Source organism: Haemaphysalis longicornis, unplaced genomic scaffold, assembly GCF_048455015.1.
Source record: "Haemaphysalis longicornis isolate Haplotype H1 unplaced genomic scaffold, Haemaphysalis longicornis Haplotype H1 scaffold_6, whole genome shotgun sequence".
Taxonomy (NCBI): Eukaryota; Metazoa; Arthropoda; class Arachnida; order Ixodida; family Ixodidae; genus Haemaphysalis; species Haemaphysalis longicornis.
Genome location: NW_027526407.1, coordinates 77,215,119 through 77,359,297, shown reverse-complemented (window position 1 = coordinate 77,359,297; position 144,179 = coordinate 77,215,119).

Sequence of the window (144,179 nt, the reverse complement as noted above, 5' to 3'; positions counted from 1 at the left end):
GCTTTCGGCTTAACACACTGAGAAAAAGTGACTCCGCTGCGCTCTGGCAACACTTGCCCATCTACAAAGCAGGACTTCAACCGTTGCCGTTGAGTGGGCTGCAGTCATCTACTGCTTCCTCTATATTATGTGTATGCTCTTGTAATCAAGCTAGACATTGCACTTTTCTTTGTTAATATTATGCCGTGCCAGTGACCTTTTCTGTTCATGTCTGTATAACACCCGCCTACAACAATGCATTTTTAATAAATAAACAAAGTCGGCCTTTTACTAGCGTCTCGAAGAAGGCGGAGCACAACAAAATCAGTCCATGAACCCTCGGTGACCACGACTGGGTACATTTTACGGAGAACCTTACTGAACATCGCGCATACACGAAATGAAATACTGCAAAAGTGTTCAAGTAGTCTACGTTAAGAAGAAACGCTACCATAAAAGGGCTCTGAAGTGCTGCGAAGAATCGAGAAGCAGCTTGTCAGGTTCGTCGAACCTGCTGTGAGAAGCCGAAGGGACCGCTAGTCCCGCTACGTCGCCACACTCAGACGCGTGAGAAGTTGCGCACCCCTCGGTAACAACAGCGGCGGCTGTCATTGCGACCGGGTGAAACCGAGGAGCCTAACCGTAGTGCCGCCCGCTAGGCGTGACCTGCCTCCCGCAGGTGTCGCTGCACCTGCATTCAACGGCGTCGGACCTACCGTGCTTCCTTGTCTCTGGCGGCCGTTTTCATCAATGCACAGCGACTGCTGATGTTTAGAGAGAGTATGGACAGTACGGGTGTTCCACAAGGTCTCCTCCTTTCTACTCTTCTTTTGTTTCCCGGCGCTTGAAACGGTTGCTCAAGTTTGCTAACAGTGATACTCGTCGCTGTGGGCGGCTGAATAAGCAAGGTTTCCACGAGGAAGAAACTTATAAACCACGTGGGATTGCTACTAAAGTTGTCTGAGTTTCCATTCCATTTTAGGCACAGAGACGCATATCACTTCCAAGCCACTATATAATGTGGCGTTTGGTTCTCTCCGGCCTCATTTCCAAAGAAAGAGTTGTATCTTTATGCAAAGTAGATATATTCGATAAAGAGAACAATATTTGTAGTTATTACGTTAAAGGGGTTTTCTGAAGGGGACGGGCGTTAAAAGCCGATAGTAATTACGCTACTGTGAGTGAAGGGACATTTTCATCAATGTTGTCTTTTTAGAGAACCAGCTTCGTTATTTGATGGATGATAGCGATGGAACAGGATTTTGTTATACTTTGAGATTTTAACACACAGCAGAAACTTAAAACTTAACTCCCTGGCTTATCTTGCTCTGGTGTTCTGATTCCTGTTAATATACGCGGCTGAAAAATGACGATATCGGTTCAAGGTAGCCCTAAGTTTCACAGGTACCAGACTAAAACAAGTCATCCTTGAGGAGCAACTCATGCTTAAAACGCAGTCCGCCAAACCGGTGGCAAAACATTTCTCATAACAATTTGTCTAGCGAAAAGTTGATTAGACTTGGACTTCCATAAGAGGGTTGTTGTTTGCGGCACTTCGAGGCTAAGTCAGGAAATCTGTAATGCCTCCGGCACTTTTCATAAGCAAAATCGTAGTACTAATCTTTGAATGCCCCACGGCCCCACAGCACAGCAGGACGTATCAATATCAAAAGCAAATCGGTGAATTAAATACGTAAAGGCGGTCATGTAATTGAGCAAACCGCATTCGGTTTGTTCGCAAAGACATTAATCATCTCATACCTTTTCCCTAAGTTACATCATGTGCGCGTCGTATGAGACATGTATAACGCCTGCGACTGCTCTACATGCACTTAGCTGTGACGAACACTGTAAGGGCGTCGACTTGGAAGGCCGTACACCTCAGCCAGGTCAAAAAAGGCCTACTAAAGATATAAGGAACGAACCAACGAAGAAATACAGACAGGCCAAGACATTCTCGGCTCCTAGTTGCCACCAGATAAAGTGAAAAAAGTAATCATCGAGAAGCAGACAACAGTAGTCGGTGACAGAAGATGACAACGTTGCGGGGATGCTATAGTTTGTAAAAGGAAACAGCGCGGGTGGCTAAATATGGGGCATCGACTCAGCGTTTAGGACTCCTATTTTGTAATGATACGGTTGGGTTGCTCATCACGTGGTTCTGCAGCACGCTCCAGGCTTAAGGAGTTCGTAATAATGGAGGGTGGACTGCAAGATACAAAAAGAAGCGACGAAGCAGAAGCGGCAACCCCTACTCACATGCTGCATCACGCCACTATTAGTGACAAAACAAGGATAGAAAGCGCCGCTTTAGAACCAACGACTAGAAAATCACCACAGATGCAAAGTTAGTTGAGTAAGTATATCAGAAAAAAAATCAACCAAAATAAACCATGAAATGACGTAGATTGCAATTGAAAATAGAAATCGTCAAACGCCAACTCGGGAAACAAGACAGAAAAGGGGGAAATCAATGTTTCTCTCAAAAACAAAACAATAACTGAAGGTATCGCCAGAACGAGACAGAGAGAAAGGGGGGGGGGAGGAAACTGCTTGTGCTCGGGGGACGGAATGGTGCGGTTTATCCCCTAATGTTCCGGCGGCCTGCCGTGCAGCTACGCCCTGAACGTCAACAATAGGCTACGCTGCGATCCACCTTGTATAATGATACTGCAGCTTCAAGAACAGCGAGGGGCTCAGAGCACTGCCCTGAGGAACGCCGCCGACATTCGCCAGTCTCTCTTGCTGTCACTTGGTCGCATGTCTGTTTTCGTTACGGCTTTTATTCCTTATTCCGGGTGCCGGTGCGCGTTTTGTTGTATTTTTTCTTTTTGTTCTTGACAGCTAGCTTTTGTAGAGAGCTGGGACATCGTTGTGGGTAGTCAATGTCCTCGACCACGCAGGCGCCTGCGGTGTGAGGCCTTGCGGCTGAAAGAGCTACGCGTGACGCATTTATTGTCGGCGGGCGTGCGTGCCGAGATTCGGCCTCGACGTTTTTGCGGTTTCGGCCGCGTCGAAGTGACACTCCTTTAATTTCATGGTTGCCATTTCCAAGTGATTCCCAGTGGTGAGAAAAAAAAAACACATTTTGTTCGGCTAGTTAAAGGCAAAATTTCGGCCTGTTTGTTGGCCTGCTTGTCATTTCATTCATCTAACCAGACAAAAAACTGTGTAAAGACCCTTTGAGCACCAAGTTTATATAGGCCAAGAAATTTGAAACTACTAAAACTGCTGCCATATGACTCCCACATGCCCACATTATTCAGACCAAGGGAAACGCCAGTCCGATTTGAGGAATATGTAAGTGCTTAGCCGAGACTACCAGAGTTATTTAATTAAGACTGCGCATTCGATTGTTTTTTACGATACCAAATGAGAAAAAAATTAATGGGTTACAAACGGTCGTGTAGAGAGGCTAGATAAAAGCAAAAACTGATTAAAAAAAGCTCAAACTCGAGCTCCGTCAAGCATAGAAGAAGCAAAAGTTATCAGATGGTGCGCGAGCAGCCCGAACGCGGAAAAATTGAATTGAGCAAACATCCGTTGCATTTATTATGCAGGAGGGAAAGGTGAGAGCAACAGTAAGGGGGTAGAGCGTGGAAGGCCGAGGAGTTTTTAGTGGGCGGTGCGGCAGAAAACTCGCCTTTCAAAATTTCTGGCGAAACAAGCAAATGCGGGGTTAAGTGTTACGCTAATCCTCGCGAAGACTTGTAGACATCAAAGGAACGCTAGTGAAATAGGTGTAAAGTTTAATATCGACAGCGTAATCGTGACAACGCTGTGGCCGTAACTTCAATGACGTAGCTTCACCCCAATCAGTAGTTAACTGTATAGGATTTCCTTTGCACTGAAGAATGTTGACTTCTATGGGGCCATGCCATAACTGCAAGTCGTTTGGTAAGGTCTTGGCTTTGTACACTTTGTGTTCATGTTTGTAAGGCGGCAATGCATTTTGCATTCGAATACGCGCATTCAGTACCTGGAAAAGCTCAGAAATGTTTCAGAAAGGCCATGTAAGCCCTATTTTGCCTGTTGCTATTCTCTCGAACTTAGGAAGGACACTGGAAGAAAAAGGGCTTAAAATAGAACGAAGGCAACGTTTAGGAGTGAAAGCCGATATTAGCAATTCGTCACCAAACGGAGACGTGAAACTGATTGATTGATTGATTGATTGTAGAGTTTAACGCGCCGACGCAACGCAGGCGATGAGGCGCGCCGTAGTGGAGGGCTCCGGATTAATTTCGACCACCTGGGGATCTTTAACGTGCGCCGAAATCTCGTACACACGGGCGATTTTTCTTTTTGCCTCCATCAGAAAAGCGGCCGCCGCGGCCGGGAATCGAACCCGCGACCTCGTGCTCAGCAGCGCAACGCAGACGTGAAACAGAAATTGAGTTTGAGAGAATTGACGCTAGCGGAACAATGGGGAAATATTGGACGCCCGTTGACCTCGAAACCATGAAGCTTCATGCAACAATAGAAGTAGACGCTTAAAAGGTTTAATATTACTGAAACACTTTAAGTTAGCTCCTCTCGCGTAACAGAGAAGCAACGTTCTACAGAAAACCACCAAACAGAGGCCATATCACCTATACGTACACACACATAACGTCAGCAAGTGAAAATTGTGGGCCTGCTCTCTACGGCATGCCCAGGAATGAGGCACACTGCGGTTGCGTGAAAGAACTCTTTACTTACATCCTCCACGCTGTCGCCCGTCCGGGCATACACACGCACACACCAAAGCACTCTGCTCGTCCCGAGTCCCAGTCCCCGCGCGCGGTTCTTCAGCACCACCGCCCGTCCCTACCCGTCCACTCGCGCCATCTCTCCGGCGACCGGGCCGCACGGTAGGCGAGGAGGGCGAGGGAAGGGAGCCCATGGCGAGGGGCTCCGGGCGACACCCCCTAGGCCAGAAGCTGTCGGGCCAAGGCGCTCCCCACATCTCTCCCCCCCTCAAACACGGGATACGGGTCCATCATTGAAGATCGCCCTCGGGGTTCTAGTGCACGAGGAACCGCTGGTCGGCGCCTGGGGCCGCCCTGTGCGGCTGTGGGTGGGCTGGCACCCGCCGAAGTGTGGCAGCATGCCGCTCTGTCGCCATCGCCACCATGTAGGCGTCCGCGGGAGCGCATTCTCGGCTGCCCGGCGCAGGATTCCACCGAACGGCCAGGCTCCTCTCGACAGCGCCCCGGCGTCCCGATCTCCGCTGCTCGGCGCCGGAACCGGAGACTCCGCCGTCGACCAGGAGGCGAACTGTAGCCGCCTCGCATCTCTGAAGGGCGACAGGACCACCTGGACCGTGGCAACAGCTTTTGGGTCGCACCAGGAATGCCCTCTGCTCGGCAGGCCCGGGCCGGACTCGCAACGCCCAGGCAGGAACGTATCGCCCCGCACCACCAGGCCGGTGGCGCGAAGCTCCCGGGTCGCACCGGGAGGGCCCGCTGTCGGCAGGCCCAGGCCGGACTCGCAACGCCCAGGCACGAACGTTTCGCACCGCACCACCAGGCCGGTGGCGCGAAGCTCCCGGGTCGCACCGGGAGGGCCCGCTGTCGGCAGGCCCAGGCTGGCATCGTAACGGCCAGGCACAAAACCACGCCTTGCACCACCGCACAGGTGGCGCGATGAAGCTTGAAGCGGTGACTTCGCTGCGGGTTGCTCCGTGGTAGAACCACGTGAGACCCGGACCCGTGGGGGGTAGACACTACCGCACCCTCAGGTCGTAACGATGGGTGCGAACCCTATCGCCGGCCGTTCTGTCATTAGAAGCGGGACTCCCACCTTCTGGTTCCGCTACCACCTGTTCGTCATCGCCAGTGCGAACATGATAGGCCTTGAGATCTCTAACGTGCACAGGACCCACCAGCTCGTCGCTTTCAAGCGACTGCATCTCATACGTGACCAGAGTCGTCTGCGCCGTAATTCGGTATGGCCCTTGCCATTTGTGTGCGAGCGCTGCGGTGAATCCGCGCGCAGCATTGCTGAGTGGGTGTGTTCTCCTTTGCACTAGGTCACCGATGTTGTACACAAGGTGACGACGGCCTTTGTTATACTGCTCGGCTTGCTCCATGCGCGCCACGTCGAGATTCTCCCGAGCCGTGCGTTGCGCTGCCAAAAGGCGTTCCCGGAGCCTAGCCGCGTACTGCGACAGAGAAGGGGCGTTACCCGCCGCCGCGTACTGCAGTGCATTTTCCATTGGAAAAGCGACCTCTCTACCGAAGTTTAGGTAACCTGGTGCCAAACCCGTTGACCTATTTACGGTAGTCCTAGTCGCGAAAGCCAGCTCAGGCAAACGCGCGTCCCAGTCCTTATGCTCATTTGTTGTCGCAACCAGCATGCACTTCAGGTTCCTGTTCACCCTCTCAGTGATGCTGCTCTGAGCATGATAAGGACTCGTTTTCGTGTGCCGAATGTGCAGCGCTCGACAACAGTCTGAAAAGACTTTGCTTGTGAAATACGAAGCATTGTCAGTGATCAGGTCGGAGGGGAAGCCAAAACGAGTGAATGTCTCCAACAGCTTCTCTACGATCCGCTCCGACGCTAGCTTTCTAAGGGGAAACAGCTCCACCCACTTAGAAAAGTGGTCCGTTACAACCAGGATGAACTGGTTTCCTCGCGCGGATCTTGGGAGGGGCCCCATTACGTCACACGCTACAATCTGCCACGGGTAGCTGCTTTCCACCGGCTTCATGAAACCCACAGGTTTCCCAGCGCGCGGCTTCGCTACCTGGCAAAGAGGGCAAGCGCGGGAATAGTTCAGCACGTCTCTCCTCATGCCTGGCCAGGTCGCGACACGGCATAACTTGTCGTAAGTCTTACTGCCGCTGCCATGTCCTGCCAGCGCTGAGTCGTGAAAGTACCGCATGAACCGTTTCCGCAACTTCGTCGGGACCACGACTCGAAAGGGGGATGAAACCACCTCTTCGTCGTCCAGTTGGGGAAAGTAGCGAAGTAATAAGCCATCGTCGCCCAGCAGATACGCGTCAAACCCCTCAGCGTTACCGGTGCAAGCTACGCCTCCCGCTAGCCTTTTCAGCACCCGCTGGCACAGACCGTCTGCTTTGTGAGCCTCAATGAGCTCTTCTTTACTCACTACCTCCCCCCAAGACAGATTCCTTTCTGCCTCTGTTCTCGGGGGGCGAGAAAGCGCCGCTGCGAGATGCCGCTCCGCTTTCCCTTTGCGGCCGGCCTCGACTCCTCCGTCCGGCCCTTTCCTCCCCCTCTCGGGGTGGCCCGCGCCGCCCATGAAACCACTGCACTCGGCGCGCACGCTTCCGCCACCCCCTTCCGATAAGGGGAGCAAACTTTCCGCCAACATTCGGCGCTGATCATCGGATCCTGAAAAAGATGCGACGATCGCTTCTACATCAGTGCTCCTCTTTCCTGACGCCTCTCCCTGGCCTTCCGCAGCGCAGTAGAGTCTATTTGCCCCGTGCGGGTGTAAACCGTGCATCGGCGCGTTCGCGAAAGTAAAGAAAGGGGGTTGCGGCCCGTACTGGTAGCCGTTCCTCCCCATGTCGAGCACAACACCCTCCCTCGAGAGGAAATCTCTGCCCAGTATGACTGGAACAGACAAACCAGGCAAGCAAACAAAACGCTGTCTGCGCTTTCTGCTATCAAAACCGAGCGTGAGTCTCACAGCTCCGTCTGCTTTTGCCGAACCCGCTGCTAAGCTCAAGGGTGTCTCGGCGGGCCTGACCCGGATTCTTCTTTTCCGGCAGGCTTCGAAGATTTCGTCCCCGATGAGAGAAACCGTCAAGCCCGTGTCGACCAGTGCAAAAAGTTCTTGACCGACTAATTGCCCTCGCATGAATGGGGCAGACGAAGAGGGGTCTTCCTGCGCCCTGCATGCGAAGGGGGCCAGTTGCCCGTCGACGCCAGCTTCTGGGTGCCCTGGGGGCTCCCTCGCGGCCCCCCTGTTTGGCCCCCTCTTCTCGCTTCCCGCCGGCGACGACGAGCCACCGTCCTTCACTGTCGCCGGCGATCCGAGTTTCCCTGCGTGCTACGCATTTTCTCGGGGCATTGACGGGAGAAGTGGCCAGGCTTGCGACAAAACCAGCACAAGCGGGCTGCTTCGTCCTGCCTCCCTCTTCCGTCGCCTGCGTTGCTTCCGACCGAGGAGTTTGTGGGGCCGTTATCCGCTCCCCCTCCCGACCAGGCGCAACCCGGTTCGAGCGATTCCTCGGGTCTCGGCGGCAACCTGTAGTGAAGCTCGGCGAGTAAATCCGCCTGAATTACCCGGGCTTCTTGTGCGAGGGCCTCCAAGTTGCGAAAACTCCGGCCTCGCAGGTACGGTCTGAAACGCGGGTGGCATTGCCTGCACACGCGCGCTACCTTGACCGCGTCGGCTGCCTCGGGGTCGGCCCGTTCGTACAGCTCCTGCATTGCCCGCACGTACTCGAGGAGACTCTCCTCAGGGTGCTGCGTGCGAAGGGCAAGCTCGTCCCTCATACGGTGTTCGTAATCGGGTGGCAGGAATTCAGCGCGGAAGCGCTCCTTAAAATCTGCCATCGACTCGAAAGCCGGTTGGCAGCGCCTCCAACGCGCAGCGCTTCCTACCAGTGCCACGGGCAGGACCTGCCTCAACACGTCATCATCCGATGCGCCTACCGCAGTCTGATACGAATCCAGTTGCTGCAGGTATTCGCAAACGGATTTCACGTCTCCGTAGCCGGAATAGGAGGGAACCTCGATATTCAAACGCAGCTTCGAGACCGGCACTACAGGACCCGCGGTGGGAGCAGCTAGCGCCGAACCGAGCATTCGGGTCATCTCCGCGAACATCCCGGTCATCTGCCTCATCATTGAGGCGAGATCTGCGGGCTGCAACTGACCAGCAGCCTCCTGCGCAGCGGCCGCTGAGTCTCCCCCCGAGCCCTGCGGCTCCTCCTTCTCTCCCGTCTCTCTCCTTGTGGTAGGAGCCATTTCCAGCGAACTACCCAACAAAAAGCTGGCTCAACCACGCCAAACTGTAGACGCGAAATACAGAGGAAGCCGCGCTAACTACATACGCAACGCGACAAACACACTCCACACACAAATCTATAATGGAAGCAAAAAACGAACGTCAAGACAATACATTCGACCAACGGGGCTGAACTACAGCCACATTAAAATACAAAAAAACCACAGTAGGGCCACGTCAAAATACACAAGCGACTAATATCCCTACAAACGCTAAATACACTCGCAATGTAACCACTCAGGCCGTTACCCAAACAACAGAGAAAAAGAACGCAAGAAAAACTTCAGGCATCTACAGCCATCGTAAAACCTAAGCAAACTAAAACACTGGCCTCAAAACTAATTTGCAAACATGTATCTACACGGCTCAAAGCCCTGGTCTCCCACTGCCAAAATGGCGCTTCCTTCCCGGAACAAAGGAATGCCGTCCCAAACCGCAGTGGGCCCCTTCCCGGCAGCCGCAGAGAGCAAATGTCCACGGGTGGGCTTGACATCAGCCCCACGTTCGGGCGCCAGATGTGGGCCTGCTCTCTACGGCATGCCCAGGAATGAGGCACACTGCGGTTGCGTGAAAGAACTCTTTACTTACATCCTCCACGCTTTCGCCCGTCCGGGCATACACACGCACACACCAAAACACTCTGCTCGTCCCGAGTCCCAGTCCCCGCGCGCGGTTCTTCAGCACCACCGCCCGTCCCTACCCGTCCACTCGCGCCATCTCTCCGGCGACCGGGCCGCACGGTAGGCGAGGAGGGCGAGGGAAGGGAGCCCATGGCGAGGGGCTCCGGGCGACACCCCCTAGGCCAGAAGCTGTCGGGCCAAGGCGCTCCCCACAAAATGCAGCCCCGTGGACCACTGCATTGCGTCATAAGCCAAGCGCATGAGGGCTAAGGGCCTTAAAGGCCCAGATCTGGAATGTTGCATCTAAGAAACCGAGCCCAGAAAAGGACAAGAAACCGCAAAACTCAGCCACCCAGCGTTGCCTCACTTTCACCGTCGGTGGGCTTGAAGGGTGGCTCTGCTAAGCAGCTGGAGTTGAGAGAGAGAGCTTGCTCGGTCGGTTCTCGAGGAACAGGATTCATGGCCCATAAGTTCCGAGCGGAAGGAACGAGGTCTGCTCCAATTTACGACACGCCGTGGTTCATAAAACAAGTCCGTTGCACTGGCACAACGCGTTAGATGCGCGCCGCTTCGTCTGAGAAAAAGAAGACACTGTGGCTGAGGGGAGGCGAAGACAAAAAAGTACCACAGAATGTCCACATCATCGGTTTACAGCAAAGCTCGGAAATCGGCCAGCTTAGAGACGACAGAGCATACGTAAAACGCAAACAAAAACTCGATTAGACCCGACCTGAACAACACCTTCACAGTCATACTACTGTCGTCCACTGGTGGTTTGATGATCTCCTCCGCTATCTTTACGTTCTCTTCTAGCATCTTTTCTGGGCTCCGTGATCCTTTATCGCCGCCGAACCTATTTCGTGCTTTACGGGGCGACCGCCAGCCCTGTGGTTGCATGTCGCGCATTCTAAGCCGAGGAACTGCTACTTTTGTTTTCGCGCTTCTGCAATGAGGTCACCCGGGTTTGTGCCGTGTGTGTTCGTGTGGGAGTTATCGAACACTAACCGAGCAGGAGTTGCCGACAAGCTTGACATCTGCGGAAGAGGCGAGACGTCGTAATGGCCTGGCAGTTTGCACCGGGCATCGACATTTCTATTTATGCACCACCCGAGTGCCTCAAGCTTTGACGGTTAGTTCTTAGGAGAGGGAAGCGAACGCCGTCCCGTTGTTGCACAGTGTTCTCAGCACCGATACATGCCCCAGGAGTTGACAAGCGTCTCATGTGTTAGCAGGAATCCTTCTCCTCTTGCTGCGTAGCTATTTAGTTAATAAAGCGAAAACCTGAAGTGCCACATTGTGCGAAAGATGGCATTGTTGCCGTTGTTGTCCTGCGGCACATAAAATGGCTGCCGTTGTAATGACGAAATAAAAATGACACTTCTGTTCCTGTTTGAATTGAATCCGGTCTGCAGAGTAGGAGCCGGAGTACGACGAATCCTTCGGCTGTCAACGCCTGCTTGTAATAAAAAATACCAAGTTCCCTCCGCAAGACACCATTCGAAGTTACCCCATACAGCCAGGTAGATATTTATAACATTAACCTTGAGCACGTTATTTGTGCCCTCACAACAATGGTTGTTGACTGTGGTGTGACACGGTGTTTCAATCTTTGAACGAGGAATTTTAGTACCTACCTTGTTTTGTGGTGTTTTTTGTCGTAACTTAAAGATTTTCCTCCTGCACTGAAATTCTGGATGTTTGAATATGCCGCGACAACTGCTTCGGCTGCCGACAAGTGGCTGGCATTATGTAATACGTAAATGAATAAAAGTGCGCTACCACCAGGCTACGTCAGCTAGTAACGATAGTTGGCCTTATGCCTCCGCCGCAGACGTCATATCGCTTGACAGGTGATTGTGACGGAACGTGAGTAGAACAGGTGCTTTCAGCCCGAGAGTACGCTTATTAGAAAGCTGTGGAGGGAAATAAGTGGAACCGAGCTCCATGTCGAAGTGATTTGCGCCAAAAAGTAAAGAAAGACAATGCAACTGTACAGAAGTACTCGATAATCATCACTATAGGCTTTCGCCTACAAGTCACTTAAGCCGACTTGAGCGTCCCAGGAATTTTCTTGCGTCACCTTTGCATAGTGAAACCTACAGCTCTTGAGCATGTTGGCTAGAAAACCAGCTTAGACCCAGTTGAGAGCAGCAAAGAGTGATGCCTAAAATTTGAAGATCTGGGCGAGTGGGCGGGATAAACGTGGAACGGAAATTACAGTGCTGCGCCCAAACGGACCAAGATGAGAACGTACAACACCACTGTTTTGTAAGCATTGTAAGCAAACGCATCTCAAATAAAGTATCCATACAGGAAAACAGGAAAGGGTGGAGACGTTCCAGCTTACGTGATCATGTGAAGTTTGGGAGCGTTAAGGAAAAACGGCTTTCACTTTCATGAGGAAACCGAGAAGTAGCAACTAAAGAGATATTGTCGGTGCAGGAACTTCGGCTGTTTCAGGACGTTGGGTACTAAAATGTTCCCACGCACGCAGATACAAGAAAGTGATCTCAATAGATATTAAAAAGAAAGCACCTGCGTTCAAATGAAGTAACAAATATTTTGCATATACAGAGGGAAGATATTGAAATGATCCGTATTAGGAGGTTTGAACGAAAGCCATCCCGCGAAACTGTGCTCTGGGTGTATGTTTAACAACGCTAAAAATATGCAGGAAGCTCACAGTAACGTTAAGACTTGAAGGTATACTTTCACGGCCATCCCGACAATGCAAGTCCACGATTGCAGCCGATTTGCTTCTTCGCTGCCGCTCTAGGCACGCAGCGAACGCTTGAACTTCTTTTTCGGCCAATATGCTTAGCTTGACGAAGTGCGCTCGAGGCAGGCGCATACGAGCGCTCGGAATTTTCTTGGTATTTTTAACTGTGACACCTTTTTGTGGCATATGGCGTAGTAAGCTAAGTGAAATGGCTCGGCAGACCTGGCTTCTACCGTAAAATGCATTCTCTCTCTCTCTCTCTCTCTCTCTCTCTCTCTCTCTCTCTCTCTCTCTCTCTCTCTCTCTCTCTTTCTCTCTCTCGTTTTGGTCAATGTTGGACAATCTGCCTTAGTGTGCAGGCATAGCTTGACGAACGTGCGCTCGAGGCACGCGTACCCGGGCGCTCGGCATTTTTTTTTTGCATTTTTATCTGCTTACACCATACAGGAAAGATTTGCTCAACTTCAATGTTAAAAAATCTCAGGGCCAACCACTGAATTTGCATGTCCTATAATTCCGAGCGTTGCCATTCTCACACAGGAACGCACACGTCCCTTCCGCAAAGCACTTTCTCACTTCCCTAATTACTTTCTCCTATGTCCGCAGTGGTGACCGCCAGCTGTGTAAGTCACGTGACCAGGAGTTCCGGCTGCCGTCTCACTTCCTGTATATGGCGCGGCACTACCACCAGAATGAGGTGTCATATAGAGCGAAGGGCTATAAACATGACATCAAATATTCCGCTACAGTACTACCGCCCTTTCTTCCTGCTTCAAGCCCTCATTTGACCTTTTCCTATTCCTCTATACCAGGGAATTTCGAAAGTTAACAGGTGACTGTTTTTTGTCGTAGTTTGGTCCAAACACGTGACGAGCACCTTCAGTAAAGAGTGAGCAGAGGCACGGAATGTGAAACCGAAAGGCGACAAAATGAAAAAAGAAAAACTAGGTGGAGCTAGAAGCGAGAGGGAAGAGCCGCTTCAGAGCTTCGCCCACAAGACTCTTGAAGATCAAAGCACGCGTGCTGTGTCGGGGAGAAACACAGAAGCATTCTTTGCGTCATGGGAACTCGCATTTTTAGTTTCAAAAAAAGTATCGAGTAGGGCCAGCTGTATGTAGGGTTAGTTCATCTCCCCAAACTGAACCATTGTAATTACTGGATTTAAAAAAAACTACGACACTGGGACTTGCGGTTTTGACGAAAACCATACGCGTTTTTTCCACAGAAGACAAATCCATGCAATACTAATGATTATGTACGCACGAAGTGAAGTCAAGATTGAAGGCTCTGCAGAATGATGGAGATTTCTGTCGATGTTGAGAAAACCTCGCTTAGGGTGCAAATACATGTATGGTTATGTTGATAGGAGTATCACTTAGGGGCAGCAAACGCGCCTTCTAGATCAGGGAGATAGCTCCAGTAGGTGATATTATAGTTCAAATAAAGAAAAAAAATGAAGTTGGAGGGGTCATCTAGTTAGGCGAAATGACAACTCGTGTACAACCAGGGTAACATAGTGGGTACCGAGAGACGCTTCAAGAAGGAGGGGAATGCCAAGAACTTAGGAAATTCAGAGGGAAAGAATGAACTAGAGCAGCACCGCAGTACTGGAACGGTTGGAGGTAAATGGGAGAGGCCTTTGTCCTGCAGAGGACCTGAGCAGGCTGTTGATCAGGTCAGGTACGTAGACACTGCAGTGCTTGATAAGGGCAACAGAGATACCCTGGCCTGCTCCTAAACAATGAAAGGTTGAAAGGTGTGAAGTCCATAGTCCAAACTACAAAAAAGTTTTAACGCAAAAAGCAAAAGCACAGCTCATAAGACAACTTGGCCTGAACAAAGAATGCACTTGTGTAAAGTAACTTCAATGCAGTGGTGACACAGGTGAGAAACAGCGAACTACAAAGATCACAATGCCTCTGCGTTTTCTAGGCGTTGTCTACTTAACAGGGAACCATTCCGCGAGAGCGAACAGGATGTTCTCTCCATGTTCAAACACCGCGTGCAAGTGGCGTTGGCAAACACTCATTTCACATTCAGCAAGGCTGTTCGCACTAGACTGAGAAACAGTTTGCTCAGCGTATTTTAGACACGTGGCGGTACATACAAAAAAATGAAAGAAAACAAATCGCGGAAAGAGAGACGACACCAGAGAAAAATAAGATGAGTAGACAACGCCAAGACAACAAAAAAAGTATCATAAGGGTGCTGGGAAATTGCGAACACACTGCTTAGAGGACTGATTAAATTTTATATTTTACGGTTTCTTTATTAAGCTGGAGCGAACTGCGGGAGAAGGAGATACAAAACAATGATTGTGTTAAGAACGCTGGTCGCGTGCGTTTTTTTCCGCAGTTTATTCTAATTTTGCGCGCATATGGAATGTTTCAAGCAAAACATCCATCTACAACTTATGAAGAGTTAAGCGCTATGGCACGGAGCCTATTCTGTTCCAACAAGATTGACTGCTGCTTTTGTGTGCCATAATTTACAAAAGTTGATAGCAACAGACCGGCAGACATCGAGACGAGTGACAAAAAAAGTAGCCATACAGAAAATAGCCTTGCCTGTTTAAGGAATGCTTCTGTTGAACATTGATGTCCATCTTGCATTAAGAAACGCTAAAAACATTTGAAACGAAGTTGCAACTTTTCTGTCATCTTGACAGACAGCAAGCCTCTCCAGCCGAATAGAACAAAATATCAAATGCGCTTTTGTTTTAAACTCGTCACGTAATTATCCGAATTCACGAAAAAAAAAAAAAAACTTGCGCTCACAGTTACTATACTCCCTAATACGAAATTTGTGCCCCGCGTGAACTGCAGTCTTCTCGCTCACGGCGCCTATCCGCTGCGTGTCAGGAAATGATCGCGTGTTGAGCAAACTCACGGCGGCGCGCACTACTCTGCCGTTATCTCGTAGCGTTTCTCTGCCGCTGAGCGGGTTGTTGCAAATCGTGTTTAAACCTCCCGCGCAAATGTCACGTCGTTCGGATGTGCCATAAACGAAGGAGAAGCGCTGGCGGAAGTTTGAGGGGGAGGCAGTGAGACTACTGAGCTGTGGCGATGCGCTGGTGGATGATGCCTTAGCAGCGCGTGCCGCCCTTCCCTTCACACTTTTGCCAGACAACTGCTCCTCCGTTTTCTCTCTCCCTGGGGTCTCTCATTCGCTCACTCGGTTACGCAGGAATCGCCTTCGCCTTGTCCGCCGCCGCCACCGCCAAACCTCTGTACCGGGCGCCGAAGTGCTGCACATTTATGACGGCGTTTACGTTCAACAAATCAATGTACCATTTCTGTGTCCTCTCAAATAGTTTATATCTTGTATTTATGTAACTATCATACAGCGGAAACATCCAGTTAAGTGTCAGGGCTCGTCATGTATAGCCGCGTTGTTTTGCCATTTGGCTAGTGTTAACACGAGGCGCCACGCTGTTAAGACTTCATGCCACATGACCACATTTCTTCTATGTGGTAGTAATTCCGCTGAATACTGTACCATGTCACACGTTCAAGACACATTGCGCCATTGCCTTGTCAATGTACCGTGGTCAGAATTGAATAAATCCAAATGAAGTGTCCGGAACTTGTGCATGGTTCATGCGGCTACCATTCGGGTATAATTTTACTCCTGTTCTGTGTGGGTAGTGCAGAATGCAGGCGAATATTTTGGCTATAGGGCTAGTCTACGGGGAGAGATTGGGGCATGTAGATAAAAAAAAACATCAAAGAATTTGTCAGCGTGGATTTCGCAGTCTATTGTCTATCGTGAAGAAGTTGGTGCTGAACAAATAGTCCCATTTTGTAGATGCGCACTCTAATTAATCGCAGCTTTGGCAGAGTGCCTCAGATGGGCCAAAAAACAAAAGCTCGTTGAGCAGAGAGACTACATAAGTACGTGCGTGGGCCCACTTTATTGGGCTATAGGAGAGCTTGAAGACTGCATTCATACTATTGAGTGGACCGCCTTTCATCGATTGAAACCACGCTTGTAGGGTCCGTGCACAGATGGCTGAAAGTGGAGTTATTCATGCACATGCTAATTAACTACAGAAGTTCTCGGGGGGATGCCTTTTCAAAGAACAATGCGATTAAAAATAAACTCACGAAGAAGAAACCTTCATTAAACGCCTCTAACGCGTGCGTTCGTTTAGCGTCTGGTTAGCGGTTTGCAGACGATTCGTGGCGCACATTCGCTCGAATGGAGGCTTCCATGGTTGAATATCTTCTGTTTGTTCTTTTCAAACAATCGGGTTATTAACAAGCGTAGCCTGATAATTTCTATGGCAGCCATACAGAAGACAAACAGGGGAGAAAAGAACTCTGAATTAGTAAAAATCTCCTAGGAATGCGGGAACGAGGTGGAGATTCATAGACAGCATGCACGAGTGCAAGTTCCCCTGCGGTATGCGTCTCTGCTTAGTGTCCGCGTTTTTTGCTCTTTTTACAGCGTCGAAGTTCTGTTATCACTAACTACCCGAAACTTCTGCGTTGAACAAAAGGGGCGATTTGCACTGTGTTGACGACGCGAGATTGTGAATTTTATTAACTTCGAGGTCATATCTCTGAAGACGGCAGAAATAAAGGAAAAGAAAAGATTCGGGGACCATACGGGACAAGAATGCGAAAGCGGGGACTATATTTCGCGAGCGTTAACATTGCGACATGTATGATTGAGAACTATTAGAAGACTGACTGTAAATTAGGTCCTTTGTGGTGTTCTGGCCCCACCTATGGCGGCCCATAGAAGTGTCTGAAGGCTGCACTGAAGTCGGTCGTGTCAATAAGTCGACTTCTCGGTCTGGGTTGGTCATCCTACTGCATTTCACACAAATTTTTATGCGCAGGGTGTCATGTGGAGGGACTTTGCCTATGGGCATTTCCCTGCTTTACCTTATAGAACATTTCTTGACACGAAAGTGTTGCCCCGGTGGTGTAGTAGTTATCTAGTTCAGACCTGTGCACACGTGAAAAAAGTGCGCTCAACTCCCCGCGAGGGGAACCCTGTGTAGATGCGACGCATCGTGGGGTTCACTTGGTGTTTCCGTTGGATTGATTCTGTAATCGCGTGAAACGTGTCGGGAACGCGTACGATTAATATGTTTTATGATTATCATCATGTTTTAATGGCCAATCTTGGTAAATCCCTCTAAGTGGTATGCTTGGGGCTTCGTCGTCGCAATGACCTTTACTCCATCATTGTTGCTGTAAGTGGGAGCTTCTTTTCTTTTATTGCAAGTGTTAATCATTGCCCCATCATGCGTTGTATCAGTAGCATCTTGACGTAGTTTGAATGAGTCAAGGATATAAGGCGCGTTCGTAGCATTTGATTCTGTCTCGGTTTTGTGGCGAAGTGGGAAGAGCACCATGCACCTCGGGTTCCGCCCACAGGGTCGTGGGATCGAAACCGGGCGCCGCTAACTATTTTTTTTGTAGTGTAGGGGGAGGGGTGTGGACGGACAACGCCGTATGGAGGGACAAGGCGAGTGAATGAGATGCAGTCGCATCTAATATTCTACAGTACGCCTTATCGCACTCAACTTGTTAACCACGGTATTTCTTCGTTGGAACAAAAATTCCCGTTATGCTGGAGCGAGGCAAAAACAGTGCGGATCGCGGAAGTTATATGCCTAATTCTTCCTCATTGCTTACACCGCATTGTTGTGTTGACCAAACTAATAATTTTGCGAAATAAACCATGCAATTCTCAGCGAAAACGGTAAACTAAGTTAGCTGGGTCATAGCTGGGAACTAACGGTAGGGGATTGAAGGAAAAGTAAGACAAATCGGCAAAGTGGCACGGTGGTCATTTAGGGCCTTTGTCTTTCCTCCTTCATGTACTGCTGCTGGTGATATTGATGGTGAGGGCTGTCGCAGATCAATGCGCGACAAACCATACGCGTGCAAAGAAAAACAACTACTTCGCTTTATGGTTTGCCTGTATACTTGTGACATAACGTTTTACAGGTTGCAGTTTTTTTTCTATCATTTCACTAAAGCTTAGGAAAAGGCATCGTTTTCTGTTCTTGCAGTCATGGAGGCATGAATTCTTGCATAAAGTTAGTATAAAGTTAGCATCAAGTTTGATGAATTAAGGATCCTCTGCTACTAACGTGTGCCTAATTTTGAGCGCCGGGTATAAAATGTAAGTTGCATAAAGCTAAGAATACTGATGAGCATCACTGATCATAGAGATCGCTACTGTACGTGCAGCCAGAATTGGTGTGTAGGAATGCGCCATCGTCTTCTGCTTCATAATAAGTGCCATTCTGCTTCCACCCCGTTCAAGGAACACAGAAAGCCTGAAAATGTACTGGATTTAACGCTGTCTTTCAACTATTGAATGTATGTGTTGCAGCTTACAAAATAAAAGCGCGGGCTGTTCTCTCATAGGAACGGGAATGACGTAGATTGTCTCAATGCCTTCTTATCTCGGCTGCGACACAGCTTTCTTCAAAGACGTAGTCAAATTATGGTCACATTCGTCTTTGAGCCAGGGGAAGTTATACCGTGCACATTATGTCAGCCGTATCCTTCTTTCGGTGGACCGCCCGTAACGTGACGGGCGCCGTATTCTTTACAGGGCTGCGCACGCCACGACCATCTGTGGTCACAAGAAAGCCCGCCAATTTCAAAAGCGCATCATTGAGAACCCCAGAGAAACCCTAGCTGACAGCGTGTGCAAATGTAACTGCTGAAGCTCGTTCCTTTATCACTTTGAGGCCGAGTTTCGTGAGCGATGCGTTCGTTTCGTTCCGAGTTCCGGGTGCGCCTTCCAGAGCGCTCCTCTTGCGCCAGCAACAAAAAGGCGAAGCGCGATATGCGCAGACGTTGTTGCCAAGAGAGGAGGTTAGTGTTGATAAATTTACGCCTGCGTACGGGATGCCGCCTCCAAACATGGGATAACGTCGCCTGCCTGGTGTGTGTGTCTGGCTGTAGCGAAAGATGCCTTGTATATTTTGGGGGTGGTGGTAGCGGAACTAGGACGGCGTCTCGGGAGAGCCGTAAATCAAAGTTGGAAGCGCGGTTCTTCTCTCCTCGGGGGAGATAGAAAAAAGTGTACAAAATTTACGGCGTTCGTAAGTCACTACAAAACAGAAGGGAACACATGTACGTGTCCACAGGTTTTGTCGTAGTTAGGCTTGGCTGAGCCACAATAAAAAGAAAGTCCCCTTGTAAGTTGGGGAAGGCTGCCGGAGATGTGAGAAAAGCAAGCGTGTAAGATGGCATAAGAAGGCATTAGGTGTAGAGGCAGACACAAACTCGGCCCATTTTAGTTGTTTTACCAGTTTTCTTAACAGCTACGCTACAGGAGGGGTTCCGGTCAGGTGAGCGCTACGGTTAATTGTAAGTACGCCCTCGATTTATTTATATGTGTATATTCACGGGCGACTGGATCAGTGCGGTATGGTCCGACCTCTGCTGCCTAATGGCATCTGGCCGAAACATTACGTGGATGGCTGGGACCCCAACCTGGCTGAGATGTACGAATCCAGATTCGGGCAAATGACCCGAACTGCGGGAGAGCGATACCTTGCATCACCAGAGGGAAAAGCTAGGATCCTTTAGAGAAGCTGTCGGCTGATAGATGTTAGGTGTTCTCAAGCAGACCTACTCGGACCCTTTTCTGTCTGCATCAAACAGGAGCAACGTACTCAACAGTTCGGAAGTCGGTATCGACATCACTACTTAGTATTGCATTTCGCCGCGCCTTTTCGGTGGTCCAATCCTGTTCCCTCATTCAAAAAAGAAAGAAATCCTAAGTTCTCTCTTATAGCCTCGTTTCCACTGTAAAGACCGCCGCGCTTGCTTGACCCTGTCGGCGGCTGAGTCCGATGTACTTAGGAAGCGGCCTTTGTTCCGGCGGTTGTGCACTTATGGGCGCGATAGGGTCATTTGTCTCTCGGCCGAAGCGGTCGGCTTCAGCAGCGAACGGGCACGTAAACCGGCAGGTGGGCCCTAAAGGCGGGAAGGAGGGGCTAGTTAGCTTCTGGCCGGTCTCTGTTACGTTGGACGTGCTGGGGATGCATGTGATTCCCTTATTCCCTTCGCTGTTCAGTTCAGATTGACATTAAAACATTACCAAGAACGTTAAGGAGTGCTGTTTGTAAGTGTTTAACGTTTGTACATGTCGTAAAGGCACAGGGGGAACAAAATAAACTAAAAACAATGCAAAAATGAAGCACACCGATCACATATTCTTTTAACGACAAACAGTTCAGTTTTTTGCTTACAGAGGGAAAAAAGAAACCCAAACAACGCTAAAATAAAACTTGCTTATGCTTTGTTTGAGACATCAGATTGCCTCTTCTTTAAAAGTAAGGTTTTCTAGGGGCTGCCATATTTTGCGCATTCGAGCGTTGTTTCTGGAAATTGAAAGAGGCTATGTGGTATGTTAGATGGCAGAAAAAAATATGTGCTTCACCTTCTCAGCGTACCTTGACCCTGAAGAAAGTGGGCCTAAAAAGAGAGAAATAGTGCAACGACATTCGGAGCTAATTCCGAGGAGGCAACCAATGTTTTAACGAAATGTACTGAAATAAAAACCCTGCCAGGCAAACAGTTAGCATTTGTAAAATGTATTAAAAAAGCATTAGGTTCAAATCCCAGCCAGTTGAAGCCTGAACACTCACTGACTGAATTACTTTTCAGAATAAATGGTACCAGAAATTTTGATAATTTATTCGGTGAAATTTTGCCAGTCGCTGCTGCATTTAGCAACCTGCGCCGTAGTTCGGGAACTGGTTTGTGGAATGCGCATCATCCCATTTATCCCATTTCTTACTTTTCATGGACATAAACTTCCCAAATGACTTCTGCGTGTCACAGCTAGTGGCTACCTTGATGGGGAGAGGAACAAAACAACCAGTCATCCTGGTTGAGCAGTCATCCAGTCATCCAAAGGATGACCAGTCATCCCTGGTCGTGCTTTTTTTCACTTTGTGAAAAAAGGACGACCAGGGAAGCTGGGAGCCGTCCAAGGACGGTGGCGCTGCTCTACCTGCCTCGTCTCCGCTGCTGGCCACCGCTGTCGCTTGAGGTGTGCTTCAAGCGGTAGCTCGCTACGCGCGCGCTCTGCTGCTCCAAAGAATCTCTTAACAGAGGAGCTGTTCAAGCTTTTATTACCACCGTCCAGGGTTACCAGAAAACGTTGCAAAAAATACCAAGCGCACGTGAGCGTGCTCCTCGTGAGGAGCGCTCGGCGTCGCTCAGCTCGACCTTCAAGAACACTGTGCCCACTGTCCGTGGCGCAATCTCTCGCATGTTGTTCCCCTCACCAGTTCACGTGCGTTCGCTCCCGAATTGAGAAGCACAGGCGTTGATTTCGGGAAGCCGTTTGTCGCCGGTTGTAGCACGTGCAAACGCGCTACACTTTGTAAGAGATGTCAAAGGCAGCGGACATAACGATCCGGGACAGCAATTCATGGACTACTTTGAGCGCCAAGTTCGGAAACCCCTGTGAAGTGCAACAGTCGGGTCTCCGACGAAGGGAGAGGGGCCGCCAGCTTTGCTGTCTTTCCAGCCTTGCCCCACCGGAGCAAGCTGCGCCCATTTTTGTCGCTGCCTCTGATGCACCGTTCTCATTTACCTGTGTCGACAGATGCGAGAATACGGCTACGTAATCTATAAATCCAGCCAGTCTCTGTCCCCTTACTCTTCCCCCACAAGTTCTTTTTTTTGCTCATGCAAAGGGCGTTGCGCAGGTAGTGTTTTTGCGTACATTGGGCGTCAGAATTACCTTTCGTCTAGGCATGTAAACTTCGCTTTAAAGGAGAAATACCCGAGGACATCCAAGCACCTTTTACGTTTTGTAAGGGTCAAAGCATGAATTAACGTCTTCAACGCCTGAGACGCCCTGCTTCTGCATCGCGTTGCCGAAGTGCTCTGTAAGCTTGCCGCAAGGATACTGCTTTGCGATCTACCGTAACTCTTTCGAAAGGATTTGATCTTCTTCAAACGCGTTTTCGCCACTCCTGAGATCCCGGCACCCTGTAATTGGAGAGGGAACTACTATGATGAATTTTGCTGCTTCTTTGTTTGCTGTTTGTGTACGCTGTTTGGCTGCGTTGTTCCGCACTCCCTTACTTCATATGCGATGTAGTGGCTTGAAGGGCTACCTCTCACTACTGTCAAGCTTAATCTCACTTTAGGGAGCGTCTCATGCTACTGATCTTTTCACGCTGCGGAACGCTTCCAAAGGAGCCCTTTCACATTAAGACACGCCGACACCGGCTTTCTCGCTTAACTCGACATTTAGTGCCGTCGCATTTAAACGTTTGTGTCGTCCAAACAAGCGCCGGGGTCACCTGGACAATAATGCGCCCGCGGACGAAAACGACGTCCAACAAAGGTTGCGCCCCAATTCGTGCGTGGCGAAATGGAAAGAGACAAGAGACGGACCGAACGTTTAGAGTTCCCCAGTTTCAGCCCACGAGTTGCCACGGCGACGCAGCTCGATGTACTGCTCTGTTAATCGATGACAAAAGTAGATTACACTTCTCGCTAACGACGCCCACGAGCCAACCGTGCGGCACGCACGCGCGTATGCACGCGGATATGTGTACACGCGCATCGGTTGTCCGCCTACAAACGCTAAACTGCGAAAGCCAAAGTAACGGTGACCAAATGAAAGAAATCAAAATGGCGGCAGTGGTGCCCGAGTGTATACTGCTTTCGCTGAAGTAGGCGGGGAGCGATGCAGAGTCGCGCTTTTCTCTTTGAGCCCACGTCGCGGAACAAAACGATTTGGCGGCCTTTTTCCTCGCCATGTGTACCCCGGGGGTTTCCATTGCTCCTACCCTCTTTTCTCTGAATAGCATGCACTTCTGCGTTCGCCACAGTCATTCAGTTCAACCTAAACATTGAGGGCGGTGGGAATGTTTCGCAACTTTGGTTCCGCTTCCAGCGAGCGGACATTCGATGGATTGTCGCTTTTAACTCTCTTTTGAGAAACGAGTCAGAACCCACGCGTATAATCCCACTAATACGTCTCATTTCACAAGCTGTTCGCAGCAGAGAGCAAGCTAGGGTGCTTACAGAAACAGTTCCACCTGCCGAACAGGTTTATGAAAACGTCCTTCAAAAGCCGAAACACCTATTTTCAGTTTTCTTTGGCTGCATAATGCAACGACTAGTCGGACTAGCTCGTTAGGTGGCTGTGTTGTGAGCCGTGCAGCATCCAACTTGCTACATGGAGCCTGCGATTTGACGTGTAAATGCATCGCTAGGGTTCCCGTGGTCGTGTGGTCGCCGGCACTGCGTACCAACACGAACCTTTTCATCGGCATTAGTATTCGGTGGAACTTTAATTTTCAGCATTTACATGACAATGTCTACAGAATTTGGAGTGTTCAGGCTCACTGTTGGTAGACTAAGGCAAAAGTTGGTTACAGTTACGAGCTCGGCTTTGCCGTATGTTGGCTTCATTTCCGCCACTTCCGCGGGCTCAACACACGTTCAATCGCATTGCACACATTGAGGAAGACAAAGTCAGTATGCATACGCTTCCCAAAAGACTCATTAGGATCCTCAGCCTATTAAGAGTGGCTGCATTCCGGTGCCGAGTCGGCAGTCCCAATGGGAGCGGTCGTGTGAGATGTTTTCGCTTTCCCTTTATCACTGCGCCACAGTAGGGACGTGCCACTGCCTCGCTGCTTAGGGCGCCCAGAGACTGACCGGTGTGGCATTTAATTAACTAAGGTCAGCATAGGGAGGACGGGCGACCTTTGTTTTTTTGGGGTCGGCTTCCCTCTTGGTTACACCGAAAAACTATACAGGGCAAAAGTTTTCATTCGCAGCGGCCGCAGCCTAATGCGTTTCATTTTTGCCTGTTACGATAGACGATGGCTCGGTGTCGGTGAAGCAACTGTTCTCCTCTCATAACCACCAGATGCTCCATTTACCAAACCGTCAACAGCTATAGGCGGGTGTTACCTGAGCAAAAAGAAGAAGAATATAATAAGCCATTCTACTCAGCGTACGGGGATGACCAGCCGAGCTCTTACTGCGAAGCAGTATACGTCTAACCACCCTAGTTTTCGTTCCGGAGAAGCCGCTTCACCGAGCGCAGCTCCGGCACTTCTCCGCGCCACCGCCGACACCTCTTTCACAACTGTTCTTCCCCTATGCGGCTCCCCTGCCGCATTGTAGCGGAGGGCTGCTCCGACACAGGCGCAAGGACTTCCCTACATGTGCGGAATGTTCGGAACCGGAGGCTCTAGAGCGACTACTCTGCTTCTAACCCCACCACGCGACGCCGAGAGCAGAGCTCCACCGAGCGCTCCAGCGTTAATGTCTTCCCAGCGCCGGCATGGAGGACCTGCTCCAGAAGAGGCCTGCATCAACCGGACGGGAAGTCTTCCCACGTCTGCTGCATTACTTGGAGACGACCAGCCTGACAAAGCGGCTGTCACCCGGACTGCGGTGTTGCTGATTCATGTGGCCGGACTTACAAAGCTATCTCTTATTCCTTATCCTCTCTTAATACCTTTCGCTATCTCTTCCTCTACTTTATGATTTCACTCATCCTCTACTTCCCTTCCCCCGCACTGGGTTGTATGCAGGTGGGCTCCCTCTAGAGCTCAAAAATATCCCCAGCGCACTTCCTTTCGTTTTCTTTTTCTACAAACCACGAACCCAACCCTCGCCACCACCGATGTCTCTTTCGCAAGTTGCGCAATCGGCTGACAACGGCGGTGCCGCCGTTACCAGATTATCAGATGAGTGCGGAGAATACACCGAATCGCGAACGGACGTACAAATGACAAGGCCGCTGGCCGCCACCGCCGAATCAAAGTCCACCTCGCCGTGTAAGTGTGAATTCCTACCTGTTTCTCCTCCCTGTTCCTCTCCGATTGGAACCTCGTAGTGAGCCCACAATTCTTCATACGCTTGAAAGGCTTTCCGAGCGTCATTTTCCCTGGTTTATTTCACGCCGTAGTATGCGCGGTTCCCCCGTTACCGGTTTATGCGTGCACGGGTTGGCGGTGGCAGGAGGACGGCGTGCATGCACAGCTGGGTTTCTGGCCACTACCGGTGACATTCCAGCTGTGTTGGTGGAAGATGTAGACATGGAACTATCATGACTCTAAGCGCCGTGTCGGCTGTCATACATAATCGAGTGGCTTAGAACTGGGTCGGTGCGTCAAACAGAGAGTGAGATGTCTACAACGGGTGAGGGAAACGGACAGCCACACGCTTGTCCGCTAAAATAAAGCTCGAGGCCTTCCAAGTTTAACTCGCTATAGGAAGGACGCTTGTCGTTCGCTTGGAGGAAGAGCGGGAATTGGAGAAGCGTCGGCTCGAGTGGAAGGGCGAATAGGCGATAACACGACGGGAAGCTGCCGCCGCTCTGGCCGCATCAAGTTAGAACTCCTTGAGCAGCTGCAAATCCCGGCCGGATGAACGGCAACTTAATTGCCCACATGAAAGGCCGAGGTAAGCCAATATTACTTGTCCAGCTTAAAAGTCTTTCAAAGGGATATTCTCGGCGGTTTCTTCCATTTCTAAGCACGCGCACATAACCAGTCGCCGGTTTATGCATGCACGAGCCGGGAGTGCACGCTTTCTGTTTCATGCACTCCGTGGAGTGCGTCCAGCTTGGCAGGCCATCCTCCTCCACAAAGTTGAAAGACATACTTTTTTAGAATAGCCGTCAGCTCCACCGCAACTACCTACATTAAGTTAGCGGATGACGAGCACACGCTCCGGGGATCTGATGCCCGCGCTAAAAGCACATTATCGCGCGACATATACTGCGTATGCTAGTGCTTCGCAGTCCTCACGGTAGGCTCCTCTGTATAGTATCTGCGGTGACTTCACCCTAAGCGCGCTCACCGCTGTGCACACATTTATGTTCGCTCTACTTAACTTGAAAATACTGCCAATTGATAAAAGTCAAATGCATATTTAAGAAACGTATAAGGTTGAGGTACCAATCATACATAGATCTTAATAGGGGCACATATTGTCGACTAAGTTACCACACATACTGTCGACTAAGTTACTTAAGATGCAAATAGAACGAATGAGCCTAACGTGCAAGTAATCTTTTAAAAGGCGTGCTACTTTGATGGTGATCGCGTTCAAATACGCACACACTGGGACGTTCGTTTTACAATGTCTCGCGCTATAGAACGACTCGCACTTCAAATACTAGTGGAGCTTCGAGATATTTTTCCATACATAAAAATACACTGAAGCTCAAAAACATTTCACAGAATGCAAAATTCGAAGGAAACCTCACGACGTTTCATTTCACAGTAATGTTCAATTTAGAGCAGGCATTCTCGGCTGATAAGAAGTGGTTATGTGTTCCCGGCTTCTTCTTCAGGTCCGCCATTTGTTACTGCTGCTTGGAGGAAACGCTAGCGTGCGTTTGTTTATCCCAAGGTGTTCGTACGTGCTTCTTGCCGATTTAGAGCCTGGACGCTGCGCCTGGGAGGAGCGAGACCATCGCTGAGCTGAAGCTTGAAGACATCGATTGCACTCCTTCAGGCACGCTGGGAAGCGAGGGCAGTTAGGTCAAGAAATCCCCAGGCTCTTTTTTTATTTTGTTCCGCCGTTTTTGTCGTAGGCTTGAAAATATCAGGCAACGCCTTAGAGGCGAGAACACAGTAGGACTGCGTCAGCGTCGATGGTGCGTTTGTAAAATAAGATATTTCGCGCTAGCCGTGGAAAGAGACGTCATCAAAGAGTATAGTCAAGACAGACAGACAGACAATGAACTTTATTGGAGTATAGTCAACAAAATATAAGAATCGGTTAACAGGCGGGACTGGAAGGGTCGCAGGTTTCTTCCAAAGAAGGTGCTCGGCTTACTTCGTGGGGGTGGATAACTGAGTTCCTGAAAGACCCCGATAGCAGAAAGATCTGGAAGGAAGGCTCGCTAAAAAAATTCCCGCGCCTTCCCGCGAGGGGAACACGAGTAAATGCAGAGCATTGGGGCCTCAGTACTGATTGAAGGCAGTGTTGCTTCCATCGCTTCTTCCGTGATGCTGGAGTAGCAGACACGAGTAAACGTGGGGGCGAGCGTCAACCAAGGAAGGAAGGAGCAACGCAGTGACTGAAACACGAGCGACCGCTAGCCGCTATATTTGCAGCGCGCGCAGTAGAGGGACAGCAGTGCGGGGGGGGGGGGGGGGGGGAGAGCGCGCATGCGCAAGCAGCGCGCGCCCTTCCACGACCCACCGCGCTGCTATCACGCACCTGTTACGCCGAGACCGCGACGGAGCGAACGGGCTGACTACGACGCATGCGCGCGCCAGCTGCTGTTGAGAGAGAGGAGGGAAGGAGAGGCGCACCTGCTGCGGACGCGAAACTGTTGACACCGTCCGACGCAGGAACAGGCGAGGCTAAGAAATGCTCTGCATTTAAAAGGGGCTCGTACGGAATTTTCTAGCGTAGCGTGCACGTTTAATGAAGCAATTGACTCCGTGTCCCTCCAGATGGGTGTTGGCTTTGGTTCTGTAAACTGCTGTTCAATAAAAGGAAGCTCCAGTGAATTACACAATCGCAGATCTTGCTTACACAGTTGATCGCATGTCCTGTACTATTAGCTGTCTGCTCCCCGGCAACGAATTGTAAAAAAAAAAACAAGCTGAAATCAACTCGAACAACAAGTACAACGCGAGTGAGTTCATAAAGTTCCAGCTCCAGAAAGGGAGAGAAAAAACTTTACTTCCGCCGCATAGAACCACGAGGAAGTTTGTGAGTTAGCGGATAAGGACAAGCTGGTGAGCCGATTCTGCCGAAGCCAGCCTTTAAGGAGGGTGGACGGACTTCGACGCGATGAGGCAGCACAAGCGTTGTGGTTCTAAATATTGAGACAGCAGCCGCCTGGCCACCGACCGAAGAGGCGGAGACGTGCAGCTCTGATGAGGGTGTTTTTCAGGACTTTATGAAGGCTGTGAAATTAGCGTACATTTAGTTTGGGCTGCGGCACAAGAAGGTGGGCGAATGAGAGTTGAAACCGCTCGTAACAATGGCGGATGGAGCGCTTGTACAACCACGCCTAATCCCTTGTAGGTGTCGCATTCCAGAGCATCGCCGGCTATGTGTTTTTAATGTTCACCAGCGAGGTAGCTGATTTGCCAGTTTATTTATGGTAAACCGTGAATGGCCAGGCATCTACTTCAGAGTGATGGTGCTTGGGCCGAGGTATAAGTCCACATCATTAAGGTCTTCCCTTACGTCTGAAGGAAAGTTACAGCTTTAGATAGTGCGGACGGTGGTCTGGGAATTAGTGAAGACAACAAAATTGGGGGCTCGGGAAGTCTGGAAAGTTTTGGATGATAGGGAGGAAGGAGCTGAAAGGTTATAAATATTGGAGAATTCAGGTAGAAGACGTTTGTGTTGAATTGAGGAGAAGAAAAGTCTGTGGTATAGAGAAATATGTCGGAATGTATGAAGGACACAACTAAACGTTCCCTACCAAGAGGTAAACGCGGACAGAGCCAAGTTCTGCGATGAAGGCGACGCAGGAATAGTGAGGAGTCCCGCGAATGCTTGGCTCATGGCAGAAAACCGCCGGCTGCGTAGGTTGTTTTCTGAACGGAATTCCAGACCCGACTACCGGTTGTCCAGGCCTTCCGAACGAAAAGTTAAACTGCCCACAGTTTTAAGTGCGAATGCACTTCTTAAGCGAGCCTGAATCGTCCGCCGCCGTCGTCCGCATAGCAACAGCTGCGGGTGCGCGCGCTCCTCGTCTTCCTCCTCGTCTTCCCTAGCAACGGGGGGAGATGGGCGCGCGCTACTCTCCTCCTCCTCTCTCCGCTCAGTGACTGCGGGTGTTGGGCGCCTCCTCTCCACTTCGGGCGGGAGAGCTCTCGCTCGCGTAGCGGGCGCTTCGCATTCCGACGCGTGAGGGCGCTCGTGTAGCCCTCGCCGTAACGGCGGGCGCTACTCTCCTCCTCCTCTCTCCGCTCAGTGACTGCGGGTGTTGGGCGCCTCCTCTCCACTCCAAGATCACGATATACACCGTAATCGCGCAATCAACAACCGTGCATTCGCACTTACACACTCTCCCCCTCCGGGAAGTGCGAGGGAATTTTTTTAGTGGTGGTGCTGGCTTTGGCGGAACTGATGACGTTGATGGCTTGGGGCCGGCAGATGCCCACTGTGGGGATTGCCTGGCGCTGGCTGCCTCTGTCCCCTGGCAGAGGCAATATAGTTGCGGCTCTCCACATTCTTTCTTAGAAATAGTACACGTGGCGTGGTTGATATCCATGTGTAGGACACATCGGCGTAAGACACGATATGATGTGTGTGCGATTGTCGTCCTCCAGCAGGTAACAAACTGCTGGCAGCGCGTCGACTCGAAGGCTTCCAATCTATAACGGGTAGCCCTCCTGAATACGTTTTCGTTTGCTGAGGACGCTTACAACCCGCCATTCCCTTTCGGCTGAATTCCATCGTTTAGTTGCCAGAATCCAGCATCTTCCTTTTAGCTCACATAGTAGTTGGCAGTTTATATAACCTACGTGCCCGAAGCTATGTCCAGGGACAAGATGTCAGCGGTAAAGGTAATCACGGCCCGCGTATACTGTCCACCCAACTCTCCGCAATCAGACGGACAGGTGCGAGGCGCATTAGGCTGCAGTTTCCCCGCCTGCAGCGTGGGTTTACACGCCTTCCCCATTTATCTTATTCCCGAAATGCTAGGCGGCCTGACTTTTCATTACAAAAAGGGGATGAAGAGAAAATGGGAAAGGAGGAATAAGCGTCAGGGCGAGAATCTCTGTGCTTTGAAGAAGTAATATTCACCCGGCCGCTTTCTCATTCACGCCCCGGTCATTGTGAGTCCTCTTTCACTCCCTTTTTTACTCCTTATCATTCGGTTTCTGCGGCACTGTGATGACGCCTTTTATTTTTGCCCGAGCGGGAGTTATCCCAAAGTGAAGCCTTACAACGCGGGATTGCAGCTTCTTCGTTGTCCGCCGCTGCGAAAGCGGGAGGGTGTCGGCCTCCCGCGCCCTACCCGGGATGGGCTTGGCCGCAAGAGGAAGTGTGCGGGGTTGACTTCGAAACCAGCGCGGGTTCCCGTCGGCGCGCATGTAATTAGAATCCTTTCAGTGGGGAAAATGGCTTTCAAAGCGAGACTGAGTCGTTTCGTCGGCCATCACCCCCGCAGAGCGTGACCCTGAGTGGCGACGAGAGCACACCGGCGATTCGAGTCTTTGAATACCGTGATGGACCAAACCACTCAGTGGTTTTTCATCACCTTCCATTTCCCTTTCTTTTTATACAGCACCTCAGACGTTTTGCATTATCCCTGGCAGCTGCAACGATTGCCCGCTAGGATGCGCTGCTGCTGTCACCAAGAAAGCGCGGGAAACGGGCAACGGTGGCCACTTTTTCGGTTCAGATTATTACAGTAAACGCCCGTTAATTCGAACTAGAAGGGGACCATTAAAATATTCGAATTAGGTGGTGTTCGAATTACTGGGCGGGTGCTAGAATGAATGGACATCGCGCCACCCTGCGCGGGCAGATCCCAACGAACCACCTCTGAACTTGTTATCGTGAATTAGGCGCTGCTACACGTTTGTGGCAGGTTATTTCGTAAACACTGTTTCGTAGATACTAATGCATGCGTCGGAGCACTCGCGTCGATTGCGCGGCACACTCTGTAGAAGCGAAATAAGCTGTTGAAGGAAAGCGAAATAAGTTGTTGCAGGAGCTTAGCGCGGGCGCCAAGCTGTTGTTTTTCTCCTTCGTTGTTTTACATGTCTAGTAAATTTGGGTTGGTTTGAAATTGCGGCAAATTGTGATCACTCTGGATCGACTTCTTCTGCGAGGAGAGGTGGTAACCAGGAAATCATAGTTCGAATCGATCGTTCTATCTACCGACGCGTTCAAATTATCCAGAGTTTTCTCCGCTTAAAATGTACAGGGCTGTGCCGGGAGAAAGGCATGAGTTGGAATTAACCAGAACTTAGAATTGAACCAGTTCGAAGTAACGAGGTTTTACTGTAATAACAAAAATAAAAGAAGATTTTTTGATACTGTCGGACGTGCAAGGTTTGGAAGTGAATGAAATGTTAAAGTTCAGGGCTTTATTAAAGTTTCTAAAAAATCTGGCACATCCCATTTATTGTTCGTTTTGAACTAACATGAAAATCTCATGTTGAAATAAAGGAAAGAAATGGAGTTGGGCTCGACATGTATTGAGAAAAACTGACATGCCCTGGACCACCAGGACAACGGAATGACTACCGGGCGGCAACTACAAGCAGGGCAAGAGCAAAAGTGCAATAAAGAGATAAGAAGGAAGTGTGGTGGCACAGGATGTATTTGTGCAATGTAGCATAGGAGGAATTGGAAGTCAATTGGAAGGTCTAAGTCCCGCAGTGGGCACCAGATAGGTTGCTTGCGATTAGAATCTTCGGGATTAGAATCTTCAAATGCGGACATCTTTGCAACCTTCATTCTTTTTCATTAGCGAAGAGATTTGGTATCAGGCACGCAATACCTTAGGCCGTACGCAATACACCTTCAAATTTTATTCGGACGCGTTCTCGCAGCATATAGCTCAATATATGAAAAAAGCAAAATTTCAAATCTTCTGCCATTTTTCGTTTGGCAATTCTTGAAATTTTCAGTGATTATACCCGGGGAACGGGAAAACAATGTCACCGAGGGGTGGAAAGGAGTATTTTGACACCACCTGCACGATCCTTATTACTTATTCTGCGGTATTTGTTACATGAAAATGTAAATGATATTCATTTGCAAGGTAAAAAGTACACTGCAGAAGGAAGACGGTTCTTTCCTGATACGCAGGCCTGATTTTGGGGTTTTTTGTGCAAATACTACTTCTGGGTCCATGAGACGCACGAGAAATTCTTCGTTACTTGCAAGCTTTACTGCAGCCAAAAAAAAAAGCGAAAACAAACGTGGTGTAGGAACTACAGATGCACAATGCACAAATGTCACTCAGACCACGTATCATGCCATGTGGTGTCCAAAAAAGTGACAAGGCCAATTGGCACCTTGATTCGGTGACCTCTTGGGCAATCTTGCGCATAAATATTATGGCAGACGCCCACGCTGGCGATTGAAGAAGAACAAAGAAAATCTGCGTGCCATGGGTAGGCTTCAAGGTCTGTTTGCTCGCTACCTCGGCTGCCTTGCTAACTTTCTTGTGGAAATAAACTGTCACGCATGAATGACTTGCGTTTGGTTGGCGTTACTTGTGTCTTGCACGTATTATATTGCGTCGCTGTTTTATTGTTTAAATTATTGACAAAGTGTTTAAAGTGCCTATCATTGGCATGTTTAAAACAGCGCTAACATGGTTCACAACATTTCATGACGGTGTACTTTATCAGAATCGAGCACTGTGGTACCCTCGTGAGTCAGAAGCCTAGCCATAATTTTAAACTAACAACGAAAATTCGTTGTTGAAAGTGGAACGATGTCGTCCGATTTCTTCATGCTAGGAGAATTACGAGATATTTGCTAAGCCCTTGGCCAACCATCTCCTTAGTGGGTGATTTTTTACCACATACCTTCACACTACGCACTAACAATTCCTGCGGCGAACTTGTGGCACTTGGTGGAGCCTTTTGTGAGAAACAAAATGGCTGCGCTTCATCACATTGTTTCTACTTTAGCTTCTGACTCCTACAAATAATCTGTTTTTGTTTGAAGCAGTCTGAATTTACAGCCCCGTTTAGGAGTCGATTACTATAATTAGTAGTCTTGCATTCTAGTTCTGCGGTCTAAACAGCTTCTGTTCGGGGGCAGAATTTGTATCTTGTGTCTAGATCTAGAATTAAATCCTGGTTTTAATTATGAGAAAAGGACCTGTCACAGAGTCTACATTTAGGTGTGGCTGCACTTTAATATCATTAGGCACTAATTTAAAAAAGGGTTTGATGTAGAACTTTAATTTCATTAGGTTGCCGTACTTGCGAATGTACTATGCCATACAAAGCCTTTCGCACAGCTGTATGTTGCAATTCGGACACAGAAAATGAGCTGAAAACCAGGTTCACTTTCACAACCACTGATTTTAAATTTATAGGGCTGTTATACAAAACCTTAACGGGCAGAGCACAGTGATGGGTGGCAATGCTGACCAGCTCCAACCGCTGCAGGCGGTTTCAGCTGATGGAGTACGTGGATGGTAGGCTACAACAACGGAGTCTTTAATTGTGCCCTTTTCAACGACTAGTTAGGAGTGAGCACAATCAAACCGGATGGAGATAAACTTTACTCGCTGTCTCTTCAAGCTGGGGGAATTCCGCACACTTATGAGAAACATGCAGTCTTTTTTTCAGCGTTTTGGTTCTCACACACATGTTTTAATAAATTTGCGACAAAAATCCCTCGTGAGCTCAACACCAACCACTCCTGTATTCCTGCTGGCACAGTCGCACGCCGAACCAGAAATGTTTCGAATAATCAAAAACCGGTGGCAAAGTGCAATAATTATGCCCATTCCTGATGAGTTGTCTCGTCAGCTACAAGCGTAAAGTTTCATGTACGCTTGCTTGTTGCTTTTGTGATGTCTGCAACCAACAATTAAAACGGCTAAAAGAAGAAACCCATCCTCCTCCTCTTACTTTTACTACTAGGACTGAAGTTATTCTACTACTGCGTTTGATCAAAGGCCGTCTTCTCGTGAAAGTATACGTATTTTTCCAATGTCCGTGTCTGTGTTCTCGTGGTTCACATCAAGCGCAACTTACCTTTAAAAGCATGCTCAAAGGAGCAAATGAGATACACGTGGCTTAAAATTTGTGGGAGTTTTACTCCGTAAATATTTTAAACAGTGGCGAACCTTGTCAAAGTGATTTTCGCTCTTGTTTCTGTCAGAAATTTCACGCCCCATATTCACCTGTTTGTTACAACGCGTTAAAACCTCACGCCCTTAGAAGATCGTGAATAAATACCGAGAGCATCTCAACGTAAAACCATTGAACAAAGAAAATTCCCAAAACAAACATAAAACCTAGAACAATTTGCGTGAGAATTGCGTGTCCCGGTCTAACATCCAGTCGGATCACTCCCTTAGAAAACACCGGGAAATGCTTACGAACAAAAAGTAAGTCAAAAGAGTCAAACCTCTGCGCAGTTGGATTGGATTTACTATAGAAGCCAAACTGGATTGACACAAAGAAACAGCTCAATACCGAGTTCGCACAACTGTTTTCGCATCACTGAGCGTGTAGTGAAGACCGCCGGAGCAGAGACAGCATTCCCAAAGAAATATTCGCAGCTACAGGGATCTTTCGCCCTTCAAATAAAATAAAAGAATCACGATGGCGCACTGTGTTCTACCGGTCAGCAAACACCCGATCCAAAACGAAAAGGGGTAAACACTATCCCTCGTATCGATTTCCAATCGGTTGCCTATACCAGACACTGATGTGTTAGTTGGACCTTTGTTATTGATATGCCCCTTTGCGCATTGTTAAGGTTGCGCCAGTGATGCCAGTTTTACTCGGTAGAACAATAGAGGTTACCTGAAATATCTCAGAAACGTACTCTTAAATACGAGAGAAAAGGTGCTAGTCGCATCTTGAATCGGTGAGGCACGAAACCTAGTTCTGGTTTTCTACACATGCGGTCAAACTTTTCAAACTTTCTTGCTCATCCAACACTGTTTTTTTACGTATTATAGGAAGACGGCGGCACCTAATGTAAGTGCATCAATAAAAGTTTATGGACCTAGAAACATCCCAACACCAAGCACAGTTGTCCCTGCATGTACCTTGACTTTTGTACCATGTGCGCGTCTTAACCTTCTGGTATTTCTTGTAAACTCTTTTGGTATATTGAAAATAGGCACAAATGATTTCCTCCCCTTCTCACAAAACGATGGGAAACGAGCTGATTTGAAGGAGCAAAAGGTAGGATAAAAAGTGAATCTACTTTGACGCTCACATCACTGTGCCAGTCTGTGTCAGTGATAACTACGCTCTCGAAGTGGTTCCGAGCGCAAAGGAATGTGTGAAAGTGTGTACCCGAAGTGTTGCACGGGACTCTTAACTACATACCACGTCGCCCAAGCTTTGGTCTCCCCTGTGTTGTTTTGGTGTGATTTGAGCCGGCATGCGTGCGACTACGCCACCAGGAATGCAGGAGTGGATGGTGTCGAGCTCACGAGGGATTTTTGTCGCGAATTTATTAAAACATGTTTGTGAGAACCAAAACGCTGAAAAGAGAGTGCATGTTTCTCATAATTGTGCGGAATTCCCACAGCTTGATGAGACAGCGAGTAAACTTTATCTCCATCCAGTTTGATTGTGGTCCCTCCTAACTAGTCGTTGAAGAGGGCACAATTCAGGACTCCGTAGTTGTAGCCTACCATCCACGTACTCCATCAGCTGAAACCGCGTGCAGCGGTAAGAGCTGGTCAGCATTGCCACCCATCATGAAGGGGTAAGGTTAGGATTAGCAGGAAGGTATTTTGTGTTAGGGCATGCCCAAACCTTTCAATAATGCGCTCCAGATAAGGTGGAAAAGATTGACCGTGGTGAGTCTTGGGTGCGGATCGAATATGTAATGCAAGGGCGTGTTCTGGAAAGAAGGGGTTAGCGTTGAGTTGGCGAAGTATGATTCGATCCTTCCTCTTTCGGGAGTTGCTAATATAGGAAAGGAAACTATCGGTTAGTCAGTAGCAAACACGATTGTCAGGTAGAAACGACTGCCGTTCAGGGCAGGTCCAATGAGTCATCGAGTTGATTTCACGGTATGAACAGTAGTTTTGAATGAGGGCACGCGTCCAGACTTTCATAAAACATTCTGGTTTCAGCTAAAGCTTCGTTTTATATAATAAACATATCTGCATTTTTATTTCCACCAGCTCAGATAATAAATGTACCGCTAATAAAAACCATGGAAAACCAGCCGCAGCACTGTTATTCACACCTTAAAAAAGCATATCTACACTGTAGTTGTCTTCTAGCCCAGTAGCAACCGATCAATTGAAAATGAGAGGAGACCAGTTGATGCAACGCGCCTTCTTTTGCATCAAGAGACGCCCAGTCACTGTTGCTTTTGTAAGGTAACAAGTTTCGGTGGATTAAGAATTTAAAAAGGCCTCAGTAGATCATGCAGCTCCTCCGTTTTGCTCATTCGCTTCTCGCGCTTTCTCAAATTAGATTGCTCAATAGATCTCACATTTCGATGTTCCTCATTCGCCCGATACACACAGATCGTGTTGCTAGTGAATGGGAAAAGAGCCAAATATGCAAAGAGAAAATAACTATTTTGGAACCAGAACAATGATGCGCAAGGCCCGGAATTCGACCTTCTATTTTGGCAGACACCTTCTTTTCCATTTCCTCTCGGTATGCATACGAGAGCGTGGTCGCGACCTGGTAAAATGATACAAGAAAGCAGGGAGTTTCGCGCTGTGAAATCCCAATTTCCTGAGTTCAAATGCGTAACATGCTTGAGCAATGCGAGCAAGCATTTCTGGGAAGAAAGAAAAAAGAGCAAGATGTGCTTAACCCTGACCGTGCTTGCAAAGGTTGTAACGGAATGGGAGGCGAATGTCTATTCGTCGACGTTTACGCAACCTGGCAGATAAAAGGGTTTCGTCTGCCTTATTTTGAATCAAACCGAACTTTTCAACAAGCTTTGAGGAGAAACCGCTCTGGGAACGAAATATGCGCTTCACTTTGCATCACACATATGTACACACACTTGAGCGCACTGTGGTGGGAGAACGCAAAGCATACATCGATATGAAAGAAAATTTTTTTCAGAATAACTATGCTTTCGAAACGCTTCTAGAGACGAAAGAAGAAAAATGATATTTGCGTTTCATAGTCTTGTATTTTAAAGCAATGCTTACTGGCGGTGTTTTTCTCTGTTAGTAAACGCAAGGACAGTCTTGCAATACCAGTTCACAGAAATGAAAGAATGAAGCGGATCTGTCAGTATTGAATCCAGAAGAACAAACAATCGTTTCTGTCGACAGCTGTCATAGCGTCGTACACTATGCTAGTATATTATCAGCGGAGGTTTGCAGGGAAGCAGCCAACCTTTACTTGGTTGGAATTTTCGGCCTGTGTACGTCAGCGAAAATTCCCACACAGACACATCCCCACAGTAAACCGCTTGGAGAGGTAGATTGACCAACGGTTGCCAAAGATTTTCGTACATTAGGCCTAACGCTTCGTTTTGAGGTCTAAAACTCAGTAGGCACCCGCAGGTTGGCGTACATTGAGTTTTATGTTGCGTGTATTGGACAACTCTTTACCGGTATTTTCTGTGCATTAGGCTTAAGCTTAGCTTCGAGGTCTAACAACGTTAATAGGTACCCACAGCTTGACGTGCAATGTCTTTGATCTCGCCTGGCGCGTTTGTAGGCGCAACGTTTTGCCGTTAGGGCTACCTACTGTTGAACCTAAAAATGGGATAGCACATACGCGCGAAGTGTAGCGGCCTAGGCGTACCCTCAAATGTTCCTATAATTCTTGCGTGCCCCTGTCTCTGACGCGGTTACACACTCACGGATAAATACATTTCCACAGAGCAATATCGACCAACGTTCTTCCAGAGATTCTTCCTTTCACGCGATTCCCGCAAATTCGCCCAATGTTAGCAACATAGTTTTTAAGCAACATAGCACTTAAAACAGTCATTGAGAACTTCATGCAAACTTTGCATGGGTTATAGAAAAACATGGCAAGCAAGTGGTTATCATCAGCGGCATTACTGTGACATTGCAATACGCGACACGCCGGACTGGTTCTTGGCCTTTATCGGAGACAACTTTCTTCTCGCGTGTTATATGCAATAATTCCAATCAACCAACCATGCGGTTGAGATAGTGTTCGGATTTGTATTGTCCAAGAAAGTAGCCAAAGTTGTTTCAGAACCAACTGCATTGCACCGCAGCATCCGCAACGCAATTATTGATACCATTACACTAAACAAAGTTTTGCATGCCATTCTCCCATGAAATGCAGTGATTTTCAAAAGCTTCGCTGGACATTTCCTTTCGCCCAGTTGTAATGGCGACTGAACTCTCGAACACATTTATGGGATTATGCTGGCTGCCAGAGCTGATTCAGTTGCTGCGCCGTTTATTTTTATTCCTCACTGTTGCGAGCTGACGTTGCAAACTTGCAAGCTTTGTTATCGTGACGTCGACGTATCAGGTGGTTTTCATCTTGCCGAGGCATCACTGTAAGAAAGCTCACTCTCTTGCAATAGGGCGTTAAGTATCACGGCGATCTGCCTACTGTCGTATTTCACCCGCCACCATTGGTCACCACCCGGTGTATGAGGAAAAGCAGTTACGATTAATAAATGAGGCGTGTCAACGAACTTCTCTGCGGCATAAGTAATTCTGCAACAGGTAGTTGCAGTGAGCCCGATATCGTGGTTGTGGGCTATAGTCCATATCGGTAGCGGACTCTCGACGAACCTATGACCAAAGGAAACGCCCTCGTCTAAAGAGTATATGCTGGAGAATCCTCTGAAAGGTTTTTATTTGTTATTTTGACGTAAGCAGGAATTATGATATATATATGCGCTCACCTATGCTCCATACTGCCGTCCTCTGTGCATGTTGGAACGCTGTCGTCCTCTTATGAAATCAAGGCTGGGCTGCTTCATGAGGTCGAAGTCAACGTCGCATTCGATCTCAACTTCTCAGTTATGTGATGAGATTCAGTTGACGTCAACGACTGCGACTTATTGATTGAGTAAAGTTTTCGGCATCAACCTCATTTCGGCATCAACCTCATAAAGTTTGGGGTTTTCGGCATCAACCTCATCCAACCGATTCCGGGTTGAGTGAGGTTGGGACTGGAATTGAGGTGGTTGAACGGAGGTCAGAAATCAGTGCATTTGGTTTCCCGCATGGGCACCGTGAAAGCTCTTCAGGTTGAGGTGACGTCGAGTTAGGGGTGAGGTTAGAGGTGGGATGACGTTGAAGGGATGTTATGATGCTTACCGCGCGCTGAGGTAAGTTTGCCTACCTGAACCTCATCCTTGACGGCGATGTTGTGAAAGATACTTGAAATTTGGGGTGAGTTACGATGGTGAGGTCATTCTCCCACCCCTGATCGACGTGGAGTGACTGATTGTAACAAGGTCACAGATCGAGCCTCTTCTAGTTCCAAATAATCGCCGTGCTTGGTAAGGGACAAAGCTGGTGTGAATGACGCAAGCAGACGACGCACCAGCAGCCGCTGCATTCGTTCGCAGCCGAGCGGCATTCGTTCATTTATTGAACTAGACTATAGTTCAATAGACTCTAGACTCTAGATTCTAGATTCTAGAGTCTAGAGTCTAGAATAGAATCTAGACTCTAGATTCTAGTTCTAGTTACTAGAGTGACATGCTTCACTGAAAAAGACATTTCGCAAGGTTTGCACCATCGTCAGCGCTCCGCTAAGAAAGCGTGTGTTTTAAAAGCCTCATTTGGTGTACCGATACAACCATGGTGGGAAAGAAACACAAGGAAGAGTTTATTGAACAGCCCTTACGTTCGTCTGGAAAGAAACGTAGCAGTCTTTCTATTTACGACATCCCGTTCTTCATAAAACAAGTCCGCAGCCTGCCACCTGTATCGAAGCGCTATTTCTAATGTCTCTTTGTTCCAAGTGCAAGATAAGTAAAAGAACACAACTCTTGAAGAAACAAAAAATGGGCACTGCTGGAGGAAAAAACACGCAATGGCTGCACCTTGCGTACAGAGAAGAACTGTTGGCAAAATTGAGCTCAGATAAGATGGCGCCTGCAGAAAAAATTGGGGTAATAGAGTGATATGCCCCCGAAGAATACCTCAAAATTCCTGCTTGATCCGCTCGTCGTTACATGTTCTTCTCCCCTATCGTTACGGTCTCCTTCAAGCTCGTTTCGCCGCGCCGTGTTCTTTTATTGCGGAGACCTCTTCCGTCTTTCCGGGATAGCGGACCCATCAAATGCGCGATACCGGCGCCATGTGATCGCTTTTTCGTCGATTTTTGCTTGTGGCCGGTTTGCATTCAGCTCTCACTTTTGTCGCTCTTGCGAGATGGTTCGGGGAAGCCCTGTAACCGAGCGTAAAGTGCAGACAGGCTCGATACTGTGAGTTGAGGGTAGACACGGTAGTACTGTTCTCCAAGCACAGCTATCCGACATCGCCTTTTATATTTACACATCCTCCGACTACCATAAAGTTTGATGATCACTTCCCAGGAAGTGACCGTAGACACGGACCCAGGTTACGCAATCTTCTGCGGGCAGTAAGTATTGGGCGAAGTAGTTTGCAAGCGCCCTGCCTCAGTGTGCCATTGTGTTTGTATTTCTCCCTCATCCTCCATGAAAGCACTGGACTGCGAAGGCGGAAAAATCACTCTAAGCTCCACAGAGGAAAACGATACGAAAGCGTGTGGACCACTCCACCGAAGTCCAGTTAGGTGGGTTCGCCGTCATGGTTATAGAGTCGAACTCGGCATTTGCTTCCTCACATTGTGGTATTGGTTGGGACACTAACGAAAACACTTCACTCACAGCTCTAATCCAGTTCATGTTTGCGGCTGCGTCATGGATTTGAAATGTCGTTCTTTGTGTTATAAAGACCAAATGTGCTCATCGTCAACTGTCGTTCAGAAAAACTAAACTCGCCCATAGATGCATCGCGTAAAGTCTAACGGACAATGTGTTTTACACGTCGAGGTAAAAAAAACACATCTAAAGGCAGAGAAACGGCAAAAAAGGAAGAGGAAGGTCGAATGAAAGGAAGCTACACCTTTACTACGAGGCGCGCCGTAGTGTAGGGCTCCGGATTAATTTTTCCCGTCGGGAAGATCCTTAACGTGCGCGCCTAAATCTAGACACGGGCGTTTTCGCTTTTCGCCTCCACCAGGAAAGCAGACCCCGCTACCAAGATTGAATCCGCGTCTTTGGACTCAACAGAGGCAGAGAAAGAATGGAGAAAGATGTTTGGAGGACAGGGTACAAGGGTTTCAAGGACACTTACGCATTGGATTTTTTTACTCTTAGGCCCCGAGCGACAGCCCCATCCACCCAAACGTTTGTGTCGGCAGACGTGCTTGATCAAATCAGTACCACGATCCCTTAAGGCAGGCTTCTTGAGGCGATCAATGATATTTCGCTTCTGATCATCCGAGTAACTACAGAAGGAATTTCCCCCTTTTCTTCGTAAATTGACGTTCTGGCTCGTAGATTGCTATAGAGCTAACAACATCTGTAACGCAGGACACTGAGTTTTCTAAACTAAGTAACTTATTTCAAGACAGCGTACAAATGAAAGTGCCATGTTGCAGAAGCAGCAACCAGAACTCGTTCTCGTCGAATGGAATCCGTATTTTTTAGAGGCAAAAGATTGAGCTATGTCGTCGCAAGACAAGAACGGCTGGGAGAACGTGGAAGAGGACTTCGTTCCTCGTATGGCACAAACGAGTGATGAGGATAATGATGATGATGACGATGCCGACGACGATGAAGCACGAAGCGAGCCACAAGCAAAAATTTTCTTTCTGCTTCAGGTTGTTTGAATTGCTGAAGGTTTCAAATTTATGAGTAATTCGGGCTTTATTCATAACTAAGTTTCCTTGTACAGCCTCTTTCCGGAAATAACTTAGTATTTTGAAGTCGCCACGTATTTAACAACCGATTTAGCCCTGGCCAATACCCCCTTGTGGGTCACTGCCAAAATCTTTGAGGACATCAGCATCATCATCAAGCAAGACTTTTAGAGTCTTGCTTGTCTTGCATGCCCCCCCCCCCCCCCCAACTTTTGATGGAGAAAAGGTGGGGTGCGCACGGTGCTTGCGTTCACGACCTAAATCCTTGCTTGGTTTCCCCACTCAGCGCCCGAGAGACACTCGGCTGCGCAAAGAAAAACATTTTTTAAGAAAACGTATTCGTAATATTGCTCGCCCCAAGGGGGAATACGGGAAAGGTTTCCGCTAATGGTTTTTTAATTGCGACATGCGCAACGTGCTTTTCTGCGGATGATAGTGCAGCAAAACCGACGAATTGGAGACCTGCTCCTACTACGTGACTCTGCGATGTGAAGGACTGATTCCTACTATACTCCCTGGCGGGTGCTTTGCGTTTAGCCTCGGAGAGAGAATGGGCCGAGGTAAGAGCGAGAGGTGGTGATTAGCAAGACGGCAGCAAAAAAATTACCGGGTGGTGTGAATTATTCTCCCGCTCTCAGAAGGCGTGTATAAAGCAGCCCCATGTTTTTCAATTTGGAGCGACGCTCAAAATCGATTTTTTTTTTCAGTTCCTATGCGAGGCCATAAGTAAGGCAGAACAAGTGGAGCGATTAACTTTATTCAGTTACTTAAGTTAGTAGTTGATGCCTGTGCTTCGTTTAGCAAATCACAAAGCTTCATAAAAGACCCACGTTTCGGTTCGTTATGCTAACCAGTCTTTATAACCTGTGATTACTCTCGAATACTATGGAGTCTAAAGGGACAGCAAGGTTTGAGATACAGTTCGCAGACGCCAGCAATTTTAACAGGAACCGATTAAGGCGCCGAATAGGAATAGAATGTTTTCGTAAGTAATAATATACAGGGTGTTTTTGGAAAATTCAGTGCGGATGATTATAACTGTTGAGAGAAAAAAGGACATTAGCGACAATAAGAAGTGATTATTTACAAACTTGCTCATCACTGCTTCAAGCTCAGAAAGCATTGGCTAAAGTCGATATTAAGCTGATACATTGCGTGTGGTAAACTCAGAAGCACCGTATAATACGGTTCATTTCCAGCTCTTCACGAACGGAGACCTGCACTCCCACCTACCCATACGTCTCTCCAAACGGGCCTGCAGCCCTTCCTCTTAATAAGCGCGCGCCTCCCCAGTAATTATAATCACACTCTGCTCCCGTTGGTACGAAATCTACGCGGACTGCGAAAAACGTTGAATTAACCAATATTCCAATTAAAAAAAGGATAATAAGAGCATTGTTATTACTCGGCATCACGTCTCTCATCTTGATTTCGTTGAGAATCTTTGACTTTCGTCGCCAATTCGAGCGCACAACACGGGTAGCCCTGATAGTTCAGACTTAGCTAAATTCGAAGCCCGACGCTTCCACCACGCTCACTGTTCACACGGCGCTGTGCGCAAAGCAAAAAACCAGAAAAGAAAACAATTGAGGAACTGAAAAGAGAGGGATGCGTCGTAGAGTTCCATACTAATATATACTAGAGAGAAATCTGTCGCTGCAGTCGCGGGACGCCGTGAGCGGCGCCATTGCCGCTAGCGACGTTCCTCGCCTACTTGGCTTAGCTAGCCATGCGGCTTCTTTTTTGCCTGGAAGCCAAAATCAATTAAAAGGGTAACATTTTCTCATTGTTCATCGTACGTGAAGCTTCAAATACTTACTGACAAATTAATCTTTTTGGAGGTTCCATTTTGTAATAATAATAAAACAACTTTCATGAACCTTCTACAGTAATATTGTTGCTTTTTGCAACCACAGCCAACTTATTAGACTGTTCATGAGCCATGCCAAGGACAAGTGGAACCTGCCTGCCCGTTACATGATAGAACGCTCGCAGAAGCACGGCTCCCCTAGACAGTGGCGCCATATTTCCCTCTAGTGTATATTAGTATGAAACTTTATGGGATGCGTACTCTGTCGTTGTTCTCAACTGGCCTGTCGATTCATTGACTGCGCGCTGCCCCAGTTGCAATGGCGCCGGCATAATCCGCAGCAGGCGGTGTTTTGACACTTTCAAATTTCAATTTTATCGAGGAATGACGGTCACCTCGATGCTCGATATTCACAGTAATTTCCAATGGCCGATATAACGGGTTTTAGCTTCGAATTATCCAGCGACTTTTTCATTAAATTACATGTAAACTTGCCGGGATTGGCCCGTCACTTCCAAATAACAGAACACTTCAATTAGACGATTTGATATTAGAGAGAGTAGACTGTACTTCCACATTCCGGGCACTATTGACACTATAATTCACTATGTATGGAATAATCCTGTATTCGTTGCTGGGCCAGTTGGTGCATTCTGACGTTTTGGGTGTGTCGTCGTTTGTTTGACTTCTATCTTTTTGTTTCTCTAGCTAATTTTTCCAAAATGGCATAATCCCCTGCTAAGCCTGGGTTGTTGAAAAATAACCTTTTTTGTAGCTTGAGCTACACGGCCGAGGTTGAGCAGCTTCGCGTGGCTCCTGGAGAGCCGTGCTGCGCATGCGCGAAGCGCAGTGACGTCACAGGGCGCACAGAATGTTGCTCGCTGCCCGGCGTCTCTCACACACCGCACACGCCCAGCGTCTTCGGCGATCTCCGTTCCGCCCGTGGCGGCCCGGTCCACTTGATGATCATGCGAGGGGTGGCCGGGTGTGCAACAGATGGCTCGTGCGTCGCAACAACCCCGGCATGTGCCTGTGGAACCAGCTTAGCTTTGGGGCGATTGGTGACACTGCGCCGTAGCCGCTTGATGAACATACATGTCTCACATAATGCGTTTACCGTGTGTTCGTCATTGAAGCAGCAGTAAGCATGATAATAAAGCTAATCCTAGACAACCAGGAAAGCTGATAGCCACGTGAACCTTAGCTCACACTACGTATACCCGGGCATAGCCGAGATAAGCCACTGCTAATTTTTTTATTTTATTACGAGGCCAGCAGTTTTGTAAACAGCTCCGCAATAATAAACGCCGACCGTGTGCAACAACTTCATTTAATCAGGGCTGACCCACGTATATCACTGAGGCAAAATAAATTTGTAAACGCAACACAATTATAATCGCCTCGCAGTCGCGTGGTAACTTGCTTGTTGGAAAGACAGTTTCTTGTCCTTAGAAACAAATACGTTACTCGTTCCAGTCACGAACCAGGGTCTCTGTCTGCCACCATGTCGTCAAAGCAGGCTTCTCAATTTTGAGAACCAACAGTAACTGCCGAAGTTTCGCTAAGGAGTGCAGGTCGGTTTACTTCGTCTGCTAGGGGAACGGGAAACACACAAGACGGCAGGCAGAGAAGCCGAACAAAAAATGCCGTCCCCAGAACAGGAGCCATAGAAAAATAGTGGTTACATGGCGTTCCTTCCTCTCTAGAAGAAGTGTATAGTCATAGCCTCCGCTCCGGCTCTGCACATTTTATGGAGGTAATATCAAGCCACCGGAAGCAGAAGCCGAAGCCGGCTGTTAAGACGACCGCTCATCCCAAAATGGCAGCCGGAGTATTCGCACGAACACACGCCCGACCGGTAACGTGTCAAGCTCGCGGCCGGAACAACGAGAAAATACGATACGACTCAAGAAACACGTAAAGAACAAACACTCAAAGAAGCGAGGTGGCCTCCCTTTCTTTGTTTGCAAGTCAAAACGGCAGGGCGTGCGGACAGCGGCCGTGGCTAAGAGGTCTTCCCGGTCGTCCGCCGTTGAAATATTCAGAACGCATCATGGATCTCCGTGCCTATCTCTCCTGCTTACGACCGTTTTTGTCTAGTCTGGAGCGTGCCATCTCGCGTTTGTTTTTCTCTTGAACGCCGCAGGACACACGCAATATACCCACGTGTCCCCTGACCACCGTCACATCACACCTGCAGGCATTGCATGTTGCACATTGCAGTCTACGCGGAAATGTCGTTACAGTATTGTTAGCGCACGCTACACAAAGAACTGCGCCTGCGGAGTTGTGGCTGTATTGGTTCTTGCTCCTGTTCTTACGCGCGTGGATATACGGCAGGGGCCACTCCTTGGTTCCTTTCTGGACGCGCGTAGAACGGAGCATGCAACTTTGATGGAGTCCCTCTCGAGCGCTCATCTCTTTCATATTTAATCCTAGCTCTTGTGCACGCTGATATGATCTGCGCGGTCGCACTGCGAGATTTCCGCTAGGTCGTAAAAAGTGTTGGGTTTGGGATCTTGTTTCATTTTCTTTACTGCGATGGTGGGCGGCGTTTTGGTTCGGGAATAACGCCATACGTAAGGGCAACGGGCAATAAAACAGGCTTGTTTTATCTTCTACAGATTTTTTCGAAGCTGGGTTTTTATTGTTTTCTTGCGAAATAATTGCTGCTGAGGCGAATCTCAACGAACAATGAGAACTGGCGGCCACAATCAACACAGCCCTCAGCGCCTGCCAGTGCGTAGGCGGCCGATTCACCCCACCCATGGTGTAAGAACTATTGTTTACACCGTGACCCCACCATCCTATAACTAGTAAAGTTTCTATCTGTTTATAGATCAACTAATAAGTTAGGTGATCAGGCTATTCAATACTAACTATAATCTTAGTAACGAAGGTCGCCGAATGTAAGAGTGGTGCAAAAACACCGCATCATAGACAAGGGAAAAACTATCAAGACCCTTTGGGCTTTCATGGGTATTGTCCCGATGAATACCTTCTGCTGGGTAAAATGACTCCGGGGCCCCGACATCTATAGTATGCCAAGGAACGTCGTTCTCAACTAGTTTTGCTGCCTCCTCATCGTGCTCTGGTTCTGTGCATTCCCTCTCGTACGTGAACCACGACGGCTTCTTCAGTGCGTCCTTTGGGAGAACTAAAACAGAATGTACACAAGCTGGACAACAATTTTCGTTTCAGTGTTTCTCAATAACTGAAACGTACTTCGCTATAACCAAATAAGGAAGTCACTTTAAATAATCTAAATGCTCTTTTTCCCACCACCCTATTCGCTTTTCTCACAAGGACTTGTGTATTTCGCGATATGTTCAATAAATCACTCGTTCAATTAATCCAATAATAAATAAATGAACAAATAAATGAGGAGCAGTGAGAGGAGACGCTGGTGAGCTCAGACTTGTCGTGCAAACAGCAGAGCTACTGAAGACTCCACACAACAGAAGCTGGGGACGACTACAGCCCCTTGCCCTTAGGACGCTGAATTCAGGGTTCACACCCCTCTCTCTCGAGACAAAAACAACGACAGAGATAAGATAGGAGCGCCAAATGTAGAATCGCTCCAACCAGGCGCCCAGGTCTCATTGAGGAGAGGGCCGAGCGAGGAGAAGTAGTACACCCTTTGATACACTAACAAACAATAAAAAATCAAGGCACAAAAAGGGGACACCTGTACCCCCGGAATAGTTATAAGGTGTCACATATGAAGAGCAGCTTTAAAATGCTGGTGCTTCGGCGAAAACTATATTACCGGAGTTGAAAGACTTCGGCAGGAAAAAAAATTGGTCGCTGTTAACTGGGTGAAGGAGTAACCTTGCGGATCTTTTTGGGGCACATCGAACGGGAAGTTCAACATTTCTCGGAAGCATTTGGTTCCATTAATGCGCTTTTCGTCTACAGCGTACCTTGACAACGGCAGAGACTATCTGCTACAAAACGGCTGACATTTTGACAGTGGAGGCAATTTTTGACAGCTCCATAATTTTCTTTTTTTTTGTAAAGAAAAAAGAAATAACCTCTAGAAGAAGGTGAAGCTGAGGCAACCAAAGAACTCCATATTCTTACTCGGCGCGGGAATAATAACAAGCAGGAGCAAACTAACCAAACTAGCCGCCAGAGAAACAGACCTGAGAACGCTGAGTAAGGCGCCAGCTGTACCGCCCGATGCTGAAGCTTACATCGAAGCGTCAAGCCCTTAACCCGTTTTTTAACGCTCGCCGGGCCGCACATAACGCCAAGAAAGTTTCAGCAAAAAAAAAAAAAAAACCCTTGGTGATTTTAACCGGCACCGTGTGTGGCAGGTGTTAAGGAGCGGGGCACTGCTTCTAACTAGATTAAGCTTGTACGAGAGCTTTTCGTCCGGTGCAGGGCTCCGAAAAAAGAAGTTATAGGCCTAAGCCTGTCAGAAGAGCGTAACGCGTGCAGTGAACAGAAGGAAGCAGTAGCGCACTCCGCGAGGGAAAGCCGACAAGTCAGACGTGGAAGACTGATATGAATTTTGGAGAAAATTTACGGGCTAGTTTCGCAAAAATCGATTGACTCATAGCTATCTATTTAGCGAACTTTAATATGTGTGCTTTTTTGTTCTCAACCATCTGCATGCAACCAAGTATTAACGTGTTTTATTTTTCGTCTTCGATTGTGAGATTTCTTCTCCATCTTTTATAGTACCGGGACAAGTACTGACCAATGTAGTTTTTGGAGTTCGGCTAGTATTCATCAGCCAAGTACAGTATTGAAACCAAATGATTATCAGACATAATACCAGGAACTGAAGTCTAAAAACCAAACTTTTTGCAGCGAACAGTTTGGGGTGTTGTAGCCTTTCGTCTCTCTCAGTACTATTTGAGTGCTGTTATCTGTTCGAGCATTATGCACAAAATGACACCGTTAACTCACTTTTAGAGTAGCAAACTACTTGCTTAATAAAACATTTACGATATACAGGAAACTTATTTTTAGCGCCACAGTGTAAAGACACTTGAAAAGCACACATGTTTCAGTGTTGCGACTCTACAGTTATACTAGGATTTGGACGTGTTGTTGTGAAATTGTGCTGGTACCTTTGCTTTTTATTTAAATTAATAAACATCTCAAACTTCATTTTTCATCTCATCTTCTGAATACCAAGAAAGCCTTCCATGTTTTTTGTGCACTGGTAGATCTAAGCGTAGACCATGTTTCCTGTCTAATCCAGCGGGATAGCGTGTATCATATCCCCAAAGTAGTGAAAGCAAATGTTGTGTCTTCTAAATCACGAGCTCATTCAGCTCTTCTAAAGTAGCCACCTGTGAGCACGCGACAACTAGAAGCCGGAGTTTCTCAATTTCCTGAAGTCTCAAACTGAGCAGACAGAAAGCGAGGTAGAATGGACTAAACCGGACAGCAGACCAACTAAAATTTTCTGGCAACGTTAAGAGCGGGCATCTCGAGGAAATATGACCGCCGTGTCAAAATCCTTAAGTTACATCCTCTTGCGACACCAGCTGATGAGCGGGCCCACAGGGGCACCGAAGCTAAGCCGAATAGAGGAACTTGAGAGGAACTTAAGAAATCCAGGGGAACGAATGTTTCCTCACCTGGAAATCGCCTGGAGCAGTGGCGGCCGTCCAGAAAGCATTTCCATGTCCAGACGTACAGAGCACGGAGTGTCGAAGACCTTTGCACAAGGGGAACGACGCTTCTTTACCGCCTCTGAGATTGAGCGCATGTCGTTCAAGCGAAATGAGACGCCGTCTGCGGCGGCACCCGAAAGGATGACTCACGCAAATTTATGGCGGTCCTTGGGGATACTCCGCGTTGCAGTAATGTGGTACGTTGGGGCGCCGAATGTACGGTGCGCATTTTGGAGCAATGAACGCCGGTCTTAGATATTAGGAAGCTCTTACCTCGTGCTGGTGGGGGGATCGTACTGCAGACACACACAGAAGATCATCCCTACGATGGGTAGTACTTATGTTTCGGCAAGTAAACGTACCTTTATCACACTAGTGAAAAGTCAGACGCGCGTGAAAAGCAGAAAGAACGGGCTGTGTACTACCACTTCAGCACACGGTTTAAGCGCTAAAAAAAGATGGACACGAGAAACCGGCAGGACAGGGGTTTCGCGTGTAACCTTTCATATGTAATTCTTTTGTAGCGCTTAAACCACGCCCTCAGGAATTCCCCAACTAACCTAGCAACGGGTTCTTACTTACTACTTCCGTTTCTGGAAGCAGGCTCGCATTCATTATAGTTTGTGCGCTACTATGGTTAAGGCACAATTACTTGTCAAAACATGACTTGTACAGCAGGATGAATAAAAGTCGATACCACGTCAAAAAAATAACAATGAAGTTAACAACTTTCGTTTCTGTAAGTGTACTTGCCTTGGTCACAGTAGCACATCAGAGTACAATCTCGATGAAGACATGCCGAATTATTGTGGTACACGTGAGTCCGATTTTTGTCTCTATACAAGTTAAACATGGTGATTCTGTAAAGGTTCCAGCGGGCTACGTGAACAAACAGTTATAACTGGCTTCGATCATGCTTTACGACGCCGATTACTCTTGACTACGATTATTTGGCTGAATCAACCAAAACGGAAAGCTACTTATCACGCACAGGTAAATCAAGTAACAGCCTTCGCAGTCGAAACAGATACCTCGTGCAAAACACAAAGTAGTGTCCTAAAGTTTCGAGGAATTCTGCTTATGCATTCATTTTTCTGTGCAGCTACACTTGAACTTCAAATCAAAATTTCGCTCGAGCAGAGGGTGACCTTGCTTTACACAGAACTGAGCTATTCTAGAAACCCGTGCATGCTTCTTTCAATGTGGAAAATTCTTCGGGCACCGCCATCATATAGCTGATCCGGCCTCGTAACAAAAGGGGCTAACCCTTACATGCATGTACAGGAAGCAGCAGCGCGTGCTCCTTCAAGGGACCCTACAACACAATTTATAACATTTTGTATATCTGAAATTATTTCAGAATGTACTCAGCAAGCGCGTTCAGCATTAGAATAAGTCGTACATCACAGAGTACCACAGCCAAATATCACTGCTCTATGCCCACGGGAAAGCTTAAAAACTTGCTAAAATTTTCTTTCTTTCCCGGTATTGCCATAGTTCGCACTGACCTTTTCCCATTTGCTTCTTACCGACATTTGCGCTAAACTTTCTCATCACAATCGTGAACTGCGTTGTTGCCTTCTTCATTGCTGATTCGACGTCTTCGTAGAAGCCGTATGCGGCTTCGTCATCACAGCTGGTTGTTGGCGCATAGGCCTGTACAATCTTTAACCTGTATCGCTTGTACAGTTTGATCACAACATCCGCTACTCTCTCGCTAATAAGAAAAACTCCTCTACGTTCATTGCTATTTCTCTGTGCATTAAAAATCACACCCTGTGTTTTCGTTCTCTTGGGGTCCACTGTAGCATTGAATGTGCCCACTAGTGAGCTCTAGGAAGCATTCTGGTGGCGTTATAACTTCGCTTAACCCTATAATATCCCACTTAATGCCCGAGAGCTCCTCTAGTCGTGCAGCTAAGCTTCCCTCGCTAGATAGAAGGCGTGCGTTAAACGTTGCCAGGGTAAAGTTCCAAAAGCGGCCTGTCCGGACCAAGAGATTCTTAGCCCCTCCGCTGTATCGGTGTTCGTACCCCCGCCGTAAACAGGTGCTCTACAGCTGCTGGGGACGGAAAGCCGAGAGTTGAGTTGATCGGTCATGGGAGGTGGCGGACGATTACAACACCAGGGTGACCAGATCCTTCTCTGGTGAGGGAGGGCTGTTATGTCCCTAAGAAGCTTTCTAGCATGGATGAACTTTTCCAGTGTAGCCCCTCAGGCATCCGGCATGATGGTTACTTCCGGGACAGGCAGCCATACCTGCTGGTAACCATACCTCCATACGTGCATGGGTTGGCCAGAGAGAGCCAGGCGAAAAAAGGGTGAGAGAGCGAGAGACGTTTCCCGCGAACGACGTTGCCTCGCATGCCTGCAGTGATATTGAACTAGTGTTTGTCTGTTTCGCTTTTTATATGCCCGGTTCTGAAGGAACAAGCTGAGACACTGGGTTACTTATGAGATCCACTGAGTCTGGCCGTAGGGAAGGTAAGCCACTTCCAAGCTCAAGTGTATAGTTATGAAAAAATGGGTAGTTTAAAACTTAGTTGAAACTGAGAATAACTACTTGCCATTTTAATAATATTCCAAGCCGACAAACTGCTTATCGTGCACTGCGGCAACAACGGTGACCTTGTGGCAGGGATGCGAAAAAGTTGGGCAACCTTGCGCTCTCTAAAGTCCGGGAACATTGGGACCAAGACAGTTGTCCAAAGACTATTTCCGTATTTTCTACACAAAAATCGATGACATATCTAGCTAGCGATTGTTTGGTTATCACGGCAAGTGGTTGTACTTTTCTGGGCGCCCAAAGGTAGTTATTCGTATTTCAACGATGCTGCCTGTTTCTCCCAGGCGGTCGTCGTTTTCAAAGCCCGGTATAGGAGCAGCGTTTCCGACGTAGCACTGAACTTGCGTTTTTTTCTTCGTAGAATAACGCAGATTTCGACATTTGCTTGTTTAATGCTTAGGCTGCTGCTATCAGTTACTTTCAGTTACCGTCTGCTGCTGCTCGGCAGGCAGTGTGATAAAAGAAAGAAAACAGCCTAGCAGACGACGGCCGCCGCAGCCAGCGCTTAGTACGCATGCGGCTACTCTCGCGGAGTTTGCCGTTTCGCTCCGTCATACGGCGCGGACTAACAGAACGGTCGACACTCCCGTGATATTGATAAAAAATTGGGCGGGTGTACATTACCGGAAATGCGCCTAGCGAGCTGATGTAACTTGTCAAAATATCGAAACAGCCCCCGTGATAACGCGAGTACCGCCTTTAAGGGGTTACCCTCTCCCGCAATTTAGCTAGGTTTGTTTTACTTGCCATGACATCATTTGTGACTCAACGCGGCCACCCCACGTCGAAAAAAAGAAAACTTCTGTATCTGTAAAACTATTTGTGCTAGGAGGTTAATATTTCTTACAAAGGTGCTCTCCAACTTTGCGCAACAGCAGTGCAAAAGTATAAGAACATTAATAACAGATTTCTGGACGAAAATTCCAACAATCGCGCACCTCCGTCTAAACACGTCCGTAATGACGAGAAGCTTTCCCGTCATACCGAAGAATGGCACCGTCTTTTAGGTGCGCAGCACCTTAGGACCGTACAATGTTCGTCCGCGTCCGTGCACGTAGCATTTACAACTGCAATAAATCCCACAGGCACCGGCAGGATTCGAGACTGTGTCTGGTAGACCAGACAGAGTCGTCTTACCCATTGGGCTACGACCGTGAGTTTAGAACCCGAGAGTCAAACGGCTTACTCCCTCGCCTGTAACGGTGCGGAATACCTTAGGACCTCCCAATGTCCGTCCGCATCCATCCTTGGTCACACCACCACCAAGCGAAAATCAAGCGAAATTTTGAGCCGTGAGTTGCAGTTTCATTTAAGGAATAATCAAGGTGCAACTCACGGCTCAAATCGAATGACGGTCGGGGATGTCAATCGGATGTCACTCGGGGCCCAACTTGGATGTCATTTAGAGTCCCCGTAGTCCGCACCCTCGCCATCATCCACGGAGTGGAGATGCCGCCAATTTATGTATTCTGTTTGGAGCTGCAAATGTTTCTGCGTAATACAACGCGTGTGCTGTTTGAACCACGTCGTTATGAACGGATCGGTCAAAAATGTTATGGCATCTGCAACAGTTCCGAAACCCACGCCCGTCGGAATAGGAGGACCGGAGTGCTCTGGAAGTTTACAGGGAACCGCATGCTTGAAGATAAGTTTTCAAAGGCCGGAGCCGGAGGGACTGAATACAAGCTAGGTGGGTGGGGCTAGGCACCCTTTCTTAAGCACATAAACGATGCAAGGGGAATTTATTACACGAGGAGTACTTGTGAGATGGTAGGGGGTGGCTTCCGCCTGCCATATCGCGACAAAAAAAGCGCGTACGACGCTGCAAATTAATATTGCGAATCTTTACACGGCCAATTGAGTGAAAAAGCCGGCGTCACCGTTTTCCGGCGTTTAAATATCGCGCCGAATTCCCATTGGCAGCGTTTTAGATTGGGCGTTACTCACATATCAAACACCAAAAAAGGAGTGCGCCGCGTGCCTCTGCTCTGTTCAAGCAGCGGCTCAGCGTTCAAAGCCAGTGCACGGCGCGCAACGTTCAAATCCACAATAACGCTTTCGCATTCACAGCTTTAAGAGGTGCATTGCTTTCCTTGGAGTTTATTTTTTATGGGCCAGGTATGGCGATTACGCCATACCTGCAACGGTATGCAACGGTAACGTCAGTTCACAAACGATTTTGAGTGACCGGGTCGTGCGAACGGCATTCATTTTGTAGCTGCAGTAGAAGAATGACACGATCGTGTAAAGGCGACTCCAAACTTTTCAAAGGCTGTAGTTGGCTACACTTTCAGTAAACGAGAACACAATGCAGTGCAACCACGTAAGGCCGTGGGAATATCGACTGCATCACCACGAAAGATAAACCTGGAAGTTTGAAGGTTTCCGATGTTTACCACAAAACCTGATCTCAGAAATAATTCGTTCTGTAATCATGGGAGCCAGTCTTATTATCAATTATTGTGGCGCACTGTACACCATGTTGAAGGGGAAGTAAGCAACATTTCGTACCGGTACTAGGTACTAAAATTTCGGTTTATCCCGGGCGCCCTTTATGGTCCAGGTCACGGTGTAAGATACACTTTTAGGCGTGTACACAGCAGCCCAAAGATCTGTAAAATAAAGTTGGTGGCGCCACGCGTAGACCTTCGATTGAAAGACAGCTTGCGGCAGTACACCTGAGCTTCGCAGTGTCCTAGGCTTGAAGTGGCTTGACCAACGACTGTCCGAAGCAAGGTGGTTGGCAGGCACCAGCGACATGCATGTAAAACAACTTTGTGTGAGCGCACACGACGCGCTCTTAACACGTAATTTATTTCAGTGTTGAAACAGCTGCGACGGTTCCGGCGTCCTTAGCTCATTTAGACGCGCGCGCAGCTCTTCTGAACATTGGACACCGGCAGTGACTTTGACAGCATCGCTTCGTCTCCGCTGCTTCTTGCGTGAACTTACCCCAGTTGTGCAACGCCATTTAAGACGAAGAAACATCAGCGTACTCGCTGGTAGTTTAATTCATTTGAGAAACTGCAGGCTGCTTTCCTTGTATGTCGGTGCGTTGTCCTAGCAGCGGACGCTTTCTTTTTGCCGTTTCTTGTACTGAGTAGCTAGGGGCTGTATCCAACGGTGATATCGACGGCACTGCATCGTTTGCGGGCGCGCGCCTCTTCGACATTCGGTAGTACTTCCAGTCCAAGCTCCGAAAAGCACGCTTTCACACAACCGCAGTCCCAGAAAATTTCTGACTGCAAGTAGCATCAGTTTCGTCTGGGGATGGCTGCAGAGCACGCATTCATTCATTTAGGACCGCAGGGAAAGTTAAATAATGTCACGTTTTCTTGGCAGCTGTTGCAGTATGTACCCAAAGGCAATTGCATCCCATTTGGTGGTTGCGCAAGTTTGAAATCTCACTTGTGTGAGTGCTGAACGGCTACCGTGGCACACATTCTCTTCGGGTTAGTGTTTTATGTCATCTTTTGATTGTTACCCACTCAAAACACATGTCCAGAACACGTTGAAACACTGGGGCGAGCGCAAAGGCTTTCGCACGGCTTTCTTGAAATTATCCTCTGCTCCACCAGCCGGCGGAACCGGCCAAGCAACGCCAAGGAGACATCGAACAGACGACCGGTGAAGCTGGTGGGAAGGCCCGACAAGCAGGCGGAACGATCCCAACAGCTCCGAGTGGCCGGCGCTCTGACAACTTTTTTTCTCTGCCGCTGGAGGGCGCTGCAGTGAACGGTCTCAGCGGCGTCAGTTTGCCGACTTTATTAAAACGACGAGTGCACGTTTGTTTTGCAAGCTGTGTCGTCACCTAATAGTGTATATTACATTGTGGTCCAGGTATGGCGTAATAAGTGCAACAGTAACGTCTGTTCACCAGCGATGTTGAGTACCCGTGTCAAGCGAGTTGCATTCGTTTTTATAGCTGCAGTAGGATAATGGCGTGAAATAACCGGGACACAAATAATGAATTTAACAGGACAAGCGCTTGTCCTGTTCAATTTTTTTCTTTGCCCCAGTTATTTCGCGCTGTTCCCCAAGATACAAGTGCACGAACTAGCCCAACTCGCCACCTTGCTACAGTGGAGGATCCAAGATCATGTAAAGGCGACTGCAAACGTTTCAAAGGCAGGCTGCTGTTTGCTGCATGCACTTTTAGTTAGTGGCGACACAGTACAGTGCAACCACGTAACACCGTGGGAAAATTGTCTGCATCGCCACTGAAGAAAAACCGGCAAGTTTGAAGGCATCCGGGGATTACCGCCAAATCTGTGCTCAGCATGAATTCGGTCTGTAAGGATGCGAGCGTGCCTTATTATAAATTATTGGGGCACATTGTACACCATGCATGTTGAGACGAGATGAGCAACATTTCGCACCGGTACGAGGTACTAAAACTGCCTCGCTTTATCCCCGTCGTCGTTACGAAATCCGCCTTTTCAATTCACAGATAGTATTTACGAACAACCAGTCAACACTTTATCCTGCGTTTTTGTGTGGCAGGTCATCGGCAGGTCAAAAACTGTCATCGGCGTAGATAGTTTCATGGCAATGTTAATAGTTTTATTTCGTATTGGAAGCAGTACTCAGTAATCAAATTTGTGCCCAGAATTCCCAGTATCCCTGCTGGGCCGTTATTTTATGACTGTTTTATGGCAATTCTATGGCCACGATATTTTATGAAGTGCGTCAGGAGCCAGTGGAACGGGTCTATGTGGGAATGATTTGCATGGTTGTTAGAGGGTGCGGGGAAATTTTTATAAAGGCAAGCGCGAAACCATCAAGTCTATGGGATGTGGAAAGTGCAACTTTTTCAAAACCAAATTCTATTAAAACCATCCTCCCTGGACGACTGAGCTTCCGCACATGGTCGGGGAGTCGGTGCCTGTCGTTACGATGCGGGTGGGCTGCTGCTGAAGAAAGTTGGGCTATGATAACACTAATGTTTTTTTCAGCCTGGGTCACACAAGCATATGTGAAGAAAAAGGGACTCAATGTTCTCAATATGGAAAGCGTCAGCACCCGGACGGGAGATAAGCATAATGGTTTTCAATTTATGCACTTCCTTCACGGATGACGCGAAGATTATGCAAAAAAAAAGGGGGACGCGTGAATATAGGTGTATTACAGATGTGCTGTCTGCTAACGTTTTACTTCGTTTCATTCTTAAATGTGATTATTTCTTCTCTAGAAGCGAGCGTTCTTCTCCAACTTGTAGACCATCCTCAATTGAAGGAAAATACCAGATACTTCCTATCTGCTATTAGGTGTTTTCAGTAAGAATATGTGCACGTGTGTGTGTTCGTCTGCGTGCTAAGCCGGTATATATGTGTCTTTATTTATTTAAACATGCTGGCCATTCCTCCCGGTATCGAAAACACGACTTCCGGGAAGGAGTTTCTAGAGTTTTACATAAGAATCTTGAAAGATATTACTCCGTGATTTCTTATTATGAAAGTAAATATTGGGGATGTTTCAAGAGAAAGCAAAAGATTCCGAGCAGCAATGCTTTTGGAGAAGAATTCCTCAGATGTAGCTGCTGAAACACCGACATGTCCACGTGCCCACCCGACGGGCATGTTTCTCCACTCTCCTTCTTTCTTTAAAAAAAACTGCATTTGTTTCAATGATCCTAATTGACTTACCACATTTTCCCCCTTTGTTTACTTGGCTTTCTAGACTATCAACCCTATTTATTTTCTCTCTCTCTCTCTCTCTCTCTATATATATATATATATATATACATATATATATATATATATATATATATATATATATATATATATATATATATATATATATATATATATATATATATAGTGAAAGAAGTCGACTGACACGTTTCCCGTTTTTGTTGCCAACAGCAGCTTCGGAGTTAGAAACACCCTCTTCAGGGCTGTCTTTTAATTTCTCACATTTCGCCTTTATACAAAACTGTCTGTGAGAGACGGTCATTCCCCTCATCCCTCCGGGAGAGGTCGCGGGTGAGGGGTGTTTTAAACATTTTGAATAAGTGAGGCATTCCGATTGGCTAGAAACGTGGAAGGTGAGGGGCCGGGAAAGAACACGGACGAAAAGGCAGCAGCTCTTTACAGCTCTTGGGGGTTTTTCACCTTTTTTTCGCGCGAGGTGGTTGATTCGAGTGACCATCAGACGCACCGAATCGTCCGCGCTTTATTAGCCCGATAACTACTATCGACTGTAATAAACTGTTACAGCCGGGACATTTGTCACCGCAAAACGGCAGAACTGCAATTCAGGAAGCTCGGCTCGACAATTCACTTGGGCAGGAGGTTATGGCAACTTCCCTGTACTCGGTTCATGAGCGCACACACCATTTTCACGGTGTGTGGGCGGATGTTCGAAAACTGGTCACGAAGCACGGGCTGCTGATTAACATACAGAAAGGCGCAAAGATCATGGTAATTTCAATCTCAATCCTTACATTTTTTGACATCATACTTTGGTGAGACCTAACTTCTCTGGTTCATGCATCCCTGCAGATATACACATGACAGGCATTTAGCATGATTAGCCAGCGAGCCGCATACGTCCAATTAATTACTCTGCTGCCCACCCACGCACATATTTCAGGACTGCTATGGAAGGTACCAGAAAGCCTGGAAATGAGTTGTAGTAAAAAAGAGTTGAGGGAAGCCTGAACTGAAGAAGTCGGAACTTTCAAGTTTACACCGCACATTTGACAGGTGTGAGGAGATCGGGACTTCGCAAATTTATTCATAGAATTTCCGGTTAGTTCAGTTCCTTCTTTTTCGGTGTGTTTACTCCTTTCAAAAATCCCCTTAATGAGCTTATGCTGCACCTCGATTTCCGGGATTCGATTTTTTTATATTCTAGCAGTTGGCTCGCAAGGCGAAAACTAAAACTAGAAAAATTGAATGGAAGATGACGCGGAAGTAAACAAAAGAAACCATCGAGATTTGGTATCAGGGAAGTACGCCACCCCTCACCGCAGCGAATCGAAAATTCATTTTCGGGTACAGTCAGATATGAAAAACAGGGAATTGAATCCCCTCTCTGGGGAGATCCAACTCTGTATGTCGTGCCCAGATAGCGTATAGCTCCAATATTATTTCACAGTTTGGATTTTCGACTACACAGCGGATGGGCCATTTCTGTGTGGCACACGTCGCCATGAAGGCATCACCTCTAACTACGCGCTCAAGGCAGAAACTTGTCTATGCGTACAAGGACTTTAGCCCGCACCTTCGTGTGTAAGAATCAGGTGTTCTGCTGGCGTTGCTGTAAAACACGCGAAGTGCTTTGTTGCGAAGCATACGTCAAATTATGGTGAATGTTCCGGTTTGCATGAAGCCACATCAACGGAGTGTAGTTAAGCTATCCTGTCCTGTCCTGGGCTACCCTGTGCTTTAGCCGGCACTACTTGTTGTGCTCAGTGGCCTTGGATCCCATCAATGGTTACCCTTTCAACAGAGTATGCGCGCATTGATTAGCACCTCAACGACCAGGTAAAGATGCTTAAACCGTCCTGAAAATGGTACAAAATGTGTCCATGTTGCGCGCAAACAGAGGCCGATGATGTTGTTGTGAAGGAACCGGACATTGCGAAGTCCATCCATGCGGTTATTCTGTAAGGTTTGATTGATTGATTGATTGTAGCGTTTAACGCGCCGACGCAACGCAGGCGATGAGGCGCTCCGTAGTGGAGGGCTCCGGATTAATTTTGACCACCTGGGGATCTTTATCGTGCGCCGAAATCTCGTACACACGGACGTCTTTGCTTTTCGCCTCCATCAGAAAAGCGGCCGCCGCGGCCAGGAAATTCTGTAAGGTTTGGCATTACAAAATGATCTACACCATATAACGAGCGCCCATCTGTTGTGTTGCAGGGCACCGGTGTAAATTCTATTACGAATTTACCTATACTCCTAGTTCAGCGAAGAAGAGGAGGTGGACCTTTCAAACGGTACCACGTGATTTGAGCCACGTAGTGGAACAGAGCGAGGGAAACCTGTCCGCTCAGGCGAGTAGGACACGCAGAAACCTTCAGTGCATATCCGAACGAAATGGAGCGGGTGATCTCGGGGAAGCTTTGATAATTAAATCCCTCCATTACAAAACCGTCACGTCGTTTAACTGCAGCCCTGCTTCGGCAAAGGCTTACGTCTGGCCTCCCCAGACAGAGCATGCACGCGTAGAGGAGGAGCCTACGTCGTAGGTGTCTTCAAACAGGTAACGTGCTGAAGAACCGCTCTGAAAGCCTCCTCGCCTCAATACCATTACTGCAACAAAATAATCAATGTAACTACCTACATCGCCTGATTTTTAAACTTTGTCTTCGAAGCGAAGAATTCTTGGCTTCCTCCGGGCTTCCCCAACAAAGGGAGGGAGGGAAGGAGTGCATTCCAGCATCGCCATCCAGGGACCACACTCCTCGTATCCCTTAAGCTGCGCGCCCCTTCGTAATGCTCTACAACTACCGAGACGCGATGCCGGAGTTCAGCCTTCATCGCGTCTTTGAAGTCTGGTATCCATTAGTTAGTAGCGACGCCTGCTTCTGGGGAGGGAGGGAATATTAGGGACGGAGGCATTAGTCGGTCGGGAATGCCGAGACGCATCCCAGTGCTTGGGGATGGAGGGAGGATCAGCGCGCGTGCGCGGTTTCCTCGACGCAGACGGGAACTCTCACCGAGGAAGCCCGGGCTGTTTTCGTTTGAAGAGTTCCGTAATGAGGAACACGTTGCCGCACCCAGCGCTTCTGTCACGCGGTGGCGTTCAGAGAAAGGGATATGGTGAGTAGCAAGTGTTTGCATTGCAAACGCGCCTACGTGCCAGCTACAAAGGATCCCTAGAAGTGTTGCTCACGTCCAAGAAAAACACTGCTCAACATTGTATGAAAAGGAAGTGTTCCTGGGTGAATTTCGAAAAGGAAAACAACAAGAACACGAGAGCTTCACTTTATTTGAAGAACGCGAGTACACGGGTTGACAAAATGCATGCCCGCCTGTTTCAACTAAACTCTACTTGTGGTTTCGGTTTTTAAGGTTTCGCTTCTCACCTACCATTTCGTCTAAGCAGTGATTGAACATGCCGCATTTGTATACAAGTTAGGATGTTAAAGCTACATCTCCTGTTCATGCGTAGCTTTTCTTAGTATAACTAAATGCCGCCGGTATTCAAGAAGGGACTAGTACCGTCTTGCAGTTACTAGGCCTGTTCGGCGGTTAAAGGTTTAACCCGATTAGTCGGCAGTCTTTAATTGGTTAATTAATAAAATATTTGGTTGCGTCAGCTTAAGAAAAACAAGAAAGAGAATAAGTTTTCAGCAATAATATTAATATATAAAGTCAACTCCCATTAAGACAAACTCGGTTAAGACGAATTCTCGCGTATGCCGAACAGCGTGGGAATGTTTGGTTTTACATAGAACCAATGCACAAAGAAATCTGCTTAAGGCGAACATCCTTGAACGTACTCTTCGGTTAAGGGGAACAACTATCTGGGTAACTACCATTGCTGGTGATTCTTGGTAACGAACAGGGTAGTCTTGGCTAGCTGCAGCGGTACATTGACGCGACCAGAGGGAAATAAAAGAGAAACAAAACCACAGCGGGAAACGGCTTCGTGCTGCGGAAGAAGGGAGGGAGAGAGAAAAAGGCACGCGGATAAAGTTACCACTTCTCCCACCCTTCAACCCACGGATCCCGTGGAAATGCTAAGAAAAAAAAGGAGAGGGCGGGTTTTGTGGTCGTTGTGCTCCGGAGAGGATAGGCGCAAAACAAGGAGGATAAAAAAGTAAAAGAGCCACGACGGATACTTCCTGTTCGCGATCGTAGCAGCTCTCCTGACGAACGGCGTTTCTCAGCGGGAGCATGTGAGTTTGTGTTGGTTCGCGTGGCGAGTCCCACCGCGTCACCACCGAGAAAGCGAAGAGTTTCCTCTCGTTCTCTGCTGCCTTGTTGCTTGAGGTAGCTGGTGTACTTTCTCCGTCGCCGCTTGAAGTGGATAAAACCACGCAAGAGCACTTAAAGGCAGTCTTATATAAATTGCGCTCTAAAATAAATGATTTTAGTCTTTTTTATAGATTATAAGTCTACATCAGTCACGTCTTGAAGCAAAATATTCGCATGCTCCTGGGGTGTTTCCAAATCCCTTTTTAGCAGGCTTCTGATAAGAGGAACTTTTGAAAAGACGAACGAACAATCATGCAGTGCATGGGCCCAGGCCGGCCCGAAAGCCCGAGCCCGACCCGGCCCGCGGGCCGGGCTCGGGCCGGCTAGCATGCATTTTCTTGGGCCAGGGCCGGGCTCAGGCGTGAAGCAAGATTTTGTCGGGCCATGCCGGTCCGATCCGGCCCGGGCAGTTCCTGAGGCCCGGCTATCCTGTGCCGCAAATTCTAAATTGTTGGCAAGAGAAAGTTTTCTTGTTGATATTTTAGACAAAGTGAAAACAAAAAAGGAAGTGCTAATTCATAATGGTAACCAGCGCAAAAACAAAACTTAGACAATAAAGACAACGGGACGAAGCGCTACTGGCAACTGAAACGTTTAATCGTCAAAACACGCAAATATATACACACAATCTAAGCCACCGCCAACACAAAAGTACAGTACAATCTACAATCTTGTACAGTCACGGGGAACAACCACCAAAAACACTGCATACAACCAAACCGCACGTGTTCATACTCCGAAAGATGCACGGTACACTTTTTCAGCCCTTATCCAAGAAAGCAAACTCGGCATCTGATAGCAAGACAGAAGGTTGGCTGACACATGTTTTTTCCTCTTTTTTGGTATAAAATGCTTCATTATCTCTCTTGTTGCCCGCTTACGGTGTTTGTCAAGAACGATGCTGTGCGGTAGCTCCGGATGGCACGCGCATTCCGGAAAGGGGCACCGTATTCATTGAAAGGGGCACCGTATTCTCATTTGGCCATGCATTGCAAGAAGTGCACGGGCCGTCCGGAGTTGCCACTCACGCTCACTGATGGAAACCAAACCCACGAGGAATGCGCGTGCCATCCGGAGCTACCGCACACCATCGTTCTTGACAAACACCGTAAGCGGGCAACAAGAGAGATAATGGAAGCATTTTATATCAAAAAAGAGGAAAAAACATGTGTCAGCCAACCTTCTGTCTTGCTATCAGATGCCGAGTTTGCTTTCTTGGATAAGGGCTGATAAAGTGTACCGTGCATCTTTCGGAGTATGAACACGTGCGGTTTGGTTGTATGCAGTGTTTTTGGTGGTTGTTCCCCGTGACTGTACAAGATTGTAGATTGTACTGTACTTTTGTGTTGGCGGTGGCTTAGATTGTGTGTATATATTTGTGTGTTTTGACGATTAAACGTTTCAGTTGCCAGTAGCGCTTCGTCCCGTTGTCTTTCTTGTCTAAGTTTTGTTTTTGCGCTGTTTACCATTATGAACCTATATCAACAAGCCCAACTCGCAGTTCTTCTAAAGTGCTAATTCACTACCGCACCGTTAAAAGACATGATAAAAAGACGATTGCACTTAGAAAGCCTTCATATCAATAAAAGAAACGTCTGCGTCCCGTCAGCTTATTTGAGAGAGCGGGCCAGAAAACGAGAGCACTCCAGCCACAGACTACAACATGATTGGATTGTATTTTTTCTCTCCTTTTCAAACTAAAACAAACAGAACAAACGTGACCTGGATTTTTCAGGGTGTGCAGAGTTTGAAGAACCAATTTTCTAAGCAGAGCCCATGGTCCTTTCGCGCAAGAATTTTTTTACAGCCTTCACTAAAGGCAAGAAAGAACCGAAGCGCAGATAAAATTATATTGCCAATGGAACTAGATGGAAAGACGAAAATCAAATGGTGAAACCGGACGTATCGTCTCATCAAATTTCAGCAAGGAACAGAAGAACGAAAGGTTCAATATCTGTTGAAGAATTGCAATATCATAAAAATCCACTCACTCGGAATCATTTAAGGTATCCTCTGGTGTGCCTTGATTTAAGACTGGCAAATGAAGTGGCAAATGAAGTTACACGACTACCGAAAATACAGCTTCTAAGTGAGGATAAGTTGTACAAAGTTCGGTACAAGTTTAGAGAAAATTTAAATCTAATGTAGTCGTATTCGCTTTGTGCTTACGCTTTTTAGGTTAACAGCAAACTCCTTCAAGTTCGTGTTAATATACTGTCGGACTAGGGATGATATTTAAGAACACACTAGCGGGCTAGGGCCGGGTTCGGGCTCATATTTTAGAAGTTTGTCGGGCTCGAGCCGGGCTCGGGCTCAGATTTAAAAATTCGTCGGGCTCGGGCACAATTTTTATAAATTTCTCGGGCCCGGGCCGGGCCTGGGCCGTGCCTCTATCGGGCCGGGTCGGGCCGGGCCCATGCACTGCTCTACATCCATGGTCCCTTCGAGTTCGTCTTAAAGTGAGTTCCCTGTAATAAAAAATTAATATTAGTGCGCTCCCCGGCCCATTCAGTGCCATTGAAAATGAGGTCAGCAGACCATCACCAACATGGCGTTGATGCATGCGGACTGTACGCTTATCAGGGTATTATCTTGGGGAAGTTGGTACATGATTGTCGATATTGAAATGCCCTGCAGTAGACGAAAAACGAAAACATAATGCAGACACACAGAAAGTTGGAAGTTAGTGCTCTGTGTGTGGTCTTTATGTTTTGAACGCTTATCAGCGCGTTCATTCTTAGCACTATTTCTACAACCAGGAAGATTGGATGTCGCCCTTGTTACAGGGGGCGCCCATTAATCATGGTTTACTTACGGCAGAGTTAGTTTATATAACGGCTAAAGTGTGTGAGGGCCCGATCGAAGTTTTTTCTTCAGTGTATATTTCTATTAAGAGAAGCCATTATACCATCTGTCTTGAATATGGCCTTACAGTTTTAATTGCTATCATCTCTTAGCGCTTTTCATTAATTGGTTACGGGTGTATAATGCATCGAGGCTACACGTGGGCTAGGAGGAGCGTCGTAGTTGATGGCTCGAAATTTATTTTGACCATTTGAGGATATTTAAATTCGCCGAAAAGTCTATGCATGGGCGTTTTAGCTTTTCGCCTTTATCTGGAAAGCAGCCACCGTGGCCCGGCCCGTACTGAACCCGCATCCTGGTGCTGAGCAACAGAATCTGAGAATACTTGAATAGTTTTTTGTCGCGACGTAAGGAGGATTATTTGAACACATATATTGTGGCATTGCGTTAAATGAAGCCGCTGACCAAGATGCTGCAGAAGCTGCCATCAGGGGCATCATAGACATAAACCTTGTTTCATATCAAGACCTAAAACCTTTTGTGAGGAGGAAGCTGCGAGGCCATTGGCAACAACAGTGGGGGAAAGCATTATCTAATACGTTACACATCATAAACCTAAAATTGAGAATGCTCCTGCTGAGGAACATGCTAGAGCCATAAAAGTGACTTTATGCAGGCTTAGAATGGGCCACACATACACCCCAAATTCATACCTGTTGACTGACACGAACAAGCCACGGGGTCATCGATGTGGGGGCCAGTCATCTGTCCTTCAGTGCTTATTGAATGTAAGATGTGCAACTTTGAAAGGAAACGTTACTTTAATAAAGTTAACACATATAATATTACCTTGAACCCTTAATTATTTCTTGCAGAACATCCGATATTCTCTCACAAAACGTTTTCCCCCATATTCTCTCACAAAACCCTGAATATCAGCCGACAAAGTCCAACACAAGAATTGCCCGCTAACAGTAGCAAGCAGCGGTCTCCTAGAAGCAGTAGGTACTGAGTGAGGGTATTCCCGTGTGAAGGCGGCGAAAACTAATTGCTAGTGTCGACGATCACGGCTGAACAAAGACGCAGTCGGCGTGCTAGTGTATACCCGTCACGGCGACAATTCTTGTCACTGTAAATATGCTCAATAATTCCCGGTGCACCCCAGCAGAGTGTTTCACTCAAAACACGCGCTCCGAGCTCTCGTCGCCGAAGGTGCAATGCAGCTGTCTTGGAGCGTCGACATCATCTTCTGATGTCCGGCGACACGAGTGGCTTTCAGAGGAGACATCTTGGAGGTTTCAGTAGTGGAAGACCTCTTGAGGCAAAGCACAGTTCCAAACGGCCGACCACCATGCGTCCCAGCCGCACTCCACGCCCGTATATCGCCCTCTTCTTTTTCAACCGATCGGCTTGGCCCCAGGCCACTGTCGCTGGCAGCTTCCGACTTGCCTGAGGCCGTTTACAGCTCGTCCTGTGGACGCGCGCGCTGGGCGCCGTAGCCGGGGGCACGACCTTGGTACCGCGTTCCTTGTGCTTTCTTTTTTTTCGTCTTTCCTCACTACTTGTCTTGGTGTGGTGTTCGTTTTTCATTCGCGCAGTTACTGCGCTTTGCAATATATTGCGGCGACCACCAGAATCTCGAAATCCCTGAACCGCCTGTACGAATACGGATCCAGGTCGAAGGAGGAGTAAGACCGTACTCAGGGCTGCGAAAACGAAAGACAAACAGCAAAAGTAAGAGGTTGATAAAACAAAAAACAGCAAAAGTAAGGTATATAAAGCTGGAGGGAAATAATACCGCCAGGTGCTAATTAACATAGCGCTATCCAATTTGCATATCAAATCCGGCCGCTCGGCCGTCCCATGCGGCTGTCCGGTACCCATGAGGCGTCAGCTGTGAGCGACTGAACTCGTGTTCTGAAGCAGCCTCAAATTGGGCGGAGTCGGTGCGTGCGCGCAAAGCGACCGCCATTGTGGCAGCATGCTAGCGCATTAAGTTGAGACGGGGACGGTAGAACACATGATGACTTTGTTGGCATTACAGTTTAGAACTCAAGAACTAGTTTTTTTCGAGGTTATGTGTGGTATTTGTAAGCGACAAGAAATGGGGTCAAATAAATTCCAGTATTCCACTTTCTCACTGGATAGGTGAGAGATGCCAATACTGAGTATGTGGGAGAAGATTGTAAAATTATTTCAATGGGGTGCCCTTCTGTATGTAGTGCTCGGAATTATAGTTATTGAGTACCACCTATCTGGTGGTTCACCTTTTCCTGTTAAAATGCATCCTCACCGTGGTGGATGAACACATAAAAAGGGTAGTCACGCAGTTTTCTAGAAGAGAAACTAAGGGGTCAGGAGGCGACCATGCCGCCGCCATATAGCTTTCGATGATTTGCAGAGGAAAAGGCATCAAATCCCCCTTAATCTAAGCGATGGGGTGGTAGCAAAAAGAAGCAATCGTCGCCAAGTGGGACGACGACTGTGTTGCGACTGCTCGTTACATGCAGCTCATAAAGGACCCGTTGGGATGCTAGTTCACAAAGCCACGAACTCGGCACTTCAGTATTTGCGAATATAATTGCACTCCCGTAATGTTTTCGGTGGTGATAGTTTTCTGCTTAGGCAATGCTCTCTGCACTCTCGCCGCGTCTGGGGGTGAGAGAGAAGGGAGGCATAATATACCCCATAACCTCATAATCAAACAATCATCGTACATGACGATATGTGAAGATTCAACTTTCACGTGGTGTTCTGTAACTCGGTAACGTGCCTCTTTATGATCGTCGATCCTAGTTGTAAATGCTACTCGCCCCTCATTCTGCTAGTCTTCTGGTTGATCTCCAGTAGAAGGTTCCAACAGGGTGTTGAAAGTGCGGATAGGGAGTCAAACTCATTTTCTTCTTGTTCTCGTTTCACGCTTTGAATGAATACAAAAACTGAATTGTGCGGCCACCGACCCGACTTGCATATATGGAATACGCACACGGGGCCATGAATTGGTCTCGCCTGCATGGCATTTACTGCAGACAGACTCAGCAACTTCGCCCGAGAGTCCAAGGAAGAAGGGGGGTGCAGACTTGAGCAACCGGAACGTACAGCGAGACGTCCCCCAGTGGCCGGGTGGAAGACCTGGACGTGATCAGCACTCGAAGCGTGGAGCCAGACTCCCCTGCTAACGAACCTCGCGTTGGAACCTTGTGCGGCATCTTCTTAGCTGTGCTTGTTTTTTGTGCCAGACGGGAACCACGCCAAGGTGCACCACGGCTCCCAGGTGTCATTTATTATTCGACGGGTATTCTACGCGTAGACACGTTGCAAACAGTTCTTGTCGTCTGCAAAGCCCGCTTGACGTACCTTTCATAGTTATCCCAGCAGAACGTCTGCTAAATGAGGGAAAGCGAGAAAAAGTTTCCGAAACATTTCGGTTTGTTGGAGTGTGAAATTCGTAGATCGTACAATTTTAGTGCAACAAAAAATAAATAACGGCCTATAGGTACCCATGCAGTAATGTCTGTTAGCTTCTTCGCGCTACCCAATTACGAAAACTTGCTTTTAAACCATTACCTAGCCTCAGGTCTTTGGGGCAGGCTTTCAGGCTTGTTGCGCAGAGTGCAGCGATTTAGGTATAACACATTGTTTGAGGTAAAGAACTTTTATCCTAACAGAAATTTATAAGTGCTGTGGGTGCTTTCAGCCTCCGTTATGCTTCTTTACTTTGCCCCGTGTCCACTCCTATCAGATTCGTCCATCTTATAAAGCCTACCGTACTTCACTAAAATATTTCGTATCTGGGCTTTAAATACCTTAGAAGTATAAGAGTGCCCACCTGATTCTATTTCAATATTTCTGTGAAGAACTTATGGGTGATTAGCTAGAACCAAGATAGAAACATAAAACTCTTCCAAGTTTGCCGTTCCTCAGCTCTCTTGATCTCTTACCAGCTGCCGCTACGAGGTCAAAGTAATACAAGGTGTTCTCTGTATAGGCTTACATTCCTGTGTATTTCTCGTGCTGGATTTCGATCCTGGCTGCGGCGCATGATTGAACCCAGAATACGTTTGGGCTGCCCACGGAGTGCGTTGGAGCTGCAGCTTGACGTCATCGATCGCACAACTTCGCGTGCAAAGCAATCGGGAGGTCGTTAGCCAAGGTGATCTCCGCGTATTCACTTCCAGACGTTATCTCTTCCGTCCTTATCGCGTCTTTGACTTTGTTCCGTTCTTTACCAAAGGATGCGGTAACACCACCCAGAAAGTAAGGCGTCAATGCTGTGGCAGCATCTGTGGTTTCCTTGCCAAAATTGACAAATAAATCGGCGCTATCAACACAATAAAAATTAGCAAAACGAGCCGGATAATTTGAACGGTAGGGTTCATTTACTTCACAAGATCCGTTAACTGGCCTGGCCATGTGGAAGGTGTTGCGTTTGTAGTGCCTCCTCCGAACTTGCCAGAAAGGTGCCGGATGCACGCCGACAGAAGAAAGATCGGAAAGGAAGGCGAAGTCGAAGGAGCCGCCAGAATTCGTGCGGAAAGAACTTAGAAGAGGAGGAAATTGATTTGGCGTTCCTTCAGCCGGGTTGGCCGTGGTTTCGTGGATGGATGATTAACAGAATAGATCTTCGGATAATGAAAGGTAAAGTAATGGTTACGGTATCTGCAGGAGGAGAACAATGCAAAATTGCACACACACGAGAAGAGGGAAACGACATCACGGTGCTGTTTCCCTCTTCCTTTGTGTGTCCAATTCTGCGCTGTTCCCCTTATTCAGAACCATGAACCAACTTGCCGAAGCCTCTATTCTAGTATGTTATCTGGCAGGGTAGCTCTAAGTGCTAAAATAAATGCCACCGAAAATCATCCGTGTACGCCTAAATGCATCGTGTGTGAAGACCCTCATGCCACTGGCACAGCAGCGTGTCCCAAGCCTGGGATGGCGCTGTTCAGGCTGCTTCCTTAAGTGGAACGCATTCTTAGTATCTATGGTTTGGTTGCTACAACTAGCCAGTACGTTAAAGTGGTAATCGAACCTGTTGCTAGTTGAATTCCAGGTTATTTCGGAATTACCACCAGGGTGCAAAGCCCGCTCGTCGAAACAGAAATTTATTTGCTCAGATTTAAATCCCAAAGCTTGTGCACCCGTAAGCATTACAAAATTTGCAGATAATAACTGTGTTACAGGTGAAATATGCTCCCAAACAACCGGTTTCGGCGATACAATGTTGCACTGGAACACAATCGGTAGCTTCGCAAGCTTTGTTTCTAGGGGCTCGAATTATTTTATTTTCGAAATATCTTTTTCATCACACCTGTAAGAGCACAGAAATAAATCATATTTGTATCGCTCAAAGTGTTTTCACCTTGCTGACGTGGCGCAACGAGGAACATGCTTCAAAGTGCCCTGCAAATGATGGGCGCTAGTTGGCTCCAGTTCACTGTTAATAATCCTTTTACCAACAGTTTACGTACGAAAATAAGTTCAATCCACAGATGACCACGTTCTAACTGTTGCTCCTGTGTAGCTATCATCAATGAACTTAAGAAGCATATCAATCTCAGAAAGCGTACAATAAATCTGAGAATTGGGGATGTCTGAAACGGCTTTCGAGACACTAATAATTGGAAACTTCCCTGCAGAAATATTTTCGTCAATAATAAGAAAGTTTTGAGGGTGAACGAAAAACCAATGCCCATAGGTTTTTGCTATTTACAGATTACAAACTTCGGAAGAGCGCTCCTTTGAAGTTGCCAAAAGTTAGCAAGTTTGCGCGTCCACGAAGTGATTCGTTGTTTTTCTTTGTTTGTTTATTTTTTCCTACTGATATGCTCTATTCAACACCAGAACTACGTTACGTCAGTCGCCACTCTGACTCACTTCCCAGCGCATACAGGAAATCTAGGAGCCATTGTGAACTTACCCCGGAGCGGAACGGAGGCAAGAATATCCATTAGATTTGAACAATTACGCGGCGGTGAGAGAACGCCATCCTCATTTTTCCAACCAAGTCTCCAGCTCTCTCACACATAACCCAGCGTATTCCACACGTGCCTTGTTCGCGGAATGAACTTGGGAAGCAGTGCTCAAGATAAGACTGCGAAACCGGGCACGGAGTACAAGGCTTTTTGCTGCCTCCAACGCTATTTACTTTTCTATCGCTCTTCCTAGACACAGGTCCAGTCGCTTCCTTTATCACCTAGTGAAAAGGGGGAAGCGAGAACAAAGTCCCTGGGTATTCCCTAACGAGTAAAGAGAAGGGCCAACACGACTATAACTACGGAAGCCTTTTTCAGTGCAGCCTTATACATGTAGTACCGTGGCTGGCAGAAAAACGCACGTGAGAAAATATTTCAGATCGGCTGTCCCGACCTGCATGGTTTGAAAGCCAGTCTTGCATCCTAGCCAGAAACAGCCAAGTAAGATCAAGGGGAAGCCCGTGGTTACTGATCATGAAGGCCGTGCAGAGAGCCGAAATGCATTCATTTGCGGCCACTTCAACGCACTGGCGTTGATTGTAGGGAACCTATTTAAGGAAAAGCGATGTGTGCAAGAAAGATTGAAAATAAATATGAATGAAGCGTGCCGGAGCATTTTAACTCCATGCACGCACTCAGCTGCACTAATCACCTGAGGATTTGAAGAGTCGCCGACGAACAGCGCCTCGTCAAGAGGAAAAGATGGAACACGCTCGCCTTTAAGTCTCTGCTTCGGCGTAAAGTTATGCCAAATTTAATAATTCTTCTTTCGCTTTCAAAGCTGTTGTTATAGCACTTCGTATGCGTGTGGTATCGAATCAAGGCACTTCAAACACGTGTTTGGGGATGCGGAAAGACATGGCTACCCAGCTGTCTAATGTGAGCCAATCGAAAATCAACTTATACAGCAAACCATGGTGTCCGGATTGGCGAGGTTGTTGGCGGCATTTTCTGTCACGTTAGAGCCACTGCAATTGGCATAAAGACATTTTGAACACCCTGAATTACGCTTCAACAGAGAGAAATATGCACGGCTATGAAAACAGCAGCTCAAATTTGTTTTGTCAGCCCGCCTACACACAGAGCTAGAACGTAGACCAGAATGAAGTGTGCTTCCGTGTGATGTCCTTGTGTATTTTTCTTTTTTTTATACGTAGGAAAAGTTATTTGCATGAACAATTTATTTCCAAGGACACTCTGGAAGGTGACTAAGAACGTTCTCTCTCTCTCTCTCTTTCATGCCTGAGCTATAGCTGACCGTAGCCGTGCTTTCTGTGAGGTATACCTCCGTAGCAAATATTCACTATTATCCTACGGTTATAGCAATACGCTTTCATTTTTCTTGGTACATGTGTGGCGTGATACGGTTTACCTAAGGTTAGAGCCCAAAAGATTAAAAATTTAAGTACAACATTTTTATTTTGCAATTTAAGTTGCTGGTTCACCTACAACGATAAAATTAAAATGACAATTCAATTAATTTTTTATATTAGGATACTGCTACTTGCATAGCTGCAACCACTGTATTCTTAGCCGCACCCCCTAGTTGTCGCAGTTTTTATAGTCCAAGCATTCAAAACTTCTGGACCCTGAGTGTGGTGGTAAATGACAAGCGGTAACCTTGCTTACATCTTTAAGCAAAAATGCTGCCCCTAAAAAGAAGCCTTAAATTATCTTCCACCACGTCCGAATTGTTAAGAACTTTCAGCCCTCAAGTGCAAAGCATCGCGCATTTGCCAAACATTAAAACAAAGAAAAAAATTGCGCGGCGACAGGGTAGCGAAAGGCAATGCAGTGCCGGCGCTGCAAAAATCATGGCCTTTAATAACCAAGGCAGCTGTAATTAACAGAGGCTGTCATTCTAATCACGTAGCACGTTACAGCAGAACGCCGTAAGACAGGCAACCACGGTAAAGAGGCGAGACCCGTCTTGCACAGGTGTTGCTGTCCCTTCACGCCGACGGCGTCGGAGTCATGACGTTGCCCTGGAGGACGACAGTTCATTATGTCGCAGACGGATGGATCCAGCGAAAAACACCTTGGCTTGGCTAGACTAACTTGCTCCCTATGTCAACCCAGATCCCTCATCCGTGATTGAAGGCCTCGCCCTTGTCGTAATGATGCGTGGTGCTGAAATTTTGTGGCCTGTTTCAAGGTACAAGAGGCGGAAGAAAAAAATCCTGAAGGCTTAGTGCGATTCAAATAGAAAGCGTACTGGAGAAATATATCCCGATGGCACTGCACAGCCATTCGTGTGGACGTACGACAACATGCGCACACCGGACACCAACAAGACGTGGCAACGCCGATGCCTTAGTATGGTGCATCTATACTGCCATCTTCCCACAGCACGAGATGTACAGGTTCCCCAGAAAGTAAACGAAGCACGGGTTGGAGATTTTGAAGGTATTTCTCCGCTAGGTGCCTATCCAGCAACCTATGAGTGACTTCACAAGAAAGCCATTCTAAAATAGAATGGGGTCGCACATATTCTATTTACGCTTGGAGTGGCCTAAAATAGAAAATACTCTAATTTCACGAAGCCGTGGTTCGCTTACTTTGGGGGGCACCTGTACATATGAACACGCTGCACATCGCCGTGCTCGTATTTCCACACTTCTTTCAGCGATAGACCTTTAGTGTGTCATGCATGAAATATTGTCTTCAGATAGTTGTTCCATTCATGGGGTTTTGCGTGAAGCATTCACAAGTTTATGAGTTAAATTTACTGAACGGTGCGACACGGTGACCTCCAAGAAAAGCTTCACCTGTTATAAGATGCTAAGTGCCAGTCTTCCAGGTTGAATTTCTTATTCACAGCTCCAGGCTGGCAGGGCTTGAGTCTTTTTCGGAACATCAACTTTTTTGTAAGAAAATAAAATTTTTCAGTCAATTGAGACCTACGTTACAAAAAACTGTGGCTTATATTTTACAATTGTTCCTCATCGTTGCTTTTATGTTAACGTAACTAATTGTTACTGAGCGCAACACTTTTCGAAAGGAACATTACGGTTACGTGAGTTATGTTGCAGTATGAAAGGTATCGTCGACGTTTATACCTGCGCTACATGGAAACTTTCAGTTGAAAGGGCAGTCGGTGGTCTTTAAGCTCGATGGCCTTTCCTGTTCACCGTGTCGAGCGCACTTGGCAGTTCAGTCCACAAGCAGTGCATTCGAAGTGTTAGGAAACACCCGTGACACGTATTAAGTTGCAGAACGTAGCTCCAGTAATGCCCTCGGTGCCACCGAGGGAAACATAAATACGGATGATCATTTACGTTGCATCTTGCCGCCAGCTGGCGCCCGCTGACGTCTTCTTCGACGGAAGTAGGGGCTCCACAGTATGACATCCTGGCCTCGGGGATCAGGCGCAACAGCGATACTAAATTAAAAAGGGTTGAGATGACATCGTCAATCAAGCTCTAAATTAAATGGGCTGTTCACTGCTTAGCATCTTGCTGTAGTGTTTGCGAAGTGCTGCAGCAGGGCTGGATGCAGTACGTGTAAGAACAACACACAGCAGGACAAGCATCCGTATCCAAGGCGCCAGCACTTTGGACGGTGCACGTGGTGAATGCGGAAAGGAGATTGAATATAAAACGTTTGGCTGAGATTTCATTGAGGGAATGACATATTGTGTGCATATGTGATCAGGAGCCATCGCTGCCAAGGTTTTGCTTCAGAGATTACAATGTAGTTAAAGCGGCTATGTCTCTTTGCGGAAAGTGTTGCCCCTTCACGTAGGCGTCTATTGAAGAAAATTATCGAAGGTGTCACTTAAGGCAAATTACGTTGCTTTAGGTTGACCCTGTTGCTATCGGGTACTTGATACTGTGAAACGACCTCCAAACAGAATATTCTCCTGCCCCATTGCAATTCAGTCCCCACATTTTCCCCACCCTCCTCCTTCGACGTGGCGGAGTTGGCTAGCCTCGGACCAGCTCAAAGACCAGTTGGCGTTGGTGAACCTGGCCCGGGACATTCTCGTCGCTTAATGTTGCGTTTTAATAAAGTTTTTCCTTCTCCTCCTCCTCCAGTAAAAGCGTCTCATGATGCGCAATGAAGTGCGGTTACTCTCCCACTACTTTTTTTTAGTCGTCTACTGAACGTTTGTATACAAACTTTGGAATTTTATATTCCAGATTATGTCTTTCCGTGGAATCACATTGTCCCAGTAGCCCGAACTTTATAGTAGTAACTAGAGGGCATTTTAAATGACTCAGTCTACAAGAACATTGAAGTTTTATATGGCATTGGCCCTTTTGTACCCGTACTAAAGCTATGAAAATATATCATCTGAAACATAACATGTGCGGAAAATGTATGCAACTCAATATGTTTACACTCAAGCCCGCAAATCACACCCTGTGTTTACCCGACCCCGCGCTACATTACAGATAACTTAGAGTTACAAATTTTATGCAGGGTACCTGGCCTCCAGCGGTTGTTGCGTTCACTGGACACATAGCAGAACGGTGATCTGTTCGAAACTTTAATCAATAACAACACAAAACGCATGAATGTTGTGCGCCCGACTATTTGAATTGCCTATCAAATTGAACTCCGGTCCACGCGCATACATTCCCGCTAATGAGAGCAAGACAGTGGTCAGCATAAAAGAACCATTGTTGTTTAGGCCTTCACTTAACAAAATAACCGGTTGGTCCCAAAATCACTCGAGGGGATTCATTAGAGGGCGGTTTTTGGCGAACCGCTGTGGAAATTTTCGAAACTCAAAACGCTGATAGGGAGAGAGGGAGGAAGAGAGAGAGCGGCAATCACTCGCGGACGTTTGAGAAGAAGCCTAGTCCAAAAGCATTACGCATAACTCGAGGCGGATTCAACAAGCAGCGTCTTATTTCGTTGGAAAACTATGGTTTCGAAAAAGTAGATCAACGCTGTAAGTTACTCTTCCGTGTGCGTGTGTGTGCGGATTTGTTTACGTTCGTGCGTTTACGTGTGCGCATGAGCGCATTTGTGTGCACGCGAGCACTCATGTGCACGCATACCTGTGCCTGTTCCTTGTCTTTTCGGCGTAAGAACACCGCACGTGAACGAAGCACCGATTCAAATGTTTGTGTTGAAATTATAAATGAGAAGCTTGAGACAGGAAAAACGTATTGTTAGAAGTAACGCATGTTAATGAATTCTCATAAAATTTTGAAACCAGTGTGCTGATACGCAGATTTACTCGTGTTTGGGTAACAATAACTTAACACTTAAGACATGGTAGTCACGCGAATCACGTGCACCTTCGATTCGAACAAGGTTGGCGAAGTCATTCAGGTATCTAATATGCAAGTTCACATCGGCACCTGGAATAGTGTTTGACATAAATACCGGAAATATTGTTCCACGTGTTTACCTGGTTTACCATTCGTATGCACGAAACAGTCTTCCACATATGAATGTACAACGGTGTTCCTCACGTTTATGTGACACGCAGTTTCACTCGAACTAGCTTAAATATTTATTTTCGCAAAACTGTTCTGCTTACTGCGTGGATCTTATGGGGAACCAGATATTGCGTGCGGTTTATGTGGAACCTTTATTGTCAAGCATGGACACACTGCAGATGAGGCCTGCCAAGTGTTCCCGCTTGTGTCGTTATGAAACGTTTCTTCTGTCAGAAAAAGTGCCCACAGCAGCACAAAGAGCAGCATGCAACACAAGCGCAAAGCTCGATGTGACTTAGCGAGTCACCTTTGTGACTGGGAACGAAACAAATGAACAATCACATGTCGATGTGGAAAACCTACAAACTTATTAGTCAATATGGAAAGAAACATTGACCTTTTGTTAACGCAAGAGCGCTGCGACAGAAGAGTTCCCACCAGTGCACAAAATAAGAACACACCAATTCTTTTCGTAGCATTAACGTTTCTTAACCTCTTCATAAGATCAATCCTGAGTTTCCAGGGGACCCCGTAATGTTCCAAGATATTTGCAAAGTGCACTGAAATCACTTGTCGTGGAACTCAGACCATCTACATCGGACTTGTTCCATTCCTTTATTGTAGTTCCAAGACGGGAAGAACTCAAGAAAAGAGAGTTTCGCTATTTCCTGTGCAGACGAGGCTAAACAAGTGGCTCAGAATGCGAGCATGAGAAATCCCAGGCGATCTCCACAAACGTAAACCCTGGGGGAAGGGGGTGGCGAGGCATGCGTTTATCATTGTATTCTAGGCACCTTGGCGTTTTTGCCAACGAAGATGAAACCGTTGGTGGGTATAGGTATACAGCTTTGTTATAAAAGTCCCCTGTCTATGAAGCACGAAGCTCTCTAGCGCGGGGCGTAAACGAGTGTTCCGGCGTTTTTTTAATACGCGTTGCCAAGTGCTCCAGCGCGGGGGTAAACGAGTGACCCGGTGCTTCTTTAGTACGCATTACGTTCTGTCGCGAGGCGTAAGCGAGTTTCCCGGTGTTTTAGTACCGTGACTACATGAGGCGACGATTGCGACAGCGACGATAACAGGAGACGTGAACATCCCGAGTACCTAAGGGGCCTAGCCCCTAAAAATGTGCTATGACAGTCTGGGGGACAGAAGTGGCATAGGATCTGAGCAAGCAGTCAGTGAAGCGTAAACCCCAAACAGGGAACGAAGCAAGCGAATACCTTTTGGAAGGAGAACAATTCACGTTCATTATGGCTGAACGTGGGGGAACATGCACGCGAAGTAGCGAACTGGATGTAGATTCGACTATACAATTTTCATTCCGAAGAGTTTCAGATGTTGCGTTGACTACTGTCTCAAGTTAATCTAGAGTTTTGGAAGTCTCCTGCGACATCACGAAAATACCGACGCGCTTATTCAGTGGCGCTTGTGGGAATTCTATCATGCAGACATCCTGGATGACATTATATGGTGGTGCGCTAAGTGCAGGATTGGGGGGGGGGGGGCGGTTTGCGGTCCCTACCGTTACGAAATTAAAAATAAACCATGCTCTAACGACGACATGCGTCGGTATGCCGTTACACCTGCCCGAGCATGTGACGAGCTCGGGGGTTTCGCTTGATTGCTCCCAGCACGCTTTCTGGCGACCACAGTCTCACCCCGACAGAAATGGCGGCACGCTTGAGTGCTCTTGTGGGATGCAGATTAGAGCTTCATTACGTATGCCAACTGCGTTAGCGGCCGCCGATGTATAAAGTGCTGACTTAGGGGACCAGGTTTTTAGCTTGGGCGGAAAACGGGGCCTTGTGTGCAGTGGTCAAAAAGGGCCCGTCAAGTCACGTGATGCGCTGCAAGGGGTGTGTAACAAATGAGGTCAAATGAAGGTCAACTTGCGGCCGACGGTGAATCCGCTGGACGTGATTAGTAAAGCTCCACTCTTAGATAAAAGGTCGTGGCACTTAGTAAACAGTTACTTGTCACACTATCCACTAGGTACTTAGTGCTTTTACTAACTGGCCATGCATATTATAGAAAAAAACTACGCCTGACAACGTGGAGCGGCTGAGCGCGCAGTTCGACATAGGCACATTCTTTAACACGCACATATCACTCTTAGGCAACAAAAAAACTGAGCAAGAAAACCAAAGGGATGCGGAAATAGAATTTGTTATAAAACCACGTATCAGCACGCAGCGACTAGTGGTAACAGCGCTGTCCTAAAAACAGAGAAAACCCAATCAGTTTCGAAGTACTCCGTCAACAATTTGCTCAACAAATGTCTGGGGTGGTCAAATAAGCTACACCAAATCCAATCCACAAAAAGTTCACAGGTGTTCACAAAAAGTGTTCAAAAACTAGGTGAAACTCAACATGGTACAATAGTGGGGCTCACAATGTTGTTCCTGACCACTATGAAGCCTGTGGACCAGCGTAACAGGAAGGCTTTTTAACCTAGAGCTGCCAACTCATTTTCGGCGCAACTCAGAAGGGTCGACCGCACACGCCAAAGCAGTGGAAAGATTGCCCGTTGCGATCAGGCGTGAAGACACGCGGCACCACGATTTCGCCACAATACAAAGGCACCAGCACACATTAGGAAGTTCGCCAAGACGTCATTTGAACGTGTGCTTATTCTAAGTGTAAGACCAAAGAACCTGCTTAGCGTTGTCAGATGGTGGGAGGTTTGGCGCCGGAGTGCCGCACCCCAGTTGCACAAGGAAGGTGAGTACGACTTAATTTAAAATACATCTGCTCTTCTTGTTTTTATAGACAGAAGCGGAAAGTTCTCTGATAGAATCAGTGGGCCTGTCGCAAAAATCAAATATATTAGCGATAAATTTCGAATTATGTATTTTAGTGTGACCATATACAAGTCAGCATGCGGATTTTCAAAAAATTTCTAATCTTGATTTGGAGTGGGAAATGTGCTTCAGTTATTATGTTCAGTGTTTCATTGAATTTTGTTGAGATGAGTGAATGTTAGCATCAAACAATCAGCAAGTGCTAAGTGCACGGTCTAGATTATTAACGACAGCATTTAGATTCCATACTTAGTGGCAGGACCTACGTGCCGTTCTTGGGGTAGTCAAGTCCGCAAGGAGTTAGTAAATACCACCCGTTACTACCTTTTTACTAGCATTTGCGTTAAGTGTGAAATTTGCTTAAAAAACACAACCTGGGTTCCTTCACTGCAACAGAGGAAACGCTATTCTGGTGAAAGGAAGCAGCGGCGTTAGCAATATTCCGCATCAGTAGATGATCCGCAGAATTTGTGTTCCGTTTACGTGTGCCTCGGGGCTATACTACAGGTGCACGTTTTATTATTGTTTTTATTAGTGCATTGTCGCATCACTGCTGCTTAAAGTGTGATACGACCTCAGTAAGGGAACTGCAGCGTTTAGCCCTATAATGCCAAGGCAATACCGTGACATTGGTTTGAATAAGCTTCAAATAAAAAGAAGGACACTCTTAAACCTGACTGACGCGTATGTAGAGAAACTATACTCAGACGTGAGAGCAGGTGCGAAGCTTCACAGTATGCCGGTGACAGGTGGCCCTTCGTTGCTTTGCAACATTTTCTTCATAGATTTTCGTCCAGTGTGAAACTGGTTTTTTTATTTATCAAAGGGGGAAAACGTCCTTTCTCTGCGGACATACGCGAACGCTCATGTGGGGTCAGGATAAAAAAATCACAGACGATTACGATACTCCTTAACGGGAAATTTGTGCGCAGCGCGAACGGCGGTCTCCTCGGTCCCCTCGCATATCTGCTGCGTTTCAGGAAGTGAGCGCGTGATCAGCGAACGCAGAGTGTCGCGTGCAACTGTGCGGTTATCTCGCAAGCGCACCCCTGCCACCGAGCATGTGTTGAAAATCGTGTTTGAACCTCCGGCGCAAATGTCACGTGGTTCGGATGAGCCACGAACGGAGCAGCATTTAGGTTACACAGTGTGAGGGGTGGGCAGCGAGAGAGAGGATGACACAGCAGTGCTTTCCGCCCTCCCGCTCACACTTTCACCACACTTTTCACCGGCGTTTTCTTTCTGTCCTTGCTCGCTCGGTTACAACGCCATCGCCGCCGCCAAGCAACCGCAGCGGCTGTCAAAGTACTGCGCACTAAACGTTCTTTTCACCTCAGGTATGCTTACGTGCTTTGAAGTGAAAAGCACTAGGGCGTCCCAGGCGATACTTGTTGATGTTGTTGTTGTTGAAAACGCTTATTAAGGAAAGAGGGGAGGGGAGTTGGGTTAAAAAGGGGAGCACCGGGTGGTCAGAAACTTTTTAAATGCAGAGCATTTCTTAGCCTCGCCTGTTCCTGCGTCGGACGGTGTCAACAGTTTCGCGTCCGCAGCAGGTGCGCCTCTCCTCCTTCTCTCCTCTCTCTCAACAGCAGCTGGCGCGCGCATGCGTCGTAGTCAGCCCGTTCACTCCATCGCGGTCTCGGCGTAACAGGTGCGTGATAGCAGCGCGGTGGGGCGTGGAAGGGCGCGCGCTGCTTGCGCATGCGCGCTCTCCTCCCCGTACTGCTCTCCGTCTACTGCGCGCGCTGCAAATATAGCGGCTAGCGGTCGCTCGTGTTTCAGTCACTGCGTTGCTCCTTCCTTCCTTGGTTGACGCTCGTGCCCACGTTTACTCGTGTCTGCTACTCCAGCATCACGGAAGAAGCGATGGAAGCAACACTGCCTTCAATCAGTACTGAGGCCCCAATGCTCTGCATTTACTCGTGTTCCCCTCGCGAGAAGGCGCGGGAATTTTTTTTGCTTCTAGATCTTGTTTACTTCTCTTTCATCGTCGTTTCTTTGTCTTTTGGCGCGAATTACTTCTACAGGCAGACGGGTAAAGCTTCACGCTACACCTTTCCCTAAAACAGGATTCTGCTTGGGTTGGACGTCAACTGTTATACGCACATGCCTTCACGTTCATCTTTCGTGCGTATGACGCCAGCACCGAACACACTAGGCCGACCCTTGTTCCGGTGATGGCGACTGAGGTAGCGGGGTAGTAACGCATTCGGCCCCTACTCCGGGGACCCGGGGGAAGCTCCCATACTAACTCAAAAAGTGTTTTTGATGCACTGTTTACAGAGGTGGTATTTTATGTGCTCAACTACAAGAAAAATAACACAGGCGATTTTTGGCGCATTCGGTCCCTTAAAGCTGTCGCCTTAAAATACTCCAAGAAGGCCGTGCAAAACATCCAATTTTGCGCGCGAACAAAATACTCTACGCAGAAATGTGGCGAAATATACTATTTCTTTGTAGGGTAGGAAATTCATCGTTTAACTTTCCGATTAATCGATTAACGCTTTAGTCGCGATTAGTGTTTTTAACCAATTATTCCGTTCAAGTCACGTGAGCGAACCAAACAATGGCGTAATCTTTAAATTATGCGCAAGCGCGTTAGGATCATATTCGTGTTCGAATAACGGACTTTATGTCACACAAAAAAATTATGAAATTATCTTCAGAGATGAGAGTGATTTAAACCGCTAGATGGAAGTCAAGACATATTGGAAAATGGCTATTCCTAATAAAAATATGCATATCGCAAAAAACTTAGCAGTGGCTTAGCTTGTCTATGCCGGGATATGCGTTGCGTGCGTTAAAATTCAACTGGTTATTCTTAGCTTGCCTGGTTATCTAGGATATGCTTGGTTATCATGCTTACTGCAGCTTCAATGACACACTTATGGTATACGCATTGAGCGACACATGTATCCTGATTCTAGAAACAGGCTAGTCACAAACGCTGTGATAAGCATCCCGCCCACATCAGCAACATGATGATCATCTGCTCATCTTATCTGGGATGTCTGTAATGTGCTAGCCTGACTTAACCCCATCTTTTATTCTTTCTTCTCTGTTTCTCTCTCTTTAACTCCCTGCTCTGTCCTTTGGTTCCCCTGTACTTCGTCGCCCCCGCAGTGGATCTCATGCGGGTGCGTTCCCAGCTAACCTAAATAATAACCCCAGTGAATTTCCCTTACTTTTACTTTCCCTGTAACAACTACACACATTTTTAACTCTGAACAGAGTGAGGAGCATATTGATAATATTTATTATATTTTACGTGCGACTATAACCTATTTTAAACCAACGCACGCATTAATCGATAAATTAACCGATAAAGCTTGGCGATTAGTCCGACTGAAATTATAAGCGGTACTTAACCATATTTCTTTGTGATAGATAGGGGCTCCAAGAAGGTTCTGTGAAAATTTTTTTAACTACCCAGGCATGTGGTTTAGAATTTTAAAAAAAGATAGCACGTCATAGTGGAATAAAAGCTGGTTCTCTGGAAATTTTCTAGCCTAAGTGATTAGGTAGTTTGTCTATAAATTAACAGAAAGACTGCACGCATGCTATGGCGGTAAATTTCTACTGCCTCAAGCATGTAGCAGCTGGCAGCCCGGTCACCAAGGCGAAGAAGTTCAGTAGTTGATCGCGTTCATATTCGACACCCAAAAACTCACTTATCGGCCAAACTTGGTGCATTTAAGCCGCAAAGTTCTGGCAGCTAAGTTAAGCCACGAAGAGAGCAATGTGTACCCAGCTAGGTTTAAACACGATCTACAATTACGTAAAAATACTAAATTCCGCTCAAGGGCAACGAACCGTAAACTCCAAGGAAACAAAAAGTCGACTAAAATGCAGCGTACCAAAAGACGACAACGCGAACACACGGTTCACTTAATTACGGCGGCCCATTTGCTGCTGGCGCTCCATAAACTTGGGTTATGCCCACCGATTGGATGGAGCCCACGCGCAAAGCTGCGCACTTTACGCGCATGTAGGCTTAACGTCGGTGCTATTTTTTTCTTGTCTTTGTTCCTGTCTCCGAGGCTTCACGGCCTGCTACTCTAAATGTGTAGCCAAAAGCCCCAGCGGACTGTACTCCGGTCGCCCTGAGCGACCCCCCTTCTCGCATTTTCTCGCCGCTACCGAGAGCCACTTTATGCACGAGGGCTTCGCCGAAATCCCAAAAGCGGAAACCTGCAGGAGTTAAGTTAATATCAGGCGCTTAGCCGTGCTTCATTTCCCCAGCGCCGGTGCTATGCAGCGCGCAAGTAAGAACTGTGCACGTCGGGCGGTTTCCTGCGCTTTCGTGTGGATATTTTTGCCGCCATAATTTTCGCTGCTTCACCTCATCAACCCGAAATAAAAATAAGCTTCCCCCGAAACGACCCTAGAACGAGGATAGAGAGTAATGTTATAATTAAAGCTGGAAGTAACGAGTACAAAGCACGTAAAATAACACGAAAACAGGAAGAGTTTTATGCAAGGTGGGCTACAATGGTTAACGCACACTCAGTGCAAGGGAAGAGATGGCGGATCCCGTAAAATGTGTCCTTTGCGCACCAGAGTGCAAGAACTTCACTGGATAAGACACTATTACCCCTTTCAGGGTAACGGACGCACATATACGTCCTCTGCAAACACCTTCAAAAGGGTCAATAACGTATATGTACGTCATCGCTGGTATGTTTAAAAACCCCCCTTTTTCGCCAACTTCTCTTGCTTGGCATGTTCTGGTACAATGCGGACATACGTCAAATTATTTTCTTGCGCCAAAGGATCTTTTCATTTTTTATAATTTACTTCACTGGCGCACCGACTATCGCTTCCGCATTTGGTAACGAGGGGGTGCGCTGGGTATCGCCCGCGCCTCTCGCTTCTTGCACCTGCCACAGACCAAGGGCGTCCGCGAAACTGGCTAGGGTCTTTTCTCGTTTTTTTTCCATCCGGCAGCGCGCCCGCCCGCAGCGGCTGGTTTCGGTATCGTCCTTCGGGCGCTTCCCGCTTTTTGCGCCCGCGGAACTGATGTCTATCTGATTTCGGTTCACTCAAAAGGTGCCGGCTTGTTACTCTCTAGTTTTTATTTAGAATTTTCCTTGTGTTATTCATGAATAAACCACATGTGTGTAACAACATCAACGATTTTTTGTCACTTTATGGTCACCCAAAAAATTACGACATATTTTTCTCGAAATAAATTCATCCGAAGAATTTAAATGAGCAGTAACAAAAATACACCCTGGGCGGTCGCATTTGGCTAAACAATTCGACCATCAAAGGGTTAATACTGATGGAGGCGAAAAGCGAAAACGCCCGTGTATGCGGTATTTCCGCACACGTTAAAGATATGCAGGTGGACAAAATTAATCTCTAGCCTTCATTATTAAAAAAGTGGTAGTAAGAAGGCAGTAACGGGTTGTATTTGCTAACTTCTCATGAACTTTACTATTGTATTGTACAAGAACGGCAATAACTCATGTTCGGTATCACTCCGCCGAAGATACGGACCCGGATATCAACGGGCGCGCACGTTTTCAATCGAGATTGTGCTGAAAGCGTGACTTCGTCTCCTCTTTCACACCTCATTATTGTTTCGTTGCCGCATAAATTTGTAAGCAGATTTAGCGTGAGAAATCACGGAAACGGCTGGTGCCCAATTAAAATACTTGCAGTAACGCAGTCTTTCCGCCTCTCTGAGTGACAGCCGGTGGTAATGCGGCACGGTTGCAACTTCCCTCGGCGTTCTTAACTTGAACCCGAGTATACCGCCGAACAGTATAGGTCCGGCCACTAAGTGTGGAACCTAAATGCTGCCGTTACTAATCTAGACCGTGCTCTTAGCAACTGCTGCTGGTTTGATATTAACATTCACTGATAGTAACAAAATCCTATGAATTATAGAACATAATACCTACAGCACTTTTTACACTCGAAATCACGATTAAAATGTTTTTTTTTTTTTTGCGAATCCGCATGCCGACTGGTATATGCGCGAAATAAAAGGCATAATTCTAAAATTATCGTTAATGTATGTGATTCTTGTTACACGCCCCCTGACTATATCACAGGACTTTCCGCTGCTGGCTGTAACAAGCAAGAAGAGCAGATGTATTTCGAAAGTAACTAAGTTGTACTCGCTATTCTCGTGCGTAACAGGTGAGGAAGAGTTTTTGCGACATTCGTCGACCCGGTTTATTGAGGTTTCGGACAAAAGGGTTATTACTCATGCGAGCTTTCCCGACCTGCGTCCTTAGGGAGTTTCGATGTGAATATTGATCTTCGTTTTATAACTGGGTGTTAGTGCGCTAGAGTACTCGTTGTGACATTTACACCGACTTTGTTCTGTATATTGCTGCAGTCTTGAAGCGAATGTTTTTGTATCCTTGTTTCCCTCGCATGTTAATCTGTTGCCTGTAGGCAACTATAAATTGTTTGTATGTTAATGATCCGGCAGCCTGGTTAGGTGCCTAATATGCGCCCTGAGTGTTTCATTTGTCACGTAAGGGGGTAAGGGGTGATCACGAGCCACAGCAATGGTTGCAGCTGTTGACGTGCACTCTGAGGAGACAGCCCTGGGCCACTGGCTTCTCCGTCGTCTGCGGACAAGACGACAAAAGCGCTCCTGTGTTTCCTCAAAACGACAGAATTGTACAAAAGACTGCAGCGCAAGACTACTCTCTACGAACTGTCTGAACTTTTTTGTCTATAGTGTCCTACCGCTGGGCACAACACTCCACGCTCTGTCCATACCGTTTCCCTTCTTTTTCTATTTTCCTCTTTTTCCTCATTGTTCCCCTTTCCCCCGTGCAGGATAGCATACTAGGCCGTAGCCTGGTTAACATTCCTACCTTTCCTTTACTTTCTCTCTCTTGTATGTTAATCTTTTGTCTACACTCAACTTGAAGCTGTTTTTGTGTGTTTCTGTAAGTGACTGTAACTGGCAGCCTTTCGGGCTCGGTTAGTTTTGTAGCAACAGGCGCTGTACTTGTTGAATTGTTTCTGGTTGTTACGCTGCACCATTGATACCATGATTTTTAGATGCGAAGCATCTCATGCTCGGTGCTGTGTCTCTCCCTCCCTTGTTGTCGTTGTCCGCCACCCGCACTCTACTGCGCATGTCTCTTCAGCCCCGTCAGCGTTTGGGCTGACGTCAGCGCAGTCCACTATAAAAAGAAATAGTTACGCGGCACCCGGTTTCGATCGCACGACTCTCTGGCCGCAACGGGAGGTACGTGGCGCTCTTCCCACTGCGCTACAAATCGAGACGGGAGCATGTGCTACGAACGCGCCTTATGTCCTTCACGCGTTCAAACTACGTCAAGTAGCTAATGATACAACGAAGGCACGCGAAGCTGAACGTTAACAAAAACGACGAACTGAAAACTAATGGGAACTTCAGTCGACCCCATGGCTGCCTCGCATACTACTCAGGGTTCCCCTACGGGAGGATGTTTAATTTTTTTTCATAATAAATTTATCCTTTCAGGAACTTTTTATAATAAATTCTCTTTTCACCGCTTTGGTTGTATTGCTCAATTTATATTTTGTATAATTGAGGTATGTGCGTGTTGAGTGTGTCTACGTCGAACTGCGCGCTAAGCCGATCCACGTTGTCAGGCGTAGTTTTCTACTAGGTTATGCATGGCCAATGTATGCATTGTTTATACATTCACAGGTAACTGGTTAGTGTCCTGATAGTAAGTGCCACGACCCATTTGTTAAGAGTGTTCCACAATAGGGCGCGCCTCATCACCTGTGTAGCGTTGGCACGTTAAACCTCACAATGAATAAAAATGTATTCATAAAGACTGCATCCAGCCCACAGCAACAAGATGTTTCATAGTGTCTCGATTTTACGGTTCCACCACTCCCATTGAATTCGTCATCCGATGACCGCAAGCTAATGAAAGTGGCTCGAACTGGTTGTTGACAATTTAAGGAATAGTCGTCTCTGCCTACCCTGTTCAACGGTGCTGTGAGTCGGGTGAACCACTGCCTACATTAAGCTCAAACCTTTGGAGAGTTATGGCAGAACGGAGAACCGGCTCAAGTACAACCCCCGGTACACCGTCGGCGCCACTACGCATGCGCACAACTGGTGCCGCCTCCTTTGCGCTCTTGCGATGGTCGTGGTACTCCGCCGGGACCTCGTGCTGTGCCGACACTGGCTCTGCGCTCTACCATAGCTCTATATCACCGGGAATTGTAGAAATCTGGCGTTCAAGACAAGTAAGCACAAAGTGCGTATCCCAGTTAATGAATTTACGCGCTAATTTAGTTGTGAACACTTCCATGGCTGCAAAGATAGTATTGTTCTTGGAAACCCTCTGCTGGATGAGGGGATTTTCAATTCTTAGACTAGGGACAACAAGTTTTACGATATAAACAAGTATATATATCGTGAAACGTATGGTAGAAGGGAGAGGGAAAAGTATTAATTTTTTATTGTCATTTATAAAGATAAATCGGCACCTGAAAAAAAGCGCCAATGCGCATTCAAGTTACTTTCGAGAAATTCTTTGAAGTTTTTATTTTCTTCCGTGAATGATTGATACAACTCATAAAGGTTTTTGTTGACATCAAAGGCAATTTATCTTTTACGGGAAAAAAACTCTATTAGCGAGCGACATGACTTAGTAGGTCAAAAGCGTTCGACCGTCAGTTTTAAGGCAAACGGCAAGACAATCGTGGCAGTCACAAGTTTGAAAACTGGAGAGGAGGAGGAGTCGCTGATTTTAACTCGTGCTTTTATATTTGTAGCGATGCCCTGCGACGGTTTTCTTGAGTACGCCAGCCAAGGCGCGACAAGACGGAAAGAAAAAAAAACCCGCCAGGACACTTTGTGAGCCTGATGCGCATGACAGGATAATGGTCGTTAGGGCCTAAACTCAACGAAATTTTTTAAGAAATCTGTTTGCGCGATGTGAGTGAGGCAGGCAACAGGGTGGCGAGAATGTTGGCCTGCCAAACAAAGTGCGGCCGGCAATAAACAACGAAAGTAGGAAACGGTAGCCAAGGCGTGACAAGCGATGCTAAATTTCGAAAATAAGCTACCCCGAACTCTGTCAATATCAGTAGAAAGGGACTGGCACGCCGGTGTCGCACTAATTTTTATATTTGTTACTCAAACCAGACGCGTGTATAACTCAGTATCGATTTCAAGCGAGGCAGAGCGTGGTACAGTTCAAAACCGCACAAAAAACGTCTCACTTATTAGCAATTATCTTTCATGCTTTTATTTCCTATTATATATTAGTGGAAATAGTGGATGGAAGTGGAAATAGTGGACGGAAGTTCATCGTAGGATGACTATGCAGGGTGACAAGCAGGGTTCAGTTTTTTGTTACTTTGAACGTGAAACCTGGCATTCACTTTTAACTATATGGCAGTTTTCCCTATAAAGGGAACAGTTCCGCGATTACTTTTTCTCAGACTGACCATTGTGATTGTACACTTTTAAAGTTACAGGAATAGCAATTTCCTGCCAACTGAACCTTCCTGGTAACTCTTCCTTTTCTTTGCTAGCCAGGGACATTGAAATCTTATCGCTTTTCTCAGTCCGAGTCCTGGTCAACATAACTCAATCCTGCCTCAAATTAGGCGTTAAAGGCATCTAGTAAGTTTCTTTCTGCGAACACGAAGAACGTTTTTCGCATGGGAGTAACGTACGCCTTCTTAAACTCTGAGGTGATCTGCGTCAAGAGGAGCTTTTACTGGGGTACAACTTAAGAATGGCAACGGAAGTTGCCGCTGCGCCTTATCACAGCAGCTGGATGTTACCCCGAGCGGCGCAAGTAAGGCATTACTGTGAATATTTTGAACATGGCACGAGCCGTCGTGGTTTTTTGGACTTTATATGCTTATAAACTACCTCAGCGCGACAAGCCAGCTACGTGAAAAAAGGCAGACGATATCACGCATTCAAGCAATCTCCTTTCAAAACGCGCGCGTTCGTTGACATCCGGGTCCGTCGCTTAGGCGGAGTGATACCGTACATGAGCTATTGCCGTTCTTAACTTGTTCCCGAGTATAGTAAACCTGCTTTGTATGTGTAGTAAATTTTGATGAATCGAGTATTAACTAATTATTTAACATTTTCATAATTATTAATAAATAATTATTGATTGATTGATCGATCGATCGATCGATTGATTGATTGATTGATTGATTGATTGATTGATTGATTGATTGATTGATTGATTGTTTGTTTGTTTGATTGATTGATTGATTGATTGATTGATTGATTGATTGATTGATTGATTGATTGATTGATTGATTGATTGATTGATTGATTGATTGATTGATTGATTGATTGATTTAAGACAGCAGAACAGACCACCTCTGCAGCAGGACATGCACAAGGCCGGCTTGCGTAAAAAGGGCCCATCTCCCCGCGAGGGGGACTCGAGTAAATGCGTGGCATAGGGGGTGGGTGTACTGCGTTACCGTTTAGCGCTTGGGGAGTTGGTGGTAGTGAATGCGTTGTATCAGAAGCTTCTTGACGTAGTTTGAATGAGTCAAGGATATAAGGCGCGTTCGTAGCCTTTCATTCTGTGTCGGTTTTGTGGCGCAGTGGGAAGAGCACCATGTACCTCGCGTTCCGCCCACAGGTAGTGAATGCGTTGTATCAGCAGCTTCTTGACGTAGTTTGAATGAGTCAAGGATATAAGGCGCGTTCGTAGCGTTCCATTCTGTGTCGGCTTTGTGGCGCAGTGGGTAGAGCACCATGTACCTTTCGTTCCGCCCGCAGGGTCGTTGGATCGAAACCTGGCGCCCGTAAGTATTATTTTTTTATATAGTGTAGGGGGCGAGCGATGCGGACTACTACGGACGCCTAGAACGGGTGACATCGTGAGTTAAAGAAATGCTCTGCATTTAAAACTGCAGGTCGATGTTATCGAAATCAAACAATCTGAATGTAGGAGCTAGCTGTTCACAAGCAATGGCCACGTTCAGTAAACAAAAATAAGAAGGCTCCCCTTCAATTTCAACTGCACTGCCTCCCTAAGCTCTTTCTGCCCTGATTCTGTCTCGCATGGTTGGGTTTTTCTTGCCGTTTTTCTCTTTTTTTACATATACCAAGGTGTGTACGGTGTAATTATGCCCGTCATAACTGCTTCAATTAATTCAGGTCACGGATACAGAAATTTTGTTTTATTTCAAGGAGAATTATTTTCCCCAGATTGTCAGAGAAAAATACCTTGTCGGTTTATTCTTAACAAACCAACCAGGTAATCCCCTGGGGAGTAATGAGAGAAATGGGAGACCATGAAGCTGTTGTCCGTTGAATTAACTTCACTCATGGGTATAGAGAGAGACACAGAGTCAAAGACGTGATGAAGTATTCTGTGCATATTTTGGTAATACGCAGAGCGGTCATAGGTCGACTAATATAGCTCGCACGACATCCCCAACCTACATTGATTGAACTGTACGGTAACGTGTGGTCCAACATGATGCGTCGGGCGGTTATTCTGTTATTCTGTTATTCTCGAAAAGGAGTGTAGTTCAAATCTTCCCAAATTACCACGTGAGCCGGGTATGGAAAGCCGTGGAAATGGCCAATATGCCCCGGTTGGCTTTCACATCACACCGCCGAATTCAGGTCATGCCTTTAGCCAACAGGTTTTTCTAACTTCTTCGGGATGAATAAAAAAAATCACGGAACGCATCATTGTATTTACGCGCGCCTCACACAAATTCAATTCAGAGCACGGAACAAATGCGGAACGTATACCTGGTGAGAAAAAAATACCGCTTCAAAACTGGCACTTCAAAAACCGTACTTCGGTTTCAAAACTCCTGTTTTGGTTTCAGTCCTTAGTACGGCTTGAATCAGTCAAAATTGTGCTTCGGTTCTACGACGTTTGACAAATAACCTTTGTAAAAAAAATTTTACACGACCAAAACACAGTCGTTCCACAGTGCGAAGTCGCGTTGATTTATGGCCCGCAGCCGCGGCATTTTTGTGTGGACTACGAGGGAACCGAAAGCGGAAGCGAAGAGAATTTCCAGCTCAGGGATACTACCGTCGGGTTTACGAGATTTACATTATTGTATGCTAATCGGACCATATTGAAAACACCGGTGTGGCCGTTCGTGCAACGCGAACAGGAATGGCCGCCTTCATGTCCGGTTGGAAAGTTGAACTTTCAGTTTGAATTCCACAGAACGCGTTCGGGATTATCCGCAATACGTGTGAGTGCTCTTTTAGGCACAACCATAAAAGGTACCCAAGCATTAGCTGTTAGCCCTGATTGCATAAGTGTAGTTAATGTTAGAGTCTCTTTGCCTTCTCTTTAACGTTTCTTATTGCGTCAATAGAAATTCGGTGCCGCTCTCAGTGGCGTCTGTTTCAAAGATGTCCATTTCGCGCTCATTTTAATTGTGACGTAGTTGCGCTTGCGAGGCCTCTGACCAATTACATGTACAGAAACTGACGCCCCACCTTACTTGCGCTGAGTCATATCAAGATCGTCTGCTTTCAGCCAATCACGGCTCACTGAAAATGAAATTGCAAACTGACATGAAACGGACACAAGGGAGAATTACGCCCTGGAGATAAACCGCCCAATTGTACGCTTGCCTTGGGTTTTAAGTACAGCACTGCCCAGTAGTTAATCTCTAATTGATTATTTGTATCTAAAAGAATGACGTAGAGCAAGTTAGTTTCAGAGACTTGCAGAGGTTGTCCGCGCCCAACGACGTAGGAAGAACAATTAGCGTGGAATACAGGCTGATTTCTTCCCTGTGCTCGCGTGAGTGGGAGGATTCCTGAAAGACAGCAAAAAATTAAGGCGATATATCACAACCGCAGTTACCCCTCAAGGCCATGAAAACAAAGTACAGCTGTTTGAAAGAATTGTACAGTAAAAAATACTACTCTTCAGTATGTAATCCAATACTAGCCCGGAGGGTGATTTTTTTAACGAAAGAAGATAATAAATATTTTAAAACTTTAGAATTTTGCGCTACACGACGTCAGCCGTGACGTTATAGGGAGAATAGTAAAAACCGTGTTATAAGTAACTTCCCGCTAGCATTCAAGCAATACAGTTAAACAAACTAGAGGCACCACTACAATCACACAGTAAACGTTTCTTGGTGATAGTTCTCCCACCACTAAATAGAACGGTGACTCCTGTTGCAAGGGTTGTTTGGTCCCGGTAGGTATTTTGTTTTATTCCAGTTTTTGGATTGCCTCCCCACTGAAGCCAGCCGTCGCGGTCCTCCTCAAAGAAGACGCTTACGGGGTCTACGTAATACTGGAGAGCCCTGACAACCCAAGCATTAGCTGTTAGCCCTGATTGCATAAGTGTAGTTAATGTTAGAGTCTCTTTGCCTTCTCTTTAACGTTTCTTATTGCGTCAATAGAAATTCGGTGCCGCTCTCAGTGGCGTCTGTTTCAAAGATGTCCATTTCGCGCTCATTTTAATTGTGACGTAGTTGCGCTTGCGAGGCCTCTGACCAATTACATGTACAGAAACTGACGCCCCACCTTACTTGCGCTGAGTCATATCAAGATCGTCTGCTTTCAGCCAATCACGGCTCACTGAAAATGAAATTGCAAACTGACATGAAACGGACACAAGGGAGAATTACGCCCTGGAGATAAACCGCCCAATTGTACGCTTGCCTTGGGTTTTAAGTACAGCACTGCCCAGTAGTTAATCTCTAATTGATTATTTGTATCTAAAAGAATGACGTAGAGCAAGTTAGTTTCAGAGACTTGCAGAGGTTGTCCGCGCCCAACGACGTAGGAAGAACAATTAGCGTGGAATACAGGCTGATTTCTTCCCTGTGCTCGCGTGAGTGGGAGGATTCCTGAAAGACAGCAAAAAATTAAGGCGATATATCACAACCGCAGTTACCCCTCAAGGCCATGAAAACAAAGTACAGCTGTTTGAAAGAATTGTACAGTAAAAAATACTACTCTTCAGTATGTAATCCAATACTAGCCCGGAAGGTGATTTTTTTAACGAAAGAAGATAATAAATATTTTAAAACTTTAGAATTTTGCGCTACACGACGTCAGCCGTGACGTTATAGGGAGAATAGTAAAAACCGTGTTATAAGTAACTTCCCGCTAGCATTCAAGCAATACAGTTAAACAAACTAGAGGCACCACTACAATCACACAGTAAACGTTTCTTGGTGATAGTTCTCCCACCACTAAATAGAACGGTGACTCCTGTTGCAAGGGTTGTTTGGTCCCGGTAGGTATTTTGTTTTATTCCAGTTTTTGGATTGCCTCCCCACTGAAGCCAGCCGTCGCTATCCTCCTCAAAGAAGACGCTTACGGGGTCTACGTAATACTGGAGAGCCCTGACAACGAGGGATTAAAATAAAACTACTGCTTGAAGGAAGGGGCTGAACTGTCTTATTCAAGGGTGTTCGCAATGCCTTTTCTGCACTGGCCGCTTGAGAAGAGTGACTTGGGCGTTACCGCGGTGGAAAGTGAGACGGAGTTTGCAAGCAGGAGCTGCTTCTGGGAGCAGGCGGAGCGATTGGTGGGATTGGAGAGGGGAGGCAGGAGGTCGAATTTATTTGCCGCTAGGAAGGGGGAGAGGCTTCGCTCTGGGACGCCGTTGAGACGTTTGCTATTTCTCATCGTTAGGGGTGAATATGGCCGCTTTCTTTGTGCCCGGGTGCGGGCAACTACGAGCTCCACGACGCTATTCCGGCCACCTCAGCGGGTAACACCCAGCGCTCGGTATGCCGTTCCGTGTCGGCGGCCGTGAATCGTCGCCATTTTGCCTTACAACCGAGTGCCGAGTTTTTCCGTGTACAAGGTGGATGAGTGCACTAAAAACTGGCGGTTTTTCTAGACTGGAGCAAGACATGGAATGTGCGTATTTACGCTACCGGGTCGCTTATGAAAGAAATCAAATATTCCTGGAAATCTATTGCCCACAAATGCGCAGACGCGTTGTCTCCGTTGATTTACCATGGTGAGTGACTTGTTCAACTTTGGGGTGTAACTCGTTTGCAGATATAATGAACAGTGCCTTTGTGTCTCCCGTATAAAAGCCGGTCCACTGATAGAAATTTTTATATCTGATGCGTAAAAGGCTTTTGTTTTAAGAGTGTGGAATGAATTTTAAGAATTCTCCAAGTAACCCCGAAAGTGTTTCAATGTCTTCGTTGAATGTGCAGTCGCAGGCCGTATATTTGACCTCAAGAGAAAAGGAGTGCACGAAATCCTCTTCTAGTGAACACGTACACCTAAAAACCTTCCACATCATCCTATGCAGGTCTGCGTATTTTGTTGTACAACTCGGCAGTAAAACACGCGGTATTTAAATTAGCCTACATTTCTATGCGCAAAGGAGGTTCGGCGTGAAATCAATAGCATCTCGAATGATTTCAGACTTCAGCATGACACTTGGGTTCAGATGACATTTTCGCTTGTTTAGAGCTGGCTGGCATGTAGCGAGCGGAGATGACGAAGGGACAATGTACCTTATTGGGCTGCATCAAAACGCCATTAAGCACAGCGAACCGCATCTGAGCGAAGCGTTTAAAAGACCATTGAGAGCGTAGCACTCAGTCAATTCCCAGTGGGATGCCCCAATTCGAAGCAGCGACACGCAAGTTTTAGTACAAGCTGAGTGGATTAGTACCACCCTCACGGATGTTCTGCAGCTTGAGGAAGCCGAAACTATACTTAACAAAATACACCGCTGAACTCTTAAATGTTTTTTTTATATCATTAAGCAAGAATGACCATTTAACGTCGATGCAGTCTCCTATTTTGTCGTTTCTTTGCCAGGATTGCTTTTTGGTTCCACCGAAAAGAGGAGTTAACGCGCCCACCTCCAGTACCGAGGATTTAAGCAATGCCCCTTACACGCGGGGACATGCGGTGTCCGCATTCAAGCGCAGCCGCTGCTCGCTTTCTCCTGACTCCGCTTCATTGTGCCGCCCTGGTGGCGGTGAAATCGCAGCGCAGTGGCCTCTCCTTTCACCGTTGGTTTGCCAACCTCCACGAGCACCGTTTTCGCAAGCTTCTTCTTCCAACCTCCCCCATCTTCGGCGGCCATCGGAGCGGGGCGGTGGGATTGTCCCCTTCTCCCCCAGTCTCCCCATTTGGCATCCTCTCTGTCTGAACTTCCCGGCAGAGACGCACAAAAGCCACGCCGCTCCCCACTGTTCACCATTTGAACCGTTCGATTTCACACCTCTCCGGTTCCAGACACTGGGCACAAAGGAAACGTTTTCTCAACATCGTCTCTCGCTCCCTCGTTGAGAGCCACCCCGTCTCTGATTCCCCGCGGATTCGCGTTTCATCTTTCCTTTACAAAGCAAACCGAACAAAACAGAACTCAAGTAAGAAACACATCGTAGTAAGCATAAAAAGAATGAAGGTACGAAATGAAGACGTCATCGGAGGTGCTCAAGTATCTATGGAAGCTCACGGTGGGAGTAAGCTCAATGCCCCACCTTTAAAGGTGAAGGACGCCGGAACTTTTATTTGATAAACGAAAGGGCAAACGTTATTTCTAAACAGCGCGCAAGGGGACTTCACGTCAACTTCCAATGCATGCCCCCTTAAGCAACTTCCCTATACCGTTAAATTTTTACATAACGAAACATATAGAAAGAAAAACATTACTTCACCCAAGATATGAATCAGTGGAAGTAAATAGTAAAATGAGCTTACTGCCACCAGAATACAAAAGGTAGTAACCCGCTGTCAGAACATTCAGATGCTTGCGTACTTTTACTTGAAGTACCGTATTTTTGCGATTCTAAGCACGCCTCGATTCTAAGCACACTCCTCTACTCTACGGGAAAAAGTTAGAAAAAAGTACGCATGCGAAATTAAGCACCCCCTTACTAGCAAGTACCGCAATGTGTATTTGAGACACGTGGGAGCAGGCCGTAGTTGACGTTGTGGCCAAGTCATTTATGAAGTTTTTAGTTACAAACCACTTCACGCAACAGGAGACGAGCTTCTGGGGAATACAGAGAGAGGCGACCCAAGCGGCCCAACGAACTCGAATGGTATTCAGGGGGACTGAATATCAGTCCCCCGGCGGTTTCACTGTTTCACTGTCTATACCTAGCGGTTTATACCTGTCTATACCTGTCTATACCTAGCGGTTTCACTGTCTATACCTATTTTTTGTTTGAATGTCTTATAATTAAAACATTATTCCTTGGGCCAGTCTCAGCACCCGCGTTCAGGTTACGGCGCACTCTGGTTGTTGTACTGGCTAAACGGTCTACAGCGGGTCAAGCCCTTGCTTCAAAGCTACACGAAGGACGTTGACGTGCTGAATCACTAAATCCTGCTGAAAAACGCTCTGTTTAAGGAAGACTAGAAGGCTAACGATGAAATACGGAAAGAACAGTGAAGAATCCAAAACAGCCAAGGTAACCAAAAAAGGGGCAAGGCAGATAGAAACGAATAAATGGAGAGAAAAAATGGAAGCTAAAACGTCGTTAAAGATCTACAGGCTGAGAAATTGGACATTAGAAAGGAAAAATTCCCCGCATTTCCCCGAGGGGAAGAATGTGAAAGTGCGAATGCAGGAGTTGAATTTGCGCGGTTCGGTAATGTTCGCGAAAGAGAGATCACACACACACACACAACTACAAAGAAAGAAAGATGCATTTATTCACAGACACCTATTTGTGCTGTCGTTGTACTTGATTGCTAGAGCGGATCTCAGCTTTGAAATTTCGTGTCAGTACTCCTTTAAGCGGGTGCATTAGCCCTTCTCACGCCCGATTCCTGGCCAATCCCCCACGTGGGTATGTGCCATGTCAGCGGCCAGGCAGCGCGCGCCCATCTCCCCCCGTTGCCAAGGAAGACGAGGAGCGCGCGCACCCGCAGCTGTTGCTATGTGGACGGACGGCGGTCACCGGAATTCAGGGTCGCTTATAAAGTGCATTCGCACTTAAAATTTCTACGATAATTCCCAGGGCAGTGCTTTGCTTTTGAGGCTAGAGCAGGTTGCTCGCGAACTAAGAGTTTTGTGGGGAAGTATTCACAAAATGATGTGGTATGCGTTGTTTGCGGAGAAGAAACAGAAATTATGCCGCACATAGTGTTAGAATGCGAGGGTATCCATCCAAATCTACATGATGGAAATGTTCGGCTTCCAGAAGCCTTAAGATTTAAGGGTATAACAGAGCAAGTTAACTTCAAGGCTGTCGAGGCGACGAAAAGAAGATTAGAATGCTGGTGGACGAAAAGCAGATAGGGGAATATTGCCTAGGACAGTTACCACCTGTAACAGGAAAAAAAAGTATTTTGTGCCTAATAAGCTTGTTGTGCCTGCCCTAAGCAGCGATAGTATTAAACCATGATTATAAAACATATTAGTCCTTTTTGGTAAGATGACACGTCGTCACCCCCCTACAGAGGGGAAACCAATAGCCATCATTGTCGTCATATTCATCATCATCATCGCTGCCATTCTTAAGTTTTCCTCGAGTGTAGCACATCGCCCATACTTTAAAGAGCCCACGTCTGCAAGAAAATACTAAGGAACTGCATTCGCGATGGTCCCGTAAGGGAGATACGACCGCGTGTGTTGCCGAAGTGGACAAAACTCGCAAAGACGCCCCCTCCCCCCTCCCCCGCAACTTTTCCGTCGGTAACGATTTCCGCCGGATACTTCGGTAACGGTAAAGACAGGGCACCGACCAGATGACTCAGAATACACAGCAATGCCCCCCCCCCCCCCCCCCTGTTTTAACCACACCAACTGCAGGTTAACGCTCCTTCTAATATGAGCATGCATGCCTTTGGGGGTTGTTCAATTAGCGCCAATGACAGGAATATTTGCAATGAGGGTATTGAACAGAAAATTTCCTCCGCGAGTCAGTCTGCCCTACCTTAGTTGCAACATTTCCAAATGTTGTCGGTGTTTGCTCTGCTTATTTCGTTTACGCTGTAAAGTTCTGTCTCGCTGTCCATTTCTGTCTCGCTGTCGCTGCCTTTGCTGGCGCTAGGTTCGCAGAAGTACGCCGAGATATTCGATTTCGCAGTAAAGCAAACGTGGGCCAGACTTGGCCCTAACACTATTGCGAAACGCTTGTAGAAACAGCGTCTAGCGTTTACGAACCCGTACGATACTCGCAAGTTTTCAGTCCCTGTCTCTCGCGGGTGTTTCTTTGCTGCGGCATGATTCTGATGTTGTTCTTAAAGACACGAATGCTGCACACGAAAGAAGTTTTGTTCCTCGAAGAAAATTCTTGGATGTGCTGCATTAAGGTGGCGTCTTTCGCGGCAGAGGAGTCAGTTCGGAAGCATAATTATCGAAACAGAAAAACCCCATTTGTAATTGCGTTTCTTGATACGAATAAGGCAGAATACGCAAAATTTCTGAAATCTCCCAACGTTAATTAATTCACATTATGAAATCCATTTTTTTATTCAAAGCTCGAATTAATATCACCAAAACGAAAACATGCTTCAAGCAACTACAACGAATCGAGAATACTACAAAACAATTGCAACAGACCCCTACAAGGCCGCTATTCGGTGCGTATTCTTGTCACCTATCACGTACATCACCGCGAAGAACACTTTTCTGCATAAGAACAGAAATGTCAAAAAAGTTGGTTTTCTCAAACTCAACACATAAAGAGTTCAGTCTTTTTCGCGCCTCTTCGTTTTCTTAGCGGATTAGGACGCGTCGTCTACGAGTGTTTTGGTCAACTCAGAAGCTGATAAAGACATTTTTGAAGAACAGTGGTTTATAGGAATCGGTAAAACACGTAAGTGAAATGTGCAGCAGTATCTGCAGCTCCGCCTGCTTTGCGGGTTAGCGGTTGTCCTGTGGCTGTGCTAGGCGAGCGACGTCCTACTGGCGGGTGGCTTCGAAAAAGGTGTACTGGCGTCATTTCCGTGACGGATTTGACGTCAGTGAAATCTTGGTGTATCCCGGCATAAAACACTTTCGCGTTAAAATATAAAACCCGAAAACGAACAACCTGAAGTATAACGTAATCTTAGTACTAAAGGTTGCTTTCCCGCAAAAAGACCCTGTGTGCCGAGGTGCACCCTTTACTGCCGCGTGCGTCGTTGTACTGGTGTCAATTCCGTGACGGATATGACGTAAGTGAAATCTTCGTGAATCCCGGAATAAAACACTTTATTGTTAAAAAATTACGGCGGATGCTCAGACCTTATTAATAGTGGGAGGACAAAAGCCTAGTTGGACCTTCTGTTGATCTATCGTGTAACTTCCCGGTAAATTTTGTTGTCACCACGGGACAAGCTCCTGGAAAGCACTCTTCGAAGTTCGTGCCGCTCGCTCGCCATCACCATGAGCCTCTTACTCGCCGCCGTCAGTACCTTTACCCATCAAGGTGTTTCATACTCCACGTGCGGCAGTCACCTACCCTTTTTGGGCGCGGCTGTCTCTTTTTGCGAAGCGCGGGGCATTGCCCTTTCTGAGAGCCCTCCTCCAACCCCATCCAGCAACTGCTGTTCCACTTTAGCCCCATGCGATGCCAGGCTCGCGCACTTATGAATCACAGCTTTATCTTTTCTTGCCCCATCCATTTCTAAACCTCAGAAGAAGCATGCTTGAAAGATAGAGATCTAAGCTTTCGCCTTAAACGACTTGAGTCATGTCCAGGATGTTGTCCTCCGGAGGATCTGAGTAAAGGTAAACATAAATCCCACGGCTGATCTATAGCTGGATTTCCTTTGTTAAAGGCCTTTAATCGTCGTGGATCCCAGCTTTTTGTTCCACCAACGCCGAAGCCGGTGCCTATTTTGCAGTAATTCTTGTCCAGTTATCTATACTACTACGGTGTCCATAAGCTTCATCTTACAAAACTCAATTTGCACCTCGGACCATTGACATGGTTCTTCTCTTCCATTCCCTTCAGGATTAAGTACAGATATTACTAATTGTTTTTGTGTATAAATATGAACAAGCGTCGCTTATTTTAGAAGAAAACCAGGCACCCCAAAAAAAACGTTTGCAGATTTTTGCAGTCTCCTATGAGACGCGGCTGCACAGAGCTGGAACCAAGGTACAGCCACGTCCGCTGGATGAGAGCATAGGGCGCGTTTCATCCATCAGCCGCGGCACAGTATATTTGGGGTGGAAGTGATGACGTCTTCAGCTGGGCACAACAGTCATGCTTAACGTGAAAAGATTTTTTCGAGTGATAGGTGTCGTATTCGAGCCGGCTATTTTGGAATGGGAGACAGGTCGCCGAGAGATGTGATTCCAAATATGTATATCGATAGCACGGGCTACTCGAAACGCCTAACTCGTGTGACGTGTATTCTGACGAATTACTGCCAAGGCGCCATTCGCCTACGCAGCGAACTCGTCTGTCTCCTTAAGGAGGGGAACTAGTTGTGAGAGGGGTGTCAAGCATGGCTAAAATAATTTACGGTGGTGGCAGTCAGCAAATGTTTTCGAGCACACTCCAGAGGCACTTAGCCCCAGTTGCAAAAGGGAGGGCGTGCATTGGAGCACCCAGCCATGGACGGATGCCTTTATTTTGTTGATGATGATGGCCCTTCTTGTTTTTTTGCTGAACATCGCGTGAGCCCACGGGGTCGGAAAGAATTGTCATATCCACCAAAGCCCGTTTCTTGGAGTCGCACACTTTTTTTGTGCGTTGAGTGGCAAAAGTAAATGTACCCGCTCCGACTTTAGGCACCGGCTCCGGACCAGAATATTTCGCCCGAGCAAGGTGCACAGAAGCCAGCCTTTCGAACACTATGACACGGCCCTTGAGTGGCTCGAAACCTGCCGTTCGGCGACAGTGTTGCCAAAATCATCCAGGCAAACCTAATCTTGTGATGGAGACGGTAGGTCTCGCATTCGTCAGAGGTTAAATATCAGTTTTTTAGGAAAAATTGTAGGGGCACAATTTGTTCGGCAAAGGCATCCAGGGGTGGCTGGCTTGAATCTGTGTTGCTGGTGTCTACCTGCGTTCCCCCTGAAGTCGACAAACAGAAACACAGATCGCCCCACGTACGCATTTCTTTTTGACGTTGGAGTTGCAAATGAACGTTCCGGGAAATTTATGATCAACGATGGCAGTGGGAAAATAAGCAAGCAAGAATCGAGCAGTAGGGCATAAAAAGGGTGGTAAATGGGGGTGCAAGTGTTGGTGTGGGTTTGGGGGGGGGGGGGGAAGGTGCCCTTTTTACACCCCCCTCCCTTGCCGACGCCCCTGCAGACAATACTGCGGTCATTCTATGTCGGTGAAACCCGTCACAAGCACAAGGCGCTGCACACGATATTCGGTGCCATTCTCCCCCTTATATCCACACTGAACAACCGGGATTAGCACTTTCCCCTTCCTCTCTCTTAGTGAGGGCTAGTATGCTTCCCAAAGAAAGCTTCGGCTCAATTTAAGGAAATTCAAAAGCACCGCAAACACAGCGACTGTGTGGGCCAGCTTTCTCTACTCCGGTAAATGGCTCTTTGCGGGGAAGCGCCACGGAAAAGTGACCAGCTGATCTTCCGCTCTCTGCCTCTCCCGAGCTTTTCAGGTGGGATCAAATATTGACTTCACTCAGCCTCGAGAACTGCTCTCGCGCTCTTCCCCAGGAAGAGAATAATGTCCCACTCGCTGCGTCCGGAGTTGAGGGAAGAGAGGCGTAAAAAAAGGAAGTCAACGCGGTTGCCAGACCAAGGACAGCTGCACTATGGCTCTCCGTGCCGTTTGTGCGAGCCAATTCTTTAGTTCACCAGAGCTTGAAATCGGGCTAGTTGGTTTTTTCCTCGGAACATTGCTAGCTCGAGGCGGGACAAGGACCAGGATTTACACACACAAGGTGCGCTTCACTTGTGGGTGTAAATCCTCGTCCTTGTCCCGCCTAGCGCCAGCAATGTTCTGAGTGTTTAGGTCTGTTTTATGGAAGTGCGCAACCGCTGTTAAACCCTGCTGTGTTCTTTGCTGTCTTATTCTATTCATGCACTGGTACACATAGCTAATAATAACAGCCACAAAACATGCGTATCGGCACTTTAGGGTGTTGAGAGATCACAAACAGGCTACACAAACCAATAAAAGAAATTGAATCAGGTCCTTTATTTCAACTTTGTTGAAAATTTGACTTGTACCCATACATTTACTAGCTGCGTAATGCAAGTGTTTCATTTTTATATTCGGATCTATAGTTAGTGTGGTTGAGCTTAGCATTGTTTTAAAGGTCTTTCGGCAAGTCAAGGTAAAGAACAACTGGGTTTCCACACGCCTATTTCGAAGCACAGGGTGTCTGCTTTTTACGGAGACACAACTCTGCAAACAAGGCCCCATTGGTGCAGCAATCCCGGCAGCCGGAACAGCTCTTGTAAGCGCAAGTACCTCCGCGGTTGTTGTAATTATCGAATGAAACCTTTCACGTGCAATTGCCGGTCGGTTAACTTGGTGGACAGACCTGCAAACCCGGTGCCCGGAAGGATAGCAAAATTGTTCCGGTTATCTTAATCGAAATTCTAAGCTCTCACGAAAACTGCCGAAGTAGGGGCACATGCTACAGATCACTAAGTATATGGCGTGGTTTAGGCGTTATACTTCAATTGCATGCGCGCAGTCTCCCTGGCGACTGCACCGCAGTGGCGTAATGAGAATTATTTTTCGGAGGGTAATATACCACAACAATAAAAAAATTTAGGAATATAGACTGCACCTAAACATTATCTTCCTTTCGTTTTCTCTTCTTAGTGTTCTTTTTACATTTATATTTATGGATGAAGTGTGTTAAAAGCATTAGCAGAAAACAGGTCAAATGGAGGTAAGGGAAGCACCTGTTACGAAATTCTGCGGGGTGTACTGACATCGAAGCACTCCCCCCCACCACTCTCCCCCTCCCTGGCTACGCCCCTTGGGGGTGGTACACTCAACTTTTGTAACCTGCACGAAGCGTTCAAAGTAGCAAATGTGGGCCGCGCAGGCCACATGTTTTATTGCACTTAACACCACACATGTACAGGTATAAAGTATAGACCGCGTCATCTGGTGGTGCAGAATCAAACAAAACCTCGCTTTCTCCCGTATATCAATGAAAAATTGTCGTGCATACAAGTCCCCTCTCTCACCAGAGCACCAACCGCTTTGGAAAGCGCATCCCGCAACTGCCGCTCCACAAAGGCTTAAAAAAGAGAAGACGCCTCCAACGAGACGTTCCAAAGTTAGCTTTTGCTGAGACTAGCGTCGTTCAGAATCTGCGAAGCAGATATCATTTCGAGTTTTCTTTTAGCACAATTTTCTACTCTGCACACCCCTCATGCGCTAATGAAAACGATTACAGAGAGCCTTGAGGAGGGGATTTATCTCACTACAGGAGCAGTTTTTCGAGCGATCTTACATTTTGTTCCCCGCACTTTCGGCATAAACTGCACGTATGCATTGGAAGCGCCTGGTCTCAGGTGTTTATGCGCAATACAGCCAGCACGCGACCTCGTCGGCCACCCAATCTTCATCGAGATGCCGCCACACCTTTACGAAGCGGAGGCGCTCCGAAGGCTCACAAGAGGAGAAAAGGAAACAGCAGACCATGCATTGGCTTATACCCATGGAGCTGCCCCCTTTGTCGAAGTCCAATTTCCCCAATGCCCGCCCACCTTTTTTTCTGCAAGACTGCTCCCCGCTTCGTCCAAGCAGTCATCGGGAAAACGTGACGATTCGCTGAATTTAGAATAGGGAGACCGTTTATGCTGTCAGGGAGCTTTCAATTCAGCGGCCGAACTCAACGGACCGGGCGGCAGTTCCTTTGTTCATTGTTGTTTTTTTTTTTTTGTTTTGCTCTCCCGGAGCCTTTTTTCTGTGCTTGTTGGTGCATCAGTGGTCGCTTCAGTGATGTTCCGGTTCACTGTGTTGGCTAGACTTTACGAAGAACGTCGGCTGTGAAACGCCATTTCAGGCCTTTTAACACCGACTGCGCGGGGAACTTATTTAGACGAGCACACGAATATAGCGAGGTGTTTTACTCACGCTTTGTATTGAGCAGCACTTAAGCATCCGCCACTGCGGTTTGGCCTCTTCGTCGGCCTCGTAACCGAGCGAACGAAGGAAACAGCGAGGAGAGAAGAAAAAAGGAGGAGCAAAGCATGGCGAAAGTGTGAGGGGGAGGGTGGTACGCCGAGGCGGCGATACAGAAGGCCAGCTCGCGCTTCTGCTTCCTACTCGTTGCTTCTTTCTTCTACAATGAAGCAACTCTCTCTCTCCTCATCGTTGCGTGGCTTATCCGAAACACGTGCTATTTATGCGGGAGTTTCAAACAGGATTTACAGCCACCGTGTGTTCCCTGATCAAACGATAACTTCCTGGGACGCAGCAGCTGTGCATCGTTGCGGCCAAGACTGTAGTTCGCGCTGCGCAAAAATTTCGCATTTAAGAGTACAGTAATCGTAAGCCTTTACCTTTTTTTTTTGCCTTCGAATTCAAACGGCACTATCGGTAAACCCTCAGTATCCGCATCAGTTATTGCCTGGACTCTCTGAGAGCTCTAAACTGAGCTCCGCGAAAACGACAATTTTTCAATGTCCTTCTATCGGGTAAATATCCTCAGTAATACTGGCCGATGAAAAGTTCAAAAGAGCACGAGACATACGCATTTCCTCCACACAGAGAGTAGTCAATATTCGTACAGGACAGCAACCAATGCATTTATATGAATAATAAATTTTGAAGTCTTTCTTCAACAGGCGATGTGTACTTCTGTTTTCTGTAGTATCGATACTGATCTTTTCTTCCTCCGGAACAAGTGATCATCATCGATGCATTTTTATGCGTACTGCGCACAAATGCTCCCGGTGATTACCTTCCTGCCACCGTTAGCAGAGCCAACAAGTTCTTGAAAATAGACATTTTATATGTGTAGTTCTGTATAAAATATAGAGACATATCTATTTTTATGCAGCTAAAACTCTACCTATATATCGCTATTTTCCCAATTTCTCCTTTGGTTTTTCATCGGGAACTCGCTCTTGAAGTTTGCATGTTGTTTCCTACATGCGTGGCGCACGACGTGGATTCCCTGTTCTTTTTTTAATGTGTCACGATGTGTTCTACTCAAGCTTCTTTGTTTACGCGTTTCTCGCGTCTTATCACTGAGAACACGCAAAAGGAAAACACGGCGCATTCTCGAAACGAGATTTCTTAATGAGCACACGCTAAAAGACCGATTCTTTATGTACTTGGCTGTCTATTTGCAGTATTTCATGTGCATAGCTTTTGCGAAGGCTTATTTTCTGCCTGAATCGGTTTTCGAATTCTCAGACGTGCCTAAAGTGAGTCCTACGAAAGATGTCTGGAGACATCTGTTTGTTACTGCTTATGGAAAAGCTCTTGAGGTGGCTGTCTACACCGAAATCGTTTCCGTTAACGACTAGATCCCAGACGCCCACTTCTAGAGATGGTCTTACGTTCGATACTGCAAAAAGACAAAAAAAACTTCCGAAAAAATTCCCCCAAGGCAGGCTCTCCTTTATAGGTAGCGGAGTGCCGTCCTAACTTCAGGATCATACGAAGCATATGGGACGCAATTGTTACGCAGCCCGTATCACGGCATGCACTTCCGTGTCCAGAGAACTCACGGCGTTCAACATAAAATGGGCGTGCGGAAATCGGTAGCCCGTGAGCACACCGGTAGCAATATGGGTCCGGGAACAAGCTTCGAAATTGACTAAATTCCTTCGATGTAATGTTCGTCTACAAGAGTGGTTTCACTGCAGCTGCCTCGTCTTGTGAGGCGATGTCTCTGCGCTCGTCCAGCCGCCATTCGTTGAAATGATACTCGTGGAACAAGCAAAATCCGCTCCTGATTTGCTCGCTCATTCCTTGGCATGACTGCCACTTGCCATTTCAAAAACATGCGTCGAATATTTACACGAAAAGTAACAGAGCAAGATTTCTGATGTGGGGGAGACATGAAAATTCTCTTTCCACGTCTTTTGCAGACACCCCGGCTTGCCGTTAAGAAAGTTGGGATATTTATGTTAGGCCTGTGCATTTGAAAGCGCGCAGTATTAACATTGTTTCGTCCGAGAAATAACGGACGTAAGACAGGTAGCAGCGGCCATACCATAGAAGGAAAAACTTTTTCACTTAGAGATTGGTTGCTAGGGACATTCAGCACCAATGTGCTTGCCCCTTCTAGAAGCCTGGCACAAAGATTTTCCATCCAGAAACGACCGAACGTGGTGCTTTTGCATGTGGTGCTTTTCGCACTAGCCCAGTCGAGAGCCTCTACGCCGAGTGTGATAAATGGTCCCTATATCACCAGAGGATTTACATGGATTTGTTGTATGCCTCGAAAATCATGGCCCTGACTAACCACCCTTTTAATTCCACCATTAATAACACATCCTCACAACAACTGTTCTTAAATCGTCCATCCATCTCTCTGCCCTTTTCACTTAGGGTAAGAGAGGAAGCGTCTGAGCATGAGGTACCCTTTTTAGACATTCACAAGACACCCATCACTGATTTTATACCAGCATGGAATCTGCGCCCTGTGCTCTGTGACCTGTCTTTTACGCATCTTGATAAGAACAGGGCACCAAGAATTGCGATTCAGCAGCATTTCATGTATCTGCAGGATAAATACAGGGCTGCAGAGTTTTTTACTGATGCTTCCAAAACGTTCACTGCGGTGTCTTGTGCTGTTCATGGACCCAATTTTGAAGGAGGTAGAGCCATGAATGCAAAGACAAGTATTTTTTCGGCAGAAGCATATGACATCTTTCTGGCTGTAAATCACATAGTTGAACATAATATTCCTAAATCTATCATCTATACAGATTCGCTGAGCGTCGTCCGTGCATTATCATCCGGAAAGTCATCGAAAAACCATGTAGTTAACATTCTCTTGAAATCAATTATGCTGGCGTATTCTTCAAACCTTGAGGTGACTGTGTGTTGGGTGCCAGGCCACTCTGGCATCGGCGGAAATGAACTGGCGGATGAAATGGCCGCCAATGCTGCACTCCGAAACACAGTAAACATAACAACACTTCCTTACACAGACCTCAAGCCACACATAAGACAGCAACTCCGTAAAACGTGGCAAGCAGACTGGAGCGAACAGACAGAGAACAAACTACACGTAATAAAACCACACTTGGGACAATACACTACTGACTCACACAACAGGCACATTGAAGTTACCTTAGCTAGATTACGGATAGGCCATACACATGTGACGCACTCGCACCTGCTCACGGGTTCTCCAAGACCCCTGTGTAGCAGGTGTGGGGAGGGCCTGTCCGTAGTCCACATACTCATACAATGCAACACACTTGACACAACACGACACAAACACTTCAGAGAACTGTACAGACAACATATTCCCCTACACCCATCGTTGTTTCTGGGTGACGATGCCATGGTTTCTGTGAAACGCGTGTTTAAGTATTTGTCAGACGTGAAGTTTTTAAACCTCATTTCTTATCATGCATATTCAAATCTGGCCCTATACACCAGCCATCACCATTATCTTTTTTTTATCTTACAATGTCCAGTTTACATGTTTTATACCTACCTTTTGTGGTAATCACTTCTTTTCATTAAATGACTTCTCTGGCGCTTTTTGCCCTCGTCGGCCTTGCGCCATTAAACACAAACCATCATCATCATCAACGACCGAACGCACTGAAGGCGCTTTTAAATGAGGATTGCTTCTGCCCCAGAAGCTATCAATGGGTAGCAAAGTCACAAAGTCTAATCCTCTCCACATGTCAACAGCCATCAGAATGTTCACGTAACTTTGTGGGTGTTGGCAGGACAGATTTGTCACGGTACGGGCCATGAATCCGTGGTGAGCACAGAATAATCAGAATTAAAGTCTTCACTCTGGTGATCGTTCTGTCACGCATGTACCTTCCTTTTTTTTTCCTACAAGATTTATTTGTGCCTGTATGGATTATTTCAATTCAAGTCGTCAACTCCTGCTTCCTTGACCCATGTGAACTATATATAAAGAAGGCTATTTCTTGAAGACGCGATCCAAGTACCTGTATGATTTGCATCAGCCTTTTAATGGTAGGTTCAAATTTTCCCAGAATTCTTTTCCCATTTCCTCGTTCTAATTTTACATGGGCTGTGGTCGACTTATTTTCGTTCAGAATTCACTCGCTGCCGCTATATTTAAGGTTCACTTGAAGGCGGACTCGGTATGGATGAATAATGTTCTTCAGGGGCAGACGAATATGCGCACCGCAAAGCAGAAAAATCGATACCCCATTTTCATCTTTCAGCGACGGTTGAATTTTCTTCCCCTTCTTGCTTCTCGAGAAAAGCTTTGCTTATGTTCTCGCCTCTCTAGGTTTCCTCTGGCGTCGGTACCGTGTTTTAGTAGTCCGCGTTCTGCGAAGCCCCGCTTCCGTGGGTGTTATTCATTCTTCTTGTGGCGATGATTAATTGCGGCGGAAGAAAACACGCACTTCCACCCGCAATGACGGTGCTTTCCAAAATTTTCGATGACGTAATTAGGGAAGATTTCTGCACTCACTTTTTGGATCGGCGCTTAATTACACTGTCGCTTAAGAGCATACGCTACTGAAATACACAGGTGAGCCAAGCCTCGCCTGGAAGGCCTCCAGCTCTTCTAAAAAAGACCATTAATTGAAAAAATGTGTACGCTTGGAGCAGCCACCTTCAGGACGAGCATACGACTCTTCTATCTACTTTTGACAGCACCTTAAAGAAATTAATGATACTGACATATCGCGCTGTTCTTTTGGCAATATGCTATGAGTACTGCAGCGCCCCGCATTTCGCCTCAGGCGACTGGCATTCTACGTGTCTGCAGTTGCTACCATTTGCAACTTAAAGAAAAGTGTAATGAAGCATACGGGTAGCTGTGAAACAATCTTCCAAGGCAAGAATATTCTTCTTTATTGCTTATTTTGGGGAGAAAATTGATCTTCCAACGAACGAAGACATTTACCACCAGGAGCAAGCTTCAACTGGTCTGAAATACGGGCCTCCTTTCGCTGTGCTTCTTGATGCCAAAAAGGAAGGCAGATGGAGTAGACAATATAGGGAAGGGAACAAAAACGTCCGGCAAATCTGAGGCTGGCCAGGGAAGAATTTCTTGCAGGCCTATTGCCCCTGAGTGTGTGACCAGATGTGATAGCGCTCGACATATCTATCAGTGACGAGAAGGGTGGAGAAGAAAGACCTGAAACTTTCAAACTATGAAAGGGCTACGAGGACCTCAGGAGCTCATGTCCTTGTTCCTCTATTGCACGTATAAAAACATCGACGGATCTCACACCTAGGTGTTAATCGAAGTAAAGCAAAGCCCCACACTTGCAATCGTACACTCGTACCGCAACAAATTACCACATGTTTTTACTGTGGACGTAGATTTCCTCGTCATGACAATGTGGTTCACCTCGAACGTCACGTTTACATTCGCTGTTTGCACAGAGCAGTGAAGGCACTGCTGCAGATGAACGTGCTGTTTAGACGCCACAAGTTCAAAGAGAAGGTAACGTAACGCACGCATGAATTGGAATTTCCTTTTCCCCACCCCCGTCCCTTCTAATTCCCAGGGGGAGCAGCACGCGGAGGTCAGCGGTATATGGTTGGGTGTATAATAAAACCCACCGGATGCCCTTCCAGAAAGCTTTGTTTTAAAATTCATTTACTGTTCTAGGTACTGGAGGCCATAGAACATTTATTGGCCAAAAGAAGCCATATCTTGAATGGAATGGTACAAATGAATAACAATGAACCAATGTAAAATGTGTGAGCAGCCAGTTGTTTCGCAAAATGTGCATGTTGTACCGTTAAAACCGAACGACAGATCAACTTCATTGAATTTAGTGCATATTAATTTTGACCTGATGGTATGAACCCTGGTCTGCTACTTTGTGTGGGCGGGGAACAAGCCTGACATTACGCAGAAAGACGACGAAGGGATGGAGTTCTGCAGTTAACCGAATATGACTGCCTTTAAGCCTACCCTGTGGAGCTCATGTAGGATAGTTCAAGAAACGGGGCCAAGAGAAATCTACATATTCGTGATTTTCAAGCTAGTTGCCTACACGCTATATACGTAATAAAATTAACCAAACATCCCATCTATTCGAGTAGTTGCTAGAAATTCGAGCTGTGTGTGTGCGGCTTTCTTTTTCAGTAAACTGAAAATAACGGCCATTTCAACCTATTTGAACATCCACTTTTCAATTTTGGGTGTGTGCTGACGGCTGCTGGCACCATGCATAAGTCGTGCGCTTAGGAAACCTCTCATGCGGTGCTCCGAAATCACTCATTGCGGCATGCGACCGGAAGCAATCTAATTCTGTGCAGCCTGCCAAAACACGCATCGACTGTGTGGCTTCTGGAAGGAAAAACTTATCACTTCTAGTTCGCTAAGTCACTTTCACCATCGTTATATGAACGAAATTCCGTAGGTTTAAATCTTTCCATTTCTCGAGTGTGCTAAAAAAACTCAAAACCTTCCCCTTAGGAGAGTTCACGGGCGAAAATGTGCAGACAAAAAATTGGATCCGATATTACTGTAACTAACTTTCGTGGCACAATGTTTGTAAGTGCCTGGAGAAACCACATCGTGCTTTAATTATGATCCCGCCATGTGACTGTTTTAGACGAATTACGAGCATGGGGCTGAACTACTGAAATTACCGAGCGTCTGAAAGCGCCAACCGCAGTTTAATGTTGTTGGAATTGTTTATGGAACAAGATATGTAAAAACAACTACAGCAGCATGCCGCGGTAAATCAAGAACAGCCTCAACTGACTTCGCCACTAATTGGAACCTATCGCATACTTTGGAAAGCGGAGAGGTTGCACATTGCGTTGTCCTCCGAATCTCGCGATTTTTTAGGTGTGCGGAGTGCAGTTAGGAATTATTTTTGGAGCCGTTGTGTTGCGAAATATTTGATGCCTATTTTTATTCTTGCAAGCCGTTAGAAGCTCCCGGTTGGTGGAGCGCTGGTACGCTGTGAGAATCGCCACTAAGTGACCACAGTCCTTAAGTATACTCGTGGGACCGGTAGCCACTGCTGTTTATGGCTGCCGCTATACTAAAGGAGCACAACATGTGCTCGCCTCCACAACAATTTCCCACAAGACAATGTTATCTTTCGTCGAGAACAAGATATTCCACTAAGGTTGTGATGTCATGAAGGGACGCACCAAGGTTCATCACTGCTGTTCCAGCACTTTCGGTATTCAGATAAAAAGCGCTTAGCACTACATGTGAAATAATCAGTTTCAACCGATCTCAACGGTCGCTAGTTGGTCCTTTTCTTAAGCAAAGAATTCAGGGTTATTGAACGCTTTCTTGCTGCACCAGGACTTTGAGGCGCGCGATAGTGGAGAGCTGCAGATTCATTTTGACCAACTTGGGATCTAACGTGAGCCAAAATCTTAACACACGGGCATTCATGTTTGCGCCTCTACCAGAAAAACAGCCACCGCGGCGGGCAATCGAACCCGCGTCCGTGGGCTCAGCACCACAATGCCTTGCCTACTGAGTCATGGCGGTACGCATTCCCTGAAACAGGAAATTCGAAAACAATATCCGTCACAGGTAAATATATCCACAGACAATTGGGTGAAGAATCTGCTAGACTCTCCCCGGTTTAAACATGGGGCCAGCATCACTTCCGAAGAAATTCAATCAACCAGCTTCCACAACAAATTCAACCGAATTTAGGCAAACGATCCCGGTGGCAAGCACCTCTCTTCTGAAAGCAACAACAAGACAGATAACTACTCTGGAGGATGTCCCTGTGATATCAACAGTACATATTAATCCGTCTCGACAATCGCAAGCGATAGGGAAAGTCTTTAAAATATGTAATGTAATCAATAAAGGCTCACACCTCTGGCCTCCCGAAAATCTCCCGTTGTGCTTTGCCCGCCCTCAACTTTCCCCGTCGCGGCGTTAAACTTTTACATCGGGCGAGAATGGTTCCAGACTTCGAGAGAGAGGAAGGACTGGAATTTTGAAGTGGGCGGCACTTCAAAGGCACGCGTGGTTAACGCTTGCCTGTAAGCCTCACAAGGACCAAACATGGCGGACGGTGGCCACCGGCATTCCAACTACTCGAATCTTAACCGTGCATAATTAGTCCCGGCAGATGCCGACTTCAGAGAAATCTTCACCGTCCCTGACATGCCCCCTATTCGAGTGAGCGTGTATGGTTGAGTACGACTGCCTTTGGCATGCACAATTCGTGGTATCGGGACATGGCGGTTACAGAAAGGGATGATTAAATTTTGGACATGGCAGGGTTAGAGCATGATTTGACCAGTGTTTGACAGTGGAGGTACGTTCGATTCTTTAAAGGAGCCATGAAGAGAAAATACAACTTCGTTTAATTTGAAAGAACTAGGATCCAGTATCTCACTCAGCTCCATTACAGAAACAAAAGATGTTTTTTTAACGAAAAAGAAGGAAGAAGTATATAAAAACTTTCAAATTTTGCGCCACAGTGACGTGTTATGAGCAAGAATGACGTCATACGGGCGAACAATAAAACATATTTTTCAGTGCGTTAACTGCACGCTAGCATTGAAGTGATGCGGTCAAATGGAACTAGAGGCCCCATTACAGACGTCCAGTAATGTGTTGTCGCTACAGGTCAGTTAGGAGGCCGCCAATCGCACAAACAAGGTTCCGTGACGTCATAGAAAAGTTGCGGGAAATTGGCTAGGGGGTCACGACTGCTTCAAACGTTTTCTTTCATATCTCCGTTATTGGTTCGAAGGTTGCAATGATATTGGCATCATTGTTATCGGGACTAAGCAGTCTTTCTAATAAACCCAACTTGTATTTTGTCTTCATGGCTCCTTTAAGAAGCAGCGATTCGCTTCTCTCCAAATTAAGAGCAGTTGCCTGACGATGGCTCCACCGAGAATCAAGGCTTATAACAGCGAGGCTGTTTAGCAAATTCGCCAATAAAATTTGTTTCTGGGCTACTGGTCTCTGCACATAGTTCAAATGCAGCACAAACCGGACAAGGACATAAAACTGATGGCGTCTGCCTCGTCACTTTCTTTTACACGTTTGTCCCGCTCTGCGCTTCACGACCTGTCTATTCTGTTGTGCTTGTGGTTCATGTTTTCTTGCTCGTGTTTTACTTCGAAAGCACTAAGTGCTGCCGGCACAGCGAGAGGGGAAAGAGCACGGCTGCTCACTGTCAAAGCAAACGCACCTCACAGAGAAAAACAAACACAACACATAGGTATTATAACCGGGGCCGTCAAGATCGAAGGAGCACCGTGCTTGCGCACTGTGGAAGTGGGATGTCCCCGCCGAAGCAATATATGCTGGCCTCACTGAGCGGCGCAGCCGTCACTAGCTACCCAAAACACTCAGCACTGCGCCGCGCGGTTCTGTACCTGCGCTACGACTCCTTGGGCTCCACGCACGCGATGCCGGCACATGCGATCGCAGCCACGTCATTACCACAGCATTAGAGTACAACTGACACCAATTTTCGGCGTTAATATTATTGCACAGTTCGCTTCCTTTACTCAACAGAATACCCTGGCTGAAATATGAGCGGCCTGCGACACGAAGAGCATAAATGGCATCTCATTTATCGCGCCCACGGAGCAGCGCGCGGAGCGGCACTCAGCAAATGGACATTAGCGTGACATCACTCCGTCAGAGGAAAAAGAAGTGACGCGACAGCGCTTGTCAAAAACTCGTGACGTCACTTCATGCGCGCGGCCCCGCGAGCGGCGAGCGGGCGCCGGCGCATTCACAAACGGGATCACGTAGCCAGAGCTACAGGCATAACCACTGCCCAGAAAGGCGCTGTTGGCAAAAATAAAGTTCCACACACGGGAAAGGAAGCGCTAATATAGCCGAAAGTCGCAATAGAAGTCGCATCATGACTTTTATTGAAAGCGGTCATCGAAGGTTTGCCGCAATGGTAGGCCTAGCACCTTCAGGCAGCTCAGCCGTTCAGTTCCGGCGGCGGCGTGGTCGAACCAACGCCCCCATCGGCCTCCGCAGTGTTTTGACGTTCACACAAAGCGGTGAGGTCATGCCGGGATTCCGTTATATGCGCCTTTCGGGATGAAAGTGCGGGAATTTGAAACAAACTATTTTGAGGCCGTTCAATGTAATAATTATCGTGCGCTGAAGTATTTAAAGTGCTGTTTTGGCTTCGCCAGACCATTAATCATCGATAAAAGCAATAACAGTGGAACATAAAATTTTCGTGTCAGCTCTCCTTTAAGATGGACGTATGTGCGTTCGTATTCGCAATGCATAAGAAGTGCTTAGGCGCTTTAGGATTCTTGTGTCGTCCATTATTGTACGTACAGAGGCTACGCATGTTACCGTTCTTGCCAAAAGCCCCCATTTCATTTTTGTATTATGGCTTAGAGAACAACAAACAAAAAACATGGTTCTACCTCGTCCTTGGCTCTCCTTAAGTTCAGAATGTGAAAGCTGTAAAAGTTTGTCCTTTTCCTATTATTTTTGTTTGTCTATATTCGTTTTCTTATTGATCAGGGTACCTCAAATTCCTTTTTTGCATTGCGCTTTTTCATTTTGTCGTCATTTATTCTTTGTTTGAGGGCACTGCCCTCGGGTGTCCTTGCTCTTACACAAACACCCTTGGGGCACACTTTATTGCTTCGAAGGCGCCAACAACCGTCCTACAGCTTAAAGAGCTCTTAAGCAAGAGCGCACACCAGTTAACAGCTTTGCCCCTACATTAAGCGCCCTTCTCCGTATACACTTTAGGTCACGCGCCGAAGCAAATATAAACTGTGCAGCTCACGTAAAACCCAAATCGACGAAAGCTCCACTAACTATGCAACATCGGCGTGAGTAGGCTGTACTGTTTTGGCACCCACATATGTTGGTAATCTACTGAGTGCAGACAACGATCGCCTATTTTCTTCTTCGTTGACTCTTCAGCCGACTGCGGGTCAACGCTAGAGTGACGAAATCTTGAGTGCGAACAGTTCACGGAAGTAGGTTCGACGATGACTCAATGACGACACTCTGCTTGTGCCAGCATAGATCAGTTTCCCTTGTTAATTTCTATAATGGAGGTCAGTTGAGGTACCGGAAATGAGGAAAACAGGGCCAGTATTGAACTTCAGACACATGCGGGAAAACACTAACTCATGTAAGAAGTATAAAGCTAAATAAAATTAAACGCAGTTCGACCCAGTATGAAACCTGCTAAACAGCGGAGCTGTGGTTCTTTTGTGGCTGCTGGTACGTCAATGGTGCTCGCACGAAAGCGGCAGCAGCATCGCCGCCCAAATTCTATGGTTCGCGCAAACAAATCTCTACCCAAACATCAGTTTTGGGAGGCTCCCTGCCCTCTCCATTGCATGCAAGACCACTGCGCCCTCTGTGGGTTGGTCTGGAAACCTGGTCCTACGTTTGCATGACGCACGACCTTCAGAAGACGGACTAAAATGCTGGACCCGCAACTACTCGACCTGCAACAGTGCTGCCTGTGTATTACGTATTACGCCAAGGCACGGACTGTCAACGCGTAAGATTTGAGGCAGTAGAACATTTGGGATCCTTCGTCATATTGACAAAAGAAAAAGTGGAAGATGAGACTTACTTTCGTGTTACCTTGGATCACTTTCTAGCCATTTGGTGTAGCGTTGGTACGTATAACTGCTCTAGAGTAATCACCTAACACCCCGGTCACGGTGGCTCAATGGCTAAGGCATTGTGGTGCTGACCACCGGGATGCGGGTTCGATTCCCGACCGTGGCGGTGGCTTTTCTGATGGAGCGGATGAGTGAAAAACGCCCGTGCGTTCAATATTTCGGAGCACGTTCAAGTTCCCCAGGTGGTAGAAATTAATCCGGAATCCGCCAGTACAGCGCGCCTTATGACCTAGTTTCGGCGCGTTAAACCCCATAATGAATTACCTAATCCCCTAATGAAAGATGTTGCCCGGTCTCCGTCACGGCATGCTTTCAGCATCATCGGTGTATTTATGTTTAGTGCCGGCTTTCATAAACGAGGATAGCTGGATCAACGTTTGTTCACTCACAGCACGAAGCTGAAGTGGCTTCAGGGTTTTCTGGTGGATCGTTAGCCAGTTCAGAAATGCAGTCTTAAATGTTCGTAACTTTCTTTTGAACTCAATTGGTTTTTGCTTTTATTCTCTATGTACTGCGAGCAGGTTTAGGAGCCATTTCACGGCTACAGACACTGGAAGGCGGATTTTCTGCTCCACGCATAAGTCCGCGCATGCCTCTGATAACACCGTTTGTCTTTGATCCTTGTTAAAGCGAAAGCTTTCTTAGTTGGAAAGATTGTGTCTTACCGAAGAACTAATAAATTTCCCCACAGACCTGTTGGTCGAGTGAAAAACTCTGATAAGATATTTGGACATATGGTGAGCCCGTGCATCCCAGCTTCCATTGTTTCAAAACGGTTATTGCAAGAAATGAACGGTTCTAGATAAGACAATACACGCTTCGATCTTGAAGAAGGAGTACAATAGTATTCCTTTCTCATAAACCTAGTATCGGTACGCATTTAATTCGTTCGTAAATGTTATTACTTAGCGCGCGAAAAATCATCGCATGGGATCGTTCTTTGTTTTCTATTTGGGTCTTTGACAGTTTGACGATCGATTGGACGCACTTACAGCGAAGGTCGGACGGAGGTTTAGCTTGCGCGCGTCTCTCAACTATCTTTAGGAAGGGTAGGCAAAATTGTTCTTATATTTGGGGTTACTTCCTCTGTGTCAATTCCTGGTAAACACTTTTTATACGACGGAATTTCCACGTAGATTTTTTTTTTACAAGACGAGTACCTGACATCGCGCTTTCAAAACATGTATTGACACTTCGCACACCTTAGCTCTTATCCCTGCGGAAACGTACTGCATCAGCCCTCAAAATATTCATCGGTACGTTACATTCATCGGTACGGTACGTTACCGTAATATACATCGGTAAGGAACGAAGATAGGGCTCTGCAATGTCCTACGGCACTGGTGATGGCTCCTGTGTCTATCGTTAATGCGTCGTTACTCCTGTGTTGAAGTTTTTTTGGCCACCAGGGGGCTGAATAGTGTGTATGCACTCCACATGGGCTCCGTCTTTTCCAACCGTTTGTGGCGTAATTTCTACGTGTATCCCAGTGAAAATCACCACGACGTGTATCTAGAGGTCTCCGCTACTACGGGACACCTTTCTTCAGAAGATCGGGCCAGCGGCTGGCTCGCACAAGCCGCTTTTCTCATCCAAGGCGGGGCCGCCCCGCTAACCCTACTCAAGGCTTCGCCTCATCGCGGCGGAACGTCAGCGGCGGCCTAGTCCCAGCTGGCTGGCACCCCCCCCCCCCCCCCTCCGCGCCCCCGGGCGCCGCCCAGACTCGCGGGTACCTTCCCCCGAGGACCACAGTCACAGCATGGAAGGCATCGAAGTGGAAGGTGAGCCCATCTCACCTCAAGAAATCACGAAGGAGGCCGGGTGGCTCGAGAGCCATCGCCGACGGGGCGCACGTGCCCTCACAGAGCTAAGCGCAACCTCGGAGCTCCAGCGCGAGCAAGATGATGCCGGCTCCCGCTCTGGGAACAGGATTTCACGTGCTCAGCAGCAGCTGCGCCGGCAGAAGCGGATGCCACGGCAGCCGCCCCTGCCCAAGGAACACATCAAGGTCGTGCTCCGACCGCGAACGGGGCTAGACGTTACCAAGGTTAGCAACGCGGGGTTACGTGACGGAGTGCTCCGCGCGACAGGCCTCAGATACGAGGAGGCATCGGAGGATCTTCTTCGCATCAACTCTATAAGAAACATCATCGTCGCCAGCACTCCCAGCGTACAGCGAGCAGAGAAATACATTGCCGTGCAAGAACTTCGACTCGGAGATAAGAAGTACGAAGTCACCGCGTACGCAGCACCCCCTGAAGACACCGTAAAAGGGGTTATTCATAATATCCCGGATTATGACAGTGCAGAAGATATTACTAGAAGCCTCGTTTGCCAGAAAAATCCCACCATCCTTCAAGCAAGGAGGATGGGCCGAACCAACTCGGCCATCATTATTTTTGAAGGCAACACGGTACCATACTACATTTACTACCGCGGAGCCGAATACAGGTGCTTCTTACACAAGAAGAGACACGAAGTATGTGATGCTTGCGGCAGGCTTGGACACCGCGCCGATGTCTGCCCGGCCCCAGAAAACAAGATTTGCAAGAGCTGCGGCACCAAGGCCCCAACCGAAGATCACGATTGTGAACTAAAGTGCGCGCTCTGCGGCCGCGATCACCCGACCGGCGACAAAAAGTGCCCACTTCGTTTCTGCACCCCCTACCTTCTCAAGAAGCGTAAATGGGAGAAGAGACAACGACAAGAAAACTACAGAAGACAGGAAGACGACTTACGTAACACTATACTGAAGTCACCCAGCTTCAAGCAAGACTGCAACACCAACACGCGTGATCGCTCGAGCTCCTTCCCACGCCTCTCTTGTCAAGACCGACAAAGCAGAAGCGACACCTTAGCAGCCGACCACTCTACCGGAAGCCAACGTCGGTCGAGATCAAAGTCGCGGCGCCGCAGCCCCAGCACTCAGGGTGCAAGACGCAAGTCCAGATCCAAGTCCCGAAATGGAAGGCATTCACAAGGCAGCGATCAACAAAACAAGGTGAGCTGGGCTAGTGCGGTCTCCCACAGCAAAGCTCTGCCGAATAACATAGAAACGGAGGACAGAATTAGCCGAGGGAGGGCAGAACAGGAATCCGAAATTGTAAAAATCAAACAGATGCTGGAACTGGTTCTTGCAGAAAACAAATTGCTGAAATCAGAGTTATCCAAGCTCAAAGGCGCGAGCGATGGCACGACACCATCCTCGTCCAAATCAGTCGCTCCCTCTTGCAACTCTGGGAAGGTAGCAGGCAAAACTGGGCCCCCCAAGAAGCCATTGGGGGCAACAGAACCACCGCAAATTCCGATCCTTGATAATTCGTCTAGCGATGAGATGGAAGAATCGAAGTCAGATTCTCCTCCATCGAAACGCAGAGCCAAGGAATTAGCTTCAGATCAAAGCCATGCCCCGTCGGGTGGAAATAAATACGTTAATGAAGGAACGCTCCTCCAATTCGGTGAAAAGCTTACCGAGACAATTAGCGCCACGCTTGGCGCCAAGTTCGACGCCCTTGCCGCGAGTATTGGAACTCAAATGGCAGCGCTGAACGCCAGAGTAACAGCTCTAGAAGCCGCCATCCCGCGCCTCGGAGCTGGGCGGGAAGGGTGCGCGGGTCCCATTAAAGCCACCAAACCATATTCCCGACCCACATTGGTGGAAGGCACAAGAACGTCTCTTGAGTATGCATCGCCCATAGATTATGCTGCAGGGAAAGAGTAACGCGCTGGTCTTGTGGCAGTGGAACTGTCGGGGGTTCCGAAAAAAACGAGGTAACTTAGAACAATTTATTAAAACTACAGGTTCGAATGAAGCGCCGGACGTCATCTGTCTCCAGGAAACCGGCGTCCAAACAAAACTCTCAAACTATAAATCATTTTGCGATTTGGAAGAGGGCGCGTCGGGTGAATGTCCAAAAAAGAAACCAATAGTAGCCACTCTTGTGAGGCGGAACCTTCCGGCCGTGCGTCGCGACATCGGAGAGGACACGACGGCTGCGAACCACGTCCTTGTAGAATTAATCCCAGATAGAAAACACAGGGGAAGCAGCATTTTTGTACTAAACATTTACAGCTCCCCCCGAAGCAACCACAGATTCGCTAAGCTTTTTCGTAAAGTGTTAGACTTAGCTCGAGGGAGCACGATAATTATAGTAGGAGATTTTAACGCCCACCACACGGAGTGGGGATACAAGCGGGCCACGACTAAGGGTAGGAACCTGTGGCTCGACGCGCACCAGGAAGGTTTTTCCCTGGTGACGGACTCGGCGCACCCCACACGAATGGGAAATAGTGTTAGCGATGATACGACTCCGGACCTTACGTTCACCAAAAACACACGCAAAGAACCCACGTGGCTAAACACACACGAAAATTTAGGTAGTGACCATTATATCATCACTATCACAGTGGAGACTAGGATCGCCAAGCACAATGGGAAACAACTTAGGATTGTTGACTGGGATACGTTTCGCAAGATCAGGGACGCCGAGCGTGTCTATGATATAAACGATGTCCCTCTTACAAGCGACATAGACGATATTCAAGAATGGGCAGAACAACTGCACAGAGATACTAAGCAAGCCACCAAGGATATCCCGGTAGAGGCGGATCTTTACCAGGCTGATGCTAAACTCCTACACATGTGGGAGGCCAAACAAGGCTTACAAAAGAGACTCCGAAAACAAAAATTAAATCGTACCTTACGACGACGTCTTGCTGCCCTCAATAGGGACATTGAAAACTACGCCAATCAACTGATGCGGCAGAACTGGTTCAGTACATGCGACAGCATGGAATCCCAGATTGGTCTTGCGAAAACTTGGAATCTTCTCCGCTGCCTCATTGACCCGGAAAGCAGCAAGACCACGCAAAGGCACAACTTGAGTATTCTGCTTCACAGATTTGAAGGTTCCGACAAAGAGCTAATTGAAACAATTCGACAGAAGTACATAGGGGACTGCTCCGCAGAAGTGCTCCCGCCATATTCAGGGACCGGGAACGAAACCATGGACCACCCCCTCACGGTGCACGAAGTACGAGATGCCATTCACAACCTGCGAACCCGCTCCGCCCCGGGTCCAGACGGCATTACAAATAAAATGCTACGGAATCTGGACAACAATTCGGTCGAGGCCTTAACCCGATACATGAACGTGTGCTGGGAACGGGGTCAAATCCCGGGCCAGTGGAAAACCGCGAAGGTAGTCATGATTCCCAAATCAGGCAAAAAGCTCCAGATAGAAAACTTAAGACCTATATCTCTTACTTCATGTGCCGGGAAACTTATGGAACACGTGATCCTCAACAGAATTAACAAATACATGGAGGAAAACGGCCTATTTCCACACACCATGATCGGTTTTCGGCCTAAACTCTCAACACAAGACGTGATGATTCGACTTAAACATGACATCATAGACGGAGCGCATTGCTCACCCCTAGACACCAGGGCTATACTGGGAATTGATCTCACGAAAGCATTTGACTGCGTAAGACACACGGCCATCCTCGAAAACCTAACCAAACTGGGTCTAGGCCGAAGGACGTACGATTACGTTAGCAACTTTCTTTCGGACCGCACGGCTACGCTCAGCGTAGGGGGTATTCAATCGGATACGCTGGAACTGGGGAGCAGGGGGACGCCGCAAGGCTCTGTCCTCTCTCCGTTCCTGTTCAACGTAGCCATGATTGGCCTCCCCGAACTCCTGGATAACATTCACGGCTTGCAATACAGCCTGTATGCAGATGACGTCACGCTGTGGGTTCCGGGTGGAAGTGACGGACAGATACAAGACACACTACAAAGGGCAATAGAGGTAATAGAAACTTACGTGATCCCTCGTGGCCTGAACTGCTCTCCAGAGAAATCAGCGCTTCTACTCTATCGCCCAACTAGCAGGGGACGCCGGACAGACTCAGTAGCTCCGGACATCCAGCTCTTTACATGCGGAGGCCAACGCATCCCGACAGTTTCAAGTATCCGAGTCCTGGGCCTCCGCATCCAGGCCAACGGACACAATTCAGAGACCATACTCGCTCTCGAAAAGAGCGTACACCAAACAACTCGCCTTATCTCACGAATAGCCAATAGACACCACGGGATGAAAGAACACAACCTCGTGAGACTGGTACAAGCCTTCGTCATTAGTAGAGTAACATATGTCGCCCCATTCCTGCACCTGAAACGCGATGAAGAAGCCAAGCTAAATGCCATGATAAGGCGGGCTTATAAACAGGCCATAGGGATCCCGTTAACAGCCCCAACCGCACGGTTCGAGGCACTCGGGCTTCACAATACCCTCAGCGAGATTATTGAAGCTCAAAGGCTATCACAGCGGGAGCGACTTATCCAGAGTCTGACCGGCAGACATATCCTCAAATCACTTGGCATTTTTCCTGCAGGGATACCCCGAGCCAAAATAGACCTACCAGCGGAAATAGGGGATCGCATGCACATACCACCGCTACCGAAAAACATGCACCCCGTACATAACCAAGAGCGGCGACAGGCTAGGGCCAAAGCCCTACACAAAAGATATGAAAAATCAGAGGACGTGGTATACGTAGACGCCGCTGATTACATTGCTCGCGACGCCATGGCCCTCGCAGTGGTCAATTTCCGTGGGGATTCAATTGCCTCATGCTCGGTCCGCACGACGGACACAGAGGTGGGTGAAGAGGCGGCCATCGCCCTGGCGATGACAGCTTCTCCAAAAATTAAATTCATTGTTAGCGACTCTAAGTCGGCTATTTTAAATTACTCGAGAGGGCGAATCTCACCCGAGGCGTCCCAAATCCTAAAATCTCGATCCCATGACGAGCGGAACGGGAAGATATACTTGATATGGGCACCGGCCCACTCGGGCCTGGCCGGAAACGAGTGTGCGCACGATGCGGCTCGAGGCTTTACCGACCGAGCTGGCGTCGACACTTCTGACCCAGACGCTCACTCGCTCCGCTGGACGGGCAGAGACAGGCTCGTGTCTTACAGGGAGCTGACTACTCATTACCGGCTTGAACGAGCCCGCTACCCCCCCGCTCATCCATCCCTCAGTAAAAGGCAATCTGTGGTTTGGCGGCTTCTTCAGACGAACTCGTACCCGAACCCCGTCGCGTATAGTCATTGTTATCCTGGACAGTTTTCAGATAAATGTCGGAGATGCAAGGAACGGGCCGATCTTGCACATATATTATGGGCATGTCCTCAGGCGACTCCTCAGAGCCGCAAAATTAGCAGTAATGAGCAGTGGGAGACCGTACTGCTCAGCTCAGACCCGGCGAATCAAGTCTGGGCCGTCCAGTTAGCCGAAGACGCTGCTAGGACCCAAGGGCTCCTGGCCGACGCCTAGGGTGGAGGTCTAGCTCTCCTCCACAAACTGGACAAATAAAAGTTATTTCTCTCTCTCTCTCTCCTGTGTTGAAGAAGCAGAGATAACACCAAAGACAGAAACGACGTGAGTGCCCGGAGATGGAGGTGACCACCTTTTTCTTTCAGAGCGATGCAACTGGAGATGGCGCTTGCATCTTAACTTGCATTGGTAATCGCTCGGTGGAGCAGTTTGCGGATTGGACTGGATTGAATTTGAAAGGATTTTTTTGTATAATTTAATTAGACTGTTAGCGGTGAACGGACCTCATAGTCGATAAGCGTTTAAAGCTTCACATGGACGGACTGGCGCCGTTATCATGACCTTGCTGTGAGGTATCCATTCGTCACATTGCAGTTGTTAAAGTGTGGTTTTACACACCGAATATAACCTGGATATATCGTACGTGTAGTAGAAGGCCGCCGATTAGTTTGGAACCCCCGAGTTCATTAATGCACCGTTTGAAGCAAATGTTCCCAGACCACAGGGACGGCCATTCTATAGGAATGGCACTAGCAACCACCACCGCAACAACAGGGGTTCTGGTAGTAAAAGTAAGAAATGAGTGAAACGTTAAAATTGTTCTCTGCCGGGCAAGTTAGATAGCACAAACAATTCCAAGTGTATTAAACGCACTGGATGATTAGGACGCCCTGCAAAACTTGACGGTGAACAAAGCATTTGAACGTTCTGCCTTACTCAGCTTTACACTGAGAGGTTTTAATACATTTCTGCACAATTTGGGCTTCGGTGCTAAGCGATCTACCGAACATACAAAGTCCGTTGAACTCTTTCGTAATCTCCACTCGCATGCATCGTGCTTTAACAATCCGGTGAATTAAACAAAGGTAATTTGACTCGGCGAGTGCGCTACTGCAGCCGTATGACGTTGTGTTCATGTCTTTTCGCCTGTCTTAAATAACTTACCTCTCCCCGGGAAAACGTAGCTTGACGGTGCAGCTTGCCGTATCTCATCAAATGCGCCTTCGGTACTTTTAGCTATTTCCAGTTATTTGCCCAAAGCAATTTATAACGTTCCCCTCAGCCAGTCCTAGCCTCGACTTGGGGAACTGTGGTAGCGTGCGTGAGTTACGCAAGGGTATAACGACGCCGTAAAATTTGCGGAGATAAGAACGGCTGCACCCATTCACTGCCTTGCATCTCGCTGCTGCGTCGCATGCAGCTTTGCTGTGTGCATATACGTACTCGTTGCAACACCGTGCGTTTGGAAAGAACGAACTAGGGACTGCGTGAGGTCCGCTAAAACAGTCGATGATAACTTGTCCGCTGTAGTGAAGTTGCTGAAAGGCATTGTCAGGAAACAAGAAAAAAAGAACAAACGCATTTATTCTTCCCCTGTTTTCTTCTTACTGGGTTCTCGCGCGAACTGAATACTGCTCCGAAAGACGCGGACAGACAGACAGACAGACAGACAGACAGACAGACAGACAGACAGATTTATCTAGACAGATAGTACCTGACAAGGGCTCCTGACCCTTTGCAGTTCACAACACAGGACACGTTTCAATCAAATAAGCATGCTTAGCAATACCATCGAGCAATATTGCTCGATGCTCGATATACAGAGCATCGAGCATCGATGCTCGACAATGTCGATGTTCGATATTGCTCGATGTACAGAGAGAAAAAAGTAAATATAATAAATACAAAACTCGTGCATTTCCAACAATGAGGATACCAAGTTTTACAATATAAAGAAACAACTGTTTCCTGAAATACATGCTACATGCGGCAACAATAGCGGAAATAATTTATTTGTCGCTTAAAACCCCGAATTCAATATAGCGCAGTGGCGAACAAGTTGATGCACGGTATCACCTTACGGTATTTGGGACAAGTGCGAGAGAAGCGACACACGGGTGGGTATCGCTTTTGTTTGAGGCATTCGTTCTTTGGGCTTTGTTTTGGAGCAACCCAATGCCCTTGTACCAAACATGCACTTCAAAAACAAACTTGTGAAATAAAGTGACGCTGAAAACTACGCATCAATTCTATCAAGCACATCGCTGAAAAAAACTGGGGTAGACTTTCGCCTTGAATCTCCATCAGGAGCAAGAAAAAACAGCCAGATAACGACAAAATCCTTCTTTTAAATGACGCTGAATTGCCGGCAAAAACGACGCACTGAAGGCAACTATCCAGCTATCCTGTAGATGTGCACCGCCTAAAGCGAGTGAATCTTGCCTCGAACGTTGCCGCCGAGAGCGAGAGAGAGAAAAAAATGTTTATTATCAGAAAATTTACGGTGTTCTCGTAGGAGTGGTTCCCTCTTTACAGGAATCCATGAGCTGTATCAGCACCGGCTGCCCTCTCGATGAGCAGGAGTTGGTCCGAGTGGCAGGGGCTGTACAGCAGTGTCTCCCACTGCTCTTGAAAAGCTCCCTAAAAAGTTACATACGCCAAGATTTTGTGGGCGACAATCACACCCCGGAAGACAAAAAGAAAAAGAAAAATGCAGTATCCATTCAACACTTCAGTACATTGCGAATGACGCAAGCAAGCTGTCCTCCAGGAGAGGTGCCCGTTGTTTCACTTCTCGACTGGCGCAACATCCGACAGCCTGCTGCTCAACGTAATGCTCCCTGTCACTTCTAGCTTACTTCTATAGCACCCTCCACCTTCGCTTCATCCGTTTAAATCCTCAACATCCCACAGCAGCAGCAAAGTCATCAAATCTTCCATGTCGAGGCGCAGGACGTGCGTTGTTTTCCGTGCACAAACCTCCCCGTCAACTCATTCTGTGCCGTGGCCAACACGCGCACCCTGCAAAGCGGCGAAAACCAATTCCTTCTTTACATGGGCGTGAGCCGCAACGGTATTTGCCTCCAGTCGGCGCGTAATCCTATTTACTCCCGCTGGTCCCGACACGGGCTTTTTTTTTTTTTTTTTTTTTTTTTTGCTGAGGGTTTTTCTGGCACGCGTCCTTCCATTTTCTACGGTTACCCCGAGAGATATTAGTGACAATTCTAACAAAGAAATTAAACTTTTTTTACCCTCTGGTATTTTCCGTCGTTCGGAATGGAAGTAGAACGCGCGGAATCGATGATTATTGCGCGTGTTCTAAGTGTAGTAGCTGTTGCGAGAACAGGGAAAAAAAATATTGCTTTGGCCGAGAAAAACTCTCCCCGTGATGTTCGCCCGTATAAAATCTGAGGTTTTAAGGGAGCCATGGAGGCAAAAATCTACCATGTTTAATTTGAAATGACTGGCCTTGGGAAGCTCAGTCAGCTCCATTCCATCCGCCCCACGAAACATGCTTTTAACAGAAAAAACGCCAGAAATATTAAAACAACATTCAAATTTCGCGCTACATGACGTCTCAAGTGGCCGAATAGAGTTGTGGTGGTTAAAAAGCCAGGGATGTTTACACTCACGTGCAAGACTTGAATTGCGAAGCTGTTGTAGGTGCGCATTGCCGGACACAGAGTTAAGTTTCAGTATCATTGTTCATTTGCATTGATGCGGTGCTAGTAATTCATGTGTATCGAAGAGGTCGTCGTCTTCTTCGCGGCGAGTGGTGGATGCAAAGTCATCCTGTGTAGACTTCCACCAGCTCTTCGTCATCGACTCGAGGCAGCGTTGGCGGTACCTGCAAGTCGTTTGGGGAAGGATTGGCACACTCGTAGCCATGTCTCCAATTATCCATAATGGCTTCTAGAAAATGCGGTGGCCGCGGTGACCTCTCTGAAGCAGGGTGTCTTTTGATATTTCGCATTAGCGCTGGAGTTTGCGGAAATTTTACATGCGGGGTACAGTTTACCGACAAGGCTAAAGTTTTCATTTTTTATTTTTTTGCTGAAGTCACCGCGCGAGCCGGGGACTCGGTGGACGCAACGAGGCACGCGCTCACAAGCACTCAACATTTTCTGGGTATTTTTTTCCCGCAACGGCGACCTTACAGTCACTAACAACACCTCCGCTGTTAAAACATTTTATTTGTGCTTGTGGGGAAGGGGAAAGGGAAGTGAAAAGCCTCCCATGTCCGGGAGGATGGGAGTCTGCGTTGATTCCCATGCTCGTTTCACCAGGGCGAGTTGCCACGCCATCGCGGAGCTGGTTAAAGCTGACTGCCACTGCTAAAGGGTTGGGGAAGTGAAAGGTGGTTGTGTGGAAAAAGAAAAAAAGAAAACTTAGTGATAAGCGTGTTAGCTGCACCTTAGCCAATACGACTAAACAGGTAGGCATCAGTACAATCACTGAGCTATATGTTTTGGTGGTGACTTTGGCAAGCAGTCGCCAATCAGAGAAACCTGGTTTCTTGAATTAAGAAAGACCAGTCGAGAAAGTGGGTTGGGAGTGGTTAATGCTTCATCTGTTTTCTTACACACCCAGATTCCTTGTTTAAAGTTTGTGTTAAAATCGCACTATTCATAGTGGGAGGAAAAAGCCTCGCTTATGAACCAAGCTAGTATTTGGTTTTATTGGCCTCTTTGTAACAGAGGGAGGACGCGGGCACGTTTCATTTCATCCTAACTGCAGCGAATCGTGCTCAACGCAGGGATCAAATTCAAAGGCCGTTTGTAATATTCAGTTTTCCACTGCACGCGCTTCAAATTTCTACCATCCCTCAATTTCCAGCTACAAGCAGAGCAAGATCCCGATATTACACGCTGCGTGATAGAAATCGTATGGCAGCACTTCGCCGTTGAGCACCTGGATAGTAGAATGCCGTGTGTATGCTTTGCTGCATGTATGACAAGAATACGACAAGGCGACAGCACGACGCGTGAAAATGCGGCAAACTACAGAAATTTGTCTTGTCATTTTAAACTGGACATACGCATTCACACTACGCAGGGGGGAGCCGGTGCTAGGTGCAACATTGCCTCAACATGGTGGCGCGGGTTTCTTCGGCGTAGCCGGCGGTCGATACACCATGCAGACGATCGTCTCCCAACAGGAAACACCCCGCCGTCGCCGAAGAGCAGAAATGTGCCACGAAAGCTCCCCTCTCGAAGCACTGTATGCAGTGCATGGGGATTTAGGGCTGTAAATACTCGACAGTCACGTTGATTTGGGCCGTAAAGAGTAGCACTGAAAACAGCTCAACAGAAGTGGTAACAATTCTTCACCGTTAGCTCCCTAAGAAAAGGTGGCAGAAAAAGGGCCTAGCGGAATTCCGTTGCGGCATCGCGTGGTTCGACTTGGGTCTAAAGGAGACGCCCAACATGAGCCTTTGCCTTAAGAAATAAAAGAATAAAAGCTCAAGGCACATCGTTTGATAGTACAAGTTCTCAAGACTTTTTTGCCCCTCTATAGGCAATTTGGGGCCGTTTTGCCGATAATGCAAGAAGAAGAGAGATAAGCGATAAGGAACCACGATCGTTCAATAAAAATTAGTTTGGAGCTACTACAATGTGATTACCGACCAATTTATTACGCGAAGTACGTACGAAAAGGAGGAATGCATAAAATGCCGACATATGGAGAGAAATAGAAGAGCAAGAATCATGAGATAAATAAACTTACATTAAAAATTCCAGATAGTTTATCTCTAAACAGTGGTTTCGTGCTAGCTGTTTTAGATTACCTTTGTATTTTATTCCGGGGAAACGTTTATACTTGTACTATGTATAGTTTATCCCTAACTTCGTTTGGAACACTTGCCAACTCACCAACCACGTTGCCAGCACTTTGCCGGTGCCTTGTTCAAGTCAATGTTATACAATCACCCCGCATTTCTTAACCAGATGGACGACATTGCTTGGCGCAGCGCGCTATCCCATCACGCGTATCCCAGCACTGCGTACACAAACGAGAGCTTAAGCGTATTTGTTTTCACCGGACAGGCAACCGCGGCCACGTTTCGCGCAGCGTCGTGTGCTCAAGCTGTCATCCTCATTTCCGCGTGGTTGTCGACCGAGGACTGTAACTTTTAATGACGGGTGATAAGTACGTATCATTTGGCCTTTTTTGAGGGGAGCATTCGTGGCCTGTGAATCCCGGCCTAGGTGGCTTGGCTGGATTCTAGCATCCTGCAAAGGTTGCTAGAAGTTCCCTGCAAAGCGTGCACCACCCTACAACGGAAAGTATTGCGGTGAGCGCAAACGTTAGACTTCATGCGGAACATACTCGCAGTGCTCGGACAACAACATTTACAATGGCCAAAGCCTCAACAAACGCGAAAAGGGAGAGTAGTCTTCGGCGTCAGCGTCAACAGGCATGGCACTATAGGTCACGTGACTTGAGCACCCGGGACTACATGGAAGACCACAACAGAACAAAAGCATTACAGCCACGTGTAAGAGATGAATAATTATTTCCAAAGTTGATGATTGATTAGTGATTGATAGTAATGATTAGTGCAGCGGGATTATATATGAGCTATAGATAGGACTGAGATTGGTTAAGATCGATTCAGAATAGTCAATATGGGAAACGATTTGTGATTGTAGTAAGGATTAGTGAGGTGAGATTAAGGTGGATTAATATAAAATAAAGTTTATTACGACAAATTAGACTGGGCAGGGTGGATTGAAACGAATTAAGGTAGACAACAAGTTGGATAAAAAGGCAATAAATGAATAAAGATAGATTAGGATCTATTCAGATGAAATTAGGGCGAATTTGAAAGAAAAAAACTGGATTGAGATTAAAAAGGGTACAGGAGATAAGGACGTTAAAGTAGCGTGGCCACTGGGTCGACGGGAGGATGTGCATATTGAAGGTACCCATCGCAATAGTATGCCTGGTATTTGCCCTCAAAAGACCTAGGCCGACTTAAGTGTCCTGAGAAATGTTTCCTATAAGGATCGAGGTATCCCAGATGCCTGGGAGGTATTAGCGAGGAATTATCGTAAGCCGACAAGTGCTTCGGATTTAAAGACAACCATCGGATTTTAACTTTGTATTCAAGTTTTTTTTCTTTCTTTCTTTCTGATAGGGGTCAGTGCAAAGCAGGAATTCGGGAAGGAAATATCCCCTTAATAATGAGAAAACGAGGGTGCCGGACGCCATTGTATTGGGCAGAATTACGAGATTAGTCTCACCTAACACAAAACGTCCCGTCTTCAGGCCTTACGTCAGGCTTTGAAGTCTGGTCTCCAACTCTGCTGTCCTGGTGCTCATTGCCAAGGGGCCAAAGAATACAATCTGTCGGCGAACTATTCATTCTAAAACTGCGTAAACGGACACACACGGACCTGGATATTTCCTGGAGCACGACGTCAAAGAAAAGACCACGATGAAAGATGCAGTTCATTCCGAGCCGCTGGACTGCCCACATGGAGAGCTGGTATGAGTTGAGTACAAGCTACGTTCAAGCGCTCGGGAAAAAAAAACTGACAAGCTTGCTTTATTTCAGACGAGAAGACGATACAAAAGAAATACACTCACACTGAAGATCTAGCTAATAAAGAAAAGAATCAGTAATTCGTATTTTTGTTGCAATCACGCCACCGGTCAGTTCGGATTAGTCTCTCCACACAATCCCGCGCTGCTAGTTGCTGTCCGCAGATGGTAGCTAGTCCGTTATTTCAGAGGCATTGCTCACAGCGAGGGCCGCGGAGTGCGCAAACGAGAAGAGGCATGGCACGAAGTAATTATGGTTCACAGATAGCAAGGAGTTGAAGCACAAACCTTCGGTTAGCGAATGGAGAATTCCTGCGGTTTCACGAACAGGCAATCCAACGCGCATAAACAACACAAGCAGGTAGGACGCAAGGGCAAGACGGTTCACTGGTTTTCACAACGTTTTCGACATTTCAAAACTACGAGGAGCCACGCTTCTGCGATCGGTAGTTTGCAACTCCACCCTGAACGATGCCACCCGTTTTTGATTTCCCCTAGCTGAAAGCCTAGCCGCGGTGTCGCCGGCACAACACATGGCCGAGTCCGGGAGGAGCGTTCCCGCGCGGTCAATACACGGCGGCGGCTCACAGCATAACAACGTCTCCGTCCGGCTTCAGGAGAGCGGCGGGTAAGGCGACGGCAGCGACTCCACATTTACCACAGCCCATTGCTCCGCTTTGGAGTGAGAGGGACAGGGAGAGGGCACCGAGAGGAGTAATGGACGGGTCCATTGGCTGCACCGTATAGAGAGGGGGGGGGCGCAGAGCGTGCGGAGATAATGCGCTCCTTGAGATCTGCGTGGAGGAGTCGCAGTCGGGGCCACGAAGCAGCGTGAGTAAATGGAAGTAATGAAAATAAGGAGAAAACTCCCACCTCCCCTCGCGGCAACCCTTGTGTAGATGCGACGCATAGGGGGTTCACGTTGCAGCGTTGGACAACGGAGGAACGGCGCTCGAACGATGGAGAGAGAGAAAGTGTTTATTAACTTGAAAATATTTACAGGGCGAAGTTTTGCCTCTCGGTAGAGGGCACTGGTCTCGCCGGAGCGGAGCGTCGCAGGCACCGCGTTTTATAGCGCGCATAACGGTGAGGGGACGCGCCGGCGCCAGTGCGTCTGCCGCGGCTATGACGCAGCACAATCCAACACAACCCACTTTAATCCAATCCAATCCAATCCAAGCCAAGCCAAGCCAATCCAGTCGAATCAAATCCAATGCCCCTCGCGAGAGGGGGGCATCGGAGAGGAGAGGGGGTGAGCGGCGGAGAGCGCAGCTCGCGCGGCGAGGAGAATCGGGGAGGGGCGGACGACAACAACGCCAACGACGCTGCATGGACAAGGCGAGTGAATGAGATGCAGTCGCATCTAAATTGTATCAGAAGAGGTGGCTGCGAAGCTGCAGAAGGAGGAGAGTTCAAATGAGAGGAAGAGAATGAATGAATGAATGGCTTTATTGAGCAGGAGGCCGTAGGCCCTGGTTGGGGATTGGGTCAGGAGAAAAAAAAAAGTTTACAGTTAAAAGATCACTGTTCAATGTTCAAGTCATGGCTATAGCCCTAGCTCCTTTCACATCTGTGTCCGGGCACATAGATTGGAAACACGCATCACACTGCCTTGAACAGGCCACTCACAATCGCGTAGTTCGCCACACACTCAAGCGCGGAGGGGTCCGATCTAAGTAGGTCGAGGTGATCTTGCTCTGAAGATGGCGGGGTGAATTTCTGGATCAGTGTATCACGTCCTTTGGGGAAGGCAGGACACCTCCAGATTAGGTGACACAAGTTCGGAATGGTGTCCGTGTCACAAAACGGGCAGAAGGCCGACCAAGTGACGTTTGGAAAGTGCCATTTCCTAAGAATGTCCGGGGTGTAGGCCACGTTCGCGTGGGCTTTGTTTGCGAAAATTTCGGCCGATCTTGACAGTCCGCTTATGAGGGATAAGAAGCCAGGCGGAGACGCATCGTGTAGTCGCCTACGGCTCTCAGTGTGCAGTTGGCGACGCTGTTGGTGCCAGGTATTGGAGGGTTGCTCTTCGTGCGAGTGTGGGTCAGTGGGAGGTGAAAGAGACTGAAGACTCTCCCGGGCAGCGTCGTGTGCCTCCTGATTCCCAACAGCACTGGTGGAATGGCCAGGTGTCCAAGCCAATCTAATTTCCAAGTTTTTCTTCTGTAGCGTTTTAATTAGTGAAAGAATCTGATTAGCAACGCCATTGCGACTGTACGACTTGTTCAGTTCTTGAAGGGCCACGTGGGAGTCGGTGATGATCCTAAAGTGAGTGGTACTATGAGCAGTGAGTTGGGGTTCCTGCTCCTGAAGTCTTCGAAGGGCGCCGAAGATACCAAGCAATTCCGCTTCTTCCACTAGCCCGAAATGATTAAATACACGATTTGATCCATTGAGAAGCGGAAGGTCTGGGCATCGCCATGCTACTCCCGCCTCATTACCCATTACGGCAGCATCTGTGAAGATGTCCAACTCATCTTGCAAGCGTTCTGCGCTCAGTTTGCTGATAAGCTGTTCACGGGCCTCATGTCGAATGCGTGGAATCGGCCGCTTTCTTATAATTCCAACCGCTGGCCTTTCCCAGGGGGGAAGCAGAGACGGAAGCGTGTCCAAATCCGACTTGCTATCGAGTTGGTCCCATTTCTGTAGCTTATAGCCCTGATGAGTGAGTTCAAGCCTATGTCGGTGCCGTGCTTGCGTTTCTTCGATCAATATATTAAGCGGAGGTAAAGGCAGGGCTTGTTCAAGGGTAGTTATCGGGGTGTGACGAGGAAGGCCCGTGACAGCACGAACAAGAGACCTGTACAGTATCTGGAGATCCTTGACGTGACGAGTGCTAAATTCATATGCAGGGAACCCGTACGTCAGTCTACCGAGGCCTATTGCTCTGCCGAGTGTGAGGCAGGTCTGTTGGGTCACTCCTCCGTATTTGTTGGACATCCGAGTAATGAGGTGGAGTGTAGGGCGCCATGTGGAACGAAGTTGCCGTATCCACGCGTTTGGACTATTGCAGCTACCTACTTGTATTCCGAGTAAACGGATTGTCCCATTTTTGGACTGAATGGTGGAGTCACCTATCTGCAATGATATCTGGAATGCTGGATTTGTTGCGGTGCGGCCATCCACACTGAGAAATTCAGTCTTTTGTGCAGATAGGTGAAGACTGAAGTCAGAAAGGGATTTTTCTAGGCTGAGTACAGCCGATTGAAGCTCCGCTTGCATGATCATGTGGTCAGGATAATCGGCAGCTTCCGTCCAGACAACAATGTCGTCCGCGTAGATCGCAAAACGTGCGGATGTGTCTTGTTCTAGTGTTCTTGCGATCCGATTCATGGCGAGGTTGAAGAGGATAGGTCCGAGAATAGATCCTTGGGGGACTCCTCTATCCAAATAGAATGTTGAGGGTGACCAGGTTTGATAGCCTTTGTGGTTGAGGCGAATCGGCCTGTGTTCGAGGAAATTCCTAATCCAGTTCTGTGCTTTCTGGCTGGGGAAGGCAAGCGCTAGTTCGCGTAGAATGCCTTCTTGATTTACATTATCAAATGCCTTGCGCATGTCCAGGGCTAACAAGTAGTCCGGACAATGCTTGCGTGATTTGCGATTCAGCACGCGTCGGAGAAGCCAAAGATAATCTTGGGTGCCGAGGTTGGGTCGAAATCCCGTTTGGGCAGGATGAAACCAAGAAGTATTTTCAAGGTGGAATTGCAGCCGGTTGTTAATCATACGTTCAGTCAATTTGCAGATTGTTGGTGTAAGGGATATTGGTCTGAGGTTTTCAATCTTGCTGGAATCTTTACCTGGCTTAGGAATTGGGTGTAGAATAGTTGTCTTCAGGTGGTCCGAAACGATACCGGTTGTCCACGATTGATTGATGAGCGAAAGAAGGGCTTCGTGACCAATGGTGGGTAGGTTTCGGAGCTCTTGCCATGTAACCCCATCATGTCCTGGTGCCGAGCGGGGTTTTCCTTGCATGATGGCGATCTGTAGTTCTGCTAGGGTAAAAGGACAGTCAAGCGACTCTTGCGGGCTCGCAACTGTAATGACCGGCAAAGTACGCAGCCGGGACTTATCCTGAGTCGCATGCGGAAAGAAGGTTGTCATAATCTCCAATTCTACCGTTGCTGGAGTATCTTTCAGGAGTAAGGCGTCTACCACTGGCAATTGAGTTTTGGCTTTCCCACTGAGGCTACGGAAAATAGCCCAGAGATGAGAGAGGCTCTTTTCCTGACCCAGGCGCTCGCAAAGACGATACCATCGCTCATTTTGCAGTTGTTTTTGATGTTCATTAATGCACCTGTAATGCTTTTTGAGTTTCATGAGATCGCGGTGCGTTTTGCCTCCGGTGCGGTAGCGGTGGGTAAGCCTATGCGCCTTCCTCATAAGACTAATCATGTAAGTATCTGGTCTCTCTACTTCCACCGTACTTTCGATTTCGTCGACTGCATGACCTCGGGCTTGTTGCAAAGCCTCGATAAAGTCAGAAAGGGACGGGTCGGGACTCGTGTGGAAGGAGTCTCTGAAGAGGGGCCACGAAGTAATAGCGTATCTCTTGCGAACTCGTACCTTCTTGGCGTTAATCTGAATAAGGATCGGGATGTGATCACTTCCCCATGTTATGTCGGCAACATCCCAACTGCGTATTGCACCTGGCGTACACAAGGTGAGGTCTGGAGTTGTGTCGGATTGAGTGCAATGGAGTCCAATACGAGTAGCCACATCAGGCTCGTTTCGTAGATCCAACGCACTAAACTCTAGGGCTTGTTCAAGGAGGGATCCCCTAACGTCCGTCTTCGTGTACCCCCATAAGGGGCTTCGCGCATTGAAGTCGCCTCCAACGATAACCGGGCCGTCAAATCTTAGTAAAGAAAATATTTGAGTAATCCAATCGTATGTGTCGCTGTAACGGTCTGAGCCATACGGTCTGTAATAGACAGACACCAGTAATACGGGCCTGCTCCCAGGGGGATCAACCTTGACTACTACGACCTCCCTGTGCCTGTTACAGTCAAGATCCCAACGGTACTGTACCGCTTTGCAGTCTTTTCGCACCAGGATTGCTGCCTGGCCTTCTATTTTTCCCACTGCGTTGGCGCCCACATGCACAATGGCGGGTGTCATATACGTATTGTAATTTGGGATTTTACAGACTCCTCTCGTTTCTTGTAGGAGAAGCGCGAGAGGTCTGAGTGTAGCGACTTGTTGTTTAAGAATAGGACTGTTGGTCGAGAAACTGCGACAGTTCCACTGAATGATGAGCCGGTTGGGATGCATGTGCGTCACTGTTAGGGAGCAGGTAAGGGGAGAAGTTGTGGGTACCGCTTCGTCCAAAAAGTTTTCCGGAAAGCAAAAAACACGATCTCCTTCAAGAAAACATTGTGGGAAGTTTGCACTCACGAGCAAGACTTGAATGGCGAAGCTGTTCAAGGTGAGCCTTGCCGGACACATACTTATGTTTCAGTATCATTCTTTATTTGCATAGCTGCGGTGCTAGTAATGCAACGGCCGAACCCACGCCTTTCGATTAGATCTCGAATGCCTTACTAGCATTCGAGATCTAATCGAAAGGCGTGGGTTCGGTCCCCACTCTGGGCGCATGTTCTTCTTTCTTTCTTTCTTTCTGTATATAATATATATATATATATATATATATATATATATATATATATATATATATATATATATATATATATATATATATATATATATAGTAAGGAAATGACGGGCTCGTTGAGGAAATACAGAAACATAGGTCGGCAGTCTACAACGCCAAATGAGGCATAGGGGTGTGGTTAGGCTCTATTTTTTACTATGGTCAATGAAGTTAAGATTTTTTTTTCTTTCTTTCTTCCTTATATTTAAAAAAAATCTTAACTTCATTAACCATAGTAAAAAATAGAGCCTAACCACACCCCTATGCCTCATTTGGCGTTGTAGACTGCCGACCTATGTTTCTGTATATATATATATATATATATATATATATATATATATATATATATATAGTCGTTCAAGAGGCTGAGTTGGCTAGTACAGTGGTCTCTAAGAATTTCTAGGAGGGAAAGCGAAGGATTATTGAGAATACCTTGCCACCTGGCAGCTAGTTCAGGAGGGAGCTCACCAAGGGCACAACTAACTTTTAGGCGGAGGCCTTTTGGGATCTTTTTGCTTTGGAGATACGAGGAGTACGTTTTCAGATGAAATCTGTAGCTGGTTTGTTTGCCGGCAAGTTTCCGAGCTTTGAGGAAAGAGCTGGATTTAGGGGTTGGAGCATCCGGTCTACTCGGTTGTAGTCATTTGTGTTTGTTTCGAGCAGACCTCCGGGGGACACTTTTTTGCTTGGAGTCAGTTGTTTAGGGGGGCAGCTTGGGGTCAGGTCCACATCGATGCCTGTTTGGGTGCCTGTTTGCGTTATACTGCGTGTTGGAGTCTGCGTGAACCATGAGCGTGATATCTTTGGTGGGTCGGGTTGTTGTTCGCCTGCGTGCTGTACAGCTGGTGTTGCGGCCACGTCCACGGTTTGTGTGTTGGCGTCACATGTGCTGTTCTTAGGTGGACATGACATTTCGCTACTGTTGGGGGTCTTGGGTTGGTTCTGTTGTTCTGTGCTGGCCGGAGACGAGAGGCTGATGCGTGAAGTTGGGAGCGTCACCTTAAATGAGTTCCTCAGCCTGCGCTTGATGTTTTCTGAAATCAGTCGGACGCCTCGAAAGTTAGGGTGTAGTCCGTCCTTGGCCAGGTGTCCTAGGGAGTCGTGGTGAAGTTTTGCGTGGTGGATGATGTCAACGTTTCTTTTGTTTTGTCCAAGGTACATGAGGAAGTCGTTAAGCTTAGCTGACCTTTGTGAGTGAGCTAGAAGTCTGTGTGTCTGGGGTATGTCTGGCTTGTGTGTGTTTTCGATCCTGGGAAGTACTGTTGTGAGGGTTATCTGTGCTTTGGGCCGGTTGGTCTGAACGTCGTGAACAAGAGTTTTCATGGCCTCGATGGTGCCTTCAGCGGTGTTGTGCTTTAAGTCGTTAGTGCCAAAGTGAAGAATGAAGTGAGTGATGTTGCGTGGGGCGGCGTCAATGAGTTTTCTGATATCATGGGTTGTGGCGCCGCTTTGAAAGCTGATGTATGGTGAATGTTGTCCGGAAGGGAAGTGGTCGTGAATGTACTTAAAGTGGCTATCACCGATCAGAGCTACGTGTGCCAGAGAGAGGAGAGGGGGCTTACCTTGTTGCGTCATCTTCGTACATGAAATTCAGGGAGCAGTTGTACTTTTGAAGATGGTAGAGAACACAAGAAAAGAAAACTTTCAACAAGGTAAATCACGATTGTTGCCAATGTTTCAGCAAAGAGACTTGCCCTGACGAAAGCAAGTCTCTTTGCTGAAACGTTGGCAACAATCGTGCTTTTACCTTGTTGAAAGTTTTCTTTTCTTGTGCTCTCTACCATCTTCAAATGTTCAACTGCTCCCTGGTTTTCGTGTACGAAGATGACGCAACAAGGTAAGCCCCCTCTCCTCTCTCTGGCACACGTAGCTCTGATCGGTGATAGCCACTTTAAGTACATTCACGACCACTTCCCTTCCGGACAACATTCACCATACATCGGCTTTCAAAGCGGCGCCACAACCCATGACATCAGAAAACTCATTGACGCCGCCCCACGCAACATCACTCACTTCATTCTTCACTTTGGCACTAACGACTTAAAGAATAACACCGCTGAAAGCACCATCGAGGCCATAAAAACTCTTGTTCACGACGTTCAGACCAACAGGCCCAAAGCACAGATAACCCTCACAACAGTACTTCCCAGGATCGAAAACAAACACAAGCCAGACATACCCCAGACACATAGACTTCTAGCTCACTCACAAAGGTCAGCTAAGCTTAACGACTTCCTCATGTACCTTGGACAAAACAAAAGAAACGTTGACATCATCCACCACGCAAAACTTCACCACGACCCCCTAGGACACCTGGCCAAGGACGGACTGCACCCTAACTTTCGAGGCGTCCGACTGATTTCAGGAAACATCAAGCGCAGGCTGAGGAACTCATTTAAGGTGACGCTCCCAACTTCACGCATCAGCCTCCCGCTCCGGCCAGCACAGAACAACCGAACCAACCCAAGACCCCCAACAGTAGCGAAATGTCATGTCCACCTAAGAACAGCACATGTGACGCCAGCTCACAAACCGTGGACGTGGCCGCAACACTAGCTGTACAGAACGCAGGCGAACAACAACCCGACCCACCAAAGACATCACGCTGATGGTTCACGCAGACTCCAACACGCAGTATAACGCAAACAGGCACCCAAACAGGCATCGATGTGGACCTCACCCCAAGCTGCCCCCCTAAACAACTGACTCCAAGCAAAAAAGTGTCACCCCGGAGGTCTGCTCGAAACAAACACAAATGACTACAACCGAGTAGACCGGATGCTCCAACCCCTAAATCCCGCTCTTTCCTCAAAGCTCGGAAACTAGCCGGCAAACAAACCAACTTCAGATTTTATCTGAAAACGTACTCCTGGTATCTCCAAAGCAAAAAGATCCCAAAAGGCCTCCGCCTAAAAGTTAGTTGTGCCCTTGGTGAGCTCCCTCCTGAACTAGCTGCCAGGTGGCAAGGTATCCTCAATAATGCTTCGCTTTCCCTCCTACAAATTCTTAGAGACCACTGTACTAGCCAACTCAGCCTCTTCAACGACCAGATTTTTTAAGCCCTGACGAAAGCAAGTCTCTTTGCTGAAACGTTGGCAACAATCGGGCTTTTACCTTGTTGAAAGTTTTCTTTTCTTGTGTTCTCTACCATCTTCAAAAGTTCAACTGCTCCCTATATATATATATATATATATATATATATATATATATATATATATATATATATATTGTGGGCATTGGGGGTGTACTTTTGTGATATTTATGCGTGGAAGCGACATGACATTGTTATATCCAGTGTGGAACACGGCGGGTCAATCCCTCTGTCCCTTCTACCCATCCAAACCATCGCCACTGTCATCTGTGTATAACCATCATCATCCCCGGGACAGTTCCGTCTTTCGGTGGCCTGTGCTCGGGAGCCTAATTAAAAGTGGTGCTTCAGCATCTCGGAGCTCTGTCTCTCAATATATATATATATATATATATATATATATATATGAAATAAAAGTTTGCCGAAGTTGGCCTAATGACGCTGGAGTGAGATTTTTCGAAACGCGCACGCTAAGCGGCTTGAGGTAAATTATTACTTCTTCGTTAGCTCTTTTTTACGGTCAATCAACCGCCTATGGTGATCCGCTTTTCGCATGCGAACCAATTCTAAAGCCCGCGATATGAAGGATATTGAAGCTTACGTGTATTTTACGCCCGCATAGAAGGAAGTTCAATTCTAGTTCCGGAGATATTGGAGAAAACCCCGAGAACAAGGTTCATGCTTTGCAGAAGTTTCGCTGGTCGAAGCGTATATCGACGGATGCAGCCGACTGGCAGAAGCATGATATAAGCTCGTCTCACGCTTGAGAGAACCAATCTACCTTCACGAAAAGAAAAGCGACAGATGAAACTGCAACTTGCGTTGGAAGAAGCGCGCACGCAACCTATAAGCAGCCCGCATGAATGCGCGCACAAAGAAGAATCTGTCATTTGGACGAGGAAATCGAGCTAAGCCAAAGTCGATAAAGAAGCTCCGACAGCGGCCGGGAAGCCCAATTCAAAGCTCCGGAACACATCTTCGTCGAGCGTAGTCCCGTACTAGAGAGCGCTCTATAGATAGCACGGACGATAAAAAGAGCATTAGCCTAATTGTGTTTGTTCTCGGCGTGGCTGTCTGCCTGCCTCTCGCCCCCCGCCACGGCACTTCTCTCCGAAGGAGGTCATGGTAGAGGCAGGCGCAATCAGGGATGATGGACTTCATCCGAACAGACATCGATTCACTTGGAGAGTTAGTCTTTACCGTGCTTTCCTTCTCTGTCTGGAGGACGTTATCTCGAGGGATCCGAAATCAAACAAAAAAATTAACCCTAGCGCTTGGGCTCAGTTTGTCTCGCTGTGTTATGTTCAAGGATTCTTTTTTCGCTGTTTACCTGTTATCAAATGCATAGCACGCCTGTTACAGTTTTATTTTCTCTTCGTGCTTGTTCAGCTCGGTATATGCTCGTTCATGATCGAATGTGAGGCTTGTGAGGGTAGGGTATTATTAGCCAACCGATTCCATTGAAGGGCAGCCTTGAAATGAATATCATCCGAAATGAAAAGGACAAATCTGGGGGATAGCTGAATAACGGTTTGCCCCTCCCATTGTTTTTGGAATTCAGTTCGCTTCCCTGTTTCATCGAGTCACTGGCAGACTCGTGGAGCTGGCACGAGTGTTTTTGTGCAAGAGCTAGTGGCACACTCACTTGGGTTGTATAGTTATAATTCATAGTAATATGTTCACGTAATACCGGATGTATACCATGAACACAAACCGGGAAGCAGCTGCATGGGACATTTCTTTGTGTCGCGCATTAAGTTCCTGCTTAAATTCCTGCTTAAATGTGTCGCATTCAGAGAAGCCGGCGTTTAACATTCAAGTGGTGGAAACATCTTAGTATTTTCATCTCAGACAAACCCGGTATAGTTGTGGATACAGTAGTTTGAACACGCTTATCTACAATTTATAGCAAGGGTAAATGCACAACATCTCACTAACACTAACCGAACTGATTGGACAACCTCCTGAAGTTACATCTGCTTCTGGCATATTCGAAAGGACAGCTAGCTTAAATGTTCAAATCAAATACTCAAAGCTCAGACAAAGAGTCTTGACGCCTAGATAACAAGTGTGACATCATCGGGAACAAGGATAAAAAGCCTAACCACACAGGAAATTTAACCCCTTTTTTCCAGAGTTGGAGCAATGCTCACCCGTCAGACTCCATTTTATTACTTTGCCCGGACGTGGAGCAGCCTACGATGGCCGCTGGCTTTCATACACTTTAACCAAGTTCTGCAAATTTTCAGCGCCCTGGTACCGTCCTCACCTGTCACTATTCTGGGTGCCCGGACGGCTACTTCTAGCCCTTCAGTGTAGCTTCCTCCAAACGTCCAGCGCGGACTCATAGGTGCGTGCTTTGCTTTGGAACAAACAAAAAAAAAGTTTTGTCACTTTAGACAGATAAGATATAGCGCGTTTATCAATGTCGAAGTGATCTGCTGATGATTAAGACTGCTACTTATTAATATTTTGTTGGCGTTATTATGTGAGCAACACTATCCGCTGCCGGTATTTGAAGCACCGACGCGCTGCCAGGGTGGAAGCGAAAGGCCGAGAGAGCTAAAAAGAATTCATGCGCGTCTGAGCGACAATGACCTCCCGCCAGGATGACCCGACGACGCTGAAACATTTCGCCGGGCGCCTCACAGTACACTGTACGTATCCCGCACAGTTTCGTGTATAGACATTCACGGCTACCACACCGCGAAGGATAAGTGGCTTATTATAGGTTTTTTTTAGATCTGCTCATTACCCGCCGCAATCTATCCTAAAGGTGCCGAAATGTCTTCGCGTTCGAGTCAAGCCTTTTTCAGCCCATCACTGCCGCGTGCAAGTACTCCACAATGACCAATTATTTTGCATGGCAAACAGGCATGAAAAGAAATCTGTAGCAGATACATTTATTTTTTAAGCATTTCTTGGTTGCCATTGCTGAACAGAAATTTTAAGAAGCTTGGAATTCCAAGAATCCTTTAGCACTTCAGTATGGCGTGCGTAAATATGTCTGAGATGGAGGCGCTTGAGAGCAGAGGGAAAAATGCTGCCAGAAATATACAGCGGCGTTTGAAGACAACAGCGAAGACGACGCGAGAAGCACCTAAAAGTGTAAGCAGCGTAAAGCTTGCAGTACTTAGCTTCAAGTGGACGCTATTTTGATTTCGGCTTTACCAAAAAAAAATTCATTTATCTCAGCAATAGAGACGAGGAAATGATTTCGGAAGTTTCTCCAAATGGCGCCACTTTGTTTTGTTGGATTAGCATCCATTTAAACTTTTTTATTATTTTCCGCATTTCCACCTTATTTTCGAACACATCCTGATGCTTTTTTAAAAAGCCTAGAAAAAAGAGCGATCACGATTATTCTACGCTCCTCGACGATCCCAACAATCGGGTCACGTCTGTGTTCACTCGTACAACGCGGTAAATTACCAGACATATATACATGTGAAGTACCCGAACCGCGGCAGCTCAGGAAGTCACAGCTTCTGTTTCCGTTTGGGATTGCAATGATTCGCATCCAGCGATCTCTTTGTTTCTTAAACTACTTTGTCACTTCCATAGTAAGCGGAAGAAAAGTGGCGCACTGTTCCCACCCGGAGACACGAGTTCATCAGTTCAAAGATCTTACAGGCGCGCTAACTATATTTTAAGCATCCGAAGGATAGACCCTATTTGTATTCACGACTTGTAGCGACCAATGTTTCAGGCCTGTTCAAGTGTGCGCTGTTCTAAGGACTCTATATCGAGCTTCGTTTTGAAGAGTTTTCCTGATGTAAAGAAGTCGTTTGCTAAGGACCCGTCGTTAACAGAAAACACGTACCATTACACGATGTATATCACACCGGGACACGTGGCTTCATCGTTACGAGAGCAAGAAAGAAAGAGGTATATTTATTTGCCCTTCAATAAAGACTCCTGCGTTGCTGGCATGGGGCTTTAATTAGCAGTCGCCCCCAAGGACTGCCTCAGTGTGTTGAAGGAGGGCCTCCCAGTGCTCCTCTCCTGTCAATCTTAATGAGAAGGTGGTCAAGTGTGTGGTTGAGGATGAGCACCGGCCGGTTCTTCTCGTGCGCCTGCGGACAGCGAGTTTGGGCTCTTTTGAGGAGTCATGGGGGGGTTAAGCCACTACGCCCAAGTTTGAAGATAATGGGTAAGGGGAGTCGATGTATGTGTGTACCTGTGACCGCAGCGTGGGCAGCGAGGATGGTAAGGTTTATTTTGTATGTATTGTATGGTATGTGGAGTGCATAGGGCACTTGGTTGAGCTCGGCGGATGCAAGTTGTGTTCGATCGCGACGAAAAGATGGGGGATTCAGTGTGTGCAGCTCAACTAACTTTTGGCGACTGGTTTTTCTTTCTTTCTTGCAGCTGGTAGTAGTAGTAGTAAACGTTTATTGGAGCAAAAGGGAAAGGGAAAAGGGTGGTGGTGAAGCGTCCCTAGTCCAGGATGCCTCTCGACCGGGCCGACTCAATGGCCCGAGAAACCAAGGCCCTCTGGCGGGCCGGGTCCGGGCTGGTCAGCTCAGTCTCCCACTGCTCCGGGGTGGGGAAGGGGGGTGGGTTAGGGGAATGGGGACAGGAGTATACGAGGTGGAATGTGGTGAGTGGGGTGTCGCAGTGTTGGCATTGACGGAGGTAGATAGTGGGTGCGATCTGGTGGAGGATGACGTGGTTGTAAAAGGTACCGGTCTGAAGGCGACGATATATTATGGCTTGCTGGTTGGTTAGGGAGTGGTGTGGAGGGGGGTAGACTCGACGGGTAAGGGTGTAGTGGGACAGAAGGGCATTGTACGTGTTCTCAAGAGGAATTTGGACGAGGTCGTCGTTCGTGCGGGGTGATGGAATCAATTGACCATCGGTGGAGAATGCCCGGAAGTGCAGAGCTCGGGCGGCGGCGTGGGCCGCTTCATTCCCCGGAAGGCCGGAGTGTCCGGGAGTCCAGACGATCGTAATGGTGGTCTCGTCAGGTAGACGCTGGAGGAGTGGAATGGCCTGGGGTGGGGCTAGACCTGCCTGGTAGAGGCGGCATGCCTGCTGTGAGTAAGAGACTACAGTGATGTGCGGATGCTTGGCATGGGTGGTGGCTGCTGGTGTGGTGGTATTATTCCTACGAGAGCGCCATTGGAGGCTCAGACTCGCGGAGGAGTTTCGCGCGCAAGTCGGTGACCGCCACATTTCCTGGTATCTCTTGGTGACTTTGGGATCCAGAGAAGCTCGACCGAAACCTCCGTTTGAGAGTTTATATGCACTTCGAGTATGTTGCGTATGTGCATGGCTATTTTGCGGCTGCAGAAGACGTGAATGGCACTGTGAGGCAGTATAAGCGGCAGTTTCCGTCGGTTAGGAAGGTTCGTGATGGCATCTGCTTTTGCTAACGCTTCGGTATAACCAGGATCATGGATTCCCCGGAAGCGACGAGTACTTTGTCCGCTTCCGTTGTATACGGCGGTAGCAGCAATGCCGTCGTCAGAAACGGT